Source organism: Salmo trutta, chromosome 1, assembly GCF_901001165.1.
Source record: "Salmo trutta chromosome 1, fSalTru1.1, whole genome shotgun sequence".
NCBI classification, from domain to species: domain Eukaryota; kingdom Metazoa; phylum Chordata; class Actinopteri; order Salmoniformes; family Salmonidae; genus Salmo; species Salmo trutta.
In genome coordinates, this window is record NC_042957.1 from 61126991 (window position 1) to 61267136 (window position 140146).

A 140146-nucleotide genomic window follows, 5' to 3' on the forward strand; every position below is an offset into this window, starting at 1 on the left:
TGAACGTACAATTGTAAGGCAAACAAATGAAATGTTATCGGTCACATACACGTGTTTAGCAGATGTTATTGCGAGTGTAGTGAAACAGCTGCAATAGGATTGTGAGTTTGCTCAACATTTGGGCATACAGTATAGCTGAACCAACATACAGTGTTGCCTACCAAAGGCAAATATGAATGTAATTTTACTCAAACTTTTTCAAATTCATGTCACGTCCTGGCTAGTATAAGGGTTAATTAGTATTGTAGTTTGGTCAGGACGTGGCAGAGAGTATTTGTTTTATGTGGTTCAGGGTGGTGTGTTTGTTAAAAGGGTGTTTGAATAAGTATTCCGGGGTTTTTGGGCACTGTTTGGTTTTCATGTATTTCTATGTTTATTCTAGTGTGTGTGGTTCTATGTTGAGTTAATTGGGGTTGGACTTCCAATTGAAGGCAGGTGTTTGGTGTTGCCTTTGATTGGAAGTCCTATATTAGTTGGGTGTGTTTGTCTTGTATGTTGTGGGAGATTGTTCTGTGTGTAGCCTTGTGCCTTACCAGACTGTGTTTGTTGATCGTAATTCTGTTTGTTATTTTGGCTGTTCATTTTGATAGTTATTAAAAGTCAAGATGAGCCTGCACATACCTGCTGCGTTTTGGTCCTCCTTCACCGACGACAACCGTGACAATTCAGCTCACTTTGAACTGAGTTTGTTGAGTAAACAAACTTTATTAGCTCAAATTCTTGTCCATTTGCAGTCCACTCAACTCACAGAATAACGCTGTTGGTTAAGTTGGCTTTTTTACAGTGTATAAATGCAAGGAAATCTCCTCTTCTCTTTTGTGACCGATCCATCGGGGCACATATTCAAATTGGATTGATACAGAGAAGATTAGCATGGTCTTCCTGCGCATGCACCAGAATGATGTGCTCTCCCCACTATTTATTGTTTCTGCAGTGATGATTCACCATCTTCAGACAATGATTGTGTAACTTATTTGTAGATCATCATTGTTTGAAGATCAAAAAGCAGTAGTAGCAGTATGCAAATCAGAGAGCCAATTGAACGTCTTTTTCACCAATGAGATTCAGTTCCCAACGTTCACCAAAAAGAGCCTTTAATTCGCGAACGACCCATCACTAATCTCTCCTACCTTTCCTGTCTCCTCTTCACTATCCGATCTCAATGAAAACACAATCCCCTGTCCCCCCAAAAAGAAATGACACATAACTTTGCTTAATGTGACTTGCAGGCTTGATGTGGCATGTAAACCAGGAGTTTCAGACCACTGCGTTAGGGTGTAACTGGGCCTTCAAAGAAAGACCTTGTGATTACAATGGGAAATATGCAAATAAGGTAGAATAAATTCTCTAGTTGAATTGTATATTCACTCAAACTAAAATTCCAAGTTGAGTGAATATACAAATAAAACTTGAGAATGTATGTTGGTTCAGCTATATGCCCAAATGTTGAGCAAACACAATCCTATTGCAGCTGGTTGCCTTACAATTGTATGTTGAATCAACATAGTTTTTTTTACAGTGTAGCCATGATGTCAACAACAGAAACTCCCATTGGTTGCTCACCAGATGAGTTCAACTTTGGATGAACTGTCAAACATGGTTAGTCTTTCTTACTGAAAAATATAAATAACCCACCGAATATAATCAACACAAAAGCGTTACATGAGCATCACTGAGTTGTATAGGCTATATCATATCGCAAAGGACGTTGGGTGTGAAACGTAGGTGAAAACTCGTACTTGAACGTTACGAGAATTAAATCAAGTTTTATAATTGTAAACACATGGGAATAGGATAGGGGCTTTAGATGGTAGATAATGACCACTCCATAGACAGCATAACTTTGGTTTACCGTAACCTCACACTTGCATGCTGAAATCTGTGCACTAGAAACACGATTGCTGATTTTTTTTAAAGTCACACTGTGACCTGAACTTAGTACACCTTCAATGGGCGGCTTGAACATGCTGCACTTCACCTGTACACCTGTAATATATTTTATAAACATTTAGGAGATGGGGGCTAGTCTTACCAGTATAAATGTATTTATTTTATCTTTATTTAACTAGGCAAGTCAGTTAAGAACAAATTCTTATTTTCAATGACAGCCTTGTTCAGGGGCAGAACTCAGGGATTTGATCTTGCAACCTTTCAGTTACAAGCCCAATGCTCTAACCACTAGGCTACCTGCTGTGTGTGTAGTGTGTGTGGTGTGTGTGTGTGTACTGTGTACTGTGTCTCACCCCAGATGCCGGTGCGCTGGTGGGAGATGTAGTCTTCCATCTTGGACCTGAAGGCCGTTTGTCCTCCCCGCCGGCCTACACTCCCATCATCCACCAGCAGGAAGGCCTGGTAGTTATTATCCAGGCAGCACGAGTCACGGGATGCGTTCTGGACATAATACCGTGCTGAGAGAGGAGGAGGAGGGGGGAGGAAGGGTATCAGCGAAGGTAAAGCGAGAGGGGAGGGGGAGAGAGATCAATGTAGATAAAATAAACGAGGGGAGAGAGAAAAAGAGGTCATTGTGATTACCATCCATTGTGTATTACAATGTCCTTGTTCTTACTAATTACATTTCCTGTGGTTTTGCTTGGCTGAGTGAGAGAGGGTGAGAAGAAAAGAGGGGAGAGATGAAGGAAAGTGAAGGACATTAATTTATTTGTATTCAGTGTCAGTGTACAGTAGTGTGCTCCTGTGCCGCCTTATGTGTGTGCGTCTGTGCATGTTTAATTCTGTATACATTGAACATTGTGTGTGTGTGGTCATGACATGTATGCATCTATTCGTGTGTGTGTAAGTGTATTTGTGTCTCTGAGCGTGTACCTGTGTGTTAACTAGTTGCTCTCTGTTGTGCACCAGCCCCAAGGGGGCCACGCCCACAGCAATGACTTTCTTCTGGGAGAGGGAGGAAGCCGCCGCTGCATGATCTCGCACTGCCTCCCCAGCACAACGACCCACCCCCTCCCTCAGCCCCCCTGTCACTATCCACACCCCTGGGAGAGAGAAAGAGAAGAGGAGGGAGAAATGCAGGGAGTGAAGGGGGAGGGGAAGAGAAGGAAATGTTAATGACACAATAGGTGCATACATTTTTAGAATCCCTGCAGGAATTGAACCCACAACCTTGGAATAGCAAGCACCACATGCTTACCAACTAAGCTACAAAGAATCATTGACAATAAACAATATACAGATAAGGAGCAGGAACCTGTTGGTTAAAATCAAATCAAATTTTATTAGTCACATGCGCCGGATACAACCTTACTGTGAAATGCTGACTTACGAGCACCTAACCAACAGTGCAGTTTAAAAAAAATAATACAGATAAGAAATAAAAATAACAAGTAATTAAAGAAGGGCACTGTGAAAATATGTGAGATGCATCCATCCTTTAATGGGGGGGGGGTCCTAGTGGGGGGAGGTCCTCTTTTGTCCTCTATTGCTCCTCTATTGTTCCTCAAGCAAGGGGAGATGCCAATGACATCAGAGGGAACCATCAGGCCAACTCCTTGAATGGCTTACTCCAGTTTGCACTTTTGTCAAAAAAACGATTTTGCTCAAAACAAATATTTATTTTTAGCTTACTGTATTTATAAGTGGGATGTTGTTTTTAAAAGTAAAAAAATAGCTGGAGTGCATCTTAAAATAAATCTGAAATACTGTTAGAATGTTTTTCAATTGACTGCCATAGGCCCAAATAAAGAAGTAAACATTGGCTGTTAATAACATATTTGTTTTCACATGGTTGGTGTCACAACAAGTTTCAGATATAAAAATGGGGCATCGGGCCAAAAAAGTTTGGGAACCTCTGTACTATATATAGTATTTACTGTACTGTTTTTACAGACTAGTACGGTACACTATAGTTTTTACTGTAGAGTTTGTGCAGACTGTAATATACTGTAGTATGTACTGTAGTGTGTTTGGGGACAGAACCGTAGTATTTACTAACATGTTTTTGTTTTATTATCTTTGACATAGAAGTAGGGGGCTTTCTCCTTCAGGAAACCTACTGGACAAATACTACTCTTGTAAGGGTCCTGTGTGTAGCTGGTGTAGAGTCAGGCGCAGGACAGCAGATATGAGTAGAACAACACCAGGTCTGTAAGGGTCCTGTGTGTAGCTGGTGTAGAGAGTCAGGCGCAGGACAGCAGATATGAGTAGAACAACACCAGGTCTGTAAGGGTCCTGTGTGTAGCTGGTGTAGAGAGTCAGGTGCAGGACAGCAGATATGAGTAGAACAACACCAGGTCTGTAAGGGTCCTGTGTGTAGCTGGTGTAGAGAGTCAGGCGCAGGACAGCAGATATGAGTAATCAACGTACTTTACTCAAAAAGACAAATTTACAAAGTAACATCACAAGCCCACAAAGACGGACCGAATTACAATAAACAATCACTCACAAACACAACATGGGGAACAGAGGGTTAAATAATAAACAAGTAATTGTTGAGTGAAGCCAGGTGTGAAAGACAAAGACAGAACAAATGGAAAATGAAAAGTGGATCGGCAGCGGCTAGAAAGCCGGTGACGTCGACCGCCAAACGCCGCCCGAACAAGGAGAGGGACCGACTTTGGCGGAAGTCGTGACAACTGTGAACAAAAATATAAATGCAACATACAACAATTTCAAAGATTTTACTGAGTTACAGCTCATATAAGGAAAACAGTTGATTGAAATAAATTTATTAGACCTTAATCTATGGATTTCACTTGACTGGGCATACAGATATGCATGTCTTGGTCACAGATCAGGTGTGGATCAGAAAACCAGTCAGTATCTGGTGTGACCACCATTTGCCTCATGCAGCACGACACATCTCCTTCGTATACAGTTGATCAGGTTGTTGATTGTGGCCCGTGGAATGTTGTCCTACTCCTCTTCAATGGCTGTGCGGAGTTGCTGGATATTGGAGGGAACACGCTGTCATACATGTCGATCCAGAGCATCCCAAATGCGCTCAATGGGTGACATGTCTGGTGAGTATGCAGGCTATGGAATAACTGGGACATTTTCAGCTTCCAGGAATTGTGTACAGATCCTTGCGACATGGTACTGTGCATTATCATGCTGAAACATGAGGTGATGGCGGCGGATGAATGACACGACAATGGGCCTCAGGATCTCATCACGGTATCTCTGTGCATTACGAGTGACATTGATAAAATGCAATCATGTTCATTGTCCGTAGCTTATGCCTGCCCATACCAAAAACCCCACCGCCACCATGGGGCACTCTATTCACAATGTTGACAGCAACAAACCGCTCGCCCACACGATGCTATACACGCTCTCTGCCATCTGCCCAGTACAGTTAAAACCGGGATTCATCCGTGAAGAGCTCACTTCTCCAGCATGCCAGTGGCCATCGAAGGTGGGCATTTGCCAACTGAAGTCGGTTACAATGCCAAACTTCAGTCAGGTCAAGACCTTGGTGAGGAAGACGAGCATGCCGATGAGCTTCTCCGAGACGGTTTCTGACAGTTTGTGCAGAAAGTTTTCGGTTGTGGAAACCCACAGTTTCATCAGCTGTCCAGGTGGCTGGTCTCAGACAATCCTGCAGAATCTGGATGTGGAGGTCCTGGGCTGGCGTGTTTACATGTGGTCTGTAGTTGGGAGGCCGGTTGGATGTACTGCCATTTTTTTAATGTGGGTTTGTAAGGAATGATCTGTTTTTGGTCACAATACTTCTCAAAACCCACCACTAATGTCCATACAGTGAGCCTGTAGAAGGGGCTCTGGTCTCAATTACTCTGAGAGGCCTCCCTGTGGCTCAGTTGGTAGAGTATGGTGTTTGCAATGGTGTTTGCAACGCCAGGGTTGTGGGTTTGATTCCCACGTGGGGCCAGTATGGGGAAGAAAAAAAAAGAATGAAATTAATTGAAATGTATGCATTCACTACTGTAAGTCGCTCTGGATAAGAGCGTCTGCTAAATCACTAAAATGTAACTGTAAAAATGAAAGGCAGGCCTGTCGTGACCAGATTTAACCTCTCATGGGTAAGGTTGATACATTTGTCTGTTTACCTGGGTCACGAGATCCATCTGTAATGTGAGTTTCCAGGGCTTGTTGCAAGCTCTGCTTGCCTGGCCATCGAGGGGCTACCGGGATAAGGGAGAAGCCTCCTTCCCTCACTCTGGCTGGAGTAGGTGACTGTATTACCGCCACACCGGCGGTCACAACTCACGAAGGCAGTCAAATTCCACGGCAATTAGGCTTCTCCAAGCTCTGATGCCCCTCTGTCAATGCAAATGTAATTGAAAATCTAATCAAACACTACATGAGAGCCCATTAGCCCAAAATGGCCTCCATTAAAAAGAGGAGAATCCCATAAGCTAGGCCTTCTATATTTATTTACCAACTTTCCTAATATTAAGCACATTGCTTAATATACACTGCTTAAAAAAATAAAGGGAACACATAAACAACACAATGTAACTCCAAGTCAATCACACTTCTGTGAAATCAAACTGTCCACTTAGGAAGCAACACTGATTGACAATAAATTTCACATGCTGTTGTGCAAATGGAATAGACAAGGTGGAAATTATAGGCAATTAGCAAGACACCCCCAATAAAGGAGTGGGGACCACAGACCACTTCTCAGTTCCTATGCTTCCTGGCTGATGTTTTGGTCACTTTTGAATGCTGGCGGTGCTTTCACTCTAGTGGTAGCATGAGACGGAGTCTACAACCCACACAAGTGGCGTAGGTAGTGCAGCTCATCCAGGATGGCACATCAATGCGAGCTGTGGCAAGAAGGTTTGCTGTGTCTGTCAGCGTAGTGTCCAGAGCATGGAGGCGCTACCAGGAGACAGGCCAGTACATCAGGAGACGTGGAGGAGGCCGTAGGAGGGCACCAACCCAGCAGCAGGACCGCTACCTCCGCCTTTGTGCAAGGAGGAGCAGGAGAAGCACTGCCAGAGCCCTGCAAAATGACCTCCAGCAGGCCACAAATGTGCATGAGTCTGCTCAAACGGTCAGAAACAGACTCCATGAGGGTGGTATGAGGGCCCGACGTCCACAGGTGGGGGTTGTGCTTACAGCCCAACACCGTGCAGGACGTTTGGCATTTGCCAGAGAACACCAAGATTGGCAAATTCGCCACTGGCGCCCTGTGCTCTTCACAGATGAAAGCAGGTTCACACTGAGCACGTGACAGACGTGACAGAGTCTGGAGACGCCGTGGAGAACGTTCTGCTGCCTGCAACATCCTCCAGCATGACCGGTTTGGCGGTGGGTCAGTCATGGTGTGGGGTGGCATTTCTTTGGGGGGCCGCACAGCCCTCCATGTGCTCGCCAGAGGTAGCCTGACTGCCATTAGGTACCGAGATGAGATCCTCAGACCCCTTGTGAGATTATATGCTGTTGCGGTTTGCCCTGGGTTCCTCCTAATGCAAGACAATGCTAGACCTCATGTGGCTGGAGTGTGTCAGCAGTTCCTGCAAGAGGAAGGCATTGATGCTATGGACTGGCCCGCCCGTTCCCCAGACCTGAATCCAATTGAGCACATCTGGGACATTATGTCTCTCTCCATCCACCAACGCCACGTTGCACCACAGACTGTCCAGGAGTTGGCGGATGCTTTAGTCCAGGTCTGGGAGGAGATCCCTCAGGAGACCATCGCCACCTCATCAGGAGCATGCCCAGGCATTGTAGGGAGGTCATACAGGCACGTGGAGGCCACACACACTACTGAGCCTCATTTTGACTTGTTTTAAGGACATTACATCAAAGTTGGATCAGCCTGTAGTGTGGTTTTCCACTTTAATTTTGAGTGTGACTCCAAATCCAGACCTCCATGGGTTGATAAATTATATTTCCATTGATTATTTTTGTGTGATTTTGTTGTCAGCACATTCAACTATGTAAAGAAAAAAGTATTTAAGAAGATTATTTATTTCATTCAGATCTAGGATGTGTTGTTTAAGTGTTCCCTTTATTTTTTTGAGCAGTATATATAGATCTCTCTGTTCAATATCACTTACCCTTCCATTTCTTGAGCAGTTGTCTGGGACAGGGATGTTGTTTTGATGTGCCAATTTGTAGGCAAGTTCTCTCCATAAAACTGGTCTGCGAGATTCTCGACATGTTTATCAAGCTCAGACTCCATGTCATCAGATAAGACCTTGTGTGCCTCTGCTACTCTATCATAGCTCTCTTTCACACAGGTACGTGGTCCTTTTCTTTTTTGTCAATGTACCATTCAGTCTATTTTTTCCATCTCTATCTGTTGCTGAATGGACTTCTTCCCTTCTCTCAATTCCTTGGGGGACTAAACGTGCTGGTTTTACATTTGTATACACTGGGCATGACGATGTCTGCTCTTTAACAATAGTTTAACAATAGTTTAAATGATACATTGCGTAAAACTGACAAAATGTTAGAATTTGTATGGTCTATGGTGGCCATTGGCTGAACTTAACCAATGGACATTGCCCTAACTTACGCCAAGGCAAACATATTGACTATATTAGCCCATACATGATACACTTTCTGTTGTATAGCACACTGTATTACTTATACAACTAATATAAGGACAGGACATGAGACGGGAGTAGAAAGTAACGTGGGCATTGTTTAATGCGTTTCACAGAGAGAACGTTCCTAGCATTTAAACATAGGTAAGCAGTAAGCAGGGGGGGGGGGGTTACAGGTGCTCTAAAGGGACAAAACTAGAATATCAATACACATCATATTCCTCCCCCTTTACCTTTGATGACTCATAAGGAAAAAGTAAATATTCACTGTTTTGCCTATTGTTTTCTTTTTAATATAAGTTCGCTTCATGTAAATAAATTAACTTTTTCAGAATAACCTTTTCTAAACTAGGGATAGAGGGTAGACTGCCTCAGTCCCCAGACTTAACCCTGGGGTGTATTCTGCCCCAATGTCGGAGGTTAGTCTGAACTAAATAGTCAACCTGTCAGGGGGTCGTCTTTCTCTTGCAGGGTAATGACGACGTACAGGTGAGTCTACAGTCACATTATCTGAGTGGTGATGGTGTATGCCCAGACTGGGGTGCAACAGTACCCTGAGTAGGCACTCTGGCTAGTTCAGGTGAGTCTGGAGCACTTTCCACATTTGTAGGTTGCTGCAGTGGATGTTCAGGTGATGGCTCGTAGTCATGGTAGGTCTCCAGTAGCTGATCTTGGTTTGTCACTTGACATGAGTCATCTCTGAGGTTGGTTCCTGGCAACAGTTGATCCACGTGTCTCCTCCAGATGATGTTTTCCGGTGTGTGAACTGTGTAGGACACAGACCCTGTTTGTGCAACCACTGTGGCTGGTATCCACTTTGGACCTTTGCAGTAGTTCCGAGCAAGAACTCTCTCTCCAGCTATGAAGCTTCTGTCTTTTGCTTTGCTTCGTCTCTCCACCTGTGCTCTCTGTTCTGTCTGTACAACCTGTTTCGTCTTTGGAGATATCAGGAGGTCGAGTCGCGTGCGAAGCTGTCTTTTCATCATGGCTGACGCGGGTGCCACTTTGGTTGTAGCATGGGGAGTGTTTCTGTAGGTTAACAGGAAGGTGTTTAGACGCCTATTGAGGGAGCCGTTCCCTTGTGATGATTTTAAAGCTTGCTTCATCGTTTGGACAAACCTTTCAGTGAGGCCGTTCGTTGCAGGGTGATACGGCGCTGACTTGATGTGCTGAATTCCATTTGCTTCCATGAATGACCGGAACTCTTCAGACACCAGTTGGGGGCCATTATCACTAACCGTAGCTCTTTGATGGTTCTCTCCGCTGAGGTGCTCTTCATCACTGTGACCTCAGGCCATTTGCTGTGTGCGTCAACTACGACTAAGAACATACGATCCTCCAGTGGGCCTGCATAGTCTATGTGAACTCGCTGCCAAGGCTCCTCTGGGAAGTCCCATGGGTGTAGTGGCGCTAGCTGAGGCATGCTCCTCATCTTTTCACATGCAGAACATGACTTGACCTTGTCTTCGATAGCTGCAAGCGACAGAATGCCTGTGTGGGGACCAAAGATGGAGGTGAGGGGTCTATGGTCCGTCAGCAGTGTGAATTGTCGGCCAAACAGAAACTGATGAAATTTCTTAACTCCAAACACAATGGCGAGTCCTTCACGCTCTATCTGTGCATAATTGCTCTCGGCTTTACTTAAGGTCCGTGATACGAAAGCAATTGGCCTTTCTTCACCTGATGGCATGATGTGTGAGACAACTGCACCAACGCCATAAGGCGATGCATCACATGCCAACTGTAATGGCAAGTTGGGGTGGAAGTGGGTTAGGGCCTCTGACTGAGCTAAGGCTGTTTTCGCTTTCTTGAATGCCTCCTCACATCTGTCTGTCCACTTCCACTGTTTGGTTTTGTTCAAAAGTTCATGCAGGGGCTTTAACATGTTAGTTGGTTTGGCACAAACTTTGCGTAGCATGTCAGTAGTCCTAAGAATGATCTCAGCTGACTCACGTTCTGTGGGGATGGAGCTTCCACAACGGCCTTCACCTTCGATGGCACCTTGTGGAGCCCCGAACTGTCGATGACATGGCCCAGGTACTCAACAGAGGGCCGGAAAAACTTGCATTTGTCCTTCCAGACAAATACTCCTCCAATCTCTGTAGTGTAGCGTTCAGGTTTCTCAGGTGCTCCTGCTCGTCTTTGCCGGTGATGAGTAGATCATCGAGGTAACATTGGACCCCAGTGATCCCGCTCAGTATCTGGTCCATAGCTCTCTGAAACAAGGCCGGAGCTGAGGTGATTCCAAAAGGAAGCCTCCGGTACCTGTACAGTCCTTTGTGAGTCACTATGGTCAACAGTTCTTGTGACTCTTGGTCCACCTGCATCTGTAGATAGGCCTGACATAAGTCTATCTTACTGAATTTTTGTCCTCCAGCTAAACCAGAAAAGAGGTCGTCAACGAGGGGTAGTGGATATTTTTCAGCAGTCAAGACTGGGTTAATGGTGACTTTGAAATCACCACAGAGTCTGAGTGATCCATCTTTTTTTATGACTGGAACAACGGGTGTAGCCCATTCACTAACATTCACCGGATCCAATACTCCACTCTCGACTAGTCTGTTTAGCTCAATTTCAACTTTTGGTTTAATGGCGTATGGGACAGGTCTAGCTTTGAAGCATTTTGGCTTGTTGTCTGGTTTCACGGTCAGTTTAACTGTTATGTCCTTCATACTGCCAAGGTCTCATTTGAACACATCCGCGTGTTTCCTCAATATCCCTTGTAGGTTTGTGTCCTCTTTTGCAACCATGTGAATTTCCTGCCAGTTTAGTTTGATCTTTTCCAGCCATGTGCATCCTAGCAATGCTGGATGGTTGCCTTTCACAATGTAGAGTGGTAGCTTAACCTTCTGTTTGTTGAGCTCCACTGTAACAATCACGCTTCCTCTCACTGGAACAATCTCACCGGTGTATGTTTTCAGCGTCATCTTTGTGGGCTGTAGTGTGAGGTGATGTAGTTTCTCCTTGTATACAGCCTCAGACAGCAAAGATATGGCTGCTCCAGTGTACACTTGCATCCGTACTGCGTTTCCATCCAGTAGCGGTGTCACCCAGTAGCCGTATCCATTGTCTGGAATTGACATAACATGCAAAGATTCTTCCCCTTCAGACAGGGTATCACTTTGTTCATCCTCTGTGTGCTCCATTTTATGCACTTTCTTTTTGTACTTCCTGAAGTCGCTTTTCCTTTGTTCAGTACTTTTGTTTGACTGTGTCTTTTTGTTTTTACATGCACGTTCGATGTGACCATTTTTTTCACAACTTCTGCAGTCTAAGTCTTTGCACCAACACTCCTCTGCTTGGTGACCTGGTTTCCCACAGCGATAGCATGGCTTGCCACCTCCTGCCTTGTTTTTTAACCACGTAGACACCTTATGTACTTTGGTCAATGCACTTAGCTGTTGTGCGTCTTTATTTGCCATTTCCATTGATGTACTCACTTCTATTACTCTCTGCAATGTTAAGTTACTCTCAGTCAAAAGGCGTTTCTGAATTGCCTCGCTGCGCATGCCACACACTAACCACACACTATCATGTATAGTGTCACTCATTGATCGCCCAAATTCACAGTGTTCAGATAACTGTTTCAATACAGCCACAAACTGTGAGATTGATTCCCCCTCCTCTTGATTTCTCTTATGAAACCGGAATCTCTCTGCGATTATCAGTGGTTTGGGAGAATAATGTCCTTTTAAGGTAGCCACAATTTCATCACATGATTTATCACCAGGTTTTTCAGGCGTTACTAGGCTGCGCAGTAGATTGAATGTTTTTCCTCCCATAACAGTCAAAAATGTTGGCACAACGACTTCTGCTTTAATTCCATTTGCCAACACAAAGTACTCAAAACGTTCTGTGTAAGAACTCCATTGTTCCACAGATTCATCAAATGTTCCTATATTTCCAATCAATGCAGACATTTTCGGTTTATTTTTCTCTCACACACTTTTCAGACGGTCCCTTACACCCAGACCCCTTTTTTTCTTTCTTTTAACTGACTGATGACTTCACTTTCTCCCGCAGCGAAACTCTTCTTATCCCTCGAGGCTCTCGTTGCCATGACATCAAAGGCCAGCTAGCATCACTCGACTGGCTAGCTCCATGTTTTGTTTGTATCTTTATACAGCAAAAAAATATATAACGAATTTAACTCATACTTTCTGCCGAAGATGAGTACAAACGTGAGAACGTTTCTTCCTCGTTGCCAGTTTTGTTGTATAGCACACTTGTCACGTCCTGACCAGCAGAGGGTGTAGTTGTGTAGTATTTTGGTCAGGACGTGGCAGAAGATGTCTGTGTATGTTTGTTCTGGGTGTTGTGTTTCTATGTTGATCTGTGTGGCTCCCGGTCAGGGACAGCTGGTTATCGTTGTTCCTGATTGGGAGTCATATATTTAGGAGTATGTTTGTCACTTGGGTTTGTGGGTGGTTGTGTTAACACTGCTATGATTTTGTAAGCAGCATGTTAGCCTGTCTGGAGTCGTTCGTGTTTATTGGTTTCCCGTGTATGCTTTATTCTAAGTAATTAAAAGATGAGCATTCATATCCCGGCTGCAATTTGGTCTATTCAACACGGCAACACTTATGGCAACACTGTATTACTTATACAACTAATATAAGGACAGGACATGAGACGGGAGTAGAAATTTTATTTAATATATATATATTTCTTTGGGGGGGGAGTAGAAATTAACGTGGGCATTGTTTAATGTGTTTCACAGGAAGAACATTCCAAGCATTTCAACGTAGGTAAGCAAGGGGGGGGTTACAGGTGCCCTAAAGGGACAAAACTAGAATATCAATACACAACACTTTCATGATAGGTTTAGGATCTCACATTGTAGCTTATTTACAACTGATTTACAATTTCTTTTTTTTTTACTTTGGTTTAGATACAACCATCATTAAACCTATAACACAATATATTAATTTAACAATGAAAATCTGTTTTTTGGACCCAACTTGTTCACCACTTTTTCCATGTTGTTTCTTCCTTCAAATACTCCATGGAATGATTTCCTATTTGGTGTATGGACGGTTTCCCAGAAACAAGGGGTGGCTCAACTAACTATTTGGGTAAACTTACCCCACTCTCTCCTACCTATAATTAATGGTACAGTGGGCATACCTTACAGGGTACCACTACAGTGACAAGCATTTGTACCCCTTTAAGTACAATGTACAACCTTTTTTTCTGAGACTGTGGGATACTGTAAGTGTTAAGTAAACAAACTGTAGACCAATCAAACTGGTAGAACCTGACTAGCAATAGCTGCTGAAAGCGGATTGGCATTCAATTCAGAACTCATATCCCATTGACCCACACCCTAGTACCTGTCATAGCATGCTCAGTGCATATAGAAGTTATACTGTACCGGAAGTGCATTAAGATGGCTAGTCTCTCTCTCAAACTTTCAGATCTTGTATGATGAGAAATCAGGCCTGGGCTAGAAAAACGGACCCTCTAGCTGATTGGCAGCTTTTCATGCAATTGAGAAAGAGATGTACTACCTCAATCCAGAAAGCTAAAACTAGCTGCTTCCTAAATTCTATCTCCGACTCTACTGGTGATCTGTTAGAATTTGGGAAAACAGTAAATCCACTGAAGTGTGGAAATTCCTCTCCTTCCCTTCTTAAGCAAGTTGTGTCAAACTCTGACATCATTACTGAGAAAAATAAGAATTTATGTTTTTAATTAGTTCTGTCAACTTCTAGTTAATCTTTGCTTTCATTACAACAGCTTTGAACTTGTGATGTGCTAGACACCTTGTGCAAGATTGGTGTAAAAAAATTAATTAAAAAAAAGCCACAGGGGCTGATTTGCTTGATCCTTTCTTGCTGCAGCTTTCTGCTGATCTGATTGCAGAATCTTTAGCACTCCATTTTAACCTAACAATTATTTCTGGTATCATCCCCAGGATCTGGATTATCACCCCATTTCAAATTATCTTGCCTAGCAGCAAAAATTATAGAATCCTTTGTAAATATTCAACTTAGATCCTTTTTAACTACAAAATAACGTACCTTTGGAAAGTATCAGACTCCTTGACTTTGTCCACATTGTTACGTTAGCCTTATTCTAAAATTGATTAAATAAAAAAAATCCTCAGCAGTCTACACAATACCCCATTATGACAAAGTGAAAACAGGCTTTTAGAAATATTAGCTCATTTATTAAAAATAAAAAAACAAATACCTTATTTACATAAGTATTCAGACCCTTTGCTATGACACTCGAAATTGAGCTCAGGTGCATCCTGATCCATTGATCATCCTTGAGATGTTTCTATAACTTGATTGGACACGACTTGGAAAGACACACACCTATCTATACAAGTTCCCTGTCACGTCCTGACCATAGTGAGTGGTCATTTTCTATGGTAGAGTAGGTCAGGGCGTGACTGGGGGTGTTTGTCTGTTTTTGTATGTCTATGTTCAGTTTCTAGTTTTGCATTTCTATGTTGGTGTTGTTTGGCATGACCTCCAATTAGAGGCAGTAGGTTGTCATTCTCTCTAATTGGAGGTCCTATTTAAGTTGATGTTTGTTTCACATGTGTTGGTGGGTGATTATTCGTTGTGAGTGTATTTGATCCTCCTGCATCACGGTTTGTTGTTTAGTGTATATTTTGAAGTGTTTAATTGTTGCATTCGGTTTCACTGTTTAAAACAATATGTGGAACTACGAAAACGCTGCATCTTGGTCCACTCCTTCTAACAGCTGTGACAGAATCACCCACCAAAGAAGGACCAAGCAGCGTGGTAAGGAGCAGCAGAAGTATCTGGAGGAATGGACTTGGGAGGAGATTTTGGATGGTAAAGGACCCTGGAGGTAGGCTGGGGAGTATTGTCGTCCGAGGGAGGAAATCAAAGCAGCGAAAGAGAAGCGACAATACTACGAGGCTCTATATGCACCGAAAGGCAAGGCTGAGAGGCAGCCCCAAAAAATGTTTAGGGGGGGGGGGGGGGGCACAAGGGGAGTTGGGAAGAGTCAGGATGGAGTCCTTAGACAACTTCCCGTGCTTACTGTGGGGAGCAAGTGATGGAGCAGACACCGTATTTTGCGGTGAAGCGCACTGTGTCGTCAGGGCGCATTCAAAGGCCGGTGCAAACTGTGCCCGCACCCCACATTTATCAAGCGGAGTTGAGCATCCAGCCAGGGCGGGTTGTGCAGGCCGTGCGCTCCAGACCTCCAGTGCGCCTCCAAGACCCAGTGTACCCTGTGCCTGCTCTGCGCACTCTTCCTCCAGTGCACCACCATAGCCCAGTACGTCCTGTTCCTGCTCCCCGCACTAGCCCAAAGGTGCGTGTTACTAGCCTGGCGCCTCCTTTGCCAGTCCCACGTAGCAGACCTCCAGTGCGCCTCCAAGGCCCAGTGTTCCCTGTGCCTGCTCCGCGCACTCTTCCTCCAGTAGGCCTCCATAGCCCGGTAAGGCCGGTGCCTGCTTTGAGCACGCGGTCCGCAGTGCGTCTCCCCAGTCTGGTGAGACCAATTCCAGTGCCCCGTAGGAAGCCTCTAGTGATGGTCAATGGTCCGACGTCTCCAGCAATAATCCATGGCATGAAGCCTCCAGTGATGATCCATGGCCCGGAGCCTGTAGTGTTAATTCATGGAACGAAGCCTCCAGTGATGATCCATGGCCTGGAGCCTGTAGGGATGATCCAAGGCACGAAGCCTCCAGTGATGATCCATGGAATGAAGGGATGATCCATGGCACGAAGCCTCCAGTGATAATCCATGGCCCGGAGCCTCCAGTGATGATCCATGGCACAAAGCCTCCAGTGATTATCCATGACGCGGAACCAGTAGTGATGATCCATGGCACGGAGCCTGCAGCGAAGGTCCCCAGTCCGGAACCTACAGAGACGCTCTTCAGTACGGAGCCTCTAGTGACGCTTCTCAGCCTGGAGCCTCCAGCGACGCTCCCCAGTCCGGAGCCTCCAGCGACGCTCCCCAGTCCGGAGCCTCCAGCGACGCTCTTCAGTCCAGAGCCTCCAGCAACGCCTCCCAGTCCGGAGCCTCCAGCAACGCCTCCCAGTCCGGAGCCTCCAGCAACGCCTTCCAGTCCGGAGCTTCCAGCGACGCCTCGCAGTCCGGAGTCTCCAACGACAGCCTGCAGCCCAGAGCCTTCAGCGGCAGCCTGCAGCCCCGAGTCTTCAGCGACGGTCTGCAGCCCCGAGCATTCAGCGGCGGCATGCAGCCCAGAGTCATCAGCGGCGGCATGCAGCCCAGAGTCATCAGCGGCGGTCTGCAGCCCAGAGTCATCAGCGGCGGTCTGCAGCCCAGAGCCTTCAGCGGCGGCCTGCAGCCCGAGTCTTCAGCGGCGGTCTTTAGCCCAGAGTTTTCAGCGGCAGTTGGTGGTCCGAAGCATCCGGCGAGGATCCATGGTCTGGTTCCTCCAGACATACAGAAGCAGGGGGATCAGCAGGCAGTGGGGGTACCACGCCCGGAACCAAAGCCGCCACCATAGACAGTTGTCAACCACCCTACCCTCCCTTTGTGTTGTGTTGTTTTTTTAGGCGCGGTCAGAGTCCGCAACTTTGGGGGGGGGGTACTGTTGCGTCCTAACCATAGTGAGTGGTTATTTTCTATGGTAGAGTAGGTCAGGGCGTGACAGGGGGTGTTTGTTTGCATTTCTATGTTGGTGTTGTTTGGCATGACCTCCAATTAGAGGCAGCAGGTTGTCGTTGTCTCTAATTGGAGGTCCTATTTATGTTGATGTTTGTTTCACATGTGTTGGTGGGTGATTATTCGTTGTGAGTGTATTTGATCCTCCTGCATCACGGTTTGTTGTTTAGTGTATATTTTGAAGTGTTTAATTGTTGCATTCGGTTTTACTGGTAAAATAAATATGTGGAACTACGAAAACGCTGCATCTTGGTCCGCTCCTTCTAACAGCTGTGACAGTCCCACATTTGACAGTGCATGTTAGAGCAAAAACCAAGCCATGAGGTGAAAGGAATTGTCTGTAGAGCGTCGAGATAGGATTATGTCGAGGCACAGATCTGGAGAAGGGTACCAATACAATTCTGCAGCATTGAAGATCCCCAAGAACACAGTGCCCCCCCCCCCCGGCCAAACTGTGCAATCGGGTGAGAAGGGAGGTGACCAAGAACCTAATGGTTACTCTGACAGAGCTCTAAAATGTTCTTTGTGGAGATGGGAGAACCTTCCAGAAGGACAACCATCTCTGCAGCACTCCACCAATAAAGGCCTTTATGGTAGAGTGGCCAGACGGAAGCCACTCCTCAGTAAAAGGCACATAACAGCCCGCTTGGAGTTTGCCAAAAGCCACCTAAAGACTCTCAGACCATGAGAAACAAGATTCTCTGGTCTGATGAAACCAATATTGAACACTTTGGCCTGAATGCCAAGCGTCACGTCTGGAAGAAACCTGGCACCAACCCTACGGTTAAGCATGGTGGTGGCAGCATCATGCTGTGGGGATGTTTTTCAGCGGCAGGGACTGGGGTACTAGTCAGGATCGAGGCAAAAATGAACAGAGCAAAGTACAGAGAGATCCTTGATGAAAACCTGCTCCAGAGCACTCAGGACCTCAGACTGGGGCGAAGGTTCACCTTCCAACAGGACAATGACCCTAAGCACACAGCCAAGACAATGCAGGAGTGGCTTCGGGACAAGTCTCTGAACGTCATTGAGTGGCCCAGCCAGAGCCCGGACTTGAACCCGAACAAACATCTCTGGAGAGACCTGACAATAGCTGTGCAGCGATGCTCCCCATCCAACCTGACAGAGCTTGAGAGGATCTGTAGAGATGAATGGGAGAAACTCCCCAAATACAGTTGTGCCAAGCTTGTAACGTCATACCCAAGAAGACTCGATGCTGTAATCGCTCCCAAAGGTGCTTCAACAAAGGACTGAGTAAAGGGTCTGAATACTTATGTCAATTTGATATTTCCATTTTTTATTTTTAATAAAATTAGCAAATATTTCTAAAAACCTGTTTTGGCTTTGCCATTATGGGGTGTGTAGATTGAGGAAAGAAAACGATTTAATCAATTTTAAAGTAAGGCTATAACGTAACAAAATGTAGAAAAAGTCAAGGGGTCTGAATACTTTCCGAAGGCACTGTATATTCTAAAATGTACACCAGTCAGTGCTATGACCTGGTCTGAAACCTATCTTCACTACCTCTTGGTTTTAAATGATGTTCTTAATGGTGTGGATAATAAGAAACACTGTGTCCATGTTTATTGACCTGTCTAATGATGGCATCAACACTGGATCACTCATCACTTATTCAGAGGCTTTCATCAATTGGACTTGACCAGTAGCTGGTTTGAAAATAATTTAAAAGGACAGAATACAGTGTATATTTACTGATGGAGTTAAATCAGGTTGTTTAGACATAACAAAGGGTGTCCACAGTATCCTTGGTCCGAATCTTTTCATTATTTGTTTATGTATAAAAAATATATATATGTTTATAAATACTTTCACCTGCATGCATATTGACCCTGTGGTATATTCTATTGCCACCACAGCTGACAAGGCTCTGTCAGAGCTTCAATCTGCCTTTATCGCCCTGTAGAAAGCCTTGGTTGAACTGAAATTAATTCTTAATGCAGGTAAAACCATGTATATGCTATTTTCCAAATCACGTAAAAATGTATCTGATGATTTATGTATATGTTTTGGATGGAGCCCTCATTGTGTCCCCGCTTATGAATGTCTGCCACTGTATTGAAGCCATTGGATGCAGTTTATCAAAGTGCATTGTGCTTTATTAAGGGCGATAGGTTCAGTACACATCATTGCATTTTGTATCAGAAAGTAGGCTGACCTTCCTTGAAGTCTCAGAACTAAGCATTGCGCTCTTTTTGTCTATAAAGCCTTACCTCATACCTTACCTCATTGTTAACCTTCAGACTTATTTTTATTTATTTTATTTCACCTTTATTTAACCAGGTAGGCAAGTTGAGAACAAGTTCTCATTTACAATTGCGACCTGGCCAAGATAAAGCAAAGCAGTTCGACACATACAACAACACAGAGTTACACATGGAGTAAACAACATACAGTCAATAATACAGTAGAAAAAAAAATAAGACTATATACAATGTGAGCAAATGATGTGAGATAAGGGAGGTAAGAGCAAAAAAAAAATGCCATGGTGGCAAAGTAAATAAAGTATAGCAAGAAAAAAAATTGGCTTCCTATTTTGCAACAAAGCATCCTTCACTCATGCTGCCAAACATACCCTCGCAAAACTGACTATCCTACCGATCCTTGACTTCAGCACTGTCATTTACAAAATAGCCTCCAACACTCTACTCAACAAATTGGATGCAGTCTATCACAGTGCCATCCGTTTTGTCACCAAAGCCCCATATACTACCCACCACTGTGACCTGTATGCTCTCGTTGGCTGGTCCTCGCTTCATATTCGTCGCCAAACCCACTGGCTCCAGGTCATCTATAAGTCTTTGCTAGGTAAAGCCCTGCCTTATCTCAGCTCACTGGTCACCATAGCAGCACCCACCCGTAGCACACGCTCCAGCAGGTATATTTCACTGGTCACCCCCAAAGCCAATTCATCCTTTGGCCGCCTTTCCTTCCAGTTCTCTGCTGCCAATGACTGGAACAAATTGCAAAAATCACTGAAGCTGGAAACTAATATCTCCCTCACTAACTTTAAGCATTTTTTTTTTATTTGACTGTATGTTTGTTTATTCCATGTGTAACTCGGTGTTGTTGTTTGTGTCGCACTGCTTTGCTTTATCTTGGCCAGGTCGCAGTTGTAAATGAGAACTTGTTCTCAACTGGCCTACCTGGTTAAATAAAGGTGAAATAAAAATACATTTAAAAAATCCACTGATTTAGGTTAATCTGCTTTTTGTTTTTTTGCGCCTCTCATGTGGAAAGTTGGTCTTTCTAGGGCAAATCAGGCGGATGTTAGTGGGCGTTTTTACTGAAGAATGTTTGTTTCATGATTGTATTTAGGTGTTCGTGTTTTGTATTTGCTTTTCCATGTGTATATACTGTAGATATGTACAGTATAGTGTAATCATTTGATGTTTTCATGCTGGGCTCATCTGAGAAAGAGAGCGCAGTTTCAGCATGACTCCCTGCTTAAATAAAGGTCAAATAAAATAAACACACATACACACACACACACACACACACACACTCTCTCTATACAAATATTGACTGTCCACTCAAGCACCACTATTCAACAGAGTACATAAGAGAGAGGAAAATGAGTGGAGAAGATTAAAGGTATCACTAGACAAGAGAAATACCTTCCTCTCTCAATAGGCAGCTGTCCAATGACCCAGGTATATTCAACAAAAGCAATGTCACAAAAATAACTTGTGACAGGTGTAATGGAAAGGGCAACTAAATAGGAGAAAGGTTCTAAAAGATCCACAAAATGTTTATCTGTTTGACAGGAACTTTCTTTGTAGCGACAAATGATGGAAAAGTGTTTCTCTAATAAATAATGAATTATATAACACACTTTTGTTTAAAATGCTCATAAAAGTGCAGTAAATGTGTGTACACAAAACAAGCTGCTCAGTTACTACTCTGCCAGCAGGAGCTCCGGGTGCCCAGGCTGTGCGCCCAGCAGTGGCGGTTCTAGACCATTTCAACTGGGGGGGCCAAGCTGGGGCCAGTTGTACTGTTAGAGGGGCCAGTTACATTAGATGTTATTGTTGTCATATCGTTTTCTTCACTGCAGTGCAGGCATTAGCAGGCAAAATACCATGTTCCGCGTTGCCACTGTCTAATAACAGATGTAAAAAAAGAACGATAGCAAAAATTAGTTATGTAAAAATTATTTCATACTCCACATTTAGGAGGGCCACAAGGGTGTCCAAAATTGTTGTCACAGGGGCACTGGCCCCCCCTGCCCCTGTGAGCTTATTAATGTATTATAGACACTATGTCCTGGGATTTCCTAGGATATTCTATGTCGAAGAACCCCTTACCTTCTAACAACTATTGTGTAGCTTGTGAGCGTCATAGAGCAAAACATGTTACACGTGTTCATGAGAGTCTCAGCTTTTTCATAGATAGCTACAAACTATTAAAAGCGCAAACCATTCTTACTCTACAGGCGTTTTTGTAAAAAAAGTCCCGGCCCGGGGCCCCTTCTGGGTCCGCCCTTGTCTCACAAAAACTGCTCTAGCTCAGCCCCTTTCAATAACACATAATGGTTGTTACCAGCTGATGCAGAATAGACTAATCTAAATGGTACAATCCAGCAGTATGTAGCTTAAACACACCATGTTTAAAAGGGGTTAGAAGCCCTAAATCACGCCAGCCTTAAGAGATGGCTGAGTTATCGATAAATCAGGAAGTCCGATTTTACGTGTCCATTTAAATCCTTTGTAAATCCACTCCAATGGCCTGTCAACTTGAAACATTTTAGGGTCATCAAAAACATTACCATGTATAGCATATGTTTGGCATTGATATTATAAAAAAGGAGGAAGCTTAACAATTCACTTTGACTACGTAACACTAATGTTTAAAATAATCATAGAAAATCTTCCTCTTGGACTAAGAGTCAGATTCACTCCAAATGGGTTCTTTAGACTCATCACAATAGTTCCTAAAGAGTTTGAAAAAATAACATTGATGCATTCAAATATGACCACACTATACCAGTAGATGCTTATTAGCACATACGCTAATATGCAAAAAAATACTTCTCATGAACTATAGGACTAAATGGCACCAAATTTGGAATATAGGCCCTTGGTACGTCTTAACTTAGCTTTTCTCAAACTAAGGGATTGTCCATTTAAACCACTGTAAATCCACTCCACAGTGGCCTATCAACTGGTGTCATCACTGTTATGGCCAGTACCTAAGATGAACCACACTGAATTTGCTATTGACATAAAAAATAAACTTAACTACTAAATCATTATATATGTAACGCTAATACTCAAAATCATCTGCAATCATCATCTTCTCATGAACCATATGTCAGATTCACTCCAGATTTTGTATTTAGACTATTACATCAGTCTAATGGTTTTGAGAAGAAAAAAGGTGTTGCAGCATTCAAATATGGCCACATAGATGCATGTTAGCACAAATGCTAATGCAAAAAAAACATACATTTTCTTCACATGAATGAAAAATCAGATTAACTCCCGATTTGGTATATAGACTCAATGAATTTGAGAATGATTAGTTGCTGCATTTAAAGTGGGCCACGCTACACCACTCGATGACACCATATGACACCAGGGATATAAGAACTGAACCAATGGACATGGGGCCATGAAATTTGGTATGTAAACCTTATGTATATGTCCTTAGAAGCTGTGTAAATATAAAGTCACTGCAACCTTTGATGGCTGCACCAGACCAGTTGGTGGCACTATGGATGTCATTAGCATCCTATGGTGCCACTGGTGCCAGAGCAATGACTATTGTCTAATGCAAAAAATATATAAGAAACATGGGCAATCCAAAATAAATATTGTGATTACTATATCTGTATAATCACATAGTTGCCCTATTATGCAGTATGAACATAGTTAAAAGTGGATCTATTATTCAGGAAAATTAGAAACCCGGAAGTCCTGCCGCTTGCAGTCTGCGTATTACAGCTGTGAGATTGTATTGACGTATTTTGGAATGCTGATGTGGAGTGTATCAACTGAGATTTAAATCATTTACACACAAATATTGAATTCCTGGACTTTATTTTGTCAATGATGACCGCAATAATGCTAAAAATATTTCACAAATCTTAACGTCAACCATTAGTCCATTTGCCCCCTGAATTAGCATATAAACTCATTACATTAACTAATGACTAAGAATGATTACCTGTTGCATTCAAAAATAACCAACCTACAGCACTACACTAAACTTCACTTGCATCATCCTTGTGGTATTGAGATAAACATGGTAATGATTTCACATGATAGTTCCTACATGATAGAGTGCTTTCTTTGATAACCAACTGATACTGTCCTTTCTATCATCCTGTGAACCTTGTTGTAGAGGACATCATGAGTAAGCTCTGGCCATTGTCTTTCAGCTCGAAAAATAGGAGTTCTACTGCTGTGAGCGTTTAAATTCTGCCTGTTCAATGTATTTCCATCACATTTTCAAATTGTAGGCTACTGATGGTTTTGTCATAAAAACTGTTGTGTTAATTAGCAAATTATGAGATTATTATGGACAAGAGCAAGATTTATATTTGTCAAATGGCTGCCAATCATCGATCATCATGTCTCCTGTGAAGTTCATCATAACTTATTTCCTCTGTAGCATAATAAACTGCATGCTTTTCCGAGTTGTAGTGGGAGGACCACATAACATATCATCATGTAACTCCAAGTTTCCTTTAACATCATTAATTTTACCTGCAAAAAGATCCTACCATGTGGAATGAGCAAATTGTCTGCCGACATTTATGAAATGATCTCCTGTTTCCATCATCTTGTTCTTGGCTTTTTTTATGCTTCATATAATTTATCCGCATGGGGTAATCGTCTTGGTAGCCAACTTGATTCTTCTTGCATGTCCTACTGAGGTGAAAAAGCATTGGATTGGTGTAAACATGGGCGAGAGTGTCACGTCCTGACCAGAATAAGGGTTATTGGTTATTGTAGTTTGGTCAGGACGTGGCAGGGGGTATTTGTTTTATGTGGTTCGGGGTTTAATGGGATATGTAATTATGTAAGAGGGGTGTTTGATTTATGTGTTCCGGGGTTTTTGGGTAATGTTCTTGTTTTGTATTTCTATGTTTTTCTATGTTGTGTATTTCTTTGTTGGCCTGGTATGGCTCTCAATCAGGAACAGCTGTACATCGTTGTTGCTGATTGAGAGTCATACTTAAGTAGCCCTGTTTTCACCTGTCCCTTTGTGGGAAGTTGTTTGTGCATTGCTGTGTGTAGCCTGCATTACTGTGCGTTTTGTGTTTTCAGTGTTCTAAATTAAAAGTTAAAATGAGCACTCAACCCGCTGCACCTTGGTCCCTTTCATACGACGGCCGTTACAGAGAGAGAGTTTCCTTCCACCAGTCTTAGCATTAATCTTTTTGAATCCAAGTCACATTGAGTTTGACTTTAAAATTTAAAGGGTCAATCAGCAGTTGAAACAAAAACAAAGCATTATACCCTTCTAAAATAACTTTGGTGCACATAAATGGTCATTTTTCACTAACATTTTCAAGTATAAAATTACATTTGTTTTCATTGCTTTTTCAAATAACATGTGCCCGCTCTGGTCTTGGCACATGTGGTCCAGCCAACAGTTCACAGATAAAGTGCCATCATAATGGATAAAAGAATGTTTGTATTTGTGAAATGGCAGCCAAGCAACATGCCACCAGGGGTCTATTTATAGTCCCCAGGTCCAGAACAAATTCAAGGAAACATACAGTATTATACAGAGCCATTAGTGCATGGAACTCCCTTCCATCTTATATAGCACAAGTGACCAGCAAACCTGGTTTCCAAAAACAAATAAAGCAACACCTCACGGCACAACACCTCTCCCCCATGTGACCTACTTGTTGTGTGTATGTCGTAACATGTATGTGTAACTGATAGGCGCACACACACTACATATTCATGTTTTTAAATGTACGTAAATTGTAAAGTCTTTAATGTCTTTTTCGTTATATGTCGGACCCCAGTAAGACTAGCTGTTGCCATTGGCTAATGGGGACCCTAATAAATCAAAGCATCGCTCATCATGTCACCAGAATTAGACCCTGGATATTTATTGGAAAAGAGCACCAAGCTCATCACTGTGCACTTTCACCACTCTGTGAAGTTCATCATAACATAATCTGTAGGGTAGTAAATTGCATCCAAGTCATAGGAGGACAACACATATAATCATGTGAATCCAAGTTTACTTCAATATAAGGCTTTTATATCAATATTTGCACATAAATGCATTTTCCATAGCCATTTCATGCGGATTAATTTTAGACACAAAAAGATCCCACCATGTGGAACGAACAAATTGTCTGTCACATTTATATAATTATACTCCCACTTCCTGTTTCCATCACAGCTGTAGTGATTTTTTATTTGGTATGACAATAGTCCCATAGAAACTGTGGATGGAAACGTGGTCTTTGTCTCTATTTGCTCTCTCTTGAATAGAGTTTTGTCCAGTCTTATCTCTCCTTTGTTTCTATTTCTCGGGAACAATGAATGTAATGCATAGTACTACCATACCAGCATGTGGGCTATCATGCCTTATCTTTTGTGACTGACACAAATTGTGTAATTTAAATTCTCAAGTTTAGTTTGAGAGGCTGTATACATATACAGAACGTATGGGCCAATTGTCACTCACAGAGTTTTGCTTTTTCACTCCTTTCAAATAGGGTTACAAAAACCTTTCAGCTTTTGTATGTCAAGAGACCAGAGGGCATGTTTTTTTAATAAACTACTTTGTTTGTGGGACAGTTGGCAGCTGCTGTACAACTTAAATTAGTCCTATGTCCAACCTCTCGTCCTATCAATTCATGCATGAAAAAGATGGACTAGCCTGCCCTGGTGATTCGAGACGCGCGTGTCACAAGAGCGTTGTGTTTTTACAACAACGCAGACATTATCCCGTCATTGCCACAAAAAAAACGGTTAAACGTCGACAAAAAAATGCAACAAAGTCATACAGAACCTTGTTAGAAGGTATGAACAAAACAGCAAGCCTACAGTAGTATGCCTTGCCTACATTGATGAGTAACTGTCACAAGGATTGAGAATTCAGCTATTCTTGTCTCCGTCACCACATAGGAATACTGTGCCATTTACGATCAATTTGCAGTTGTGCAGATTTATAAAAAAAAGATTTGCCAAACGCAATAGCTTTATACTATAGAGCCTTGAGGAGGTAGATTTTTGCCAATGAATGTAAAGCTACTGGCATTGATCAATGTAAAGCTACTGGCATTGATGAATGTCAAGCTACTGGCATTGATGAATGTAAAGCTACTGGCATTGATCAATGTCAAGCTACTGGCATTGATGAATGTAAAGCTACTGGCATTGATCAATGTAAAGCTACTGGCATTGATGAATGTAAAGCTACTGGCATTGATCAATGTAAAGCTACTGGCATTGATGAATGTAAAGCTACTGGCATTGATCAATGTAAAGCTACTGGCATTGATCAATGTAAAGCTACTGGCATTGATGAATGTAGGCTATATCAAGATTAGGGTACAACAGGTTAGGTGGAACTGTAAGATCAAGATTAGTTACAAGTTTACTGGTTCTGTAAGCAATTTAGCCTACTGAATTTCAGCAACGGAAAAGAGAGCAATTGGTTAAATAAAGAAATACCAGGAAATGGAGAGGAATATCATAGGCTACTGCAATTTTACATCTTAATTGATTTATTTTGCGATAAACGTTATTTATTCTATAATAAAAGTCAGTTAATACTATACTTTATGCATTCAGTGAAATATTTAACACAGAAACAGAAACCACTTTCTGCATATGCTGTAGTAGGCTACCATTCACACACGATTTTGGCTTGCCAATACCCAAAGAAGAACAAAAAGAACACCTTATGGCACAACGGGGACTGAAGAGAAACATTTTTATGCATTTTGTATTATATTTCGCATTTGTATTACATAGCCTATGTGATATGTGGTTGGGATACAACTGTGATATGTGGTTGTCTCGCCTAGCTATCTTAAGAAGAATGCACTAGCTGTTGGTCGCTCTGGATGGGAGAGTTTGCTGAATGACTCAATTATAAATGTACACTACATGACCGAAAGTATGTGGACACCTGCTCGTCAAACGTCTCATTCCAAAGTCATGTGCATCAACATGGAGTTGGCCACCCCTTTGCTGCTATAATAGCCTACACTCTTCTAGGAAGGCTTTCCACTAGATGGTAGAACATTGCTGCGGGGACTTCATTTCATTCAGCCACAAGAGCCAGGTTGGGCACTGATGTTGGGCGATTAGGCCTGGCTCGCAGTCGACGTTCCAATTCATCCAAAAGGTGTTCGATGGGATTGAGATCAGGGCTCTGTGCAGGCCAGTCAAGTTCTTCAACAGCCTCCTGAGTGGCGCAGTGGTCCAAGGCTGTGCCACTAGACATCCTGGTTCGAGTCCAGACTCTGCCACAGTTGGCCGTGACCGGGAGACCCATGGGGTGGTGCACATTTGGCCCAGCGTCGTCCATAAGGGGAGGGTTTGGCCTGCAGGGATGTCCTTGTCCCATCACGCTCTAGCGACTCCTGTGGCGGGCCGGGTGCATGCACGCTGACACGGTCGCCAAGTGTATGTGTTTCCTCTGACACATTGGTGTGGCTGGCTTCTGGGTTAAGCAGGCATTGTGTCAAGAAGCAGTGTGGCTTGGTTGGGTGTCGGAGGACACACGGCCCTCGACCTTCGCTCTCCTGAGTCCGTACGGGAGTTGCAGCAATGAGACAAGACTGTAACTACCAATTGGATACCACAAAATTGGGGGAGAAATAAATAAATAAAAGTTCTTCCACACCAATCTCGACAAACCATTTCTGTATGGATCTCGCTTTGTGCACGGGGCATTGTCATGCTGAAACAGGAAAGGGCCTTCCCCAAACTGTACTATAGAATGTTAATGTATGCTGTAAGATTTACCTTCACTGGAACTAAGGGGCCTAGCAAGAACCATGAAAAACAGCCCCAGATCATTATTCCTCCTCCACCAAAGTTTACAATTGACACTATGCAGTCAGGCAGGTAGCGTTCTCCTGGCATCCGCCAAAACGCATTTCCACAGTCCAATGACGGCGAGCTTTACATTGCGCATGGAGCATGGTTAGGCTTGTGTGTGGCTGCTAGGCCATGGAAAGCGATTTCATGAAGCTCCCCACAAAACAGTTATTGTGCTGACTTTGCTTCCAGAGGCCGTTTGGAACTTGGTAGTGAGTGTTGCAACCAAGAACAGACAATTTTTATGTGCTTCAGCACTCGGCGATCCCATTCTGTGAGCTTTTTTATTTATTATTATTTATTTTTTGACTTTTATTTAACTAGGCAAGTCAGTTAAGTACAAATTCTAATTTACAATGACGGCCTACCAAAAGGCCTCCTGAGGGGACGGGGCCTGGGATAAAAAAATGTATAAAAAATGAATACAATATAAATATAGGACAAAACACACATCACAACAAGAGAGACAACAGAACACTACGTAAAGAGAAACCTAAGACAACAACATAGCAAGGCAGCAACACATGACAACACAACATGGTACAAACATTATTGGGCTTGTGTGGCCTACCACTTCGTAGCTGAGCAGTTGACCACTTCACAATAACAGCAATTACAGTTAACCTGGGCAGCTCTGGCAGGGCAAAAATTTTACGAACTGACTTGTTGGGAAGGTGCAGCACTGAAAGTCACTGAGCTCTTCAGTAAAGCCATTCTACTGCCAATGTGTCTAGGGAGATTGCATGGCTGTGTGCTCGATTTTATACACCTGGCTGTCACTGTTGTACATATACAGTGTATATTTATGCATATTTTGTATTTGATATGTTGTTTTGTTTACTTTTTGGACCCCAGGAAGAGTACCGCTGCCTGAAAAGCAGCTAATTGGGGATAAAATGATGCTAAAAACACACGGGCTATTTAATGAAATTGCGTGACACGTGTTTAGAATAGTAAACCAAACCTAATCTTTGTCGGATGTTCTTCTTCCCGTTCTCCCGTCGCCTCCTTCATGCTCTTTATCCGTCATTACGCACTCTTGCCCCCTCCCTCTCGCCTCTTCTCCGGTCATGTCTAGATGGATTACAGTTTGTCAAATTGACGTCAAAAGTACTTTTTTTGTGCGTTTTAGCTCAACCTAACCCTTCTCCTAAATGCTATGAAAAGTCAATGTTTACAAAAGCTGTATCCCCTGTATCCCTCCAAGACAGAAAATCTCGAATAGGTCCGACGCCAGGACAGTAACAGTTAAAACCTCATTTTTAAATTTGAAGTTGACTGCTGAAATTGCACCGCATATAGAGCTAGAGCTGCGCTCCCCCACAACCACCGAGCTTCCTAAATACGTTTACAGAGCTCCATGTAGCTGTGTGTAGGCCTATGTAGCCAAGCCCACGACAGGTATGTTGCAGACACGGTGTAGAGATGGGATGATATAGAGCAGGGGAGTGGGAGGAGACCAAATGGAAAATTAATATTTAGGAAGGCCACAGAACCAACTGAATCACTCTACAGACAAACCACAGGAGGCTGTAGAGGGGAGAACGGCTCATAATAATGACCAGAATGGAGCAAATGGAATGGCATCATACACCTGGAAATCATGTATTTGATAGCATTCCACTATCACCGCTCCAGTCATTACCACGACCCAGTGCCACCAACTTCCTGTGAAATAATAGCAAAATATGTTGATAATGAAGTTTCACATGATCCTCCCCTTGTACTGTAAAATAAATTGCACCCACCCCCCCATATAATTGATTTAAAATTATCTAGCCACCCTGCTTATAAACGTGCATATCGACGTTGCCACTTTCAGCATACTTTTGTGGTACAGTCGATGTCACGCAGGGCTACGGGCCAGAAGGTAGAGGTTTCACCGACCTCCATGGGCGAGCTCACTCTCGCTCCCTGTTTCATTACACTACGATGTATTACACTACGACACTACGGCTGCAGACAATGATCAGCTAGGGGAAATCAGATTTAACATTTTGATGGCATATGTTTTACTTTTTTTAATTTCAACTTTTTTTAACTAGGTATAGCGTGGTTCGTTCTGCGTTGTGTACTTTTAATCAGGACACTGCCACAACTGGAATTCTGATGGTTGGATCATTTTTATTCGACCTGCACACGAAGAGACAACACACAATATCTTAGCCCTCGGTGCAGTCACAGCTCTCGGGCACCTTGCTAGCTGAAGGTCCGGCAAAAGAGAACAATAAGAGGGTACGTAAGTACAGATAACCCACGATGGACCAAACCAAAATATACAAAACTTTTACAATTAGGTGTATTTACAATATATATATCAAAAAAAAATTTGTACACCAAAAAATAACTATTAAATAAAGAAAACACATTGAATTATTATTATTGTTATTAACTTATTAACATCCCCTCTTGACCTGGCCTACTTGAACTGTCCTTGTGTGCAACTTGGTGCATAATCTAGGGGAACATCGCTCTACTACATAGGCAAGTCAGTTAAGAATAAATTCTTATTTACAATGACGGCCTATTTCTAATTATATCAAATATATGCAACACATTTTCCCCCAACAACTTTCTGTGCCAATGCACAACACAACCAATAAACAAAGCATACAGACTTCGACCTCTTCAGTAACATGGTTTGCTTTTTCAACACCACAATAAATAGACTATATCAATTTCGACAACCAGAAAGTACTTCCTCCCCTACCTTGTAGGCCTACGCAGTATCGAATCCTTGCATTGACAATCTTTGAATGTTATTAAACTTGTTGTTTTGTTGTAACATATGTATCTTTCTGTTCATCAAATGGCCGTGGCACAGTGGATTGATTGATAATTGTGTCAGGTAAAAAAAAATACGTATACAGTATACACAAAGTACAACGATTGTTGTGAAGGGGATTGCACAATACAGTTGGGAATTTATTTCCATTGTGGTCCTTGCTTTTTTTTTTTTTTTTACATAAATACATATATAATTACATAGATACAGACAAATTACTGAGGTACAGACAAAAAAAATGCTCGACCTCAAGTTGACTATGAGGGGGGAGTTTAAGAACAATTCTTACAAGCTTGTTTTGTCTGGCCTGTAGCTTATTCTTTACATATTTGGGGCTGCTGGTGAACCATGATCTTCAGGCATAATCAAAGTGACACTGGACCAACACATTAGCCAGTCTGTAATAGGTATGAAGGTGTCTGGTCAGAGTTCCTGACATATCGTACTGGTCTTATTCTGTCATTTCTGTTCTTTTTTCTTTTTTTTATTGTATTTTTCCCGTGGTGTTATCCAATTTGTATTCTTATTCAGACTCTTGAAATATTTGCTCTATACAACCAAAATGTACCCTTAACATGTGAATGGAATTACGGCCTTTGTAAAGACAGCAAAGATATATTGTGTATGTTTAGTACATGTTCTTTATATGCTCTTGAATAAAAATGTATGAATGAAAAGTATGTGTGGAAATACGTAGTGCACATAAAGTTAACTTCTGCGGTTAAATTCCCATGCACCGAATAAAAAACAACAAGTTAAATGGGTTTCCATCGCAATTTTAACTCTTGGCCTACTGATGGTTTTGCCACACACATTATTATTTTTTTGCATAGGTATTGCGAATGTGGCCACTCTCGTATTGGCACCTGTGCTCTAGCCAACAGCTCACAGATACAGAGTGGGTATAGCCAACATGATGAGATTATTATGGACAAAAGAGCCAGATTATTTTTATTTATCAAACGGCACCAAACATCGATCATCATGTCACCAGAATAAGACCATCGATATGTATTGAAAGGAGCATTAATCTCCTCACCATTCACTTTCACCACCACCCTGTGAAGGTCATCATAAATGATTTCATCTGTAGCCTAATAAACTGCATGCTTTCCCATGATGTCGTGACTTTTTTTATCCAACATGTACTTTACTCACAAAAAAAGTTGGACGGAAGCCTGGTTAATGTTAAACCATTTTGAGGAGGCTGGAATTATATTTTGGACAATATGCGCTTGAAGTATCTAATCGGATTAAAACTCGTTGTTTTTATGCCACATACCACAAAAGGTAAAACATTTTTAAAGTGAAATGATTCATATTTAGGTTATATTAAAGTGTTAGGTTCTATGTGCACGAGGAATAGACCCTTGGATTGGAGAGGAGACAGAGCGCGTATTAAGTGTTCCTGAATAACTGGACCTACCAGGAAGAACGCTGATCTGCAACAGACAGCGAGTCTCAGTGTCAAAAGTAAAAATACACCCAGACTGGCCTGCTACCGCGCCTTTCGAGACCTTATAAACGGTCTAGAGTAGACTCACAACTGATCCAAATGCAATGAAACATTCAAATCACAGGCCTTTGTCGCCGTTATTCAAATGACATTTTCACTGCAGCCTAGAGTAGAATTTTGCACTCGCTTGAAAACAGTAATGCAATTACAGGTAACCTGAAACTGGCCGAAACAGGTAACCCTAATCGAGTCTTGTATTATTCCACGTCCTTGTTCAAGGCATAGACCAAATTGCACAGTTCTAAGCAATCTTGTATCTATAGAATTTCAAGCCAACCCCATGGCCATTTCATATAGAGGGTTACCTACTGATCACAGCATGTTTGTGTTGGAGACTATCTGAAATCCCACAGCTGTGGTCTTGGACTGATTCATGTAAATGTCAGAAGTTTGATTTCGAAAATGGATCTTATTGAAATTCTGGCTTCTCAAACTAAATCTGACATTTTTTTAATTACTGAGACTTGGTTAAAAAGGTATGTGCCAGACTCTGATATGTCTCTAAATGGATATAATATTTAAAGATCTGACAGTGCTGGCAGAAGTGGAGGTGTCTCCAAATTCATGAAGAACAACTTGAATGTTACTTTGTGTATTACCATCTCTGTCCCCAAGCAATTTGAATGGATTGTCCTAAATGTGGGACCCCCTCATTACCCAAGCAGGTTATGACAGCCTCTGGACCCATTTGGAAAGAAGTAGAGGGTGCTCAACCAATGTGAGTCGAGGTGCAACCTAAAAATGTGCAAACATCATTGGAAAGGAAAAGGCGCAAGGCTCGCTCACCATTAAAAATTCCTACTTTTATTAAGCAAGTTTAAAAGATTTACGTTTTCGGCCTTCAATGTCATTTTTCAGAATAATCACAAAGGGAATGGACAAGTTCATATGGGGCATGGGGCAGACAATTAGGGAGAAAACTCTTAAACTGGTGGTGTTAGTGAGAGACGGTGTGGTAGACCATACAGGTTGATACTCAGGGTGTGAGGTACTGTGGTCAATGTCTCCACCTAGTGATGAACTACACAAGTGGAACCAGTAAAAAAACTATTGGAAAACTGGGCAAGCTCTTTTTCAACTGCAGTAGGTGTAATTTATATACAACCTTTACTATATAATACATGTTCAATATGTTGTGTATTGGAATATAAACAACAGGGCTAAGCAAAACTAGGGATAACAACAAAAAACATCAAAAGCTTAGGAAAAGAGGTCTAAAACGGGCTTGTCACTTGACAAAGAAAGGGATGCAGCCCTTCACAAAATAACACTATAGTCCATCTCTAGGTTAAGACCTCTGGGGACTAAAGTATCTAAGGAATGGATCCAGAACATCTCTCTGGAACTTTGGTGTTTGTCAACATCACACTGCTTTTGTTTTTGCTGACTTGTTCAATTCCAAAGTAAAAGAACTCATTAAGTGTCCTCACTCTTTGAAATGGAGGGCCACTGGGCTGTTGGGGTCAGCACGTCAAAAGGCACTTCAGTGCTCATACATTCTAGTGCAGGTATCATCAACTAGATTCAGCCGCTTGCCGATTTTTTTTCTTGAGTGGATGGTCAGGGTGCCGGAACAAAATTACAAATAATGAGTGGATTGCAAATTGCCTGCAAGAAGCCCAAACAGATATAATGTTTGAATAAAACATAATAATTTTTAACCTTGTTTACATTTGAGAATACTTGGGAACAGATTTCTTAAATTAAAATCACTTGGAGCTGATTTCCTGGTGTTTTTACAGTCTTTCATGCCCCCAAAAATAATACAAAATAAATAAATAAAAATGTCTCTCTGAAAGATTGGGGGGCCAAATAAAACCATCCGTGGGCCAAAATCAGTTGGGGAACCCTGTTCTAGTGCGTAACTCCCTTGAGGTTCTCCTATGAAAAATAAGCCGCACAGGCAGCGAATCACGTAGATCACGTTGCTAGAATTGCAATTGACGGTACTTTTGATTTTTATGTCTCAACCCGATCTGGGGTGGGAGAAACTTTTCATATGTTTAGTGTACTGGCATTGAGTATACAATGCGTAATAATTTATTAAAACCTATTTTCACTTTGTCATTATGGGGTGTGCAGATTGCTGAGTGGATTTTTGTATTTAATCCATTTTAGAATAAGGCTGTAACGTAACATTTTTAGGAAAAATTCAAGGGGTCTGAACACTTTCAGAAGGTACTGTATATACATATATATCTTTTTTTTGTTGCCTGTTTTGAATGTTATTTTGGCATTAATACGTGTCACATATCAGTTTGCAAACAATGTAAAAAAAATGTAATCATTGAGTTAATAAAGCCGCATACAAACTTGGTCTCTTTTTTGTTTTCTTTAGTAAAGCAGCTCCAAAATGCAGGTGTTTCATCCTAGCTCAGTGCTTTCTGTGGTGGTGGGGCAGCCAGCGAAAAATACTGAGCGTAGGGGTTGGTAGTGTTCTCTAGTTGCGCTGTGATTGGCTCAGTGTTTTGTCACTCATGGGGACACTACGTCACCGCCAAATCTACGGGTAGAGATAGAAAATTCAAGCCCCTTGGGTGCTGCCATAGAGTTACATTCGAAGTGCCCATCCAAGAAGGCTCAAGGTCATTGGCCACAGATAAAATGATGTCAAATCACATATCTACCGTATCTTTTATTGGACTGATTATGTCAACATTAGACTTTTAAAATCTTAGCTAGCAAGCTAGGAGTCATCATCATGAATCAAGTCGACAATCTACTGGCAAATCCTTTTCAATCCTTATCATATGAAATTGTAGATGAACTGTATCTGTGGCCATTGGACATGAACATTACACAAAAAATTGGAAATCACAAATTCAACAATGAGTGGTTTGGAAGGAATCAGTTGCAAACTGCAAGCATTGCAAATAAATCACTAGCCTGCTATTCAGTGGAGTGGGTGTGTGGTCTACATTTTCCCAGCTTAAAAGGATAAACTATTCAACATTGGCCATGCTGTCAATCCAGCATGACTTCTGCTGCGCTCAAAACAACTGGAAACTTGGAACTGGAAAATCTCAAATTTCAGTGAGTTCAAGACAACTGTGAACTCGGAAAAAAGGAGCTCCAACTGGGAAAATAAGTTTTGAACGATGATCCAACTCGGAATTGCAAGAACTGGGGCCTCTTTCTAGAGCGCTGACCTGAAGATCACTGATGTCAACCTTGTTTTTTTCAGAGTTCCCAGTTGTCTTGAAAGAACCATAAATCCAGAGAATGCCGGACTTTGATGACAAAGTTTACCCAAGAAGGTCCACCGTGAGCACAGCACAACAAAGTGAGTCCAAAAACGTCTTGTATGCTGCTGCATACATTATGTAATATGCTAGGGAGATATGTATTTTTTTTATTTTATTTCACCTTTATTTAACCAGGTAGGCAAGTTGAGAACAAGTTCTCATTTACAATGTATACTGTAGCTAAGAAAGTAATACTAAGTGTATGTTGTGTAGTAAGCTGTTAATAGCCCATGTGCCTCACCCTAATAATTTGGTCCCTTTTCCCCTCATAATTTAGCCTACTGTTCTGACTTGGTGTACATGTAGCCTATAGCCTGCTTTAGCAAAATGTCATAATTGAATATTGTAAGAGTTTTCATTGTCTGCTTATATGCCCCTTTTATTTATCCTACGGTTCTGACTTGGTGTACAGGGAGAATACTGTAAGAAAGGTCCATGTTCTGAATTCTGTTGCTGTACATTTCAAAAGTGCTGAGCAAATAGTTATATTGACTACGTCCATCCTACCTCGTTCATTAATGTCTTAATCAAATTACGGATTGCCTCTTATTCTCTCGTCATCCACTTATGCCATAGTTTGTACATCTAAATTGTCAGTAGAAACCACATTTGTTTAAGCAAGTCAGCCATATCAGCTATGTTTTTTTTAATGGCAGTAAATTAGGCTGAATTAACTGTTTCGCTGCCATACAAGGCTCCACTGATAGCCAGGTGTAACAGTGGTAAGGTGTTGGGACTCTGCTGTTGGGACAGCTTTATGTAGGCCCTAACAGTTTGTGGGCACCGTTTGTCACCATTATACTGCAATTAATGTATTGTTTATTGTTGTGTAGTGGCTTTGCTGGGATGGATCTAAAAAAATAAATGTTTAGTTTGTCCCACCAAGATTTACAAGGTAAAATCGCCACTGCACTGGACACAAACTGGTTGAATTACTGTTGATTCAAAGTCATCACATTGCATTTTTTGTTGTTGAAATTTTTCAACCAGTTTGTGCCTAATGGGCACAACATTTTCAATGACCGAAATGTAATACTGTGTGTACAGGTATGCCTGAGTGGATGTGTAGGGCTTTGAGTGGATGAGTAGTGTTGAGATATAGCGACAGAGTATTGAGTAGATATCTGGTAAATCATGGGGAATAAATGTGCCTAAAGCCAATGCGTTGCATTGTAGATCTATTTTTTTATTTAACTAGGCAAGACAGTTTTAAGAACAAATTCTTATTTACAATGACGGCCTACACCGGCCAAACCTGGACGACGCTGGGCCAATTGTGCACCAATCACTGTTACTGCTGCTTCTGCTCAGCCAGCATCTGGTTTGGTCTCATGCCCCAACTTGGTCTCAGTGCATTTCTTAATATTCTGTATGTAAATCCGATACACTCCATTTAGTATGATATGTTTAATATGGTATGTATTCATTTGTGGATGTCCATGTTATGTTATATGTTTATTTGTTATGAATTTGCAAAACACACTGTATGTTACGAATTTGCAAAACGCAGTATATGTTACAAATTCTAGCTAGGTGGCTAACCTTATGGTTAGGGAAGGGTTCGCTAAAAGAGTTGATGTTAGGGTTAGGGGAAGGGTTAGCTAACATGCTAAGCAGTTGCATAGCTAAAAAGTAGTAAGTAGTTGAAAATTTGCTAAAATGCTCAAGTTATCCCTGATGAGATTTGAACTCACAACCTTTGGGTTGGTAGACGTTGGTGTTATACAATTTAGTCATTTAGCAGACACTCTTATCCAGAGCGACTTACAGTAGAGTGCATACATTTTTATTACATTTTAAATACTGGCCCCCCGTGGGAATCAAACCCACAACCCTGAAAGCGCCATGCTCTACCAACTGAGCTACAGTGGGACTATATATGTGGGATTATATGTGAAACAGTATAGCTTCCGTCCCTCTCCTCGCCCCAACCTGGGCTTGAACCAGGGACCCTCTGCACACATCGCGCCATAAAAGCCACGGCCCTTGCAGAGCAAGGGGAACAACTACTTCAGGTCTCAGAGCGAGTGACGTCACCCGATTGAAACGCTATTAGCGCGCACCACCGCTAACTAACTAGCCATTTCACATCGGGTACATATACCTACCTATCCACCCCGACCAACACCCTAATTTCATAACCATAATAATAACCATCTGTCTTATGTAACCACACCAAATATAACATATAATTATACTTTGATAGTTCCGAATTTACGTTACTATGTTATGTCTAGTCTATGAGACCAGGCTACATGCCCGAGTTGAACCCATGCGCCATGTGGGGAGCCTGCTGGATGAACTGTTGGAAGAGACACACTCAGAGCAGGACAAGTACATCATGAATGTTCATGATTTCACCACGTCTTGAATTGAGGTCAGCTCTGTCAATTATTGCACTACTGCTTGCAATTTTATGTAACTAGGCAAGTCAGTTAAGAACAAATTCTTATTTACAATGACGGCCTACCCCAGACTACGCTGGGCCAATTGTGCGCCGCCCTATGGGACTCCCAATCACGGCTGGATGTTACTCAGCCTGGATTCGAACCAGGGACTGTAGTGACGCCTTAGCTGCGCCACTCGGGAACCCAAATGCAGTGTCCAATGTTATAATCCCTCACCATACATTTAGAGTGCAGTATTAGAGTCGGATTGATAACGCTCAATCCAGATAGGCAGCGATGGCAAAGGTGACGTGTTCTGATGGAACTGTTCTATCAAATATGCCTATGCTCCGCCACGGTAGGTAGCAGTAATGCACCATATACGACCACGGCGCTACAGGAAGAAGAATCTACCATTAATTTCCGTAAATAAAATCGGTCACCATTTTCTCTTCCTGTTGTGAAGTTAGCGGCATGAAGAAGGCACGTTTCATTGTATCACGATCGAAACAGCATTTTGCGTTGCAAATAGAATTGTAGCTATCTGAACACTATTTCATTTGATTGGTAAGACTGAAGCCTTTCAAATACGTTTCTGTAAACGCATTACCATCAAACTAATGGTAGCCAGCACATTTATAGCAAGCTGTTCTAACTGTATTGTGTTGTCATGCTTTATGTTTCACAATACTTGCTTACCACTCTGTATCTTAGTCAATTTACTCGCGTGCTATTGTCGCCATCCTCCCCTCCCCAGCGCTTGTGTGTAAAGCTTGGAGATTGAGGGGAGAGATTTCATGAACACTCCCCCCTTGAAGACGGTGCGGTTTGGGGGCAATGTTGTTGCCACGTTAGCGAAATTCAAACAGGTGAGGTTTCCAATCCAGTGACACCAAACATGGATGCCTTAAACACTTATATGATTCACTCTGGAATGTAGTTATAACCTGGTATGAATGACAGTATTTGCTGCTGGTTGGTTGTTTTTCAAGGGAGACACCAGTGACTATGAGTTGTTGAAACATCAGCTGGCAGATCCAGATATCAAGGTAAATGAGCACGACTAGCAGTTATGCAACATGTACTGTGTAACAAGAAAGTTTCCAGAGGTCTTAATGATAATAGAATGTCTTCCTTTTTTGACAGGATGCCCAAATCATCAACTGGCTGCAGGAATTCCGGAATTGTGTGACACAACTCAGCAAAGACCATGAGCAGCTGATCTATTTGGTTCTGGTGAGGATGGAACACTTGAATCAAGAGATGGACAGTACTGCCCAGGCCAGGAACAGTTTTCTAATGCTGTATCTACCCTTTGTCTCTGTGTACCAGAGGCTGCCGTGGCTGGGTCGAAGCCCTGCCGTAGTGGAGGAGTATCTGGCCTTCCTCAGTAACCTGGTATCTGCTCAGACTGTCTACCTCCGGGCCTGCCTCAAGATGGTGGTCTCCAACTTCACACCCAGTGAGTTCCTGTCTGTCTGCGTGGACATTCTGATAACTCAATATGGCTACTTTGAAGACGTATTGTTTTTCCTTCCTTTCCAGAGAGAGTGAAGATTTGTGAGGGAGGAGTGGATATCTCCGACTCGGATGATGACGATGAAAGTAGGTGTTATTGTTTCGTTACTGTTTCCAATGGAAAACCAAGATTGTTCAACGGACAGTCCCTGAAATGTTTCATTGCAATACACACTGCAGTAAATTCATAGTGATCTGAGAATGCGGTTGGTAAAAGGCTGCTCTACTTGTCCTTTTAGGGAAACTAGGCACACTTCTAAAGTCCTTGAAGAGTGAGGATGATAAGAGGGGAGGTGAGGTGTAGATAAGATAATGCACGGAGACTCTAGCACTGGGGACTTTCACTGCAGGAGTCCCACTCCTTATGGTTACTGATTTATCAGGCTGACAGACCTCTTCATAAATTTTAGTTTTACTTCAATGTTACAATTTCTTTTTACTTCAAACGTTACAGAATCAGTGTTCCATTCCAATATAAAGGGTATAATGACACCCAGTTCACAGATCCAACTTGTTCAACGTTGGATGTTAGTTCAAAACGGCAAATACTTTTTTCATTTATGCACAATTTTAACCCTTTGTCTTCTTTCTTGATTTTTGAAGACCTTCCAATAAATTTTGACCAGTGTCATCAGGCCCTGCAGCTGATTGCCAGATATGTCCCATCGTAAGTAGCCATAAGACAATTCTACAACATGTTGCTGGATCATTTTCAGACCCAGGTCTGACCTTGGGAATTGTTGACCCCCAATGCAAACTGGTAACAAACTTTTTGTTCTTCGTCCTTCTCATTTCAGCACCAGCCGTTTCCTGATGCCCATTCTGACTGAGAACTTTCCTTTTGTGCAGAAATCTTCCAGAACCCTGGTAAGCAGTGGCTACGGTAGGTAGCCGGTTCTTTTGTGCAGAAATCTTCCAGAACCCTGGTAAGCAGTGGCTACGGTAGGTAGCCGGTTATTTTGTGCAGAAATCTTCCAGAACCCTGGTAAGTAGTGGCTACGGTAGGTAGCCTCATGTTTGTTGTTTTAATTGTCAGATTGTTGTACAGTATGGTTGTCTTTCTCTCTCCCCAGGAGTGTTATGTCCATAACCTTCTGCGGGTGGCGGTGTACATCCCCTCTCTACAACGACACGTCCTGGAACTCATCATCAGTAGGATGCTCAAACTGGACGTAAGTGTGTGTGTGTTTGTTAAGCCACAGTTGCTCCTGTGTGTGTGTGTGTTGGCTTTCCAGTTCTTCACTGAGAAATTGTGTTTTTTTGTGTGCTAACACTGTGTGTTGTGTTCCAGGTGAGTGCTTCTCGGGGAGAGATAGAGGAGGTGGAGAACGCTGTGCAGCAGCAGGAGATGAAAGGAGAGCAGGAGGAGGAGGGCCTCTTTGACATGGTGACTGACTAGATCTGCTAGGGTTTACATACAGCACTCACTGGTGTGATAGTTCTCCATTTTGCGACTGATGTGGTGTGACGTTTCCCTCCTCTCTCTATCACGCAGGATGAGGATGTGTGTTCAGTGAAGTCCAGTCCAGCAGGGACCAATGTGATGGTCCACCCTGTCGCTGAGAGACTGGACACTCTCATGGTTGTGCTGCTGGCCTTCATCAAGGACATGTGCCATGTCAACGGTGAGCACAGGGTCTTCACACACACTCACTAGACATATGACAAGACAGTGCTTACTCTGCTCCCTTTTGCTCTCCCCTTCCACCCCTCCATCTCTCCCCCTCTACTCTCTCTCTGGCAGGTTGTCTGGATGTGGAGCAGACTAAGGATCTATACAAGGACCTGGTGTGTGTGTTTGATAAACTTATCCTACCTACACACGCCTCCTGTCACGTCCAATACGCCCTCTTCTACCTCTGCAGCTTCAGACTGGTCAGTACTCGCAACAGTGTGCATCCGTGCGACTTTATAGTAGTGGCATTTTATAGAACGGTTGAGTGGGTAACTGGATTGATTGGCTGTGTGTTTGACCCCTCTCTCAGGCTCTGGCAGAGGCGTTTCTGGAACACCTGTGGAGGTTACTGCAGAGCCCGTCTCACCCGGCAGTACTGCGCCAATCTGCCGCTGGCTACATGGGTAGCTTCCTGGCCCGTGCCAACTTCCTGCCCGTCGCGTGAGTCACACCCTCTGTCCTCCTAAATATGTTCAGAACGGGCTTCTTAGAGCATGTTGGGGTGTGGTTGGTTCTACACAGCATACTCTCTGGTCCCTCCTAACTCCCTAACTAAGATTCTCTGACTGTGTTCTCCGTCCTGCAGTACGGTGTGTGCGTGTCTGGACCTGCTGGTCCCCTGGCTCCACCTATACATAGACAGCCAGGACTCTGGCTCCCGGGCCTACTGTGACATCATGCTACACGGGCCCTTCTACAACGCCTGCCAGGCTGTCTTCTACACACTCATCTTCAGACACAGGAGCATCCTGGAGGGGGACATGAAGAAAGGTAGGGGATTACACATGCGTGTAAAACACATACTTACACAGATACAATCCCCAAAAAATGGTATCAGTTGAGATATATATATATATATATATATATTAGGGGGGGCTTTACCAGTGTCCAGTATTATATAACTGTGTGTCTGTTTCCCCCCCAGGGCTGGCGTACCTGCAGGGTCTGAACCTAGAGAGGATAGTGATGTGTCAGCTCAACCCTCTGAAGGTCTGCCTGCCTGCCGTCACCAACATGTTTGCTGCCATCACCAGGTACCGTGGTACACCAACCAACCACCCTTTTAGCCAGTCACACATCAATTACACTCTGCTACAGCACTGTTCAGTTCTGTCTGTCTGCTTCTAAAAATGTGCAGTGGTTGTTTGACCCAGACGTGTATCCATCCATCCATCCATCCACCCACAGAAAGTACCAGTTGGTGTTCTGCTACACCATCATCGAGAGGAACAGCCGCCATGTTCTCCCCGTGGTCCGCAGCTCCGTGGGGGGCGACTGTGTGTCCACCAACACCAACCCCCTGGACAGTTTCTTCCCCTTTGACCCCTACGTGCTCAAGAGGTAACCCATGAACCCTTCTCAGGGACCACTTATCAGTAGGCACAAAACAGGAGAAATTGGTTGGAAATGGCAGTAGTACGACCTGAACTCTAAGAAGAGAGTTCATTTTCTATTTCTGATCATGTTTTTCTTCTCTCCTCTCCAGGTCAAGTAAACTCATCGAGCCCCTCTACCAGGTGTGGGAGGAGCCAGCAGACACTGAGGTGGAAACCTTCACCACCAAGAGAGTCAGACAGGTAAAACACAGACACTCTTGTATTCTCTCAGGCACACACATGATTGGATGCTGTGTGTCTCCCTATTGGTTGTTTTTGTGGTTTGATTGGCTGTTTTCTCTCTGTCTCAGTGCTCGGATGCAGATGAGGATGACTTCCTGCGAGGGGAGACGCCGGAGACAAAGGGGGTGATGGGTATGACCCCTGGCTCGTATGAGTCACACCTCCACAGCCCCAGCAGTGTGGGCTCCCCGCCCATTGCCTTCCTACAGAGACCCTTCTGACACCCCCATATTTAACATGGACTCATCCACAACCCCCTGAAAAATGGACTATTCCACAACCCTGAGTGCCTTCATACAGAGACACCCAGCTTTAACTTTTTCAAATGGAATATTAAATGATCTTACCATAGACCGTTCTGATTTTGACCCCCTGCTGTTTTAAAATGGACGGGTCCATCCTTCCCTATCATCTCTGAAGAGAAGTATCAGTCGGAACCATCTACAATCACCACCCCATCAAGAACCTACTCCAGGATGCAAAAGATTATGAACACAAAGTGTACAATGCGTGGCTAGAGCTATTCATTTTCTAATAATGGTTCTATGTTATAGCAGTTAACATGTTATAACTGGTTAATAGTGAATAAGTTCATTTAACTCAACTATGGAAAGAAAATGTATTTGTTTTATCTAGGCTGGGGAAACCGTAAGTAGATTTAGTGTTCTCGGTGACGGTAACTGTATTTACAAAAAAAAAATCTGACACTTTCAATGGTTCATTGATTTTGGTTGTCTCTGATCTACAATTTGTATCAAGTTCTGAACAACACATTTTTATGATTTATATAGTTGTACAAATTGTAAACATGTTCCCTTATTGAAATTCTTCTTAACCAGAACAGATACTTGTAAGAAGGGTCACCTGCACTAGATTAAACATTATTTCTGTAAACTTGTGCTTGTATGAATGCAGTATCAATTACGTAGTTGACATACACTAACCTGTAAATAAAAGCCAAACTATTTCTGGGTTGACAGAAATTAATTTATTGTAAAAAATGATCAGTCGGGAACTGTACAAGGATGTCCTGCCCCACTATGTTGCACTGTAACACACGTCCTCAGGTAGGATTCTCAGAGGGTGTTTGCTTTGTGTATAAAAATACAGAAACACTTTCTCTGAACTTGTGTGAGAAAGAGTAAAGGGGTGTATCGTCATCAGCAGGGTCAAAGAAAGACACTTGGCCCTTGACCCAGTCCAGCTGCACTCTGACCCTATTGAGTTTCTCTGTGACTGTCACGGCTGTTGGGGGTGAGGTCATCGCTCTGTACTCCCTGTCTCACAGACACATGGTCCAAAACCCGTTCTCCGGCCAGGCCTGGACCTCCATATTCCTGGTGACAGACGTACAGGCCACGCCCAGAATCCAGTCGTTGTTACATCCTGTATCCACTACCCAGCAGTGGCTTCCTGAGCTAAGCCTGGTCATGCCCAGGACCTCTGCACTCGTGCGGAAGCGCTCAGGGTTGTCAGGGAGACAGTGGGGCTGGCTGGTGTACTGAAGGGATGTGACAGGAAGAGGCAGGGGTGGGCTGTGTTTGAGTCCAAGGTCACAGGAGCTGAAGAGGGGGAGATGGGCCAGAGACTGGGTTAGAGAGGAAAAGGGTTTGGGTCACCACTGTTTTAGCTTATCTTCGCCAGGTTAAAATGCTGTGGGAGTTAACTTCCTTATCTCCTCATCTCTGTTAACCATTGAAATTGACTTACTGTATTCAACATGCAGAAGCATTTTCTTCCAGACTCTGTACTTGAGGTGCTTGGCCACATCAATCAGCGCCCCTGAAATCCTTTCTGGACCCTGCACTGGGCTCTGAAATGACAAAATAATACAATTGTCCTGTTCAGTATTCCAACGCAGAGAGAGGGAGGAAAAAATAGAATGATCGACAGAGGTGGGGGATATCAACATACATATAGTGGCTTTAAAGTTCTGAAAAACAAAGAAAGTGTAATATTGTGTCTGAATAAACAAATAAGTCCCATCCTCTCCTCAAAAATGATTATTCTGGCTTTATTTAATTTATGTGTAATGTGTAAATTGTGCCAGTACAAACCTGGAGCAATGTCATGTCTTCAGCATCTGTCATCTCCTGTGTTATGACTGTTGTAGTCTCTTTGAGGTATAGCATCCCTGCTGCAGCCTTTGTCACCATACTCTTCATCACCCCTTCTCCTCTTCCTCCTCCTTCAGAGCAGCTAGCCTCGCTGCCTCTTCATCATACAGGAACTGGTGGAGTTCCACAAACAGATCCTTTATCTGCCTCTGTCTACAGGGCCTGATTCTGAGGGGCAGTTAGAGCACAACTTGATGGATTTGAGTTCATTTTAATGAAAAGGATGACATCTGATGACATCTGTGGAGATTACCTTAATGGGCTCGAGCATCTCTTCAGAGGTTCCCTTCAGTCTAATGAGGGAGTCCAGAGTAGGCTGTAAGGTTTTCAGTGCTACGTTGAGCTCATCCTGCAAGTAAGAGGGTATTCTAACATGAGGTTTCTTATGAAAGCAGCAAGCTGTAACTCGATTAGACGTCTAGATTTAATTATGTGAAATAAATTAACAATAGGTTCAATGCCAGGTGTGTCGCTTGATTAAAATAACCCTTTCAATACCTGAGATAATTTACAATGTTTAAAGATGTTTTACTCTGCAAACACACTATGTCCATCAACACCACTCATTGACGTACAACCAGCAGATCAGATATTATCCCATAGGAATGCAGATATAATACTTTACACCCTTTGGAATTTCTCTGCTAATACTGTACACTCGCATATACTGTCAGGATAGACCTGATTAACAGCATTCTACCGCCAGGGGCCACAGGCTCCTTACATGAGGAAATGGCAACGTTAACTATGAAAACAGACGTTGCCAAGTTATTTCATGCATATACATACTAGAGTCATTTAAATTATTATTCAGTCTCTCACCTTGCAATCCTGTGCTGCCTTCTCTGTGGGTACGCAGTCATGGTTCTTGTGTATTTTCGAGGCTTGGCACACTACACAGACAGGCTGCTTGTCCACCAGACAGAAGAATCTGAGTCTCTCTCCATGTAGACTACAAAGTACACTGTTCCCCTCCGCTGAGCTCTGAATCCTGCTCTGTTGCAAAGCTTCACAGAGGTTCTTCAGAGCCAGGTTGGAGGGAGGAGTGTTGTTGGAAGCTCTTCTCCTGCAGACAGGACACTGTCTGAGGTCTGAGGTGTTCCAGTAGCTGTGGCTACATGGTAGGAGGACAGGGTCCCTGAAGATGTCACAGCACACAGGACAGGAGAGATCCTCCTCTGGGAGACACACACTGGATGACCTGATCAGGTACCGGGAGTCTGTGAAGAAGATATCCTCTGGCTTAAACAATGCCTACGTTTCCATGTCAAGCATATAAATGTGGAGATTATTTACTTTTTCTTTCAGAAATGACCTCCCTTTGAATTTTCAAAACAGATACTCAACGTGCCTATTCTTCCATTGTTCTTGTTCTAATGCCAGACCTTAAAAGTGCAGGCTGTTTTCCTGTCTGTTGAGTTGTGTTTGTGTGTGACTCCAGAGACACACAGTACTGCATGACAGACAACAACGTGAAACAGGAAGTCGAGCCCTATTGGTCACATGTGGAATAGCTGCAGACTGGTTTAGCCTAGAACCTGTTACATGTTTTGAATAGCAACATTGTTAAAGGTTGTAGATAGAGATACACAATCAATAACTTTAAAAGCCTTTAAAAGACTGAAAAGGGAAAGACGACTGCCAAGATGTATCTCATGAAGCAGGATGAAAATATGATCAACCAAAATAATAAAACAATTATTGGTAAAATCATCATAAATAAAATGACCACTTGCTGTGCGGTATAAGAGACCACTTATTGTGCGGTATAAGAGAAAACAGTCTATAACTTGGGTGACTGGAGTCTCTGACAATTTTATGGGCTTTCCTCTGACACCGCCTATTATATAGGTCCTGGATGGCAGGAAGTTTGGCCCCAGTGATGTACTGGGCCGTTCGCACTACCCTCTGTAGCGCCTTACGGTCAGATGCCGAGCAGTTGACATACCGGGCGGTGATGCAACCGGTCAGGATGCTCTCGATGGTGCAGCTATAGAACCTTTTGAAGATCTGGGGACCCGTGCCAAATCTTTTCAGTCTCCTGAGGGGGAAAAGGTTTTGTCGTGCCCTCTTCACGACTGTCTTGGTATGTTTGGACCATGATAGTTTGTTGGTGATGTGGACACCAAGGAAATTGAAACTCTCGACATCAGTCCACAGTGTGTGGTTTGTAGCTTGTGTATCACTACATGTGATTGTGACCACTTTATATTTATGGGGAAAATCTATGAACATTCATTAGTGGCTTGATGACAATGATAATTTCAGGCTACTCATAAGAGATTTTATTGTAGGATGCATGCAGCTATCACTACACCACTCAGGGACTATAGTCGTGTAACTGCGCATCTCTGGAACACTCATTCATCTCTGGAACAATCTCTTCATTCAAAGACTCAATCATGGACACTCTTACTGACAGTTGTGGCTGCTTTGTGTGATGTATTGTTGTCTCTACCTTCTTGACCTTTGTGCTGTTGTCTGTGCCCAATAATGTTTGTACCATGTTGTTGTTATGTTATGTTGCTACCATGCTGTTTTGTCATGCGTTGCTGCCTTGCTATGTTGTTGTCTTAGGTCTCACTTTATGTAGTATTGTGTTGTCTCTCTTGTTGTGATGTGTGTTTTGCCCTGTATTTATATTGTATTTATTATTATTATTTATTATTATTACTATTATTATTATTTTATTTTTTTATCCCAGGCCCCGTCCTCGCAGGAGGCCTTTCGCATTTTGGTAGACGTCATTGTAAATAAGAATTTGTTCTTAACTGACTTGCCTAGTTAAATAAAGGTTAAATTAAATTAAATTAAATAAAATGGCGATAACCAAATCACTGCATCCTATCCGCTCTCTCCACGAGCCTAGGATGATGTATCCCCCTTTTTCCTCCGGTCTGTCGTTACCATGGGGATGACGTCAGGTTGCGCCACCGATTCGGCCCAGTAGTAGCAGGAGAGGCGGGTCCATGATTCAGTCAGCTGGGTAAGAAGACAAAGAGAGTCCTCCAAGCCCAGTACCTTCTCGTTCCACCGTCGAATCCACACAGCTAACGCCCTTCCTTCCATCCAAAATGCGCGAAATAGTGCATCTGCAAGCCGGACAGTGCGGAAACCAGATTGGAGCTAAGGTATTACTCTTCTCTTGTTTGTATATCAATAAAATAGATTGCTTCATTTGGGGATTGCATGCGACCTAGATAAACCTCTCGTTCTCTCTGCGTAGTGCGTAGCTAAATTAAGAATGGCCGCTTGTAATCCACCCATAAGACTGCATCCTCGATTGGCTATAATAGGCCTATAGGCTACCATGGACGAAAAATGCATGATCATTCAGTGCACAAGATAAACTACATTTTAATCGCTGTTGCATACGATATGACATGTTCTGATTTTGTTTTATTTTTTTATTTTTTTTATTTCCGCTGATTCATTCCCAATGGTTATTTGGGGTCCTTGTAATATGGGCGTTGAAGGGAAAGATATGGTAGCCTACTAGAATACCTCCGTCCTCCCTCTTATGACATTACATATTCAACCTGATTAATATTTCGATCTAAATGGCATTTTAATGCTTCATTTGAATGCTTCATTTGAAGCATTTAGACGATAACATAATTATATAAAGGGAATATTTAATGCAATTCATGCTATTTGTTGCTCTTGAAAAGGTAAATGTCCATGCAACAGAAAATACACATTGCATTATCTATGTATTTATATTCTAACTTGAGTTTTAAATGGATGCTTCTGTGTATTGCTATTGACGTGCATCTTATCCCCCTGTACCCTCCCTCGCTCGCTCTAATTCTCTCTCTTCCTCTCACTGTCTCAGTTCTGGGAGGTGATCAGTGATGAGCATGGCATCGACCCCACTGGCACCTACCATGGAGACAGCGACCTGCAGCTAGACAGGATCAATGTGTACTACAATGAGGCCTCAGGTACAGTATGCACATTATATAGCATTGCATACATGAACTACATGTCTCCAATTATTGAAACATGAGCAATTAAATAAACTGCTGTTTTAATTAGGAATAATTAACTGATTACACTTACACAAACAAATAATACATACATAAAACATGTACAGTAACAAGTTTCAGTATGCCCAACATTTCCCTATTCTTATTTTATGTACATGTTCTTATTCATTCCTTTACACTTCTGTGTATAAGGTAGTTGTTGTGAAATTGTTAGATTACTTGTTAGATATTACTGCATGGTCAGAACTAGAAGCACAAGCATTTCGCTATACTCGCATTAACATCTGCTAACCATGTGTATGTGACAAATACAATTTGCTTTGATTTTTCAGGTGGGAAGTATGTCCCCCGTGCCATTCTGGTGGATCTGGAGCCGGGCACCATGGACTCTGTCAGGTCTGGCCCCTTCGGACAGATCTTCAGGCCAGACAACTTTGTCTTCGGTGAGTGGTTGGTGTGTTCAGTGCAGATATTAGATTTGGTGGTAGGTACTTATAAAATCTTGTCCGGGAAATAATGGGTTATGACACTCTTGTCTGCAGGCCAGAGTGGAGCTGGAAACAACTGGGCCAAGGGCCACTACACAGAGGGAGCAGAGCTGGTAGACTCTGTCATGGATGTAGTGAGGAAGGAGGCAGAGAGCTGTGACTGCCTCCAGGGCTTCCAGCTCACCCACTCCCTGGGTGGGGGTACTGGCTCTGGCATGGGCACCCTGCTCATCAGCAAGATCCGCGAGGAGTACCCTGACCGAATCATGAACACCTTCAGCGTGGTGCCCTCTCCCAAAGTGTCCGACACAGTGGTGGAGCCCTACAACGCTACTCTCTCTGTGCATCAGCTGGTGGAGAACACAGATGAGACCTTCTGCATCGACAACGAAGCCCTCTACGACATCTGCTTCCGCACTCTCAAGCTCACCACACCCACCTATGGAGACCTCAACCACCTGGTGTCAGCCACCATGAGTGGAGTGACCACCTGCCTTCGTTTCCCTGGCCAGCTCAATGCTGACCTCCGCAAACTGGCTGTCAACATGGTGCCCTTCCCCCGCCTGCACTTCTTCATGCCCGGCTTCGCCCCCCTCACCAGCAGGGGGAGCCAGCAGTACCGCGCCCTGTCCGTTCCTGAGCTCACCCAGCAGATGTTCGACTCCAAGAACATGATGGCAGCCTGTGACCCTCGTCACGGCCGTTACCTCACCGTGGCTGCCATCTTCCGTGGCCGCATGTCCATGAAGGAGGTGGACGAGCAGATGCTCAACGTCCAGAACAAGAACAGCAGCTACTTTGTGGAATGGATCCCCAACAACGTGAAGACCGCTGTCTGCGACATCCCACCCCGCGGCCTCAAGATGTCTGCCACCTTCATCGGCAACAGCACAGCCATCCAGGAGCTGTTCAAGCGTATCTCTGAGCAGTTCACTGCTATGTTCCGCCGCAAGGCCTTCCTTCACTGGTACACCGGAGAGGGTATGGATGAGATGGAGTTCACTGAGGCTGAGAGCAACATGAATGACCTGGTGTCTGAGTACCAGCAGTACCAAGATGCCACCGCTGAGGAGGGCGAGTTTGAAGAGGAGGGAGAAGAGGAAGCCGCCTAAACCATCCAGTCACTCAACTGCCAAACAGTCTATCACTCCCCTCCGCCCTGTCCCCAAAGCACAACTTGATTGATTTAAGTTAATGTTAATGAAAAGGAAACTCAGATTTGTGATAATTAAATTAATGTGCTCAAGCATCTCTTCCCTTCAGTCTAATTAGTATCCTGTAAGGTTTTCGGTGCTCATCCTAGAAGTCAGAGGGTATTCTAACATGAGGTTTCTTATGAAAACAGCAAGCTGTAACTCGATTACTAGATGTCTAAATTGAATTATGTGAATAAATGAACGATGTGTTCCAATGCTAGGTGTGTTGCTTTACTTAAATAACCCTTTCAATACCTGAGATAATTTTCTATGTTTACAAATGTTTTTCTTTCTGTAAAAACACGATCAGTCCATCATCTGACACGCTGGTTTTACGTCAGTAAGTGGCACTGACGTACAACCAGCAGGTCAGATAGAATACTTTGGACCATGGTAGGTAAATTATGGTGCAGTGGGAAAATGTTGTGGGCGGGGAAAGAATGGCTGTATTTCAAATGGTACCGTACTGCACCACAAAATACAGTACTGTATTTTTGGGGCGCCAAACACTTTTTGTTTATGGCTCATTAAATATATTTTGAGGCATGCCTTGTAAGGGACTATATTCTTTTCACCTGTTAGTGAGAATTTTTTACATTTACGTCATTTAGCAGATGCTCTTAGCCAGAGCGACTTACAAATTGGTGCATTCACCTTATGATATCCAGTGGAACAACCACTTTACAATAGTACATCTATATCTTATTTGGGGGGGGGGGCGTTAGAAGGATTACTTTATCCTATCCCAGGTATTCCTTAAAGAGGTGGGGTTTCAGGTGTCTCCGGAAGGTGGTGATTGACTCCGCTGTCCTGGCGTCGTGAGGGAGCTTGTTCCACCATAGGGGTGCCAGAGCAGCGAACAGTTTTGACTGGGCTGAGCGGGAACTGTGCTTCCGCAGAGGTAGGGGGGCCAGCAGGCCAGAGGTGGATGAACGCAGTGCCCTTGTTTGGGTGTAGGGCCTGATCAGAGCCTGAAGGTATGGAGGTGCCGTTCCCCTCACAGCTCCGTAGGCAAGCACCATGGTCTTGTAGCAGATGCGAGCTTCAACTGGAAGCCAGTGGAGTGTGTGGAGGAGCGGGGTGACGTGAGAGAACTTGGGAAGGTTGAACACCAGACGGGCTGCGGCGTTCTGGATGAGTTGTAGGGGTTTAATGGCACAGGCAGGGAGCCCCGCCAACAGCGAGTTGCAGTAATCCAGACGGGAGATGACAAGTGCCTGGATTAGGACCTGCGCCGCTTCCTGTGTAAGGCAGGGTCGTACTCTGCGAATGTTGTATAGCATGAACCTACAGGATCGGGTCACCGCCTTGATGTTAGCGGAGAACGACAGGGTGTTGTCCAGGGTCACACCGAGGCTCTTAGCACTCTGGGAGGAGGACACAATGGAGTTGTCCACCGTGATGGCGAGATCATGGAAAGGGCAGTCCTTCCCCGGGAGGAAGAGCAGCTCCGTCTTGCCGAGGTTCAGCTTGAGGTGGTGATCCGTCATCCACACTGATATGTCTGCCAGACATGCAGAAATGTGATACGCCACCTGGTTATCAGAAGGGGGAAAGGAGAAGATTAATTGTGTGTCGTCTGCGTAGCAATGATAGGAGAGACCATGTGAGGATATGACAGAGCCAAGTGACTTGGTGTATAGCGAGAATAGGAGAGGGCCTAGAATTGAGCTCTGGGGGACACCAGTGGTGAGAGCACGTGGTGCGGAGATTGATTCTCGCCACGCCACCTGGTAGGAGCGACCTGTCAGGTAGGACGCAATCCAAGAGCGAGCCGCGCCGGAGATACCCAACTCAGAGAGGGTGGAAAGGAGGATCTGATGGTTCACAGTATCAAAGGCAGCAGATAGGTCTAGAAGGATGAGAGGAGAAAGAGTTAGCTTTAGCAGTGCGGAGAGCCTCCGTGACACAGAGAAGAGCAGTCTCAGTTGAATGACCAGCCTTGAAACCTGACTGATTTGGATGAAGAGGGTCATTCTGAGAGAGATAGCAGGAGAGCTGGCCAAGGACGGCACGTTCAAGAGTTTGCTGTACCAATCTAACTCCTATGTGGTTACCGTGCCCCTTCAATTTAAAATATATAGGGGACAGATAAGAGTCGTAGCAAGTCTTCAACCTTTAATGTTTGAGCATTTTGCCATGTCCCTTTGGCCTGCTTTGCCCTGTAGTCGCTGCCTGTTTGGAAGCCTTTGTTAAGGCCTCTAGAAGTGCAAGTGATACAAAACACCAAATATTCATTGATATGCTGTAATGTCGTTTTTTTATATTTATTTCACCTTTTTTTAACCAGGTAGGCCAGTTGAGAACAAGTTCTCATTTACAACTGCTACCTGGCCAAGATAAATCAAAGCAGTGCGACAGAAAACGACAACACAGAGTTACACATGTAATAAACAAACATACAGTCAATAACACAATAGAAAAAGTCTATATACAGTGTGTGCAAATGAGGTAAGATGAGGGAGGTAAGGCAATAAATTGGCTGTAGTGGTGAAATAATTACAATATACCAAATAAACACTGGATTGATAGATGTGCAGAAGATGAATGTACAAGTAGAAATACAGGGGAGCAAAGGAGCAAAAAAATGTATATGGGGATGATGTAGGTGCAATGTACAGGTGCAATGATCTGTAAGCTGCTCTGACAGTTGGTGCTTAAAGTTGGTGAGGGAGATATGTGTGGGGGTGACCATTGAAATATACCTGCTGGAGTGTGTGCTACAGGTGGGTGCTACTATGGTGACCAGTGAGCTGAGATAAGGTGGGGCTTTACCTAGCAAAGACTTATAGATGACCTGGAGCCAGTGGGTTTGGCGATGAATATGAAGGGAGGGCCAGCCAACGGGAGCATACAGGTCGCAGTGGTGAGTAGTATATGGGGCTTTGGTGATGAAACGGATGGCACTGTGATAGACTGCATCCAATTTGCTGAGTAGAGTGTTGGAGGCTATTTTGTAAATGACATCGCCAAAGTCAAGGGTCGGTAGGATAGTCAGTTTTACGAGAGTATGTTTGGTAGCATGAGTGAAGGATGCTTTGTTGCGAAATAGGAAGACGATTCTAGATTTAATTTTGGATTGGAGATGCTTAATGTGAGTCTGGAAGGAGAGTTTACAGTCTGGCCAGACACCTAGGTAGTTGTAGTTGTCCACATATTCTAAGTCAGAACCGTCCAGAGTAGAGATGCTAGACGGGCGGGCAGGTGCGGCAGCGATCGGTTGAAGAGCATGCATTTAGTTTTACTTGCATTTAAGAGCAGTTGGAGACCACGGAAGGAGAGTTGTATTGCATTGAAGCTCGTCTGGAGGTTAGTAAACACAGTTTCTAAAGAAGGGCCAGAAGTATACAGAATGGTGTCGTCTGCGTAGAGGTGGATCAAAGAATCACCAGCTGCAAGAGCGACATCATTGATGTAAACAGAAAAAAGAGTCGGCCCGAGAATTGAACCCTGTGGCACCCCCATAGAGACTGCCAAAAGGTCTGGACAACAGGCCCTCCGATTTGACACACTGAACTCTGTCTGAGAAGTAGTTGGTGAACCAGGCAAGGCAGTCATTTGAGAAACCAAGGCTGTTGAGTCTGCCAATAAGAATGCGGTAATTAACAGAGTCGAAGGCCTTGGCCAGGTCGATGAATACGGCTGCACAGTATTGTCTTTTGTCGATGGCGGTTATGATATCATTTAGGACCTTGAGCGTGCCTGAGGTGCACCCATGACCAGTTCGGAAACCAGATTGGATAGCAGAGAAGGTACGGTGGGATTCAAAATGGCCGGTGATCTGTTAACTTGGCTTTCGAAGACCTTAGAAAAGCAGGGTAGGATAGATATAGGTCTGCTGCAGTTTGGGTCTAGAGTGTCTCCCCCTTTGAAGAGGGAGATGACTGCGGCAGCTTTCCAATCTTTGGGGATCTCAGATGATACGAAAGAGAGGTATTACCTAGCAGCCAACCTGCTTGCACCAATACCATGTAATTACAGTAAAATACTGTGAAATACAAACCCAATCTCCCCTCAATGAATGTCATTCATTAATTATGATTACAGTAGCATTTACTTTTTTTACAGTATAATACACTAAATTCTATGGTATTGTACCATGTGACATTACACAGTAGATATTTTGACACTGTATTTATTAAATTACAGTAGTTCTACTACAATATGAAATACATTAACTTCCTTACCACTAGCTGCCTGTAAATTACTGTTAATGTTACAGCAACACCTTTACAGTGTACACAACATCAATGCCAAACCAAGTTTTTTCCTGTGAAGCCTGTGTAAATGGTTGGATTTACATAATGGGAGGGGGCTTCACAGGAGGGACTACCTGTTTGATCACACTTGCAGGGTGTTTCTCTTGACCACAGTCGGTTTCAGAATATTGATTTAATAATAGCCTACTACCATCCGCCTCAATCTACAGTATGGTATTTTAAATATGTCTTTTTTTGCTTGGTGCCAATATATCCTCAGTCCACAGTGTGTGGTTTGTATCTTGTGCTTCACCACTCGTGATTGTGACCACTTTGTGTTACTGGGGAAAATCTCTCGTGAACATCATTAGTGGGTTGATGACAATGATACCTTCAGCTCCCTTACGAGAGTCTGTTTTACTGTAGGATATCTGCAGCTATCACTACACCACTCAGTCAGTAGGGTCGGGTGACTGCGCATCACTGGAACACTCATTGATGAAGACTTCCAAATAACAGCATCCTATCCGCTCTCTCCACGAGCTCAGGATCCCTCCTCTCCTCCGGTCTTTGGTAACCATGGGGATGACGCCCACAGATTCGGCCCAGTAGTTGAAGGAGAGGCGGGCCCATCAGACAGTCAGCTGGGGAAGACAAGAAGAAGCGTCCTCCGGACCAAATCTCGACTGCGATCTCCTCACTGCCAACGCCCGTCCATCCATCCATAATGCGCGAAATAGTGCATCTGCAAGCCGGCCAGTGCGGTAACCAGATCGGAGCCAAGGTATCATTGTTGACTCCTTTGTATTTTACCAACAAAATAGATTTCTTCATGTGAATGATTGCAGACGAGCTAGATAAGCCTCTTTTTTTTTTACCTCTGCGTAGCAAAATGAAGAAAAGCCGCTGATAATCCACCCATAAGACTTGTAGAGAAAGCTGGTACAGAACTGTGTGCATTATCGATTGGCTATGATATAACATGCATGAAAAATGCATGGTCATTCCGTGCACAAAATAAATATGTTTATAAGAGAAATAGGCTAAACAATAGCTATATCCGATTAATATCAGTTTATATCACTGTTGCATATGAAATGGGCAGATTTGTTTTTGTTGCTGCTGACTCATTCCCAATGGTTATTTGGGGTCCCTAAATGGACGTGCGGTGGAAGGGAGAGATAACGGTACTAGAATACCTTCCTTTCCTCTCTTTTATGACACAACATATTTAACCTGATATATTTTTTAGATCTAAATGGAATTTTAATGCTTAATTTAAATCATTTAGAGGCTTACATAATTATGTGAAGGGAATATTTAATGCAAATCATGCTATTTGTGTTTCTCGCAAAAAGGTAAATGTCCATGCAACAGAAAAGACATTGCATTATATCAATTTATTTATATTCTAACTTGCATTTTAAATGGATGCTTCTGTGTATTGCTATTGACGTGCATCTCAACTTCTCTCTTTCTCTCACTGTCTCAGTTCTGGGAGGTGATCAGTGATGAGCATGGCATCGACCCGACTGGCACCTACCATGGAGACAGCGACCTGCAGCTAGACAGGATCAATGTGTACTACAATGAGGCCTCAGGTACAGTATGCACATTATATAGCATTGCATACATAAACTACAATGTCTCCAATTATTGAAACAAACAGAAACATGCACAATTGATTAAATAGACTCTTGTATTAACAATTTAAAAAAATACTGGCATTCAGAGGTACCCTATTATCACAAATACAGTGCAAATATGCACAGTAATAATTGGTTCAGTACGCCCAATATTTATTTTCGTTTCTAGGTGGGAAGTATGTCCCCCGTGCCATCCTGGTGGATCTGGAGCCGGGCACCATGGACTCTGTCAGGTCTGGCCCCTTCGGACAGATCTTCAGGCCAGACAACTTTGTCTTCGGTGAGTGGTTGGTTTGGTAGTCAGTGAAAATATAAGATTTGGTGGTAGACTACTAATGTAATCTTGTCCCGTCAGTGAAGTAGTGGTTTATGACACTCTTGTCTGCAGGCCAGAGTGGAGCTGGAAACAACTGGGCCAAGGGCCACTACACAGAGGGAGCAGAGCTGGTAGACTCTGTCATGGATGTAGTGAGGAAGGAGGCAGAGAGCTGTGACTGCCTCCAGGGCTTTCAGCTCACCCACTCCCTGGGTGGGGGTACTGGCTCTGGCATGGGCACCCTGCTCATCAGCAAGATCCGCGAGGAGTACCCTGACCGAATCATGAACACCTTCAGCGTGGTGCCCTCTCCCAAAGTGTCCGACACAGTGGTGGAGCCCTACAATGCCACCCTCTCTGTGCATCAGCTGGTGGAGAACACAGATGAGACCTTCTGCATCGACAACGAAGCCCTCTACGACATCTGCTTCCGCACTCTCAAGCTCACCACACCCACCTATGGAGACCTCAACCACCTGGTGTCAGCTACCATGAGTGGAGTGACCACCTGCCTTCGTTTCCCTGGCCAGCTCAATGCTGACCTCCGCAAACTGGCTGTCAACATGGTGCCCTTCCCCCGCCTGCACTTCTTCATGCCCGGCTTCGCCCCCCTCACCAGCAGGGGGAGCCAGCAGTACCGCGCCCTGTCCGTTCCTGAGCTCACCCAGCAGATGTTTGACTCCAAGAACATGATGGCAGCCTGTGACCCTCGTCACGGCCGTTACCTCACCGTGGCTGCCATCTTCCGTGGCCGCATGTCCATGAAGGAGGTGGACGAGCAGATGCTCAACGTCCAGAACAAGAACAGCAGCTACTTTGTGGAATGGATCCCCAACAACGTGAAGACCGCTGTCTGCGACATCCCACCCCGCGGCCTCAAGATGGCTGCCACCTTCATCGGCAACAGCACAGCCATCCAGGAGCTGTTCAAGCGTATCTCTGAGCAGTTCACTGCCATGTTCCGCCGTAAGGCCTTCCTTCACTGGTACACCGGAGAGGGTATGGATGAGATGGAGTTCACTGAGGCTGAGAGCAACATGAATGACCTGGTGTCTGAGTACCAGCAGTACCAAGATGCCACCGCTGAGGAGGGCGAGTTTGAAGAGGAGGGAGAAGAGGAAGCCACCTAAACCATCCAGTCACTCAACTGCCAAACAGTCTATCACTCCCCTCCGTCCTGTCCCCAACTCCACCCCTTCATCCTTACCATCTGCTTTCTCTCAAGAAGGCAGATGTTCCAAAATTAATTGAATGTTTTTCCACATTAGACAGTGATCTTACCAGATAGTAGTAAACTTTTGACATTATTTTGTTGTTGTATGTTGGAAATCCACTGAATTGTTTCCATTTTCCTACATTCATCTCATCATTGCTTTGCGGAATTAAAAGCAAGTGATTTTAAATTTCAAATTAAATTGGTACTTACTCTTATGTTTTTATTGTTTATATATGATGGGTGTTATAAATAATTAATATGGTCTTATATAGACTTGATTACTGTACAACATAAAATTAAAATGACACACTAGGTTAAAGTCAGCATGTACAATTACAGTATTTTCACATACTGTAAGTTATATGAATTTGAAGCCATGAGCCCAAAATGTCAAAGGTAAAAGCAGATTTACAAACCAGAAAAGGCCAACCACAGTTGGAAACTGGGTTTGTGAGAGAGCATTAACTATAGGCTGAAGACAAACTGCACTGCCCACTATGGTTTCATGCCAATGAGTTAGTAGCAATAAACTCTGCATTGGAATGTATTCTTAGAATGTAACAACAGGCAAAATGAGACTGACGTATAGTGACTGTTAAAGACAGAAAGACTTGGCCGCATTGTTTTCAGCAGTCATCACTTCCCAGCTCCTGCAGTCAGTTGCTGCTGGCTAATAATTCTGACTGAAGCTATTTTGTCAATCACAGCTTCACCGAAAGCTGACTCTTAAGGTCTGCATGCTGAGCAAGTGCGTTATTTCTCATACACTTCACACTCACCATTTTAGGGATGTCTGATACATGATGTCAGCTGATACGATGCTCTATCTTCTGTTTTTCCCCTCTCGTTAATTCCTCATAGAAGTCTGGTTGTGTTTTCACAAGAGAGAGAGAGACAGAAGCAGGTCTTGACATCATCTGATCAAAGTCCAGCACTGATTATGCAAAGAAAATCTACTGAGGTGGCCAATTCTAAAAATGACTATTAGTATTTATTTAACATGTAGGCTACAATAGATAAATATGTCATGACATTGTGAAACAACTCTACATGATGAGAATTGAATCCCATCATAGGCTTTGCAACATACAAACAGCGTACTGGTAAGAACACACATGAATCACATTTCAGCCAATGTTAAATTAATGTAACAATTCTGAAATACTACAATACAATTATTCAAATGTAAACAATCATTCATTTTGTGCTTAAATATTAATAATGACATAATTATTTGTTCTGCACACAGTATCCGCAAACAGAGAATATCCCACTGGGAGAAATGTTTTCTAGATAATATTAGCTTACAGTGTCATTATCTGTAAAGCTAGATACAGGACTGATTCAGTAGTGAGAAATGTATTGAGGTAAGTAATCAGTGTAAAAATCTAGACAATGAAATGCTTTTCTGACAATCAATAGTGGTTAAACAAATATTATTGCACGCTATACATTTAAGTCATCTATAAGGAATTTATTCAAACATTTACATTACATTCCAATATCATTTTTTGCATGTATCAAGGTAGCACAGGTAACAACAGTCTGCTTACGATTATAGCAGTTAGACTGTATCCAGTCTTTTAGTAGCTGTTGAGAGGGCCAAATTGCCTCGACAGAGGACTGAAATACTCAGACTGAAATGTATTTACCAAAGACGAGTATGAGCAGGGACTGAATACTGGTCCTCTTCCATATAGTGCAGGTGATGGTTTGGTTCCTCTTCCAGTATGACCATTTGAATGATTGTGTACATGTCTATCCCATTCAAATATGCCAGTGCTATTAAATAACACACCATAGAGAAAGCAGTCAGAGCCTCATGAACCTTAGATCTAGTTGTTCTAGTTGCGGGCTGTGGTATTTGTAGTAGCTATCCCAACGTCTGTGTCTGGGTTCTGTACTAGCACTAGTCCATGTGCTTGCAATACGTACAGTACACAGTGCCTGGGCCTCCTCTTCCAGGGCTAGGTGCTGTGTACCTCTCGTCCCATCCTGTATCTGTCAACGTTGTGTCATGATCCTCTAATATCTAGGTAATCATCAGCTCTTTAGGTGGAGCTTCTACAGTCATCAGGATTTTGCTGTTGCTTGGATGTACAGGACAGGTGCTGAGCGACTTCTGAGAGACTAGGCTCAGATGAGTCTCTCCTCCTTGGGCAGTTTGAGTGCGTCTGGTGTCTCAACACTGCTGGCCCCCGTCTGCTCCTCAGCACTGGGCCGGTACGTCCCCTCAGTCTGCCTCTTTTTCCTCACCACGCAGAAAAGCCACACTAGCACAGCAGACGCTATGGCCAGCAGCCCCAGTATAACAGTCGGGGCCACAATAGCTGCAATGTTGGGTCCCTAGAGGCAGAACAACACAGGGGTGGTAGTCAATCTCACAAATAAAGCTCTGGATACTTCTGGTTTAATTTCCTCTAACAAAAACAGAGATAAAGATAGCAGCAGCTTACTCACTGGGGCAGTTGTGTTAGAGGGTAATCTATTAGTTGTGTTGTCCCCTGTAGAAAACATGAATGATTACCACTCAGGTCATTTTAAAATGACACACTGTATACGAAGTGCAGGTGATAGAAATGACACGTGTGATGCTCTGAGGCAATAACCTACATGTCCACACATGACCACATACCAGAACAACATGCACATGTAAAAGCATGTATATGAGTATTGTTTGTATTATTTTTTAGTTGTATTGTTTGCATATCGTTGTTTTTTTAATTTGTGACTGTATCAGTGTTTTGTAACTTTTCATGTTTTGTGTTTTTTGTGGACCGCAGGAAGAGCAGCTGCAGCTTCTGCAAAAGCTAATGGGGATCATAATAAACAAATAAGCAAACTTTTTTACACATCCAGTTACTGAAATACAGTTAAGAGTAATTTATTTACAGCCTAGGGGGAGGGGGAAACAAAACAGAAAGATGGAAGTTGATGTCATTTTTAGATTGATAACATAATAGCCTATTGCAATGCAATAGGATCACTGAGTTCCTCAAGTCCAGTGCTTTTTTCAGGCACTTTCTCCATGACAAGCCATGTGATTACTCTGTGACATCCCGCACAGTAACTACTTGAATGTAGGAGAGGGGGAGGAGAGGACTTGGAATGCGGCCTTTGCCCGTGGTCAGTGAAGCTCAGCCCCTGAACAGTTTTACTAGTTGAAGTATCCGGAAAAGCACTATTATATTTTGGTTTCCATGTCAGTGCGGTGTCAAAGTGATTATTGACTATTAATTCACAGTAGATGTCTTGCTTAGAAAACTTCAACTTCAAACTAAGTTAATGATTGGCTAGTGCAAATAGTAAAATAGTAAACTCCCCCAGGGGCAAAAGTACACCTTCATAACAAAAAACAAGGGTAGGTTGTTTGGGGGAGGGGCACAGCTTTTGCTCAAATTGAGACACCGAAAAACCTCCTGTAGCAGTGGCAGCCAGATACGTTTATTGTAGCAAACTAACTACAGTTGACATTACTTACAGCTTGGAGGTGTCTGCATTGGAGTGCAGCCATTGTTCAGTGTTGTCCCATTACCAGAAAAGCAGAAGAGCACTCAGAACAACCACTAAGGGCAGCTTTATCTATTGTTTCTTGCTGGGTAACATACAGCTATAATGCATTGTGAAAACGTTCTATAAGCACATACAAACCCCTTATAACGTCTTACTATCATCTGATAATGATCCTGACTAACAGTTCAGTGCACTGACGACTAGCAGTGTAAAATATAACATATAAGGGCTCATACGTACTTTATAACAAGTAATAAAGCATTACAAATACGAGCATTATGTATTACCATACGTCTATCAGAGAAATCACATGTCCGCATTAAGAAAAGTGGGTGTACCAGAGCTTTTCATACCAATGGTTCCTACCCAAAGCTCTCACGCATTACAAAATAGTTGTACAACCTGTTGGCATGTTACTGCATGCTTTAGTTTTTATTGAGTAATGCCTAGAAATGTGTGCAACCTGCTTTTGTGCATATCGTTCCAAGCAGTCGTACAGTAGATTGTTTGTCTGTGGTCAGAGACAATCCAGTGTGGTGGTGATGGGGTTATTTCACAAGAAGGATGGGGGGGGGGTTGTAGAGGTAGTGGCATGACTCACCCACAACCCAGGAAGGATTACTCCCCAAGACCAGGAGTAGGACACTCCCAGCCAGGAGACCAGGCCAGGCCGTCATGTCTGGGAGCAGTGCCATCTCCATTCAAACCAATGGGTTCTAAAGAGAGTAGACCATCATCAAGGGGACGCCTGGACATCAGCAAGGGGCCATTTCATCAGGAGTAGTGCTCAGCAGCACAAGCACACCGGCGTCAGTCTCCAGGGCCGCTCTAAAGAGCTGAAGGTGATAGTGTTAAAGAAAAAAAGAGCAGTTCATATGGAGCTACACTGAGCCCGAGTCTCTATTGAAACCCCAATGTTATTGAGTCTGGTTCATAAAGTGACATAAAATGTAAGAGAAGATGAAATCATAACAGCTTTCTATACTTCATTCGGCATAGAATCATTGTAAGTCCCAGGAGAAACAATTATCGCATACCATGACAATACAATAGAACATAATGAATCAAGTTATTATAAACATTTCAGACTGTCAAAAACTGTCCAACCGGAAATGGATAGGGCTGCAGGTAGCCTAGCGGTTAAGAGCGTTAGGCCAGTAACTGAAAGGTCGCTGGTTAGAATCCCTGAGCCGACTAGATAAAAAATCTGACGTTGTCCCCTTAAGCAAGGCACTTAACCCTAATGGCTCCTGGAAGTCGCTCTGGATAAGAGCATCTGCTAAATGACTAAAATGTACATTTGACCTTAGAGGCAAAATTACAATTGTAATTCATTCAGCACCATGTCAAAACATGACCATCCCCCAAAAAATGTGAGTGAAGTTTTCAGTCCCTTCAAGGCACATTCAGAATCATTTGTTTGAGACATATAGGCCTATACGCCAAATGAAACGTTTAAGGTGGGCTGACTTAGTAAAACTAGTGGTATATGTGAACAATTGCACCTGTTCAGGGAGGTGGGGAGGGAGGGCATTGAGATAACAAATGACAATTCATAAATCATATTCTTAGTAAATGTTGTGAAAGTAGCATCCTATCGAAATAAAAGTAAAGCCTTATAAAAGTATTGTAAAGTATAGGATTTATAGTGCCCCATAATTCATTTCCAATACTTCCAAGCCATTTTATGTAAAGAGAAACTGCACTCCTGCTCCACAACAAATTAGTCGATCTAATAATACAAGAAGTATAGGATTTTATTATACAAAGACCTTTACAGAACATTATACACACCTTTTCACCGAATAATGTTGATATCCGTTTTAGGCAACCGGGATCAATCCAACTCCTTGCGAAAAAACAACGTCTCGCTTCCGCCGCCTCACCTAATCGAGTGAGTGGGTGAACCGAAACTGGATCATATGTTAGGACGTGTTTATGATTAAACCTCTCCCAACAATGTCTGAAAAATAATCTGCAAACTAAATCCGATCGCAAAGCCGTTTTACTGGCTGAATGGGTTTATTTTGATATATCACCGTAGACTACCTGTATAGGTTTAACTATGTAAAACAGTTTTTTTAATTCCCTCTTCACATCGCCCCTATGGTCACATGGTTCACTTCAGTCTCGTGTTACAGTACCTGAGCCCAGTATCAACCTGTGGCACAGGAGACAGATAACCTTTGTATGATGAGGCACCAGACTAGTGGACAAACATCCACCTGCTCAATGGGGCCTACTTCCTCCCATTGCTCACGCTCTCTCACTCATTATGGATCCTTAACTATTAGAGTTCTATGGGACCCTTTCTCAAGTTCTACTGTTCTATTGATGTGTGTCTGAAGCCTTGAAAGTGTTCATCTACCTTTTTTTCCATCTGCAAAAGAAAGATAAAAGGCTGTGAAATATGTTCAGGCCCAATGAGTAAACACTGAACATTTTTAAAATCCTGTTTTTAAGGGACACATGTTTCATGTGAGTGCATGGTGAGAATTTGTTTGCAGTTTTAGGACCTCTAGTGGAGAGCAATTATATTTTTCTAGCTGACCCTATCCTCAAAGCAAGATAAAAATAAATCCTGAAATACCATAAGCACAGTTAATCATGGTCCCTTAATCATTGCCTAATCACAGTTTCATCTAGGCCTATGCCAGAATGTGACTGAAGACTGGCATAGAAAACACAATCTGTTCAATGTATGATTCTATTTCCATGTTTGTATTTGGTGTGGTTGATTGTCAACCCATAACCACCCCAATAGTGTATGTTATGTAGGCCTACATTCTGCAGTCTGCAAAAAGCACTGATTAGTCACATCATTATGTGTGCAGAAAGTATCTCTGGTAGGTCATTCGGTTAATGGTCTCCCATGTATTGCCGCACACAACATAAACTTGAAGTATGCATCATCAATTGCTAGAGCCCTACACATATACACAAATCCACTGAAACACACACAAATGTAGTGTAGACATTATGGGACCAAAAATGAAATAGTCTTGGGACTTTCCTCTTCACTCCAGACTGGAATGTAGACATGTTTCCACCTAAAAGAGTGGCCGAATTTGGTACAGTGGTTGTGTTTGTTTGCTTTGGCCAAAGCTGTGGGGTACATGGGGCAGTAGGGACGTGTCAATTGAATTTCTACCTGAAACGTTTTGTAATTGCACGCGTCTTGTGGCGCTGTTCCAGAACAAGGTACTCGTTGCTTGCCAATCATAGCTTTACTGTTGTTCTACCCAGCGAATCATCGTTTAGAACAGAAAAAACACCCGCCCCATTTCATTCGACATTTTGGTGGCTTTGTGAAATTTACTGGCGGGTGGTTTTTGAAATAGCTGTTTTTAACAAAACTATTCAGAGGAATATTCCAGATAACAGTAAATACTTAAAAAATTAATGGCACTTTCTTTAAAAAATACAATTTCTGTAGAAATGATTGGCTCATATAGCAGGCTATCATAACAACACGATATATATATATATATATATATACCTAGTCATTTCAAAATTACACTAAAGCGTAGCTGTCAACCTGCGAAATCAGATGCATTTTTAAATACAACAACCGAATTTCTTCAGTGATAGAATTTATCTTAGTGTACGCTGCGTGAGAACATTGCTTGCTAGTTGCTACATTGTTGAGGCCTGAAACCTTCCCCAGGAAAATTTGCGAGCCACTCAGCCAGCGTGTCTGTCACTCGCAGCAGGAACCGCAATAATGGCGAAGGTTCAAGTACTAAATGTCGCTGTCCTCGATAACCCGAGTCGATTCGGAAACCCATTTCAATTCGAAATAACATTTGAGTGCATGGAAGACCTGCCAGAAGGTAAGTGTTGTGCTCACCTGTCGAATAATGACTTTGTTTATTCTCATCTGACGATTTATGGCTAGCTTGCTAACGTTAGCTCGCTAGCTAAATCTCATTAGACGATTTATGGCTAGTTTGCTAACGTTACCTCGCTAGCTAAATTGCCAGTTTGAACATGAAGTAGCTAGCCTAGTTGAGAATCTCGCTAGTTAGCTAGCTCTGAGATTATCAACTACGTTATGTTCAAACTGGCAATTTAGCTAGCGAGGTAACGTTAGCAAATTTGCCATAAATCGTCAGATGAGAATTAACGAAGTAATTATTCGACAGGTGGCAAAGAATGGTTAATTAATTCCTTATGTCTACTGAACAAAGAGTTGCTCGTTTAAAAGAATGTGTTTAGCTACACGATGTAGTTAGTTGATATTGCCAGTTAGTTGATATTGCCAGTTAGTTGATATTGCTAGTTATTTGGCTATTTTGCCTCTAGCTGGCTAGCTTAGCCAGAATGGTGTCCAACTTTTGTTTATATTTGGTTGGCGGGCGGCGGGGAATTCTGACGGAGGTAACTAACGTTAACTTCTAGAACACACATTGACATGTCCACTTGCCTTGCGTTATCTACCAAACAATCAAATCATTTCACAGGTGTCATTGATAACAGCATGCTGACCAAAGCAGTCTTCATTCCAGCTATTTCCTTGCTTTCTCCAAAGTTTCGAACTGAGTTTGTGGGCAGGAAGACAGTGATTTGAGACATTATAATTTTCTGTGTTGCAGATCTTGAGTGGAAGATCATATATGTGGGTTCAGCAGAGAGTGAAGAGTATGACCAGACCCTTGACTCTGTTCTGGTTGGCCCAGTACCAGCCGGGAGGCACATGTTTGTGTTCCAGGTGAGTTTTTTTATTTTTTATTTATAGATGGCAGTAACTAACAATGTTATTTCAGCAGTAGTCTGGGTGCAGCTTTCCTTGCCCCTCTTCATTTCTCTCTCTCCCAGTGGACCTGCTCTGACTTGGGGCCAAGGCCAGGCCACTGGTACTTTTCAGATATAATTTACATAACAATGGCCAACTGTGAACAAAAGCAACTGATTTGAAAAAGCAACTGATTTGATGATGCAGAGGTTGTTGATTCTGTCCTTAGTGACAGCCCTAGCGATGGAAACCGTTCCCAAAAAAATAACACTGGGCTTATAACATAATCACTAGCGACACACCGGTGCTGTATTGGAGAAACCAGATATAGAAACTACACCCTCCCTCTTACCCCGCTCTTCTCCTGCCTTCCTCCTTGCACCTCATCTACAGTATGTTATCCTTCAACAGGCGGATGCCCCAAACACGGGTCTGATTCCAGAAAGTGATGCTGTCGGTGTAACTGTGGCGCTAATCACCTGTACATACCGTGGACAGGAGTTCATTCGTATCGGGTACTACGTCAACAACGAGTACACCGACCCTGAGCTGCGGGAAAACCCACCCATAAAACCTGACTATGGACAGGTAAAGGAGGAAACTCAATGGGTGTGCTTGACTGTGCTTCCTTCCAGGAAGATGTTCAAGTTTTATTAGTCGTATGTACAGGATACATAAGGTATACACCGTCCAACGAAATGCTTACTTGCACTTTACTTGTTCCCTCCCATCTGCCCTTGTTCACTACCATTCACAGATCTGACAGGACTGTTACATTAATATTGAGTAAAATAGGTGGAGCTATTGCTTACACCTACCAATTTTGATCAGATCTATGAAGGGGAATGAATGATGGCAGAGGAGAGGGGACAACTTTTTGGAATGAAATTAAAGCTTTGCGTTGTGGAAGGGCGAAATATCCATTAATACATTGGTCTTAAAGTGCAAACTCCGCTCACTCATCAGGGAGACGTGTGCCACAGTACTGCTCAGGCTTTAGTATAATGTAAAAATGGAGCATGTCTTATTGCAAATATAAGTACATCTACTGAATAATTTCCCCCTTAATGCTGTTTGTCTTCCAGCTCCAGAGAAATATTTTGGCTTCAAACCCACGTGTAACAAGATTCCATATCAACTGGGAAGGGTGTGCAGAAAGGATGGAAGACTCAGAGAATGTGGATCCTGCCCCCAACTCTATGCTGCCCCCATCTTGCCTCCCGGGCAAGGCCCCACCCATAGGGTTGCTACCTGACAACTCTATGGACTGCTTGTAGAGGGAAACATGCATATACACATAATCTTTGATCAACCCAACACTATAAGCAGAAGAATGGACATGGACATTCTGACTTGGATGTACAGCCAGCTTTGCCTTACAGCTGCCCTTATTTCCCAGAAACTGTCAACAGCACACTCCCACCTTGGACTACAGTGTCTTGCAACCAAGACAATCTTTCTGGAGTAATCTTTATTATCTATTGGAAGTTTTTCACTTTCATGTCTATAACGTGGTGAAAAAAAATTGTAAAACTAATTCATCCCTTCATTTTTAATACTATCAACAGGGCGACAGCTGAAGTATCCAAGTTTCCATAGATGGTTAGCAGCTAATTGGCAGAAATACTGATTCACACCAATTAGTCAGCTGTTAATTATATGATGTAAATACCAACAGGATTATGACACTGGTGAAGCAAAATGGAGGAAGAAATGACCCAAGTTGCAGGAAGGAAAATAATGGTGGTATTCTTTTGTACTTTCTGAGCCATTGTGTTTCAGTAGTTATGGTCCTTATAGCATTTGAGTTACACTTTTCCCTGTTGGTGTTTTGGGAGACTTTTGGATTGGGGGGGGGTGCTAATAATGGTATGTACATATGTTTATTTTCCTGTGTGCCATTTTGTTTTTGAAATAAATATCTTTTTGTTATGTGATGCGTGTGATTGTCCCTGACAAGCTTTGAGATGTGATGAAAATGGCAGATGTTGGAACTCTAGGAGAATTACCTTTTTTCAACTTTGAAGGGTTTTGCAATGAAAATAATGGGTGGGGCTTCCTCGACTATTTGTTACATTCATAAATATCTGTAGAGTAGTATGCTCACCTATAGTGCACATTTTGAAATTAATAGCCTGGCTTGCTTGTTGCCATGCAATTTGAATTACAGCTGTGTTCAAGACAAAATTGTGAAAATGTTAACATGCAAATCTCCCCTTTTCACTGAATCCTGTTCTCTTGTCATTGACTTCAGAGTTTACTGAATGTAATTGTAATCCTTTGTGAACGGTTTGCTGAAAAAACATGCACGTATGGACGCTTGCAATTATTGACAACTATGAAATGTATGACTGTCATTTTCTGCATAGGAGATAATGGCAAAAGCGGTATGTGAATGTGGGCTGTCAGGTGGTAAAATCTGATATCTAGGACGATTCGTGCAATATGAAATACAACTAAATGACACTGGTTTCCCTGCCAGTCATACTAACAACATTTACATTTTTGTCCAATTTAGCTGTTTTAAGATGCAGTCGATCTGCTAAATTACTCAATATAAATTTAAATTTACCGATAACTTGGAATGTATCAAGTGGTTTGGTTTACTCCGAGATAATCCATATTTCTTTTAGATATTCTGAAAATGTAGTCTCCGTGTGCGTTCAATTCTGACCAACTTTCTAAAAATAGCCCGTCTTGACGTCACACAGCCAATCACGGATTAGTCGGGCGGGAGGGGTCGGTATAGGGACAGTTTGCTACAGGCCTTGCATTTCGATAATACTATATTATGCACGAATAAGACGAACTTTTGGAAGAGGTGAATCATACCTGTATTTTTCGACCATTGAGTTAACCAAAATCAGCAAGGAAAACCAACCATTTGGTAAACTAGAGGAAAATAATAGATGACGTTATTAGCTGGTCTGAGAAGGCGGGCTAAAAAGACAATTTGACAGATACCAATAGACAAATCACAACATCACAACGTTTGGATTTACTGATGCATATCCAATCAACAGTTGTCTCGTACTGTCTGTCACATAAGTATTGGCCAATGAGGTATATTCAGGGGGTGGATCTCTGAAGCAAGAGTTCGTCTCTCTGTAGTCTGAGGATTAATGGAGGACTGTTGATTTTGGCAAGTAAGCCACAGCTGATCTGTTCTGATACCTGAGAAATCATCGGACCTGAGCTCAAGGAAAGGGAGGGGCTGCTATCGATTTGCAATAATAATTACTTGGAAAAGTGGATATTTAAGGTTTTTGTGTCGGAATACATTGGAAAGTCAAGGGCCTTTAGTGGGGTCTGCAAGTGACTGATAGATAGCTAGGAAGGCGACGATAGCTAGCGAGCCAGCCAGGCGCGCCGAACCGGTTCGACGTTCTTGATTGTACCAGGGAGAGCTAAGGAACATTCCCTACCGAAATAGAGGGAAAACCGGCTAGCTAGCTAGGTCGTTGGCTAGCCATTGGCTGGCCAGCTAGCTAGCCTGTGTAGCTAGCTAGTTTACCCCCCCAACCCCGGATAAAGGAAAAGTAGTAGCGGAGTACAATTGACACCTCACTGCTGGCTAGTTAGCCATGATAGCAGCCAGCTAGTAGCTAGCTACCTCAAATACAGAACTCCAAAGCTCGTGAAAACTCAAATTAACCCAGATCCAAGGGAACCCTATCTACCTGCAATCATGGGCAACGCGCCCACCGCCAAGAAGGGCAACGAGATGGAAAGTGGTGAGTTTATTTTGCTTCCTACTAGTAACTGTTAGTAGTACTAACTGCTTGACAACTAGCAGTAACTAAGGTTTGTTACATGTCTTCATTGCTAAACGGGAGGGATGAAAGTAAGATACAATATGCATTCAAGATCCTCTTGTAACTTGTATGTATTCTTTCCAATCTCCAGCCTTGTAAGCGTGTATGGTAAATTGTACTCGCCCCAGACCCTCCACTTCTACCTCTTGTTGATAAGATCATATAGCTATGATTATTGACAAAGGTAAAGCCTTTACCTTGAATTTCCAAAAGGTTAGTCTGGTTGTAGCCAGGAAACCCCCCAAAACCAGACGGGCAACATGACACGCCCATGTCAGCCAATTACCACTACACATCTACCTACTGCACCCTATTTTCACAACAGATGCTCGGCCTTGGCTTCCATCTGTCATACCTGGGGGTCATGCACAACAGTTGATAGTTCTCTGCAGGACTGTCAATACTGAGTTTGATGTGAAACTCCCAACTGAATTGACTACTACACTGCTTTTTCACCTGTATGTTTGGTTGTACTGCATCTTTATCTAGGCCAGGGATGGGCAACTTTGATGGGGGTGGGGGCCACAACAAATCTGAACTCATTTGGGGCCGCAGTGGCTCGAGAGTCTGCATACCCACACTTGCAGTCATAGGCCTAGGCTCCAAAGAATGCCTTTTGGGGTCCCTAAACTAAATGTAAGTTATGAGTTAATTTCCTGGAGTTCTACACACTTTGTCATGGGGCGTAGAGAAACTGTTGCAGGTTTACAGCTAATTTCCAACAGTTATACACATTTTGCCATAAGGTCGAGATAAATGTTTTTAATATATGACTGAGAGTGACTAACAAAATCGATGGGGCCACCCCAGTCGGTAATTCAACCATGATTATAACAAGTTTACACTAGTTTACCGCTAGGCTAACTTACCAACCTAAAAAAATGTTAGCTGACATAACAAGAGAAACTGCTGATGAACAACCACATTTTGCAATTGCACCTTGTGTATTCTACTATTGTGCTAAAGGTTAGAGTTATGGCTTTCAAGGAGCCGGACACTAATCTGGACGCTTATGAGATATCCCGCTATGACCTCTGACAAGGCATCAAACAGGCAAAGCGTCAATACAGGACTAAGATCAAATCATACTACGCCGGCTCTGATGCTCGTCGGATGTGACAGGGCTTGCAAACTATCACAGATTACAAAGGGTAACTCAGCCACAAGCTGCCCAGTGACACGATCCTACCAGACCAGCTAAATGCCTTCTATGCTTGCTTTGAGGCAAACACCATTGAAACATGCATGAGAGCACCAGCAGTTCTGGATGACTGTGTGAGCTCGCTCTCTGTAATACCAATGTTTCAAACAGACCACCATAGTCTCTGTGCCCGTGAACGCCAAGGTAATCTGTCTAAATGACTATCGCCCCGTACCACTCACATCTGTAGCCATGAAATGCTTTGCATGGCGCACAGCAACACCATCATCCCAGAGACCCTGGACCCACTCCAGTTCGCATACTTCCCCAACAGATCCACAGATAATGCGATCTCTATTGCACTTCACTCTGCCCTTTCCCTCCTGGACAAGAGGAACACCTATGTGAGAATGCTTTTCGTTGACAGCAGCTCATTGTTGAACATCATAGTGCCCTCTAAGCTCATCTCTAAGCGCTGGAACCTGGGACTGAACAACTCCATCTGGATCCTGGACTTCCTGATAGACTGCCCCCAGATGGTGAGGTTAGGCAACAACACACCCACCACACAGACCCGCTACACGGGGTCCATCAGTGGCGCGTGCTTACTCCCCTCCCGTATTCCCTGTTCACCCACGACTGCGTGGCCGTGCATGACTCCCAACATCTTCATTACATTTTCTGATGGGACAGTGGTGGTAGGTCTATCGCAGACAACGATGAGACCGAATTTAGAGAGGTCAGTGGCCTGGCAGTGTGGTGCCAAGACAACAACCTCTCCCTCAGCGTTAGAAAGACAAAGGAGCTGATTGTGGACCACAGGAAAGGAGGGCCGAACACTTCCCCCATCCACGGGACTGTAGTGGAGCGGGTCAAGCGCTTCAAGTTCCTGGTGTCCACATCACTAAGGAATTAACATGGTCCACACACACCAACACCGTTGTTAAGAATGCACAACAAAGCCTCTTCCCCCTACAGGAGGCAGAATAGGTTTGGCATGCGCCATTGAGAGCCTCTTGACTGGCTGCATCACTGCTTAGTATGTCAACCCCGTGGCATCCAACCCCAAGGTGCTACAGAGGGTAGTGTGTATGGCCCAGTACATCACTGGGGCTGAGCTCTGACATCAAGGACCGCTATACCAGTTGGTGTCAGGAAGGCCGTAAATGGTCAGACTCCAGCCACCCAAGTCAGACTGTTCTCTCTGCTACTGCACGGCAAGCGGTACCGATGCACAAAGTCGGGAACCAACCGGACCCTGAACAGCTTCTACACCCCCTCAAGCCATAACACTACTAAATAGTTAACCAAATAGCTACCTGGATTATCTGCATTGACCTTCTTTGCACTAACTCTTTTGACTCATCTCACATGCTGCTACTGTTTATCTATCCTGTTGCCTAGTCACTTTTTATTTTACCTTTTTAACTAGGCAAGGCAGTTAAGAACAAATTTTATTTTTCAATGATGGCCTAGGAACAGTGGGTTAACTGCCTTGTTCAGGGACAGAATGACAGATTTTACCTTGCCAGCTCGGGGATTCGATCTAGCAACCTTTCGGTTACTGGCCCAGCACTCTAACCACTAGGCTACCTGGCTACTTTACCACTACCTGTATGTATACATATATCTTAATTACCTTGTGCCCCAGCACATTGACTTGGCTATATACACGGGGTACCAGTACCAAGTTATCCTTACTCATTGTGTATTATTCCTCCTGTTATTATTTTTTCTATTTTTCACTGCATTGTTGGGAAGGGCCTGTAAGTAAGCGTTTCACTGTTAAGGCGTCGGCATGCTTCTGTTCGGCTGGCGCCTAGCCGAACGAGGGTGCTTGCATATTCCCTTAAGACCTTCACTTGAAAAATGTGGCAATAGTACTATTTGTCCTTTTTGAGATGCCGTAGCCAGTATACACTTCCTCAATTATAAATAATCTAAGATAACTTAAGAATTGTCAAATGTTGACGTTTTTGCAGAGAAGATCTTAGTCACGCAATTTTACATCTAACTAAGATGTTTGGTGCAGTATTTTGTAATTAAAAAATGTGCATGAAAATGTGTTATTTTGTTGAATGAAAAATACTTTATTGAAGAATCCCTACTGTTGACCAATCACTGACGGGGCTCTGAACTCTGCTTGCTTCCAGAAAAAATGTGGGCCCGAACAGCCGGAAAAACCTTCTCCAAAGTCCAAAAACAACATCACAATGTCGTCATAATATATGCGCAAACTCTTCCGAACTGTTTTGGCTGGGAAGCATGCAGACACCTTTAGTCTATACCGTTTGTTTACGAAGCATGTGACAAATAACATTTGATTCTAACGCTCAAAAATAAGTTCAGACCCAGTCTGAGTCCCCCCCTCCCCTAAATAATATTTATTATAAAAAAATTGCTTGGGGGGGAATTTACCCAAGAGGTGGCCACAGGCTGCCAGTTACCCTTCCCTGATCTAGGCCAATCGGTGCCACTACAGAGGCACACCTGTCAGGTAGCAGGGGAAGATCCTCTACTTTCAGTGTAAATCGCTATGTATAGGACTTAAACACACTGCAGATGTCCTTTTTGGATGCAGGTTTTCAGGAGAAAGTCAGTCTAGTTTGGAATAGAGGACAGAATAGTCCTTGTTATGGTCCTCTTTTTTGGGGGATTTCAGTGTTTATCCCTGCCCCAGCCTATACAACTTTAAGAAGCCAAACTTTGCCAGATGTCTGACTGTTTATATAATGGCTGTTACCCGGGGGAACCCCAATGTAAACACAGTAGTGGTCATTATCCTTGAATCCCACACTGTACTTGACTGAAGGAGAGAGGAGGGCGTGGTGGGACACTGAAGGCACATGGGCGGGGTCATATGATGCGGGTGGTGTGATCCTCTGCAGGCTGAACTGTGACGCTGAGTCTCTTGAACATCATGTGATGAACAAGAACACTCTGTGTGCCCTCCTGCCCATCTCTGGGTCGTGACTCCCTCTCAAGCTGCTCTGCGCAGCTTCTTTTAGTCGGTGCCATCCATTTGTTTCCTTGCTGCTTCCCTTTTCCTCCCTGGCTAGGGTCTTATCTGTTCCACTGTGTCTCTGCTTCTCTATAAGTGGTGACTGTCTCTCCCTCATTGATATCCTGGTTTTTTAACCCTCTAACTGAAATGTTCAGTATCTCTATGGAAATGAACCACCTTCTCTAATAGAGCTTTTCCATGGAGGGTGAATGCAATGCAGCATCCCATCCAAACTCCATGAAATGCTTTTTCTGTTTACAAGTAGAGGAGTGGCAGTCCCGGAGCAGGTTTGGAAACAGTGTTGTGTAGGCTATGCATCCATAACACTAGCTGTTACCCATTCCAACCAAGCGCACACCAATGTATCTGTGAAATGAGCCTCGGCTGCTTGTAGAGCATACATGTGAAGAGCGGACCAGCCTGGTAGCATTAACCCTTGTCTGTCCCACTGAAACGAGGCTGCCCAGAGATCACAGCTCCACCGCCTCTCAGTTGTCTAAGCACACAGCTTTGTTTTTAAATGGTGTTGATGTAGTATTACTGGAGGGATTAGCGGAGAGCTGCACAGTGCTAAGATCCGACCCCTGGGCGGGGGCAGAGGACGTCCCAGGGCCATCAGAGGTTTGTCCACATGCCACGCTTGACATCCTTATCGGCCTGGATGGCCTTGCTATGGGCCCGCCCTGATCCCCAGAGACAGGTGCAAACCGGGGGTTCAGACGCTTACACCCACCATGGCAGGGCAGCTATTTTCAACTAGACAACCGGAGGAAAAGAACTACATGTAGCCTGCTCTGAGAGACGAGACTATAGAGGACGGTGAGGGTTACGGTCTGGCTCAGGTGGACCCTGTCTCTCAGCCCGGGCTTGACCTCTGTATCAGGGAAGAGACGGACATAGTGGAGGCGTTGCTATGGAGCGCTGAGCCAGGGCCCACAGGAAGGAGCAGGGTGGACAGCGTATGAGCTCAGGCAGGAAGTGGAGGAGCCTCTGGACTCATTGCTGCACAGTGTCAGGCTTCGTCTCTACCTACATGGCAGGACAGCTTCAAGTCTAGTCAGATATCCCACCTCCTATACAGAATTCTCCAAGGGTCGGTGGTGCTCCCCTTGTCTCGAAGTTCAGGGCTCCTCTCTGAAGGACACTTTTTCCTCGCTAGTTGCTACAGGTCCGAGGCTGGTGCCATGTCGGTGCTGCACAGGCTGGCGGGGAGGCTGTTCCAGCGCGCTGGGCCCTGTCTGGGAAACACCAGCGGTGGGGAGGGCAGACACTGCCAGCCACAGGAGGAGCCAGAGGTCCACTGCTGGAGTGAGTGACTGACTGGACTGGAGCAAGGGGGCGGAGCCTGTTCCCACGGACGCTCACTGAGGGAGGGGAGTGATTGGTTGGGGTGGCTTGAGGGTGGGGGGGTTGTGACTGGGTGTGTCAGCTGTCCATACACATAATCACACTGTTTTCCAGTTCTCTTGTGGATTCGGTGCTCTCTGTGTGCGTTTTACTATACTTGTGAGTACCAAAAGCGCTCACAAAAAATGCTAAACCAATTAAAATTCAGGAGTGTGGAGATTTTGCTGATTCTCACTTGTAAAAAGGCAATGTTGGGGTTAGAATTATAGGATTTTGAATGGGGATCTATTTTTAGTCCCCAAAAAGTTGTCACAAGTATAATAAGACAGCTGTGTGTGTTGGACAGGATGACTATGCTTTGGTCCGGGTTTTACGGAAGTAGACTCGATTTGATTAGCTTTGGTTTTTGGCTAGGTTTGTTGTTTTAGACTGATGTTGTGTGGCTAACACACACACACACAGCTCTTTTTGATTCAGCACCTCGTGTTTGTTCTGTTGCCTGGTGTCGGCTGCGTCACAAAGTTCCAGGGAAGCCGTTTGTCTGTCTCCCGGGAAACCTGTCGGTGTGTCTGTCCAGCGGGGTTCCCTCTATATGGGCTCCGGGCCACATGTGTCTGTCTCGGGGACAAGATGTCTGACTCTCACCCTAGCTTCCTTCAATCTGGGTTTACATATCTGAACATGTCATTCCATCGTTGTCTACAGTCCCTCTGTGTGTGGGGGTACTGCTCAGTAGACAGTCCCTCTGTGTGTGGGGGTACTGCTCAGTAGACAGTCCCTCTGTGTGTGGGGGTACTGCTCAGTAGACAGTCCCTCTGTGTGTGGGGGTACTGCTCAGTAGACAGTCCCTCTGTGTGTGGGGGTACTGCTCAGTAGACAGTCCCTCTGTGTGTGGGGGTACTGCTCAGTAGACAGTCCCTCTGTGTGTGGGGGTACTGCTCAGTAGACAGTCCCTCTGTGTGTGGGGGTACTGCTCAGTAGACAGTCCCTCTGTGTGTGGGGGTACTGCTCAGTAGACAGTCCCTCTGTGTGGGTACTGCTCAGTAGACAGCCCCTCTGTGTGTGGGGGTACTGCTCAGTAGACAGTCCCTCTGTGTGGGTACTGCTCAGTAGACAGTCCCTCTGTATGAAATGACATGCATTTGGCCCTGTGCCGCTACACTGTCAAGGTGGAGCTTCCACTGTGGCTATAAATATGTGTCTGGCAGGGTGGTTTACACTGGCTTGCATAACAGGGCCAGGCTGGTATTTGTATAGCACAGCACTTCTTGACTCTCTTTTTAAAGGCACTTTGTTCTTCTGGGCGTGCTCAGATACTCTTGTAAGAACGCCCAGTCACTCTCACCTCTTGTAACTCCAAGTGCTGACTGAACCTAAGTACCAGGCAGTACAGTGGCCAGAGAAGCAAACCACGAGGACTGTAAGGACTGAGGTCTGTGAAGTGGCTGGGTTGTGGACTTATCACTTATTTCCTCTGGACTCTCTCACACCCAACAGATGTCTCTCTGCATCCTTGCTCTATTTCGCTTCCTCTCTCTCACGATATATATATATATCTCCCCCAACAACAGTGTGGCTTTCTGTACCACCCCCTCCCCCACATCTCTATGTGCTGCTCCACTTGTCCACTGTCTCTAATGTGTTGCCTGCGGGCTGTGTGCTCTATAAATGAGGTCTGATGTGGACTGGATGTGGTTTGGCGGGCTCCAGAGTGAAATCTCGGTCAGCGCGCCCCAATCTAACCCCCTGTGCCTGCGTCACAGGGTCCCAGGGGAGAGATGGGATTGATCGGGACATCGATCCTGGACGCAGGGGCACAGTGGTGTGTTGCATTGGGCACTAGAGGGGATGTGTTTTAGCTGTGGTTGGTTTGGGGTTGGTTTGTGACTGCTGGGGTTGGTTTGTGACTGCTGGGGTTGGTTTGTGACTGCTGGGGTTGGTTTGTGACTGCTGGGGTTGGTTTGTGACTGCTGGGGTTGGTTTGTGACTGCTGGGGTTGGTTTGTGACTGCTGGGGTTGGTTTGTGACTGCTGGGGTTGGTTTGTGACTGCTGGGGTTGGTTTGTGACCGCTGGGGTTGGTTTGTGACCGCTGGGGTTGGTTTGTGACTGCTGGGGTTTTCCTTTAGAAAAGCTCCTCTTTGGAAAACATCTGAAATGGTTTCACACTGTCCTGCTGTGGCATCTCACATGGGTACTTACATAGACCCAGGAGGTTTTCCTGATCACATGACCTGAGCGGGAAAAACTCTTGGTCTACTGATGGGTTGTGTTGATGAGAGTAATATTGATGGTGCCAGGAATTCAGGTTGATCTCCTGGTTTGAGAGAACAGAGGACTGTCATGACTTTTTTTCCATAGGAGAGTTCCTCTCTGGGCTTCATAAATATAACCCCTGGCTGTGGTGATGCCCCTCCCCCTGCTGTTGATGTGTGTGTTTACAGGATAGGGAACAGGGGGTAGAACTGTGTGCAGAATAAATATAGATACAAACGGAGCACAGGTCCAATTGATCTATGTGAGTTGTTGAAACGAGAGCACAGCACTGTGGGCTTTGTTTGTTTGGCTCTGGACTACCAGGGGCTCTGGCTGCGGAGTGAGCTCTGCTCTATGCCAGGACACAAGACAGACAGATGAAACTGGGAAGTGAATGTAGAAGGTGAGAGAAGAAACCAAGGAGGTTGAAGGTTGTCTGGGTTTCTGGATGTGAACGTAATGGGAGAAGGGGCGATGAGCCAACCACTGTGAGGAGGAACGAGGAAGAAGAGGCACGTTGCGACGTAGAAGTGACAGGGCTGATGTCAGGCTCAGACAGCCACAGGAAGAGCTCCAGGAGGCATGGTAGCAGGAAGAGGGAGTCTGGGCCCACCTCTGGCTCCGGGGCTGCAGAGGCTGCGGTTGCAGCACCAGAGATGCCCATAGTGATCCCTGACGGTAAGGGAGGGTGGCAGTGGAGAGGAAGGCTAGAAGGACCAGGAATCATCTTCCACCCATCAGATGGTTTTCGTGGCAGCCGAGCCTCGCAAATCTAACAAAAAGGCTGCATTAGATCAAGTCAATTCCACTTGGGCCATTGTTGGTTTAACTGTTGAGCTGTTTGATAGCTAGATGTAACGCCACTCCTTAGTTCTGGCTGTAGGCTTACAGTATGGAAGGGGTGTCTTCTATGGGAGACTCTGTTGGGGTTTACTTAGCGGGGAATAAAGGAACGAACTGACTGGGAAATGTACTCTCCCAGGAGACTAGTCTGCTTTTCTTTTCTTCTCATTGGCTCTGGCATGAGTGCAACATGGTTGTTGTCATGTTTATATGAACTTTGGTCAGTGCTGCTCTCTGGCCTTCCTCTTCGGTTGGAGTTGTTCTCCAGAGAGCTGCTAGAGGGGTGGGTGGGTGTTTATAGCCCCTTTGTGAATGGAGAAAAGCAGAACCACTGAGGAGATATTAGTGCTGATCACAAGGGTTTGTATGGCTTTGAGGTTTTGACTGTTACTGATGCTACAGAGGTTTTGTATATTTTCATCCAGTAGTTTTGAGTTGTTCTCACGAGCCAAAATGGTTCCCCAACAATTGTGTACGTCATCCATTTTGTATGATAAGTTACGAATTCCAATTCTTACGATATATTACGAATTGTGTTTTTACTAATGAAAGGGACAAGCAAGCAGCTCGCCAGAACAAAAATGTTTATGGAATGTAAGGAATGCATGGCTTTCTCCAGATTACAGATGGTGTATTTGGCTATCCATGTATGAGCCATAAATTGACACGGAAGATTTTCGAGATCTGTTTAGTCTTTTAATTGAAAGAGAATTGCATACTGGTTTAAGAGGGTGACAGATTTAAATGTTCAGCTTTCCTCTGACAAACCAATCGATTTACTGTAGTGTACATATTCTCCTCCTCCTGCCCTCAGCCCTCTGTCTCCTATAGTAGTATTAATAGTACTGCTTACTAGTAGCAGCCAGCCAGCCAGTGTCCCCAGTGTTGAGTGGTACTAACTTACTAGTAGCAGCCAGCCAGTCACTGTCCCCAGTGTTGAGTAGTACTAACTTATTACTACTACTACTAGTAGTAGCAGCCTGCCAGTGTCCCCAGTGTTGAGTGGTACTAACTTAGTAGTAGCAGCCTGCCAGTGTCCCCAGTGTTGAGTAGTACTAACTTAGTAGTAGCAGCCAGCCAGTGTCCCCAGTGTTGAGTGGTACTAACGTAGTAGTAGTAGTAGTAGTAGTAGTAGCAGCCAGCCAGCCAGCCAGCCAGCCAGCCAGTGTTGAGTGGTACTTTCATACAAGTAGCAGCCAGCCACTGTCCTCAGTGTTGAGACACAGATAGATATGAGCAGGGATTAATGAGGAAGGGCTGGTATCTACATGTTCCCACAATGCACACAGTGATCAGCCCAATAAAGATAAGAGGGAGAGATGTGCTGCACTTCTGCATGTGATGCTGTGTCTGTGTGCATGCGTGCGTTAGAGTGTGCGACTGTATAAAGGTTATATGATAAGTCACTTTGGAGTGGATAAAATCTCACACATTCACTGGCACAGAGACAGTAATGCATTCACACACAATACATTCACAGACTGCGCCTGTATTGATTGGCTCTCTGCTCCCGTTCTGACATGGCTGGAGGAGGAAGTATTAGATAACATGAACTCAGTCGATTTGGCTTCAACATCAGTGGAAATAAGTCCTGTCTGTGTGTGGCCAGAGTGAGGGAGATGGACAGCCTTGGGCTAGGCTACACATAGGATATACTTGTGCCACAGGTAAGGTACACACAAGACTCATTCTAACACACGCTCAAATTCATCTCCAAAATATCACAGTTTAGCCTTACAGAGAAGTCTTTATATTATAGCGCTGGTCAGTGGTTATAGACGTGAACCTCTGCTGAACTCTATCACAACATCCTCGTTCTCATCTAAATGTGTCTGATGGAATCAGTGTGTCATGAAGTAGGGTAGGTGCTAAACCATCTGTTCTCTCTGTTACAGTGAAGGAGTTTCTTGCCAAAGCAAAAGAGGATTTCCTCAAGAAATGGGAGAATCCAGCACAGGTGAGTTGGGAAAGAGGGAAGTGTGGGAGTGAATGACAGGCCTGCACATGCTCAGAAAGACCCCAGCATACCAGCCCAGCCCAGTGTCAGTTATGCCTGGGTGAGAGAAGTGTGCCCTCTGCTGGATCTAACTAGAATCACATTTGTTGGAACTTTTCATTTTCTTATGCTTCGGTGCATACACAATAAATGAACCTGGTCTACATAGAATGATATCTTTACTGATTATGTGCAGCATTTAGCGTAACGCTTTCCCTCCTTTTTCTTTTAGCTTAACACAAGTTTAATTTGCTATTGTAGTAATGTAAGAATGACTCATACATTTGCTGCAATATGTGTGCACTGGCAGGACTAACAACAATTGCCTGATGCATTGCACTTTTTGAATGTCTCAGAATCCATATCGTATCCTGCTTCTGCTGTTTTTTTGACAGGACGGTGTGAAGTTTGATGGGTAGTTTGAGTCCAGTGTTGCTACTCGTCCTGACTGGCACCCTGATAGACATTCTGGCTGGTGTTGGGCTTGTTTCCCTGTTCTAACTGACATGCTCTCCTCTCCAGAACACTGCGGCCTTGGATGGCTTTGACCGTCTGAAGACCCTGGGCACGGGCTCGTTTGGTCGAGTCATGCTGGTCAAGCACAAAGAGTCGGGCCAGCATTTTGCCATGAAGATACTTGACAAACAGAAGGTAATGTGGCCTAGGGAATCAGTTTTACATTGTATGGTTTTCAGAGCTGGGTTTGATTTCATTCAAATTCAGTTAGTGAATTGACTCCAAGTCCTCTTTTACAGTGCATGTAGATATTTTTATATTAAAGAAAACAAATGTATATTAATCTTGTGTGTTGATTTATGTGAAATGGAATTGACCCCCTCAACCCTGGTGCTGTTACTGTCTCTCAGCCCATTAGTCAGAGATGTAGGGGCTCCTTGCTTAACAAGGTGTCCTGGTTGGTTCCCCTCAGGTGGTGAAGCTGAAGCAGATAGAACACACGCTGAATGAGAAACGCATCCTGCAGGCCGTCAGCTTCCCCTTCCTGGTGCGGTTGGAGCACTCTTTCAAGGTACTGCTGGATGCGTGTGTGGGTGCATGTGTTCGTGTGTGTGCGTCAGGGTTTCCGTTAGCCGGTAATAGCCAGCTTTCGGATGTATTTCTTTTTTTTAAAGGTGCGAAATAAAATTTGGCACTGGCCAATGGTCCGGGATAAGAGAGAGAAGGGAAAAAAACTTTGCAAATGAATGTTTTTTAGCCTATTTAATGATGGATGTACCAGTTGATGTAAATACGTTTGACCGATGATTATCGGTATGTGTTAATTTGCATCATTTTGTGGAATTAAATTGGCACGCGTGTGTGTGTGTATTCATTATGTCTCTTATCACATGCTCACAGCATACCGATACAGAACCTTTGAGAGGAAAATCTGTCAGACAGCGCTTTTATAAGCCCAATCATTGCGCAATAATTCTAAATTGTGTGTTAAAAATAGTTTTTGGGGCATGATTAAAAATAGCTAATATTTTAGTTTCTCAACTGGTAATTGAAGTGTGCTTCCTGTTCACCATTCAAATGCATAGGCAACGGAACTCAGGCTTCATCAGCATGTTTAAATTGTAGTTTCCATTTTGAGAACATATAGCTACTTTATTATTTGAAATGTTTTACTACATATTATGAGGCATGTATTACCTTGCTTTAAAGTAGCCTTGGCAAAATCCAACCATGTCCGTGGAGGCAATTATATAATAAAGACTTCCATATAGCATTGAAACCAGTAGACTATTTCTCTCATGTTCTATTGGTTTTCAACTAGTTTTTTTATTGTCCGGTAGCCAAATGCACGTTCTCATGTCGCCTTGGTGCGCTAATAATGTTAATAGTCGAGCAACATTTTAAGCTAAACGTTCTGATCTGTTGCATTACATTCATTTGTGTTTTAATGTAGCCAGACCTACTGGCTATATGAATTTGGGCTCTATCGTCCCACAACTGTCGCAGAGACTATTTGGGCTATTTCTTTCTCCACAAGCTGACCAATAGAACAGGTTAACTTGTCTGCTATGGGGGATAGTAGATTGACATAGGTTCATAGGGGGTGCGTCCAAAAGGCCAGGGGAAGCTAAGCTTTCCCAAAGTAAATTGAGTTAAACTGCCAAAATGATATAGCCTAATTGGCCTACTCCTGTCTATACAGAAATAAATAAATGCAATCATTCAAATGAGGCTACTAAAGCATGAATTGGCCACAGAGGAACATTAGCTTCCCCTAGCCTTAAATTGTTTTAAATTGCATTGCCTATAGTCGGAAGGAAAGGCAGTGTGCGCAATTTGGGTTGCCACTGTCATTGGAAAGTAGAGGCACATCTAGGCATATCGCAATATTTCCTAATTCAATTGTGGGAAAACACAGTTTGGAAAGCATATGGCTATTTCTGTAAAGAGAAGACAATGAAAAGACTCATGTCTTTTTTAGTTATCAAAATTCAACTTAAACAGTAAGCCTATCTTATTGGCAACAGCGGAGAGCATCGGCCAGATCACCGGTGACTGTGCACTGCTCTTACTCATTCTATCATTGTTGGGTCAGTGCCACTTAAGTTGTTTTTGGACAATCATTTCCTCCTCCAGTTTAGATGGACCTCATTCTATTTGTCTCCCCTTCTCATAGGCCTATTCTATGGACAGCGGCGTTTTTATCGATCTGTTTGTCAATGGCAGCAGAGTAGGCTACCCTGTAGTTTGTGGTGTTAAAGATTCTGTCTCCAGTCACAAAGTGTAGAATTGAATGAGATGTGTTTTTCCCATTCATAGAAAGGTGTCTGCTGTAGCCCCCCAGGCCTCTACGCTATATGCACACAGCCATGCATCCAACTGTCTTTTTTTGTCAACATTTGATTGAGGTATATATTATTAGCCTAAATTATGACTATCCAATATGCTCATCACATTACAAAACAGTAGGTCGTCTTACATAAGTCTGCAAATGCGGTGATGCATGGAATGCTTTATTATAAAGGTACATTTTTTATGGTGAAAATGTGCTTCATGCTCCGCCTGTGCATAGGCTAGTGATTTTACTATTTGTTACTGGTCTTGTTGGCTGAGGGAAAAGTACATGTGGACAGTTAATCTAACATCTTCAAAGTGTATGGTAAGGACACACGTCATTGCATCCAGGACTTGTATGTTCTGTTATGATGAATGACCATAATGTAAATGTGATTTCTGTCATTCTGAGCACCGTGGGTGGACCCCCTGATCAGGTTACGCTCTCAATGCAAACGTGTCTGGTCAATTTTAAATGCGGTCAAATGTCCGGCGCCACATTTTCATAACGGAAACCCTGGTGTGTGTGAACATACAAGTTTGTGTGTCGAGGTGAAGTTCACAACTCAAATGTGTGAAATATTTCTCTCTCTAGGACAACACTAACCTGTATATGGTGATGGAGTATGTCCCTGGTGGTGAGATGTTCTCACATTTAAGGAGAATTGGCAGGTTCAGGTGAGTCTGTTTACCGGTCTCCCACTGTTGGAAATATAACCAAATAGCTACAGTAGTTAACCCTCCCCATTTTCCATAGACCATGACTCCACAACAGCCTCCTAGTAAATATATTGTGGTGTCCACGTTACCCTCTGACCTCTCGTCTCTCTGCCTGCAGTGAGCCCCACGCCCGCTTCTACGCCGCCCAAATTGTTCTGACCTTTGAATACCTTCACTCACTGGACCTCATCTATCGAGACCTGAAACCAGAGAACCTGCTCATTGACAACCAGGGATACATACAGGTGAGAACACGCACATCGTCAAATGGCTGGCTAGCTATACAGGTAGCACTAATGGCTGGCTAGCTATACAGGTAGCACTAATGGCTGGCTAGCTATACAGGTAGCACTAATGGCTGGCTAGCTATACAGGTAGCACTAATGGTTGGCTAGCTATACAGGTAGCACTAATGGCTGGCTAGCTATACAGGTAGCACTAATGGCTGGCTAGCTATACAGGTAGCACTAATGGCTGGCTAGCTATACAGGTAGCACTAATGGCTGGCTAGCTATACAGGTAGCACTAATGGCTGGCTAGCTATACAGGTAGCACTAATGGCTGGCTAGCTATACAGGTAGCACTAATGGCTGGCTAGCTATACAGGTAGCACTAATGGCTGGCTAGCTATACAGGTAGCACTAATGGCTGGCTAGCTATACAGGTAGCACTAATGGCTGGCTAGCTATACAGGTAGCACTAATGGCTGGCTAGCTATACAGGTAGCACTAATGGCTGGCTAGCTATACAGGTAGCACTAATGGCTGGCTAGCTATACAGGTAGCACTAATGGAGAACAAGCATGGGTGTGCTGTACATACTACATATGAAATGCATTATACATGCCCTGATTTTGTAAATGCTCTTAAATAAATAAACCTTAGTACACAATGTAATTTAAATTAGGCCAAACTGAATGATAAGGAGGGTGAAGAGCTTGATTTAAGAAGACAATAGTGTAATGATGAGTTAGTTATGCCTATTTGTCAGAAGCAAATAATTTAACTGCGCGCCCTGCTGGTTGATACCATTCTCTTTTACGTTTTACTTTGTAAAAGATGCCGTTATGGGACTGATTTATTTACTATAACGCTATTACTAATGTATTGTAAGGGAAACGAAAACATTCTACATGTTGCAGTAGACCTTTAGAATAATGCAAAACAAATCCTGGACTCTATCCAAGGAAGCAAACGATGCCAACCCCCTGAATGAATGACCAATGGATGGAATAGGTGAGAATTGCAAGTTACTTTACAATGTAATTTTAAATTAGCCCTAACTGAATGATAAGGGTGAAGACGTTGCTTTAATCTAGAACAACAAGAGTGTAATGAGTTTGCTATGCTTATTTATCAGCATTGACGCCCATGTTAATAATTTGACAGTGCCTTGCAGGTTGACACAATTCTCTTTTATATTTTACTTTGTGCTTATGTTTGCTACACCTTGCGGGTTGATATGCATCTGATACATATGCTAAAGGGAACGCACGGCAACGTTCTCTAGCGGCTGCTGGTAGGCTGAAAGGCCAGGCAGTTCAAGCGTTAAAGGGCTAGCTGATGCTAGCTGATACCATAGACTTCCAGTGATTATGCTAAAGCTAGTTAGCATTGGCTCGCGAAACTACCTCCAACTTCCTTCATACTGGATACAGAAACATTTATAAATGGTATCCACGAGTTCATCAGACTCTGGGGAAGTTGATAAAGGGCATCATTGCCAAAATCCTGGAAGTATAACTTTAAGCGAATGTCAGAACTGAACTGTTGATTGTCATTGCTGAGACACCTCTGTGTTCCTCCCAGGTAACAGATTTTGGTTTTGCAAAGCGAGTGAAGGGCCGGACCTGGACGCTGTGTGGCACTCCGGAGTACCTGGCCCCCGAAATCATCCTTAGCAAAGTGAGTGGTCACCACCAAACCCCCGTCCTGCCGTCACACCTCGTATCCATAACAATACTGGTGTTTTTACCACAACATAGGGGTCATTACCATTACACAGCAATGATCATGTCACTACAGCCACTCACAAACAACTCTGACCATGATTACAACTGCTGACTAGAGAAGAGCCTATCTATGACACGTTCCCATTCTTTCTTTTTGTGCTTAGTTCTGCCTCTTTCCCTGGGAATCTAACACTCCTTTCTCTCTACCCCCCCCCCCCAGGGTTATAATAAGGCAGTGGACTGGTGGGCTCTGGGCGTGCTGATTTATGAGATGGCTGCTGGCTATCCTCCCTTCTTCGCTGATCAGCCCATTCAGATCTATGAGAAGATTGTATCAGGGAAGGTGAGTACAGAGTACATCAGACAGAAACCCAGATTACACTCTTCCTTTAAGAGCTGCTTTCAGTACCAGTCAGATAAGGCAGTTCATTGTCATTTACCTCCAAACTAATTAATGTCTGTAGCTAGGTTTCCATCCAGTTTTAAACAGATTTTCATGTGAGTCTTCTAAAATATGCATATTTTCCCACCAGAGATGTTTCTATCAAATAGACTTGTTGTGAATAAACGGCAGTGCGTGATGACTTACTGCACATAGTAACTTTTGAGGTCAATTCCCATGTACTGAAATGGAAAAATACATGTTAAATGGGTTTCCATCGAAGTGATCAACTCTACTGATGGTTTTGTCACTAACTGTTGTTTATATAGCGAATGTGTCCACTCTGGTCTTGGCATGTGCGCTCAGCCAACATCTCGCAGATACAGTGCAGGTAGGCTACCTACATTGAGATTATTATGGATAAGAGCAATATTATTTGGGGGTGAAACGGCAGCCAAGCATCGGTCACCAGAATAAGACCCTGGAGATTTATAGGAAAGGAGCATCAAGCTCATCACCTTCTACTTTCACCCCCCTGTGAAGTTCATAACTTATTTATTCTGTAGCTTAATAAACTGCATGCTTTTCCCAGTCGAAGTGAGAGGACCACACAACATATTATCGACCTGATTCCAAGTTTACTTCGATATGATGGTTACTATATCAATATTTGCACATAAAGGCGTTTCCACTGCCATTTCTCACATAATTAATTTTAGAGACACAAAAAGATCCCACCATGTCGAACGAACAAATTGTCTGTTTGCATCTATAAAATTGTACCGGCATTTCCTGTTTCCATCATCCTGGTTGTGACTTTTTTTTCATGTGTCAGGTTATTAATCTGCATAAAATGGTTGAATGGAAACCTTGTTATTGTCCTACTGTGCCTTTCCCGCTTTTGTTGCTATATTCACATGAGCATTATGCTCTTCTGACCCCTGACCTTGGTGTCTTCATACATACACAGCACTTTGTTAGGCTGAATTCTAGCTCACTTCTCCTGACCTATTTTCCATGCCCCTCTACATAGATCATGACTCCACAGCCCCACTGTAAATATATTGTGGTGTCTACATGACCCACTGACCTTTCTCTGCAGTGAGCCACATACCTGTTGAAGTTTCTCATAAGCTGATCCTAGATCTGAGCCTATCTAGCCCCAATCTTAACCATAATCATTAGGGGGGAAAGAGTAAACGGGCCCTGTCAGTCTATGGGCAATCTCTGATCTGCTGTAACTGAGTCAATTTTGTTATGGAAAATTAACATTTCTGTAAGGGATGACTTAAGACCAGGGATGACTTAAGACCAGGGATGACTTAAGACCAGGGATGACTTAAGACCAGGGATGACTTAAGACCAGTGACTGTCAGATCCTCTCTTTTTCTGTTTTGTAAAGTTTTCTACTGAACACAACCTTGACGTGTCTCTGTCCCCAGGTGCGCTTTCCCTCCCACTTCAGCTCGGACCTGAAGGACCTGCTGAGGAACCTGCTCCAGGTGGACCTGACCAAGCGCTTCGGCAACCTGCGCAACGGAGTCAACGACATCAAGGGCCACAAGTGGTTCGCCACCACTGACTGGATTGCCATTTACCAGAGGAAGGTGAGAAGGCCTGCTTCCATGGCTCTTCTATTGTTCACTGTATAGCCACTGGAGAGAGGCAGGTTTGGTTGCGACAGAGAGATTGGGGTGGGGGTTGGGAAAAGGGAGGGATGGCTTAAGGGGTATGATTCAGAGCTAATGCATTTGGCTTGGTCTTGTTTGGAGACATGTTACACATGCATTACTCACATAGTCTTACAGAGTTGGAACGTGGTCCACTTGACTAATAACATGTTGTCTGTAACCAGTGACTGTCAAACCGCAGATGTCAGAAACTGAGGAATGAAACTGAATGCTACAGTAGCAAGAATCTGAGTATTCTCTGTGTTTCAGGTGGAGGCACCGTTTATTCCCAAGTGCAAAGGCCCCGGTGACACCAGCAACTTTGACGACTATGAGGAAGAGGAAATCCGAGTCTCCTTCACAGAGAAATGTGGCAAGGAGTTTGCCGAGTTCTAGGCCCAACCAGGAGTAGCGGAAAGAGACAGGAATATATAGAGAGATGTCGGGAACAGAAGGAAATGGGAGGAGAGGTGATAAGCTGGACTGCTAACTTGCATTTTGTAATTACGACATCAACAATGTAACAACCCCCCCAAATGAAGAGCGAGAGGAAAAGAACGCGAGAAAAGACCTGAAAGAGCCAGCAGTGTTGCCTTTTCTGATTGTTTCTCACCTTGTTACTTATCCATGTCCTGTTTTCCCTCTTGTGTTTGTGGCAAGGGTAGAAGGGGCAGGGGCTAACCACCTCTCTCTTCAGTTGGTTTGTATCTTGGCAGAGGTGTAGCGACACATTTTGAGTCATTGCAGGCAGGTTGAGGCATTGATGTTCTGGTACTGAATCTAGGCTCCTCCTGAGTGGGTTCTCTCTACAAGCTTCTCAATGAATGAGGGCATCTCATTCTTGTTTTGTAATTGTCCACCCACTCCTATCTTGTCCCCCCCCCCCCCCCTCTGTCTCTCCATCCTGAATCTGTCCAAGCAATACCAAGTCCAACAGACGTGCCTATCATAATGCCAACTGGTTGCAAAACCGTGTCGAAAGCATTGGTGCAGAGCTTTGGCTATTGGTGGCATCAGCCCTTGTGCCCTTTCTAGTTGAAAGCTTGACACTGCACACGCCTTCTGTCCGCTCGTTGTGGCATGATTATTGGTTTCAGAGGATTCTCTCATCGCTTGCAGTTCAAGCAGTGCTGACTACTTTTTGATCAGAGAAACAATGATTTATCTCTTTTCATTTAGGTCTTAATACCTTCTTTTTTTTCGGGACCTGTGAAATTGTGTACATGAGCATTTCTAATGTTAATTAAGTCTGTCTTTTCCTCTTCAACTGAATTTATTAGAGCATTTTAAAACCCTTTGAGGATCATTGTGTCCTCAAGTCAATCTGTGCTTGTGTGTTAGTGTTGAAGGGTGGGTTAAAACGCAGTGACTAACATAATGATCACTCTCTTCTCTGACTAGTGTTTATTTCATTCATAACACATTTATACATGTATGTTGATATATTATAGAAAACCGTGAATATCCATCTTTTTTTCCAAAGTTGTCTCTTAGCTGTGAAACCGAAATGAAGATTTCAGAAATAAACAAACAAGTATGAATTCTGCCAAATTTGCAAAAGTAAGGACATTGCTTACGCAGACATGTTTGTCAGTCAACTACGAAGGTGGTGGTTTTTAATGCGCAGGAAAAAGTAGCAAAATGATGCATGTTATTTTTGTACAATATCACTTTTAAAAGAGAAGATGTGAAAGGACGTAAAGCTCTGGTCGTGGTGAGGTATCTGAAATTGTTCAAACTGACTCTCACCTGCCCCTTTTGTAGGATGGATCAAGGCCCGCTTTTTATCTGCCAGAAATCATGTTGTCATTTCATTCAGTGTTCAGTTAGATGTGAACAGTTAATGCTGATTTAATCATGTTAATTCACCAGCTCTGTTCAACCTGCTGCTGGCCTGTTTACTCCTACATCCCCTGAAATCATCATCTTCAAATGGACACTGTCACAATGTATGACTGTTGGAATTCAGGATGTAAATTTGTCAAATTATTTTCCTTTTCCTCATGAGGAAAAAAAATGTATAACAATCTGATTCATGGATTTTGAAAAGCTGTCCTGTGATTATTTTATTTGCAATGTCATATTTTTGGATGCAAGACAATCGCAGCCCAAATCTCACCAAAGGCTGGTTTGTAGACAGGCATGATGACGCAACACATTGACATGGTTTAGTTGATTTTCAACAAGGCTTTGTTTTCCCACGAGCTTTTATTTGGGGTAATAAGGTTATTAATTTCCTATGTAAACACAATGTTGAGTGATTCGGACCCCCACCAGCCTTCATTAGGCACCACACCTTGTGCACCTCATGCAAATGCATTTCTTGTGTTTGATAATATACAGTATTTATCCTTCAATCAGTTTTGTCATTAAGTCTATTGTAGTATGGCTTATTTCTACCGAATGTTCACAAAATCAAATTTTGGAAAATGATTCTTTGGCAGTCCTAGAGGTTGCATCTGAATGTCCGGAGCAGTCTGGTAAGAAGGCTACTTTACAGAAGAAAATAAATGTGTATCGAGTGGAGATAGACTTCCAAACTTGTGCTCTTTGAAGAAGAAATGTTATGTATTTTAAAAAATCACGGTTCTTGCATGTGACGAAAAACAACAAATGCAAGATGTCCAAGACCTATGACATGTTTTAATGACTATTTGAGATTTGCAACCATTCATATACCACAACCAACTGATTTAGCTTGATTCATTGTTTTGCATCCCTCTGGTCTTTCTAAGCATCATTAGTGGTAAGGGAGGGTCAGTGCCAGCTACAGGTATTCAGTCACCTCCACTGCCTTGCTAGGATCCTTCGAAGCACACCTCACTTCTCGAATCATGTCTATATTTAAAATGTTTTTTTTTAAAGAAATGTGATAATGTAAGCCTAAGTTGTGACTAGAAAGTTGGTCAATTGGTGTTCAGAAAAAGATTTTTACCATTTGGTCCTGCAAACATTTAAGGTTTTGTGCTGGAAAAAGTCACTCAGTGATTTAGAGTGGTGGGATAAGCTCCATGAACCACTGATGTGACAGCTTTTAAAAATTTAATTTGGCTTTCCTGACCCATGACCTTATGTCTATGAAATGTTTGTTCCTGTTTCTACTGACCGCCTCCCACTCCCCCGGCATCATTATAACCCTGTCATCAGCTTCTCTGTCTTCATCTTTTCACTCTGTTTGATTGTCTTTGTTAGCGTTCTAGTTTTACATACTCTTCATATTGAACATCTCCATTTTTTACATCATGGAGAAAACGTTGCTTTAATTTTCATATTTTCTAAGTGTATTTTCAACAACAAACATTTGAATCTTTTTCCTTCCTGATTTGGGTACAGTGATGGTGTAGTCTATTGTACCCCCCCCCCCCCCCCCCCCCCCGGGAAACAATACTGTATATCTGCCTTTGACAGTCTTAATTATCTTACCTTCTGGAGAACTTGACGGATACCCTTAGGACACAACGAGTATGTTAAAAAAAAAATAAAGTAATATTTTGCAACATGTATCATTCCAATAAAGTTTTACTTGTTAAAATTAAAATTGTATGAGTACATTTTGTAGATTATACAGACTGTTTTGCTAACAGAATGTGTGTGTATGTTTGGCAGAATATGTATTGCTGTTTGTACAGTACATTTGGTTGTTTGTAGGAACATCTTGGTGGAGGGGATGCCATGATGAACAAATAATGCAAGGAGCTGATTTCAACCTGTGTGTGTGTGTGTGTGTCTGTGTGTGTGGGCCTACACCACCTATACACATATGTATGTCAATCTGTCTATTCCTCAGGGGCCTTCCAGATGAGTGTTCAGCCTCTGGCCATCTATCCAGAACATGTCAGATGGGATGAGGATGGAGGAGAATAGCTTCACTGATAAGATGGCTCCTGGCTATGTGTCTGGACTGGAGCCAGCCACCGCCATGGTAATAACAGCAGGTCTTATCTATCTGCATCGTGTAGGCCTACAGTGCTATCACATACAATATCACACCCTGGGGGAGAAGTGGGTTTATCCTTCCAGACTCACCCATTGTATATTATATGAAACGTATATTTTCTACCCCAATTTATTATAAGTATTAAATATTTTGTTTTTAAAGTGATGATAAATGAACACTTGGGCGCCTCGTTAGTCCTAACTTCGAAATACCACCTTAAATGTATCCTGTAGAATCAAGCTCTATCTCCAGTGGGTCACCTTAAAAGCGCACAACAACGCAAGCGTACAGCGAGGTTTCAATTTTTTTCCTCTCAAGCCGGACTCGGGCCGCGGATCGCAACAAGGTTGACGCACTGAGGCAAAAACGAACGAACGACCCCAACCAGGAGAATGTCTGAACCCATGTACCGCGATTGGATTTTGGACACTATTGACTCACTACGGTCGCGAAAAGCCAGACCAGACCTTGAAAGAATTTGTCGAATGGTCCGGAGACGACATGGATCAGCGCCAGAACAAACCAGCGAGGAACTCGAGAAACTGATACAAGAGCAAACAGTCTTGAAAGTTAACTACAAGGGCTCGATTTCCTATCGAAATGCAGCCAAAGTAGTCCGAAGAAGCAGGAAAAAGGATGATCACACGACCAAAAGAACTGCGGTGGAAGAAGCTAACCACTCCGATCTGAGCAACGGGGACAGCGCACTCGGTCCCATTGACCAGGATGAGACGGAGCATTTGGAGGTAACGCAAGGCAGTCTGTTTCAGTGACCCCGTGCCGTGACACACCGTCCATCTTCCCCAGAGAAGATAACAGACCCACGTCCTCACTATTATAATGAGTAGGCAGGCATGTGGTGTAGCTGGCGAAATGGTGTTGTAGAGCGGGATTCTCTATTCGCGGAGGGGTGGCGTGATGAATGCAAGTGCACCGAAACAAACTGCCGCAGACGGGGAGCGGCTGTAGCTACCTCGCGCGACCGAGGTGAAAAATAGCCCACCAATAACAATGGAAGCTGCGCTTGCAATAATACAAAAAAGAGGTGCGTAGAAGTGAGTTTGTCCGGGCGCTGTTTGCTCTACAGCTTTAATCGACAAAAAAACTTGCACGATTTCCAGAATTGGAAACAACCACAGCCTTAAGCCGAAGGCTCTTTTCAAGCCCAAACTCAGCTTTTCAGTGAAGGGGGGGCGAAGCGAAAGTCATACCTCGGATGTGCGTGACCGAGTGGGGGACAGTGTGCTCAGGTTATTTCACTGAGGGGGTGACGGTCGATGTATTCATAAGTAACACGCCGCTAGATATGAAGCCACGTTATTTAATGGGTTTCACAAGCGTCTGTAGCAGGAAAAAAATGACCCAAAGTCAAAGTAGCCCCACTGAAGGTATTGCTGCTATAGAAGGAGCTTCGTGGTTAGAATTGGTCACATCCGACTAGATTCGGGAGCGCTCTCTGACTGAAGTGGGAAGTCTTTCGTGCGACTCCTCCATTGCGCACATTTGTATTAAAATGGGAGAAAAGGGTGACGTTGTCCACGCTCTGTTCTTGTAGCGTATTATATATCCACAAGAAAAAGTAGCAGATTGCGTCAAGTATTATCCTTTGTGCCAATATATCTAATTACAACTGTTATTGATAGATCCGAATAGCATATTCTGCATATCCCAATAATGGATCTCATGATTAACCGTCAAAATATTTGTATGGTAGTTAGGCCTATTCTTCAATACAATAACTTCAATGTCTGACTCAAGCGCCTCTGAGGTGCGGGGCGGGCTCTGCTGAGTTGAGCGCTCGTACTCGCGCCTCCGCTAGTTGTATCTTTGGACACGCACACAGGCTGAAGAAGATCATTTCTGCCTTTATATACAGTCATCGACGACAAAGCGAGTGCAATAAACCGTGTGCATATGTGAATAACACTTATAAACTCATATGTGGCCCATATTAAGCTATATTGGAATGAATAATTGTGTTTGGAATACCGAGCACAATGTGGGCGAATAGCGCAGCTGTAGTTCCGAACAGAGTGAACATCCTGTGTGCTCTACGGGGACAAGGCCTCCAATGGCAATTATTGTCGACAGCGGTCATATGAAGACTGGTTATTGCGACATCTGTATGAGCGTGGCTTTATGTCATGTCTCCAATAATCAGGAGTTGACTCGCGCTAATGCACACTATGTGCGCTGAAACACATTTTCAACCCGCTGATTATAGTTTATGGCACGTTCGTGAGTTTCTCCTTTCAGGTGTTGGCTTAGTTGCGTTCAAAATCGGCGAATGAATGAATGTTTGTCTGACTGCTGCTCTAGCGAAAGGTCAGAAGAAAATGTGTAGGTATCATGGCTCAGTTTGCATGATATTCAGTTTAAATGAGACAATTTGAATAATGTTTATTTAAGTTATGTAAAGAATGCCATTATACACTTCTATCCAATCATTAACTTACAGTACAAAGGGGGGGGGCACTCTCTGCCCACTAGTTCCCTCCCCCTCCAGTAGCCTGCTGTCCCTTCCCCCTCCCTTGCCTGAGTAGGCTATGTTGCTTCTCCTGCTGTACTTATCACTACCAGCAGAGCTGTTGTTGTCCTCGTTGATCTAAACGGGTCAATACGTTAAGGATGTAGACTGGCCTATAGCTGTTGTGCTGTCAATCAGATTGACACTCCCACTGTATTGTTCATTTATGAAAAAGGATCTGAATTCATATTCTCTGTGGGTATTGAGAACATCAATTGTCCTTCTGTTACTCTCAAGCATGTTATTAGTACATGAAGCACCTGATTAATGTCACTGATGTAGTAACCAACTGATCTTTCTTGTTCACAATATAAAGTGGGGTGGATCATTTTGGGGGAGTATGATTAGAATGTTTTCACACACAAAAAAGCTCAACGGATGGGGAATCTCTTCAAATTCTTATCTTGCAATGGTTGTGTTCCAGAATGAGGTTCCAGTGTCAATGGAGACAGACAGCACCATGGAAGAGGAGGAGGAGGAACAGGAGGGGGCTGATGAAGATGGCCATGAGGGTTCCTCTCCCTCTCCTGAGGGTGAGGATGCTGTGCAGGGGGGGTCTGGTGCTGCCCACCCCTACTCTGCCCCCTGCTCTCCCAGCGGCTCTCGCCCTGGCCACAGCCCTGTATCTGACTGCCCCTCTACCTGCAAGACCAGTAGGAGGTCCAGCCCTCTGTCCCCCTCTAGTCCCCTGGCCCTCAGGCAGAATGACTGTGTGTGTGACTCTGCCTTCTGCCCTGCTGACCATGGACCCTCAGGGATGCAGAGAAACACAGGAAGTGGTTAGTATGCTGTGTTAACAGATCATACTATGTGTATAAGTGTAGCCAATGTGGAATGGCTAGCTAGTTAGCTGTACAGCCCAGTGGTGACATCACCCGCTCTGAGACCTAGAAGTAGCCTAGTTGTTTCCCTTGCTCTGCACTGGCCATGGTGTCTGTGGAGCAATGGGTTACCGCTTTGTGAGTGCGTTGTGGTGTTGGGAACAGAAGATTGCTGGTTCAAGCCCAGTGAGGGACAGACATAATCTATCATGTTACACATGTTTTGGAGAAAACACTAACATATATAATTGTGCTCGCCGTAGTATCTTCATTTTGGGTAGAAACAGTGTTTTAGGAGTAGGTTTGCATTGTATTGACTAGCAATGAGTTACAGTATAGTGAGTGAGTGAGTAAGCATCCAATGCCAGGAGACAGTTTCAAGCTGATATGTGTGTTTATGCCCCTGGGCATCTCTCTCTTTCTCTCCTTCAGGGGCTTTAAAGACGATAGTACAGCCATCAGGGACCTGTCCATGGGTTCAGAAGAGCTTGGTGAAGAGAGAGGATGGGGTGAGGATGGAGGAAAGTGGCCTCGCTTCTGACCAACTGGTTCCTGACTGTGTGGATGAAACCATGAAGGGTCCTGACAGACGGCCCAAGACGTTGTCTTTTCCATCTGACGACTGTGGGTTTTCTCCTCTATTCTATGTCCGTCTCTCATGTTTCTATTTTCATCGTGTTCCCAGTGAGGATGTTTAGGATATCAGAGACGCTGTGTTTACCGGCCACTGTATATATTACAGGTGCTAAATACAAGAAGGGGATGGACGTTGCTTCTTACGTGATGGCTCAAGACGATGTCAAGAACGATGTGAAAAACAGAGAAATGTGAGTCTCTTAATGTATTTGACACCAGCTTGTACCCTGGGGACACTCACAGCATCCTTGCTAGAGCTTTGGTGCACTAAGTTCCTTATTACATGTTAGTTACACTGTTGTTAACCATCCCACCCCAAAATACAACCCCCGACCCAGCTAGATAATTTTTTTTCAATTTAACCTTTGTTTAACTAGGCAAGTCAGTTAAGAACAAATTCTTATTTACAATGACAGCCTAGGAACAGTGGGTTAACTGCCTTGTTCAGGGGCAGAACAACAGATTTTTACCTTGTCAGCTCGGGGATTCAATCTAGAAACCTTTCGGTTACTGGCCCAATGCTCTTAACCACTAGGCTACCTGCCGCCCCATATACCTATCCCTTATCCCTCAACCACCACGCCTTAAGTCTACCTTTTCCTCCCCTCCTCTGCCGTCAACTCACTTCAATGTAGACATCATACAGACATAACCAATGTACATCCATATCTCCAAGGGACGCAAACAGCCTCAAATAGCACCTTCAAACGAAACGGCGTCAACCAAAGGACACATTTCTTGTATTTTGTCTGCAGTGTCTCACGCTATCTCCCCCATCCTCTACCCCACAGCTCTGTGAAGAAGGAGACGCTGAGGCAGAACTTAATGCTGTGGAGCGTGGCGGACGTGGCCACCTACATCTCTGCTGCAGGCTTTCCAGAGCAGGCTGGAGCTTTCAGAACACAGGTCAGTGCAGTCCCTCAAACTGCCACATGGGGGTGGTATCTGTAAACTCAGAAAACCGCTCAGACAGAGTCCCTGTCCAGAGACGGCCTCTAGCTAGCCAGAGACAGCCCCCAGGCACTCCTGGAGATGTGAAAGTGTTGGGTATATTATAATCTATATGGTGAACAGTCCACATAGCCTATCAGTAGACAAGGTGAAGATTTGACCTTATTGCATTACAGTACCACCTATCCAATTCTTAGTGATCTGTATGAAGTGAAGTTCCTATGGGCTAGTGCAGTGACACTTTAATGGCAGCCTGCGGGATGTCCACACAGACCCGTGGCCCCCGTCCTCCTGTTGATTTCTAAAAGTGTCCATCTTGTAAAATGTATTTGAGTATCCCTGGGCTGGTGGTTGTTTCTTGACCTGGGTAAATGGCTTGGGCAAATAATAAGTTAAATCATATGAAAGCATACATGAAATATATACATGACATGTGCATTGCTTTCATTAAAATATATGAACGTGCTCATCCATAAACCAAGCAACAGATCCTGTACCCCCTAGACTAGGAGGCATTTGCTTTGATGTAACTAGTTCACACCCCAATCCACATTTAGATGTTAGTTCAATTACTCCATCTGTTCTCCCCCCCGCAACAGGAAATTGATGGAAAGTCCCTGCTCCTGATGCAGCGCAGTGACGTGTTAACTGGCCTGTCCATCAGACTTGGGCCCGCCCTAAAGATCTACGAGCGCCACGTGAAGGTGCTACAGAGGACCCACTTCCTGGATGAGGAGGATGATCTGTGACCACAGTTGGGGGGAACAGAACAACACACTCCTCTGAGGAGCAGATGTATTCATACAGTATACACACATACTGTGTTCACTGGATCTCTAGAACCTTCTGTAACCGTTCAAGGAGGTGTGGGGAAAAGGACACTGTGGTCGTGACTTGGGCCTTGACAGTGATTATCAACATGTGTACGTGGGCTTCCATTCCACCTCTCTGGGGTACTGCTGTCACCTGACCCATTCTGGTGGTGTTGCTTTTATAGGATCCCTCTCTAAACTCATATAGGAATGTTAGGATCCTGCCTAAGGACGCTATAGAAGTCAAGTGGAGGTCTGCCTGTTCTGTAAGGGGAGGCCTGCCTGTTCTGTAAGGGGGCTGCCTGTTCTGTAAGGGGAGGTCTGCCTGTTCTATAAGGGGAGGACTGCCTGTTCTGTAAGGGGAGGTCTGCCTGTTCTGTAAGGGGAGGTCTGCCTGTTCTGTAAGGGGAGGACTGCCTGTTCTGTAAGGGGAGGTCTGCCTGTTCTGTAAGGGGAGGCCTGCCTGTTCTGTAAGGGGAGGTCTGCCTGTTCTGTAAGGGGAGGTCTGCCTGTTCTGTAAGGGGAGGTCTGCCTGTTCTGTAAGGGGGCTGCCTGTTCTGTAAGGGGAGGTCTGCCTGTTCTGTAAGGGGGCTGCCTGTTCTGTAAGGGGAGGCCTGCCTGTTCTGTAAGGGGAGGTCTGCCTGTTCTGTAAGGGGAGGTCTGCCTGTTCTGTAAGGGGAGGTCTGCCTGTTCTGTAAGGGGGCTGCCTGTTCTGTAAGGGGAGGTCTGCCTGTTCTGTAAGGGGAGGTCTGCCTGTTCTGTAAGGGGAGGTCTGCCTGTTCTGTAAGGGGAGGCCTGCCTGTTCTGTAAGGGGGCTGCCTGTTCTGTAAGGGGAGGTCTGCCTGTTCTGTAAGGGGAGGTCTGCCTGTTCTGTAAGGGGAGGTCTGCCTGTTCTGTAAGGGGGCTGCCTGTTCTGTAAGGGGAGGTCTGCCTGTTCTGTAAGGGGAGGTCTGCCTGTTCTGTAAGGGGAGGTCTGCCTGTTCTGTAAGGGGAGGCCTGCCTGTTCTGTAAGGGGAGGTCTGCCTGTTCTGTAAGGGGAGGTCTGCCTGTTCTGTAAGGGGAGGTCTGCCTGTTCTGTAAGGGGAGGACTGCCTGTTCTGTAAGGGGAGGACTGCCTGTTCTGTAAGGGGAGGACTGCCTGTTCTGTAAGGGGAGGTCTGCCTGTTCTGTAAGGGGAGGTCTGCCTGTTCTGTAAGGGGAGGTCTGCCTGTTCTGTAAGGGGAGGTCTGCCTGTTCTGTAAGGGGAGGTCTGCCTGTTCTGTAAGGGGAGGTCTGCCTGTTCTGTAAGGGGAGGTCTGCCTGTTCTGTAAGGGGGCTGCCTGTTCTGTAAGGGGAGGTCTGCCTGTTCTGTAAGGGGAGGACTGCCTGTTCTGTAAGGGGAGGTCTGCCTGTTCTGTAAGGGGAGGACTGCCTGTTCTGTAAGGGGAGGTCTGCCTGTTCTGTAAGGGGAGGTCTGCCTGTTCTGTAAGGGGAGGTCTGCCTGTTCTGTAAGGGGAGGTCTGCCTGTTCTGTAAGGGGAGGTCTGCCTGTTCTGTAAGGGGAGGTCTGCCTGTTCTGTAAGGGGAGGGCTGCCTGTTCTGTAAGGGGAGGACTGCCTGTTCTGTAAGGGGAGGTCTGCCTGTTCTGTAAGGGGAGGACTGCCTGTTCTGTAAGGGGAGGACTGCCTGTTCTGTAAGGGGAGGACTGCCTGTTCTGTAAGGGGAGGTCTGCCTGTTCTGTAAGGGGAGGTCTGCCTGTTCTGTAAGGGGAGGTCTGCCTGTTCTGTAAGGGGAGGACTGCCTGTTCTGTAAGGGGAGGTCTGCCTGTTCTGTAAGGGGAGGTCTGCCTGTTCTGTAAGGGGAGGGCTGCCTGTTCTGTAAGGGGAGGACTGCCTGTTCTGTAAGGGGAGGACTGCCTGTTCTGTAAGGGGAGGTCTGCCTGTTCTGTAAGGGGAGGTCTGCCTGTTCTGTAAGGGGAGGTCTGCCTGTTCTGTAAGGGGAGGACTGCCTGTTCTGTAAGGGGAGGTCTGCCTGTTCTGTAAGGGGAGGTCTGCCTGTTCTGTAAGGGGAGGTCTGCCTGTTCTGTAAGGGGAGGGCTGCCTGTTCTGTAAGGGGAGGACTGCCTGTTCTGTAAGGGGAGGACTGCCTGTTCTGTAAGGGGAGGACTGCCTGTTCTGTAAGGGGAGGTCTGCCTGTTCTGTAAGGGGAGGACTGCCTGTTCTGTAAGGGGAGGACTGCCTGTTCTGTAAGGGGAGGTCTGCCTGTTCTGTAAGGGGAGGACTGCCTGTTCTGTAAGGGGAGGACTGCCTGTTCTGTAAGGGGAGGGCTGCCTGTTCTATAAGGGAGGGCTGCCTGTTCTGTAAGGGAGGGCTGCCTGTTCTATAAGGGGCAGGTCAGTGAGTGCAGCCAGTGAGAAAGACTTTCTGTGGATTCCTCAGACTCTAGACTTGGCTACCACTGGAGCCTACTTTAAAAGACTGGTTTCTGTGCTCCCTGAGTCAGTTCCACAAGAAAAGAATAACATGTATACTTGGAATATCTGTTCCAGCAAATATGGTTCTCGCATTTCCTCATTGTTTACTCAGACAGTATTTTTTTAAAGACATATCATATGGTACCCTCCATTTATCTACAAACTCAACGTTGTTTTTCTTTTATGATGACAATGTGAACTGATTTAATTTGAGAATGTACAGTATGAATTTGTTGATTCAAAGGTCAGTGATGTTGTCAATCTCTCATTATACCAGCAAAGGTAATGGAGCTTAGTCTCCAGATGTTATCATGGCCTGACCTAGGTTTTATTACTGTTATCCGTTTCACTAGCATTTAGAAATAGCAATATGTAGTACCTGCTAAGCTAAGGCAACATAATGTTATTTGTATGGTTGCCTTCTGCATTCCTCTTCCCTTCATTTATGTTCACGTCATTTCTAAACATTTTAGATGAATCTAATTGAATCTACTGTGGATGAACCTAGATTTCATCTACAAAATTAAAACAGTTTGAAGCAGAATTCTAGTTGAAATGGGCTGGCAGACCAGAACCAACGTAGGACAAGGCCCCAATGTTTCTGCTGGAGTTTCTGAGGAGGGAGAAACAACTGAATTCTGTTCTTTTTTTTTTAAAGGGAAAATTAACCAACCAAAAATTAACTTCATAACTTTAGGAAGTGTCATGGTAGCACTAATACGTTTTCTTTGTTTACAATCTCAACACAGCAACATACAATTCCCCACGACATGGTCGACATCTTGATCAAATTCAACATTGTTGTTATCTGAGAGGATTACAATGAGGTCTCTTAATTCTGCCTTGTGGCTTCTGCTTTTGAAACGTCACATTCCATATTTCCATCTGTTATGTGTTTGATGTCACACTGTTAATTGCTATGTTGGCCCTGTTTTCAGGGGGGGAAATAAAGTGATTGTCTTTTCCACTCTCTTGTAGTGTGATATTTATTATCTCTTTGTATATAATAAGTGGTAAGATGAATATGTCAATGGGTTAGTGTTACTGGCTGAAACCCAACCATCACACAGTGTAAATGCTGTTAGATTAAACTTAGTTTAAACAATGACACGTTCAATCTTGACGCAAACGACAAGCTATAACATGCAACAAATAATACAAAACCAAACGGTTAAGTTACCACTTTAGTAAAACAAGTGTATTTTTTCCCATTAATTTGTGCCTCCACACATTGACATGTACAGTACATACCGGTAGTACACATTACATCAGATTAAGACTCATCTGCATTTAAGTCATCAAAAGGGGTTTTCAACTCCCCAAAACCAGTCACAGTGTAGTTGAACTATTCCAACGACTCCTTCCAACCTACCCAGTCAGAAACACCAGCTGTGTACTGCAGTGGGGCTGAAAGGGGTGAAGTTATGTGTGGGACCAGCCCCTCTCTGACTAAAGGATGAAGGGCAGTATAGGGGAGCGCAGGGTGGGGTAGTCACGGAACTCCTTGCGGTAGTTTCGGTGCTTTCCCCTGGCCCACACCGTCATCAGGACAAAGCCCACGATGGTGAAGAAAGCCACCGGCAAGCACTGGGTCATCACTGTGAAGCCCATCCACGACCCCAGCTGCAGAGGACCAGATACACTGTTACACACTCCTACATATTATACATGTAGTACCACAGGAGGCTGGTGAGAGGAGGACGGATTACAATAATGGCTGGAATGGACTAAATGGAATGGTATCAAACACAAGGAAACCATGTGTTGATGTGTTTGATACCGTTCCATTTATTCCGTTCCAGCCATTACTATGAGCATGTCCTCCCCAATTAAGGTGGCACCAGCCACCTGTGTGCAGTACACACCAACTCATCACTGTAGTACTGTTACATCTCTTGACACCTATTGGCCAGAAGGTGGCAGCATCACTATATCTCCAAACCCCAGGAGGGGAAGTGAAACACTGAATGTCAAAGTGTTTCCAGTCTAAAACGTGCAAATACAAATATTTCAATCAACTCACCATTCTTTACTAGAAAGCCTCACCTCGTATGTATAGTTGGGACAAGACACCAACGCGAAGATCCAGGTGAATGGATTCTTAGTTGGGTGTGGGATCTTCTTGACCTTTGAACCTGGGATAATATGAGAAAGAATGGAGAAAAAGAGGGTCAAATGGAAAGGGTAACATCCTGTAAAGCAGTGCTCATCAATTAATCAATCAATCAAATGTATTTATTAAAGCCCTTTTCACATCATCAGTTGTCACAAAGTATACAAATACCCAGCCTAAAACCCCAGACAGCAAGCAATGCAGAAACACAGTGGCTAGGAAAAACTCCCTAGAAAGGAAGGAACCTAGGAACCTTGTGTGCTAACTTTCAAAGTACATATCTGATAATGGACTGCACTGCATGAATAAGATAAGCATGAGCCTATGGGAGCTCACCTGGACATTTGAGGTTGCGTAGAGTGATGTTGATGGAGAAGTTGCCGACCTGACAGAACTGTGAGGATGAGGAAAACACAATAACATGACAAAGGGCTCAACTCTAACCAAAAACAAAAGAAAACCTGGTGACATTTCCTGGTGAAACTTTACATTAAGTTGCTCTTATACTTACCTAATAACAATGTGATAACTCTAGTAACGCCATTAACTCTTACATCTAGATGTTCCGCTAGCGGAACGCCTCACCAATATCCAATGATAGAGCGTGGCGTGAATTACAAACTCCTCAAAAATCCCAAAACTTCAATTTTTCAAACATATTTTACACCATTTTAAAGACAAGACTCTCCTTTATCTAACCACATTGTCCGATTTCAAAAAGGCTTTACAACGAAAGCAAAACATTAGATTATGTCAGGAGAGTACCCAGCCAGAAATAATCAGACACCCATTTCTCAAGCTAGCATATAATGTCACAAAAACCAAAACCACAGCTAAATGCAGCACTAACCTTTGATGATCTTCATCAGATGACACTCCTAGGACATTATGTTATACAATACATGCATGTTTTGTTCAATCAAGTTCATATATATATATCAAAAACCAGCTTTTTACATTAGCATGTGACGTTCAGAACTAGCATACCCACAGAAACTTCCGGTGAATTTACTAAATTACTCACGATAAACGTTCACAAAAAACATAACAATTATTTTAAGAATTATAGATACAGAACTCCTTTATGCAATCGCGGTGTCCGATTTTAAAATAGCTTTTCGGTAAAAGCACATTTTGCAATATTCTGAGTAGATAGCCCGGCCATCATGGCTAGCTATTTTGACACCCACCAAGTTTGGCACTCACCAAACTCAGATTTACTATAAGAAAAATTGGATTACCTCTGCTGTTCTTCGTCAGAATGCACTCCCAGGACTTCTACTTCAACCCCCAATGTTGTTTTGGTTCCAAATAATCCATAGTTATATCCAAATAGCGGCGTTTTGTTCTTGCGTTCAGGACACTATCCGAAGGGTGACGCGCCGGCGCGTATCGTGACAAAAAAAATCTAAATATTCCATTACCGTACTTCGAAGCATGTCAAACGCTGTTTAAAATCGATTTTTATGCCATTTTTCTCGTAAAATAGCGATAATATTCCGACCGGGAGATGTTGTTTTCTTTCAAAGACTGAAAGAAGAAAATGGTGTCTTCACGTGCACGCGCAGGCCCGTGTCATTGTTCTCAGATCGACCACTTTCCAAATCCCCTACTGTTTTCCGCCCAGGGACTGCAGAGTCATCATTCCCCGTTCTGGCGCCTTCTGAGAGCCTATGGGAGCCTTAGAAAATGTCACGTTACAGCAGAGATCCTCTGTTTTCCATAAAGAGGCTATAGAAGGCCAAGAAATAGTCAGAGAGGGCACTTCCTGTATGGAATCTTCTCAGGTTTTGGCCTGCCATATGAGTTCTGTTATACTCACAGACACCATTCAAACAGTTTTAGAAACTTTAGGGTGTTTTCTATCCAAATAAAATAATTATATGCATATTCTAGTTTCTGGGCAGGAATAATAACCAGATTAAATCGGGTACGTTTTTTTATCCGGCCGTGAAAATACTGCCCCCTATCCTAAACAGGTTAAGATATTATTGTTACTCTGCTGGGAATTCCGATCTAAATTGCACTGATGTTAATGATGTTATTATTGTGTAACGTGTCATGTGGTGAGACTAATGGGCCTACTGTGTAGCCTCAACTCCACTACAAAGAAACAACTCAATTAATATATTACAACATTAGGTATTAAAATAAATATATTCTTCATTACACTAACTAAAGCATACTTACTAAGAATATAATGAGTGCTGTCTTCACTTGTTGTTGCCCATAGTCTGTAAACACACAAGCAGGTGTGATGTATCATGGGAAAGGACATTGAAAGTCATTAGGGATTGTGGAAAGATCCATCTGCATTCTGTAACATTCTGGCAACCAGCAGACAGAGTCGAGAGGACCATCTGTATTCTGTAACATTCTGGCAACCAGCAGACAGAGTAGAGATGACCATCTGTATTCTGTAACATTCTGGCAACCAGCAGACAGAGTAGAGAGGACCATCTGTATTCTGTAACATTCTGGCAACCAGCAGACAGAGTCGAGAGGACCATCTGTATTCTGTAACATTCTGGCAACCAGCAGACAGAGTAGAGATGACCATCTGTATTCTGTAACATTCTGGCAACCAGCAGACAGAGTAGAGATGACCATCTGTATTCTGTAACATCCTAGCAACCAGCAGACAGAGTAGAGAGGACCATCTGTATTCTGTAACATTCTGGCAACCAGCAGACAGAGTAGAGAGGACCATCTGTATTCTGTAACATCCTGGCAACCAGCAGACAGAGTCGAGATGACCATCTGTATTCTGTAACATCCTGGCAACCAGCAGACAGAGTCGAGAGGACCATCTGTATTCTGTAACATTCTGGCAACCAGCAGACAGAGTAGAGAGGACCATCTGTATTCTGTAACATCCTGGCAACCAGCAGACAGAGTAGAGATGACCATCTGTATTCTGTAACATCCTGGCAACCAGCAGACAGAGTAGAGATGAGTGTGCATTAGATGGGTTAGATGTGAGTGACATCACCTCAGGGTAGACAGGACTTACAGGGCGGTGTATAGAGGGGATGGTTGATGTAGTAGGCCATCCATGCTGCGAAACACCAGTAATAACTGCAGTTCTGGAAAAGAAGCAAGACCAGTTTTTGTACAAGTCATCAGAATAATAACACATTAATTAGACAATCTGTTTACCCGTGAGAATAAGTTTAAAAACTATGTCACATGAAAGTAAACCATTAAATAAAAGGGAAAAAAATACTGCTATTATCAGATATCATTGGATCAAACTGGATCACAGGTCCTCTTTAGAATCAGATCGGAGATTCCCTTATTCAATCTTCTCACCTTGAAGATGTTTCTCAGTGGCATGGTACCATGGGAGATTCGGTGGATGAACAGCGTCTCAAGGATTCTCTTCACATAGTGGAAGGAGTGACACATGCAGGCCAAACTGCAGCGGGAGGGGAAAAGTGACCATAGTATAGATTACGTCTTATTATCATCACATATTTAGCTTTGATTACTACATCATTCACTCACTGGTCTCTATGACAGTCCGAGATGGCTGTCATGCTTCTCTGATGCAGCACACACATTATCTTCACTGTCAACACCATCACCGGTCAACCAGACCTAATTATGTCACTGTAATCATCACTTGGAGAGTGTGAGGTACAGTGACAGAGATAGAATAGATACTTGAAAATGCAGTAATTTGACACTCACTGTACAACCCAGTGCTTGCTGCTGCTAAAGTCATACTTTGGGGCGTAGATGAAAGGCAGGCGGAAGTAGAACATCAAGTAGATGAGCAGTGGTCCGTAACACTCTGATAGGAAGACCTGAGAAGGGGGGAAAACATAAAGGTGAGACATGTAGGTGCTGATTGGATCAGTAGGTGGTACTAGCTTCACCTTGCGTTCTGATTGACTGGATGGAAGTTTTATTATATTGCTTTTACCTATCCGAACATTTCAGATCTACAGGAGTGCCTAGGGAGGAGGGCAAGTAGATGATTTGTAATCGAGCATTAGAGAAAACAAGTGAGCATGTAACACAAGCATTCCCCTAGAGATATGGCAGCTTAGCTGACAGTCAGTTTGTGATGAAACAGATCTCTGAATCAACACCTCTGGCATGGGTCCAGGCCCAGCATGAATGACTGATCGCTACTGTTGATCTCAGCTATGGCGCAAGGCTGCAAGGAGTACACTGGACCCCGCTACCCCCCAACACTGGCATCACCCTATTCCACTGGGGGTTCAGAGACAGGTGGATGAGGGGTGAGAGGATTGAGGATATGGAGCGTGGTTACAGTATGTGGTTGGTTGTGGAGAATGGTTGAGGAGGCTGTGGCAATGGAGGGTGAAAAGGAGGTCAGGGGGATAAACACCTGTGGGGGAAATAGGGCCATGAGATTATGTGTCCTAAGACAGAGGATACAGGAGCTAGGAGGTGATAGAAAACCGAACCAGAGGACAGTGAATCTATCTGTCAGTGTGGGTGTATATTTATATCCAAGGCTATAGTTGATTAATTGAGGGAGTGTGGCTGTGTATATTTAAATGCAGTATAGACATGTCAAGATATGCAGTATAATGTGGGTGTGTGTACGTGCATTTGTGTGTGTGTGTGATTGTGCGCATGAGTGCATTTGTGTGTGCGGCTTGAGGGTGATTGAGTGTGTGTGTTTGTGGGCATGCACATGTGCGTGTGCATTAACACGTGTGTGTGTGTTTGCATGTGCTTACAGTGCCCCAGGCGATCTGGGCCCCCATGTCAGAGAAGTAGAAGCTGGCCGTGGTTCCAACAGGAAGTGTCTGCAAGACGTCCTCATCCTTCAGACACTTACCCTCTGTGGAGCAAGACAGAGCACAATGCTATAGTCAGCCATGACATTGTGGACCATTTCACAGATGATAAGACCTTTATAGTGTTTTGGTATAGCAATTTCTAGCACTCATTTGAGACTGTGTAGGTAGTTGAGGCATCATGCATGGGAGGTGTGGGGCTTACTAGGATCCAGGCGTAAGGACTGTCTGGCTGGGTACCACTGGGGATCTGACAAGAAGACAGAAGTTAATTAAGCTTATAATAGCCTCCATTTCAAGGCTTCCTTCCAGTAGCCGAATGATTAACGAGACTTGGAAAGATGGCATTGCGAGACTAACCTCATAATTATCATGACAGATTGTATATGGATCATACATATCTACACTCTTAGAAAAAAGTATTCCAGAAGGGTTCTTCGGCTGTCCCCATAGGAGAAACCTTTTAGGTTTCATCCATGTAGAACCCTCTGTGGGAAGGGTTCTACATGGAACCGAAATGGTTCTACTTGGAACCAAAAGAGTTCTACCTGGAACTAACCGGGGTTCTTCAAAGGGTTCTCCTATGGGTACGGCCGAAGAACCCTTTTAGGTTCTAGAAAGCATCTTTTGTTCTAAGAGTGCAGAGCAGGGATGGGCAACTGTCTCCCCCTTTTGAAGGCCCTCGGAACAATTTTCCTTTCCGCCCCATGACAAAATGAGTAGAATTGCATGAAATGAATTATATAATTGCAAAATCTTCTCTCCACCACATGGCAAAATGTGTATAATATCAGCGAACTTGCTTTAAAACTGCAACATTTCCATTTCGCCCCATGGCAAAATGCGTAGAATTGCACAACATTAACTCTAAAACTTTCATATTTTCTCTCCGCTGTCAAGAGCAACTGTGGCCCCTCTTGATGAGTTCAGATTTCTTGTGGCCCCCACCCCCATCAAAGTTGCCCATCCCTGGTGTAGAGAGTAGATCATGTTACAAAAATGTTTTACATTTCATGTTGTTACATCACTGACTGAAAGTTGATCTGGATAAGAGCGTCCGCTAAATGACTACATTTTAACTGGACTTTGTCGTATACTCACTTGATTTGTGGAACAAAGCCTTAATATCCAAAATAGTAGAAGTTGGCTCAACCTGTTCAGAAAGACAATCAATCATAGGCAAACATACTCCTAGTGTTACTGCCATGGGTCTAATAAATGTATCCCAGATAGATTTATTGACTAAAGTTTGATATTTGTTTTCAAGTTGTGAAATTAGTACCATACCACATACGTATGTTATAATACTAACATATTTATTCCCACTGCTAAGACAGCCAAGGCAAATTAAAGAAGCCTACGGTTAAAGGAATTATAAATATCTTGAAGAAATGATGAGACTATGATACAGCATTTCAAATGTAATTAATTATCATTGCAACACAAATGTTCACATTCAAAGCTACTAAACACATGGTGCTTGCTGTTGGCTTCAAGACACCCACTGGCTTCAGGACACTGAGCTGACACATAACTCATAACTCGCCCAGAAGATTCCTATAAGATCAGGGGGTATTTTCACCTCCTAACTGCAACACAACCTCTGTAGAATCAGCCATAGCGTCTGTGAACTGTAAATTAGCCGGCTGTCCGGTCAAAGGGATGACTCTGTAACTTCTTGAGCTAAAGCAAACAAGTGTCCTCTGACTTCAGACAGTATTATGGCTTTTACTAGGACTGTAATTAGACCTCAACTGATGATTTCAAACTTTGAAATGTGATTTTGCTCAGTGTACCGTATCAAATACTATATTGAACGTGCACAGTGACTGATGAGACACAGTGACACAGCCAGCCACACACGCGCTTGTGCGCAAGCACGCACGCACGCACCCACACACACACACACACACACACACACACACACACACACACACACACACACACACACACAGACTCACTTTGTCCAAGAGTAGTAGCTTCTCCTTTGTCTTTGCATCCACGATTTCTACCTCAAAGTAAACAATCCTTTTGGCCTTTTTGGGTGGTTTAGGTCTTGGTCTTGGGGCTGAACTTTTCTTTTCTTGTCCAGTTGCCTTCGCCTCTAAAGCCAGTGTATCCATGACCCCTTTTGAACTATGACCTCAATGTGCCTCCGCACTAAAATGAGGTCCCTCCAATGGTTTGAAAAAACCTAGTTAGTGTTCTCTACTTGTATCAGATTAGAAGCTGTAGTCTAACACTGCTATGTCCTCTGCGACTGTTTTTCTTACTATCTGTACCCTTCAAATAGCCTTCCAGAATGGGAAACGACTATGTCACCGTAAACAGCCTTTTCCTGTGTGAGGGTGTGAGAAAGAGGTAAAGAAAGCAAGAGGGTGGGCGAGAGAGAGAGAGAGAGAGAGAGAGAGAGAGAGAGAGAGAGAGAGAGAGAGAGAAAAAGGTTGCCTGTGAGATACTCGTAAAATGAGAGGGGGTTAAACGTCAGTAACCCACCACCACCTCACCTGAAGAGAGGCCTTCCACCAGATACCGGACCCCCTCCACACCCACAAACGTACTGAAGGCGAAACCCGAGACGCCCAAGACATAATCCGTAGGGCGCACGTCGCAAGGCTAAATATAAGAAGCCCGATTTGCTCTGCTCTGCTCTGTTCTGCAGTAGGTCAGTAACCTTGGTCAGCCACACACAACCCTACTCAGAAACAGATCCCTCTCTGCTCTCAGAAGAGCCAAGACACATCTCTGCTGAGCTCTGCTCCTCACTCTGTCACACTGTCTCACACCGACCCTCCTATAGGCCTTATCCATGTGGATGAGGGACAGCCAGGCCACTGCATACCGACACTTACCCCTCCCCCAGGCCACCTGTGCCATTTTTTTCTACCACTCTGACCTCGAGAACGAACAAAAACAAACACATGTTTATTTTAGAGTGTGTGTATTCTCCCAATACCATGAACAAACATTAAGGCCTAATACTGTCCTGTCATTTTCCAATGGAGTGAGGGCTGTCAGCTGTAGTGCTCTTAGAGCTCTGAGGTGCTGGCTGTCAGTTGGGGGGCTTGGAGATGTTGCCCAAGATATCCTTTAGACAGAGGGATCATGTCCTTCATATTTGACTAAAAGGAGCATCTCAACACACACAGGCAGCAGATCTGTATTCTATATTTACAATCTGGTTAGACCACCCAGCAACGCACATCAGACAGGAGCACAAAGTGGTACAAGAACACAGTAAGCTTTTCTGATGTATCTGCATGAATTAAGATGTTGTAACATATTAGCTGAGTAGCTCAGCGGTCTAAGGCACTGCATCTCAGTGCTAGAGGCATCACTACAGACCCTGGTTCGATTCCAGGCTGTATTACAACCGGCCGTGATTGGGAGTCCCATAGGGTGGCGCACAATTGGCCCAGCATTGTCCGGGTTAGGGTTTGGCCGGGGTAGGTTGTAAATAAGAATTTGTTCTTAACCGACTTGCTTAGTTAAATAAAGGTAAAATAAAATGTTTAAATAAAATCTGTTCTCATGTTAACAATGATTTGTTCAAAGGAGACTGCTGATTATGTGCAGAAAAGCAGTCTCTGTGTTGGAGTGGACAGGAGTTGGAAAACCTGGACAGGAGTTAGAAAACCTGGACAGGAGTTAGAAAACCTGGACAGGAGTTAGAAAACCTGGACAGGCGTTAGAAAACCTGGACAGGAGTTGGAAAACCTGGACAGGACTTAGAAAACCTGGACAGGAGTTAGAAAACCTGGACAGGAGTTAGAAAACCTGGACAGGAGTTAGAAAACCTGGACAGGAGTTGGAAAACCTGGACAGGAGTTGGAAAAGCTGTCCTATCATGTTGCCGCCAGCAAATTCAATTGATTTAAACAAATGGCTCTCTCATAATCTCAATTTATGTTCAAGTTTGTTTTTTTGGACGTTGTGATTAGCAGCAGATGTTATGGTACGGTGGGCTCGTATTATTAGCCTGGAATCCAAACTGATACTGGAGAATATCAGGTTGTCATGCTATGGGGCTCTCCAGTGAAGGGTGAGAATAATGTTACCGTTTCCGTGATTTAAGAAGCTGCAATGCTGCCCCTCTGTGGTAGTCAGCATTATTATCACTTTACTTTGCAAGTTATCTCTTCTTTATTTTCCAGTCCTGACATGTGGTAATTTTAAAGCCAATATATTTCCATATCATGACAGATATGTAGGATATGTAAGATATGTAATTAGGCGTTGCAAGAGTAACACTATTATATTATTCTACCGTGTGGCCATTTGATATGCAACATATCAATAGTCTTGTCACAATATGCATTCATATTATTTTAGCTAATGAAATAATTTATAAAGCTTTGGCACAGATACCCACAATGTGATGAAATTATTATCTACATCAGTGATGGGCAACTTTAATTGTGGCGGGGCCCACAAAAAAATATGAACTCATCATGAGGGTCTGCAGTGGCTCGCAGGTCTGTGTACCTACACCGTAACCCACACATGCAGTCAGAGCCGGCCCTAACCCTTTTACCCGATACAATTGCAATCAGTGGGTCAGGCGGCGCCCTACTGTCCGATTCATATCGCGTGATTTCTGATGATTGTTCTCGATTATATCGACTGATTGGTTCTGTATGGGGTGACCCTTTTGGGGGAACAAAGCAACATTTGGTTGGGCCGCTAGTTGTCCATCCCTGAACATGCAGTTTATCCCTTCTTATATGTGCAAGCAACTGCTGCCAGCGAGTGGTGGGGCGTAAATCGTAGTTCTTGATTTTGACAGGGTTAATGATATTCGGAATCCTTGGGACGTCCCTACCCTAAAAGCCAAGCATAACCCGTGGTCACGCCTGGTTCTCGACGAGGCTACCCTAACCCGAACTTTAACCATGCATACATTTCAACTTCATTGGGGTAGGGACGTCCCAAGGATCTTGAAAGCAGACCATTTTGAAAGCATGACGTAGAAAGGGGCGGAGATTTTAGTCAATGTGGAAACGCGATAGTCACAGCAGTATCAGCACCAGTAGTTCTGGAAGTTTCTTACATGGTGGCTAGCTCGCGACATGGTGAAAAGCGTGTTTTGAGTAGCCACGATATCTCTGCTCATAAATTGGTTTATTCGGCAGAGAGTGGGATATATTTATGTAACTCCATAGTTTAATAGGTCAAAAAAACCGTGGAGGGTCGGATTTGTAGCTAGCTTGCAGCTGTCAACTGGTTAAGTAGCTAGCCAGCTTCAATCACTTCATTTCAGTGTGGTTGGTTGACAGCCTTTGATATAAGATTAACTGGTGAATTGACGATGTTTTTTTGAATATCAAGCGTTACTTGACAGATACTTGTAATGGGTAAAGACTATTATAAAGTGTTGGGTATACAGAAAGGCGCCTCTGAGGACGAGATAAAGAAGGCGTATCGAAAGCAGGCCCTGCGATATCACCCTGATAAAAACAAGTCCACTGGAGCCGAGGATAAATTCAAAGAGATCGCCGAGGCCTATGATGTCCTCAGCGACGCAAAGAAAAAGGATATATATGACCGATATGGAGAAGAAGGTAACGCATCAACTTTTGGTTCCACACAGTGTGGTGCACCATTGTAACTAACCTAAACTGTCTTGCGCAGTCGACGTTGTCAGGTTTGCCAACTATGTAACGTTACTAGCTGTATCAGCCGTGGCCGTTGTTTTTGACAACTTCTAGCTAACGTTATTTAAATGTTACTGTTTGTTTTTATTTTGAGTGTAGCCCTATAAACTATTGTAGTTATTACATTGGAAGCAACTGAGCGCCGGAAACAGTCAGAGGCGCTACAATTCTCTCGAACTTGCTGGAACTTTCCTGCTTATTCTGAGTTCAAACTGTCAGTGGGGCTAGTTTGTTCACATCACAACGTTAATTCCTTCCTTCTGTCACGTCCGATCATGGTCTGTGACACATTGCAGAACACCTTTTCAGAAACACTGCTCTGTCACAGTGACCCCTGAAGACACAGGTGGAAATGTAACATGCTTAATCATTAGCTTTAGCATTATTAATTTAGAGAGATGGTATGTCTGGAAGTGTTGAAAGTGTGTTGTGAATAAGTGATTCAAAGGGATTTAAAATAAACATTTTGATGTTTGTTCTTGTGTTCTAAAATAGCAATTTTGATGTTGTGTTCACTCTTACAGGCCTGAAGGGGCACACAGCTGGCGGGGGTGGTGGTCCCAATGGCCCCAACAACTACAACTACACCTTCCATGGAGATCCTCACGCCATGTTTACGGAGTTTTTTGGTGGCCGCAGCCCATTCGACCAGTTCTTCGCACGCAACGGGGACGATGACATGGACACTGATGACCCCTTTGCTGCATTTGGTATGGGAGGGATGGGGGGTATGCCGGGTGGAATGGGAGGGTTCCACCAACACCAGAGGTCCTTCAAATCCCGACCAGGGGGTCCCCACGGGGGCCGTGAGAAGAAGAAAGATTCTCCGGTGGTGCACGAGCTGAAGGTGAGCCTGGAGGAGGTGTTCTCCGGCTGCACCAAGAAGATGAAGATCTCCAGGAAGCGGCTGAACCCGGACGGCTGCAGCATGCGCAGCGAGGACAAGATCCTGACAGTGGACATCAAGCGAGGCTGGAAGGAAGGGACCAAGATCACCTTCCCCAGGGAGGGAGACGAGACGCCCACTAACATTCCTGCTGACGTGGTGTTTGTGGTCAAAGACAAACCCCATCCTGTGTTCCGCCGGGATGGCTCCGATATCATCTACCCTGCTAGAGTGTCCCTCAGAGATGTGAGTGCTTGGTCTTTGTGATTTCTTAAACATTATGTCAGTCCTAAACGTAACCCACTAAACTCTTTCACTTGTATTCTCTGAAATCATGGTAATGATATTTCTCTGCTGCTCTCAGGTAGGGTTGGGCGAAATGACCAAAAAATCATGTCGATTTGTTTTGTAACTTATGGGCGATTCACAATATATATTAAAAATATATATATTCTTCTATAAATCAGTGTGGTTGCACCATTTAAAGGTCAGTACACTGCATTTCAAACATTTTAAACAGTCAGGAATAATCTAATGAATTCATGGCTTGTAAAATTATACCTAGGCTAAATGTAAGCCTTCCACAACCCACTAATAATTATATTATAGCAGTTTAACTTGCTTCTTTTCAATAATCACTGATCTGTCTGTATGAAAATGCCCTTTTTGTAAAAAATGTAACCAGAACCATACACAATGAGTGGTTAGCTAATCTTTATATTTAAAGTCTAGCCATCTTGGATCTATTTGCTTGCTAACAAGTTCGAACAGTTTAACTGTTATGAACACACCCTCCTGTCAGTCTCCTACTGTTTGAACAAAATGCTAGCCTGTCCACTTTGTGGCCTACCTACATGGATAAGAAGATGCTTATTTCTCAGAATGAGAACAAGTTGCCAATACGGTATGAAAGTACTAGTATTTACTACCTCCTGTTGCAAGTCCCATACTGTGTTTTTGAATGGGCTTCAAGCTTATATAATCACATTTATGAAAACAAGGTTGTGTGTGTGTGTGTGTGTGTGTGTGTGTGTGTGTGTGTGTGTGTGTGAGAGAAAACAGGCCATGTCTGACTCCCCACAGTCCTATTAGGGTGATTTCTCAGCTGTCTGTCACAGCCTCTTGGTTTACACCAATTAGAGTGCCCGAATGCAAATTTGGATTCTGACCCAACCCACTCCAGGTCAGTGGCTATCATTGTCGGCAGATGAAGACGCAAGTTTGGCTGCCGACCAAGTTATGTGTTTGTTTATTTTAGTAAAATTGTGGGTACAATTCATCCAAGAAAACCACAAGTCCATCCTCTGTAAACTGAAGATTTCTGTGTGTGTGAATAGTATAGTGTGTGGTGGTGAAGATAAAAGTCCTAGAATAAGAAGCATTCGTACTGTTCTTGCTGCACAGCCTGTAGCGAGTCAGAACCAATTATCAGCATTACGTACTAGCGGGTAAGGGCGTTCATAGCCGACCGCTCAGACGGCTCCAGCTAGTTGTTTTTACAATATACACTACCGTTCAAAAGTTTGGGGTCACTTAGAAATGTCTTTGATTTTGAAAGAAAAGCAAACAATTTGGTCCATTAAAATAACATCAAATTGATGAGAAATATAGTGTAGACATTAATGTTGTAAATGACTATTGTAGCTGGAAATGGCAGATGTTTTATGGAATATCTACATAGGTGTACAGAGGCCCGTTATCAGCAACCATCACACCTGTGTTCCAATGTCATGTTGTGTTAGTTAATCCAAGTTTATTATTTTAAAAGGCTAATTTATCATTAGTAAACCCTTTTGCAGTTATGTTAGCACAGCTGAAAACTGTTGTTCCGATTTAAAGAAGCAATAGAATGGGCCTTCTTTAGCCTAGTTGAGTATCTAGAGCATTAGCATTTGTGGGTTTGATTACAGGCTCAAAATGGCCAGAAACAAATAACTTTCTTCTGAAACTCGTCAGTCTATTCTTGTTCTAAGAAATGAAGGCTATTCCATGTGAGAAATTGCCAAGAAACTGAAGATCTTGTACAACGCTGTGTGTACTACTCCCTTCACAGAACAGCGCAAACTGGCTCTAACCAGAATAGGAGTGGGAGGCCCCGGTGCACAACTGAGCAAGAGGACAAGTACATTAGTGTCTAGTTTGAGAAACAGACGCCTTACAAGTCTTCAACTGGCAGCTTCATTAAATAGTAACCACAAAACACCAGTCTCAACGTCAACAGTGAAGAGGCGACTCTGGGATGCTGGCCTTCTAGGCAGAGTTGCAAAGAAAAGGCCATTCTCAGACTGGCCAATAAAAAAATAAATATTAAGATGGGCAAAAAGACACACACTGGACAGAGAAACTCTGCCTAGAAGGCCAGCATCCATCCCGGAGTCGCCTCTTCACTGTTGACGTTGAGACTGGTGTTTTGTGGGTACTATTTAATGACGCTGCCAGTTGAGGACTTGTGAGGCGTAAGGGTTTTCTAATGATAAATTAACCTTTTAAAAGGATAAACTTGGATTAGCTAACATAACGTACCATTGGAACACAGGAGTGATGGTGGCTGATAATGGGCCTCTGTGCGCCTATGTGGATATTCCATAAAAAATCAGCCGTTTCCAACTACAATAGTCATTTACAACATAAACAATGTCTACACTGTATTTCTGATCAATTTGATGTTATTTTAATGGACAAAAAATGTGCATTTCTAAGTAACCCCAAACTTTTGAACGGTAGTATATATCATTATATTCCTATATTGATTTACTCATACCCAATGCCTTTTATCCCACTCAAGAAATAAGATACATAGCCGAAAGAGAGAAGTCTCATTTGAACTGCGGCGTTGTTAGCTTGCCTGCTCGAGTTGACTCACAGGACAGTAAAAACCAGTTAGTTACAGGCTGTTTGATATTTTATATTTAATTGCGCTGTTACTTTTGTTTTACTGAACATGGCCAGCTAGTAGGCCTACTTTTTGAAAATGTTAAGTTTGTTTGTAGACCGGTAAGGTGTCGAAAGGGAGATGTAGTTTTAATGAAACGGTGGTAACGTTTCGGCTGTGTGCTTCTTTTTGGCCGTCAAATACGTTAAACTGGCATATGATATGGTAAGTTAATTCACATGGAAACATATACATTTTAATATATCATATGACTGTGTTTTCATGAATTTGACAATGCAAATTTGAAGCCCATTCTTAGCCTACAAAACGTTTATAAAACACCGACTAGACAGCTAGCACAGTCCGTGGCTAAAATGCACTGCTAGCACCAAACTGAGCATACATTTTCCACAATCATGTCCCATTTTAGAAGGGTCTGCTCTGTGCAAAATTTTGTGAATTGAGACATAAAAAGGGTATCGTTAGAAAAGTTAATTCTCTTACAATAAAATGTCCCAATGTGTTTCAGGGTCCATCTCACCCATTCTGTTCGACCAAACCTCAAATGCAAATATTGAGTTGAAACTGCTTGTTGTCAGAGGAAGAAGTGGTCTTTCATCTTTGTTGTTGTGAGGGGCGTGTGTGTGTGTGAGAGAGAGAGAGGGGGGGTAGGTGCACACAGCACAGATAGTGCGAAGGAGACGAGACCGAAAAGACAGCGTCATGAGAACAAGCGGACATAAACGCTCATAAAAAATAATATCATATGATACAGGCATTTGGAACATCGTGCTAAAACATAATTTCTAATTAATTCGATATATCGCCCAGCCCAACTCCCAGGCCTTATACTCTTTAACTAAAAATATAACACACCTAATTGTGACAATCTGTATTTCTCTCTCCCATCAGGCACTGTGTGGATGCACGGTCAGCGCTCCCACTCTGGACGGCAGGACTGTGACTGTGACCTCCAGAGACGTGGTCAAACCTGGGATGAAGAAGCGTATCGTGGGAGAGGGACTACCCCTGTCCAAGTGCCCAGAGAAGAGGGGGGACATGGTGCTTGAGTTTGTAGTGAAATTCCCTGAAAATCTGGGGCAGAGTGCCCGCGATGCACTGACTCAGATTCTTCCTCCTTGAATGACTAAGTGGCTTTTGAAGACATCTAACAAACACGAAGACAGCCAGTCGTCTTTCTCCATTACAGTTGTCCTTACCCTAGGCCAAAGAACAGAATAGTTGTTTGGGAATTATACCTGTTTATTTTGATTCAAACTTTGATCCAAATTATAATTCAGTTATATATTTAACCACCATGAGATATTGACAGAGTAACATGTTGGTCTCTGTTCTCTGATGTTAGCTGTTCTGTTTGCTTCATAATTTTTTCCTGTTTAATATTATTAAAACATTTAGATTTTATTACCTACATGTCCTATTGACAGTATTCCATTTCCCATTGGAAGGGAAAATAAAGACACTTCTGGGGGACCCAGTGCTAGACATTGGATAATAATGTTTGAGCAGGGGTTGGTCTGGCCATGTAGAGATGACTGGAGCTGGTTGTTATAAGGTCTGAGGGATAGGTAGAGTAGAAGATGCCTGTGGCAAACAGAGCACTGACATGGAATTTGTGTGGTAACCAGTTTTGATAGTGCTTCCAGAATATTTGTTGCAGGCAACTTTTATCAACTATATCTCTCAGGAGCAGTGACACACACCTGAATGTAGATATACTTATAAATACAATGCATACAGTGCCATCGGAAAATATTCAGACCCCTCAACTTTTTCCACATTTTGTTACGTTACAGCCTAATTCTAAAATTGATTAAAGTCGTTTTTTTCCTTATCATTCTACACATAATACACCATAATGACAAAGCAAAAACAGGTTTTTAGAAATCTTTTAGAATAAATAAAAAAACATAACATTTACATAAGTATTGTGGCCCTTTATTCAGTACTTTGTTGAAGCACATTTGGCAGCGACTACAGCCTCGAGTCTTCTTGGGTATGATGATACAAGCTTGGCACACCTGTATTTGGGCAGTTTCTCCCATTCTTCTCTGCAGATCCTCTCAAGCTCTGTCAGGTTGGATGGGGAGCGTTGCTGCACAGCTATTTTCAGGTCTCTCCAGAGATGTTTGATCGGGCTCTGGCTGGGCCACTCAAGGACATTCAGAGACTTGTCCCGAAGCCACTCCTACGTTGTCTTGGCTGTGTGCTTAGGGTCGTTGTCCTGTTGGAAGGACAACAACCCCTTCGCCCCAGTCTGAGGTCCTGAGCGCTCTGGAGCAGGTTTTCATCAAAGACCTCTCTGTATTTTGCTCTGTTCATCTGTGCCTCGATCCTGACTAGTCTCCCAGTCCCTGCTGCTGAAAAACATCCCAACAGCATGATGATGATGCTGCCACCACCATGCTTCACCGAAGGGATGGGGTTAGGTTTCCTCCAGACGTGGCGCTTGGCATTCAGGCCAAAGAGTTCAATTTTGGTTTCATCAGACCAGAGAATCTTGTTTCTCATGGTCTGAGAGTCTTTAGGTGCCTTTTGGCAAACTCCAAGTGGGCTGTCATGTGCCTTTTTTATTGAGGAGTGGCTTCCGTCTGGCCACTCTACCATAAAGGCCTGATTTGGTGGAGTGCTGCATGGATGGTTGTCCTTCTGGAAGGTTCTCCCATCTCCACTTAGGAACTCTAGAGCTCTGTCAGTGACCATCTGGTTCTTGGTCACCTCCCTGACCAAGGCCCTTTTCCCCTGATTGCTCAGTTTTGCTGGGGGGCCAGCTCTAGGAAGAGTCTCGGTGGTTCCAAACTTCTTCCATTTAAGAATGATGGAGGGCACTGTGTTCTTGGGGACCCTTTTTGGTACCCTTCCCCAGATCTATGCCTTGACACAATCCTGTCTCGGAGCTCTACGGACAATTCCTTCAACCTCATGGCTTGGTTTTTGCTGTGACATGCACTGCCAGCTGTGAAACCTTTTTACAGACAGTTATGTGCCTTTCCAAATCTAATCAATTGAATTTACCACAGGTGGACTCCAAGTTGTAGAAACATCTCAAGGATGATAAATGGAAACAAGATGCACCTGAGCTCAATTTCGAGTCTCATAAAAGGGTCTGAATACTTATGTAAATAAGGTATTTCTGTTTTCTAAGTTTAATACATTTGGTAACATTTAAAAAAAACTGTTTTTGCTTTGTCATTATGGGGTATTGTGTGTAAATTGCTGAGGATTTTTTATTTAATCCATTTTAGAATAAGACTGTAACGTAACAAAATTTGGAAGAAGTCCAGGGGTCTGAATATATCTTTGGTGTTACCGGTATTATTTTGCAGTGAGGTATGCGAGAGATTCTGAAACTGAGTTATGTTGGGAAAATAGAATTCAGAAAATTATTTCAGCTTAAATGGGAGGGGCAAAACTGGGGATTATTGAGCACAACTTGCAAATCATGTTCAAACTAACCCAGAGAATGAGGTATGAATAAACATTTTTAGGAATTCACTCCAGGCAACTCCCTACAGATTCCACATACTTGATACACTACATGTCCAAAAGTGAGTGGACAACCCTTCAAATGAGTGGATTTGGCTATTTCAGGCACACTCATTGCTGACGGGTGTATTAAATCGAGCACACAGCTATGCAGTCTCAATAGACAAACATTGGCAGTAGAATGGCCCATACTGAAGAGCTCAGTGACATTCAATGTGGCACCGTCATAGGATGCCAACTTTCCAACAAGTCAGTTTGTCAAATTTCTGCCCTGCTAGAGCTGCCCCAGTCAACTGTAAGTGCTGTTGTTGTAAAGTGGAAACATCTAGGAGCAACAACAGCTCAGCCCTGAAGTAGTAGGCCACACAAGCTCACAGAACAGGGCCACTGAAGCAGGTACAAATCGTCTGTCCTCGGTTGCAACACTCGCTACTGAGTTTCAAACGGCCTCTGGAAGCAAAGTCAGTACAATAACTGTTCGAGAGCTTCATGAAATGGGTTTCCATGGCCGAGCAGCCACACAAGATCACCATGCGCAATGCTAAGCGTCGGCTGGAGTGGTGTAAAGCTCACCACCATTGGACTCTGGAGCAGTGGAAACACGTTCTCTCAAGTGATGAAACACGCTTCACCTGGCAGTCCGATGGACAATCTGGGTTTGGCGGATACCAAGAGAACGCTACCTGCCCGATTGCATAGTGCCAACTGTAAATAATGGTCTGGGGCTGTTTTTCATGGTTCGGGCTAGGCCCCTTAGTTCCAGTGAAGGGAAATCTTAACGCTACAGCAGACAATGACATGCTAGACGATTCTGTGCTTCCAACTTTGTGGCAACAGTTTGGGGAAGGCCCTTTCCTGTTCCAGCGTGACAATTCCCCCGTGCACAAAGCAAGGTCCATACAGAAATGGTTTGTCGAGATCAGTGTGGAAGAACTTTACTGGCCTGCATAGAGCCCTGTCCTCAACTCTATTGAATACCTTTGGTATGAATTGGCACGCCGATCCAGGTCTAATCGCCCAACATCGGTGGAAAGCCTTCCACCGATGCCTTCCTCACTAATGCTCTTGTGGCTGAATGCTGCGGGGACTTGCTTCCAATGTTCCAACATCCGGTGGAAAGCCTTCCCAGAAGAGTGGAGGCTGTTATAGCAACAAAGGGAGGGACCAAGTCCATATTAATGCCTATGATTTTGGAATAAGATGTTCATCAAGCAAGTGTCCACATACTTTTGGCCATGTAGTGTAGCTTCTCCAGTTGTATAGATTTTAGTTATTCAAGGGCACGTTATCTATTTTGTGCCAAATGTCACGTCACGTATGTGAGATTGACCTCGTTTGTGTGTGTATATAGACAAACGTGCACCATCTTATTGTGAAATACTATAAGAAGATGGTGTGATGTGTTTTGACCTCTGTAGGACCCCTTACATTTGAGGATCACTATTGTTGTAAGTATGATGAACTTGTATTCCCATTCTCCAGTGAAACTTGTAGGTGTGTTTACTCTGCAGTGACTCTTTAGAAGCTGTTCAAAATGGCAGTGCATTTTAGCTGTTTAAATTCTCTCTTTAACTCTGTTAAAGCTGTGAAACTAATATCTACTGCTACTTCGGAACCTCTATGCAAACCATTTCTGTTAGATAATCTTCATCCTTTTTATTTTGTCATATCCTGTACTTCTTACACGCTGCAGAGCAAACAATGACGTGTCTAATATGGCTGCGTTTAGACGGGCCCCAATTCTGAGCTTTTTTCCCACTAAATTGTATTTTGACCAATCAGATCAGCTCTGAAAAAGAACTGCTGCGAAAAGATCTGATGTGATTGGTCAAAACACCAAATTAATGGAAAAAATATCAGAATTGGACTGCCTGTGTGAACGCAGCCTACAGTATGTAGTGAACTGATTTTTGAAGCACATTGTTTGAGATAAAGCAAGCCTAAGCATCTGTGGTAAATAAGAAAATCATTCCAAAAATGACAGTTGACAAACTGTAAAATGAGTCAGTTGTATTGTTAAAATATGTCTGAATTATTTGAATAATGTTACATTTTCAAGTACTTGAAATACATATTTTAACCTGGGGTGCATTCATTACGCTGATTCTGTTGCAAAATGTTTAATCTGTTGCACGAAAGGTTTACGCCAAACGGAAAATGTTTTGTAACAAATTGTTTTTATTGGACGAATTCAGGTAGGTCCTGCACCGTTTCGCGCTGTTTGGTTCTCAAACGCTAAATGGTTTCCATTGCGAGATGTAATGAATTTGATTGTCATTGAGGTTGTAATGATCAGTCAACACTTACCCATTTAAAATTCCAATCCAGGTGGAGTTCCACTCTTAATTAATTTTAACCGATAAATGTGGTTTAACATGAATGTAGAGATGTGTAATCTCGGTTTAACTTTTTTGTTAAAGAAATATTTGCTTCATTTGCAAATGTTTTCCTTTGATGGAAAAGTTTAAATAGTTTTTATAAAATTTGCAGACATTCTGTATTATTATTATTATTATTATTATTGTTATTATTAAACACCCAGAATTTTATTTGACAAATAGGTGTTAGCAATCTGCTTTTAATTTGTATGAAACTGAAATTTTTTATTTTATTTGTCCTATCCTTTGAACAAATGAGGTCCCCTTGGCATTTTGTGGTATTTTAGTTGTTGCAAAGACTGGCAAACTTGTAAATATCAAATAAAATTGTACAAAATGATGTAGTTCTGTCTTATTTAGGCCCATGTCAAAGTTTTAAAGTAACCGAGTGGATTTAGTTCTGCCCTACGTGGGGCGCAAACCAGCTACTTTTTGCTTTCCTGCACACTGACTCGGTATCAAATTTTATTGGTCACCCCCTGTATATAGCCTCGTTATTGTGTTACTTTTTATAATTTTTTTACTTTAGTGTATTTGCACTGTTGGTTAAGGGTTTGTAAGTAAGCAGTTCACGGTAAGGTCCACACTTGTGGTATTCGGCGCATGTGACAAAGTTTGATTTGATTTAACAACACAATTATTTTACACATGCACAATTTTTGCCAACTAGGGACTAGCTAACTGGATTATGGTCAAAGCACCATTGTAACGGATTGCATTTTGTTCTACCTGGAGCAGATTGTCAAACAAGCAATCTTCTGAAAAACACATCCACATCCAGGGGTTAAACGGAGCGAGAGACATATGGGAACTGAATCTGTTACAAGTTAGAATCAAAAGCTGAGCATTTTTAGTAAAAGCCTGTCTGCCATCTATACTAGATAGATTATAAAATGCATTACAGGCAGTGTAGATTAATTATTCATGCCAGGAGGACTATTGGAATTCCTAGGACAGAGGGTTTAAAAAACCTGCCTTACAGTAGGGGGCATCAAAGAGGCGAGAGACGAGGAGAGGAATCCTCTAGTGGAGGAGGCCATTATACAGTGCTGAAGTTCCACCCCTGCTGTCGTCAATTGTTACCACAGCCGCAAAGTAATAAACCCCGCCTGTTTCTACTATTACTCTTCTTAAAATCTGATTTTAAACCTAACCTTAACCTCACTGCTAACCTTATTCCTAACCCCAAACATAAATAAAAACCAAAAAGCTCATTTTTGTTTTCCATTTTTTTTTTCTCTCGACATAGCCAATTTGTACTTTGTGGCTGTGCTATCTAATGAAAACATCCCTGCTGAACAACATACATACCATCAGATCATCCTTTCCTCTCATTTTCTTGTTTGCGTATCTCACAAGACTAGCGATTCAAATGCGATGTAACTTTACTTTCACAACCTTTGGATCAAGAAGTAACCTAGTGTTTTGATGTTCCATTCCACGTCTGACTTGAATCAATCACCTCGTACATCGAGTTAGCTGGCTAAAGCTCTGGTAAGATGCTTACCTTGACTGCTATATTCCTTCATTCTCAGCTAGCTAACAGCTAATATTGTGTTAGCCAACTAGCTAACAAGTTAGCTACCTAGGTGACAATCTGTTTAAAAAAACTAGGTGTGTCAAATTAAGTGCAATCTCTGATTCAAGTTTAGATGTTTATCATCTTATCTAATGCCATTTAACTTGATGGCAAGACAAGTAGGCTGAATAAGTGTTTTAAGGGTGAGCTAGCTAGCTGGCAAGTTAGCTCCTGGGCGTTTTGGTACTCGTTTTTGAAAGCCATCTTCCAGTGTATTGTGATGTGATGCACCAGCTATGGGGTTTGGTAGTAATGTTTAACTAACCTGTCACAATCTGTTCACAGATGCAATCTGAATGTTTAGTTGCCATACACTTGAAGTTGCTGGAAACAAGTTTTGTCCCAACAACAGCAGTAGCTAGCTACAACGACCACCATCAAGAGATAGCTGGGGTTCAGTGGTGAATCATCAGGTGGAAGAAGACTTGAGAGAGTCCTATGCTAGACAGGACCTTTGGCTACCTACCAAAGCAGCATCTGTTCACTTCCACAGACAGACAGACAGAAGGATAAAAATGCCTCTTGGATTGGGTAGAAGGAAGAAAGCATCTCCACTAGTGGAGAACGAGGAAGCCGAGCCGATCCGAGCGGGCCTTAATGTCCCAGGAATGGACGGCCTGGATGGAGGTGGTGTGGGGCTCGGGGAGGGTACTACCCAGGAGGGTCTGCCACCCCCACCCACCAGCCTGAGACCTCGTCTGATCTTCCACACCCAGTTAGCACACGGTAGCCCCACGGGACGCATCGAGGGCTTCAGCAACGTGCGAGAGCTCTACACCAAGATCGGAGAGGCCTTTGGGATCGCACCACCAGAGGTGAACAATATGACGACTGGCGTGTGTGTGTGTGTGTGTGTGTGTGTGTGTGTGTGTGTGTGTGTGTGTGTGTGTGTGTGTGTGTGTGTGTGTGTGTGAGAGAGAGAGATTTGCTTCAGTTTATCCCTTTACTGACTCACTTTCTAACTCTTCAGGTGATGTTCTGCACTCTGAACACTCACAAGGTGGACATGGACAAGTTACTGGGGGGTCAGATTGGGCTGGAGGACTTTATTTTCGCCCATATCAAAGGCCAGAGGAAGGAGGTGGAGGTGTTCAAGGGGGAGGACGCCCTGGGGTTGACCATCACTGATAATGGAGCTGGATACGCCTTCATCAAGGTGGGCATGGTTACTGGCTAGGAAATGAGTCGTCTGTGTCTGTCACCTCGAAGTCTGGCAGTGGAAGGAAATGCATCAGCATCACACACAGAGGACTAAAAATAGAACAGAATGGGAGCGTTTGAAACGCAGAGCCTCAATTGCAGCGACAGTGTGGAATGTACAGTAGACTGAATATAAGATGTTAGTTAGTTGCCTATGCACATTATAGAGTTGTTTATGATGCCCACTGCCAAATTGGCTGATTGTGTGAAATTGTGGATTTTTACTTTGTCTCATCCTGTCCCTTCCAGAGAATAAGGGAGGGTAGCGTGGTCCATCAGATCCAGGTCATCAACGTGGGAGACATGATTGAGTCCATCAACGGCCACAGTCTCATTGGCTGTCGACACTACGAGGTGGCCAAGATGCTCAAGGAGCTGCCCAAGGGGAAGGACTTTGTTCTCAAGATGGTGGAGCCCTTGAAAGCCTTCGGTGGGTTTGTGTGTGTGTGAGAGATTGTGTGTGTGTGTGAGAGATTGTGTGTGCTGACAAAATAATGATGAATCATTATGGTGTGACAGATTATATTTAGGAATGAGTCAGCAGTTATCAAACTTTGTAATGCCTTTTACTAATTGCTCTTATATTATCATTGACTAGCTAGATATAGAATTAGGAGGTCAGAAACCTGATGCTCCTTTGACATGTTATGTTGTCTCCCTTACCTGTAGACATGATCAGCCAGAGGTCAGGAGGGGCCCGGGCTGGCTCAGGAACCCAGCTGGGGACAGGGAAGGGCACCCTGCGTTTACGCTCCAAAGGCCCAGCCACTCTGGAGGAGCTGGTGAGTGTGTGTGTTGGTTCTTCTATTACCGTTAATAAGGTAAACATGGTTTCAGGTCATGACTATGTTTGTGTAATTTGTTTGTCAGCCCTCTGCGTTTGAGGAGAAGGCCATAGAGAAAGTGGATGACCTCCTGGAGAGTTACATGGGCATCAGAGACAGTGAGCTGGGTAAGGGAGACGGTGTGTGTATACGTGTGAATGTGATTCACACATGCAGCTCCTGTTAGCAAAGTGGTGACTTGTGTGTTACCACTTCAAATCAAATTTTATTTGTTACATGCTTCGTCAACAACAGGTGTAGACTAACGGTGAAATGCTTACTTACGGACCCTTCCCAACAATGCAGAGAGAAAGAAATTGAGAAATAATAGAAAAGTAAAATATGTAATAATAGATACACAATGAGTAACGATAACTTGGCATTATACACGGGGTACCAGTACTGAGTCGATTTGCAGGGTACGAGGTAGATATGTACATTTGACTTGGAATAAAGAGGTCAGATAATATTACATGTATGTGATGAGGCAACGTTAGTGCAAAAAGGGTCAATGCAAATAGTCTCGGTAGCTATTTGGTTAACTATTTAACGTCCTATTACTTTGTTGTGCTGTGGTTGACCCCTGTCTAACCCCTCTCACTGTCAGCTGCTACAATGGTGGAGCTGGGGAAGGACAAAAAGAACCCAGATGAGTTTGCCGAGGCATTGGACGAAACTCTTGGTGACTTCGCCTTCCCGGATGAATTTGTTTTTGACGTCTGGGGTGCCATCGGGGACGCCAAGGTCGGCCGGCTGTAACCGGAGGGAGCAGGGGAACAACCTGTGTGGTTTTGAATGCTGAGGCACCAACCTGCAACAAACAGAACTAACAGGAAACACCACACTACCATCATGTGATTTACTTATTGTTTTCTGTGTACTTATTATTTTTTACGTGGCGTTTACTACTCTTGTTGGGATACTTTTGGGAGAGACTCTTTGGGAGGATAGAGACAGTGTATGGGAGAGGATAGAGTACTTTGATCACTAGCTCTGATCACACTCTCATCAGACTATTGAATGCAATACGTGGAGGTTATTGTTTTCAAACAGCAAGTGCTTTTCAATTTTCTTCCAGGTCTTGTGGTTGTGGACACACCTCCTGACATTGAACACGTCACATGTTAACTCCCAGGTCTTTGTTCCACTAGTCCTCTGCGGAACAATCCCGAGAACAACAAGTGGGAGAAGTGAGGGACCACGGCTTACATACACCTACCTTTTGAAGTTTGAGTTCAAACAAACTGTGATGTTTTCCCCCCACTTTGCACTGTTGCACTGCGCTGTAGAAAATATAAGAAAAGTGCATTGTACTTCACTGGAGCAGTCACTCACTACATAGCACTGGTGCATAGAACTGGACTACAGTATTTGTGTTCTGTGCAGTGTTGTTCAGAGAGGGGCGTATTGAGATGCTCAGGCCCAGAATGTTCTGGTCAAATCGCATGGTCAGAAAAAACGTCTTATTAGCACGTGCTATTGTTTGTTTCCTTGTGAGTTCTTTTGGTTTTATGTGCTGTTGTGTCACTATTGAAGGAGTGTTTTGGCTGCTGAAGGTTGTCACTACAAAATTAGCTGAAGCTTTTTCTATGGTTGAAACTACAATCACTATCAGTTTTTCTGAAGTGAATAAGGTATAGAAACAAGCTGCACTTTACATGCAGCACATCCCAGTCTGTTAGCAAAGATAGTCTGATTGGTTAATACTTAAATGGTCCACTTTGCCAGGGAAACTCCAGTATTAAGAAAAGCAGTGTTAGTGTTATATTACAGTATTACAAGAATACTCAAGAATTTGAAGTACTTGTTAAAAAAAAAAGTGGGGGAAAAAATATTGTCTTATTGGTAGACTGTGTGAGTGAGCATTTAATTATTATTATTTTTTTTTTAGAATGTTTTTGCAGGATTTTTTAAAGGAGTGGTGTTTTAAATGAAACAGAGTTGTGTAACTGATGAGGAATTTCCTCTGTTTTAATTGAGTTGGTAAAAATGAAAACTGATATCTATGCCAAAAACATTGGCATTTCCAATAGACTGCATTTTTTTAGGGACCAGACAGTCTCAACATGAAGGAGCCAAATAGTTATGCACATAAGTCATGGAGCGGTCAAGTAATGAAAGAAAAATGCACCATTATGCAATTCTGCAATGAAATGAAGGACCAAGTCCAACACTGTTACTTTAGGAAAGAACCTGGACACTACCATAAGGACACAATGTCATTATCAAACCAAACTACTTTCTGCAAAGTCATCTGGGCTTTTAGTGACTTCTTTATAGATGAATAAAAAACATGCAATATGGGTCAAAGTTCCAAGATAAAGAAAATAATTACTCAACATAGAAAATATTTCTTTTCATAACTTTTTGGGGTTTTATCTTTTCCATAGTTATCTCTGAATGAACAACATATTTTTGTAGTAAATTGTTTGGTTGTTTTTCTGTCTTCCAATGCTGTTGAAGTATATCTAGATGGTTACTGTCATAAAATACTGATAATAGGCACTGTAATACTGAGGACATTGTTTTGGTATGGCTTTCTATTACAATGTCTGATTTATAATGGCAATAATAATGACAAAGATTATGAAATAAGATGTCTTCCATGTCTTTCCCTCAGTTGATTACACAAATGTTGCCTTTGACTCTTCAACAGGAAGTATTTCCCTAGATGTAATTCATATTACTATATTATGTCAGATTGTTTAGCAGAAAAAAGTGCAAAATCTTACTTTTTTAAAAATATGTTTTTCATTCTCCTTACTGGGGCAAGAAAATTAACTAACATCAGGTCGTAGTCAAGCTGATATTTTGCACAGGCTGGCTGAGTTGTTCACCTGCTAATGGTAACATGTTCTTCTTAGAGATACACATATCACCCCCTGGAGTGCTGTGTGTTTATGGGTGTGTGTATGTGGGTGTGCGTGTGTTTATGGGGGTGTTTGTGTGTGTTTATGGGGGTGTTTGTGTGTGTTTATGGGGGTGTTTGTGTGTGTTTATGGGGGTGGGTGTGTGTGTGTGTGTGTGTGTGTTTATGGGGGTGTGTGTGTGTGTTTATGGGTGTGTGGGTGTTTATGGGTGTGTGTGTGTGGGTGTTTATGTGGGTGTGTAATCAGGTCCTGTTCTCACCTCAAAAAATACATGCATCAAATATCTCCCTTCAGCCCTCAATAGTAGGACAGTTTGGGAATGCAATACACAATGGGAATTTGATATGGCGTATCAATGTTTGAGAGTCACATCTAAGCTTTCATTTGTAATTGCACTGACACTAATCTTCGTCCTGGGATGGAATATATACAGCCTCTTCTTCTAAATGCTTGGCTCAGCATCCCACGTTCTAGAAGTTTTTGCCATGGTCAGCCTTTAGCGGCCTGAATCCCCAAAACAACCATGTTTACTGCATACAGTTCACTGGACACAGCATGTCATTTCAACGAGGAAATGTGGGTAATATTTGGTTGAGATGTTGGTCAATGTGATTTCAACCTTTATTCACCCACTCAAAGACAGCCAGACATTTGTTGAATTCCCAATGTGTTATCACTATGCTTTCAACCATCTAATAACCAAATTCCAAAGGAAAAACAATGTCAGATTTTTGGTTTAGTTATCATCTAAATGTGTTATCTGCGCTTTCAACCATTTAAATGCACAACAAAGTTGAAATAGGAATACAATGTCCCGTTTTATATTTATACAACCTAATGTGTTATCACTGTGCTTCATTTAAGAGCACAACCAAATTACCTGGATTGCAGTTGAGATTACATTAAAAGTGCATAGTGCAATTAAGTTACTGATGCTGTTCAAGATTCTGTGCAGATGATTACAGCAATTGTGAAGATTGTCACAAACTTGCAACCTTTTGCATGCAATCTTGAACATGCAGGCTTTCTATGATTAAATAAGACATTTACAGTGCATTTGGAAAGTATTCAGACCCCTTGACTTTTTCCACATTTTGTTAAGTTACAGCTGTATTCTAAAATTGATTCAATTATATTTTTTCCTCATCAATCTGCTCACAATACCCCATAAGGACAAAGCAAAAACAGGTTTTAGCAAATGTATTAAAAATACAAAACAAATACCCTATTTACATAAGTATTCATACACTTGGCTATGAGACCCGAAATTGAGGTCAGGTGCATCCTGTTTCCATTGATCATCGTTTAGAAGTTTCTACAACTTGATTGGAGTCCACCTGTGGTAAATTCAATTGATTGGACATGATTTGGAAAGGAACACACCTGTTGATATAATGTCCTACAGTTAACAGTGCATGTCAGAGCAAAAACCAAGCCATGAGGTCGAAGGAATTGTCTGTAGACCGCTGAGACAGGATTGTGTTGAGGCACAGATAGGGTACCAAAACATTTCTTCAGCATTGAAGGTGCACTGTAAGATACAGTGGCCTCCATCATTCTTAAGTTTGGAACCACCAAGACTCTGGCCACCCAACCAAACTGAGCAATCGGGGGAGAAGAGCTTTGGTCTTGACCAAGAACCTGATGGTCTCTATGAATGAGCTCCAGAGTTCTTATGTGGAGATGGGAGAACCTTCCAGAAGGACAACCATCTCTGCAGCACTCCACCAATCAGGCCTTTATGGTAGAGTGGCCAGACTGAAGCCACTCCTCAGTAAAAGGCACATGACAGCCAGCTTGGAGTTTGCTAAAAGGCATCTAATGGACTGACCATGAGATACAATATTCTCTGGTCTGTAATCATCGAATGTAATCATCGAATATTGTAAGAGCTTTCATTGTCTGCTTATATACCCCCTTTATTTATCCTATGGTTCTGACTTGGTGTACAGGGAGAACACTGTAAAAATGGCCCATGTTCTGAATTCTGTCGCTTTACATTTCAAAAGTGCTGAACAAATAGTTATATGGACGATGCTCATTTATGTCTAAATTGAAATTACGGATTGCCTCTTATCAGCTTGTCGTCCCCTTATGAAATAGTTTGTACATCTCAATTGTCAGTAGAAACCACATTTGTTTAAGTAAGTCAGCCATATCAGCTATGTTTTTTTTAAAGGCAGTAAATGAGGCTGATTTAACTGTTTCACTGCCAGACAAAGCTCAGATGATAGCCAGGTGTAGCAGTGGTAAGGATTCACTCCATGGTGCTGAAAAGAAAGCTCTGCTGTTGGGACAGCTTTATGTAGGCCCTAACAGTTTATGGGCACTGTTTGTCACCGTTATAGTGCAATTCATGTATTGTTCAGTGTTGTGTAGTGGCTTTGCTGGCATGTATCTACAATTTTTGTTTTGTTTGCCCCACCAAGATGTACATTCTAAAATCGCCACTGGCACAGAGACATGTTTTTTTTTGTCCAACCAGATCCGCAAGAAGGTTATAGCAAGTGTATCCCTCTGTCCTTCGACTGATGATGAATGTCCGGTTCAGGTTATTTAATTGCAAGTTGCTCTATCTGTTCAGTACCTCAACGCCCCAGGAAGGTCCATTTACTTTGTGCTGGGAAAATCATGTGATGAAATCTTGCTATCTGATTGCTGAAGGCTTCATTGCTGAAGCCTCTCTCAGCAATAGGCTGAGACTGAGGGCTTGTAGGCCTGTTGTAAGGCAGGTCCTCACCAGACATCACAGGCAACAACGTCGCCTATGGGCACAAACCCACCGTCGCTGGACCAGTCAGGACTGGCAAAAAGTGCTCTTCACTGACGAGTCGCGGTTTTGTCTCACCAGGGGTGATGGTTGGATTCGCGTTTATCGTCCAAGGAATGAGCGTTACACCGAGGCCTGTACTCTGGAGCAGGACCAATTTGGAGGTGGAGGGTCCGTCATGGTCTGAGGCGATGTGTCACATCATCATCGGACTGAGCTTGTTGTCATTGCAGGCAATCTCAACGCTGTGCGTTACAGGGAAGACATCCTCCATGTGGTACCCTTCCTGCAGGCTCATGCTGACATGACCCTCCAGCATGACAATGCCACCAGCTATACTGCTCATTCTGTGCGTGATTTCCTGCAAGACAGGAATGTCAGTGTTCTGCCATGGCCAGCGAAGAGCCCGGATCTCAATCCTATTGAGCACGTCTGGGACCTGTTGGATCGGAGGGTGAGGGCTAGGGCCATTCCCCCCAGAAATGTCCGGGAACTTGCAGGTGCCTTGGTAGAAGTGGGGTAACAGCTCACAGCAAGAACAGGCAAATCTGGTGCAGGAGATGCAGGAGGAGGAGATGCACTGCAGTACTTAATGCAGCTGGTGGCCACACCAGATACTGACTGTTACTTTTGATTTTGACCCCCCCTTTGTTCAGGGACACATTAAAACGATGAAATAAAACGTATAGAATCATGTAGTAACCAAAAAAGTGTTAAACAAATCAAAATATATTTTAGATTTGAGATTCTTCAAAGTACCAGCTTCATAAGGAATGCTTTTCCAAGAGTCTTGAACGAGTTCCCACATATGCTGAGCACTTGTTGGCTGCTTTTCCTTCACTCTGTGGTCCAATTCATCCCAAACCATCTCAATTGGGTTGAAGTCAGGTGATTGTGGAGGCCAGGTCATCTAATGCAACACTCCATCAGTCTCCTTGGTCAAATAGCCCTTACACAGCTTGGAGGTGTGTTTTTGGGTCATTGTCCTGTTGAAAAACAAATGATAATCCCTCTAAGTGCAAACCAGATGGAATGGAATGTCGCTGTAGAATGCTGTGGTAGCCATGCAGGTTAAGTGTGCCTTGAATTCTAAATAAATCAGACAGTGTCAACAGCAAAGCACCATCACACCTCCTCCATGCTTCATGGTGGGAACCACACATGCAGAGATCATCCGTTCACCTACTCTGCGTATCACAAAGACACGGCGGTTGGAACCAAAAATCTCAAATTTGGACTCATCAGACCAAAGCACAGATTTCCAGTGGTCTAATGACCATTGCTAATGTTTATTGGCCCAAGCAAGTCTCTTCTTATTAGTGTCCTTTAATAGTGGTTTCTTTGCAGCAATTCGACCATTCACACAGCTATTACTAGCTTGTTCAACCTTTCTTTCGCATCGTCTCGAGATCCCCAAAGATTGGAAAGCTGCCACGGTCATCCCCTCTTCAAAGGGGGAGACACTCTAGACCCAAACTGCTACAGACCTATATCTATCCTACCCTGCCTTTCTAAGGTCTGCGAAAGCCAAGTTAACAAACAGATCACCGACCATTTCGAATCCCACCGTACCTTCTCCGCTATGTAATCTGGTTTTAGAGCTAGTCATGGGTGCACCTCAGCCACGGTCAAGGTACTAAACGATATCATAACCGCCATCGATAAGAGACAATACTGTGCAGCTGTATTCATCAACCTGGCCAAGGCTTTCGACTCTGTCAATCACCAATGATGTTGCTCTTGCTGCTGTTGATTCTCTGATCCACCTCTACGCAGACGACACCATTCTGTATACTTCTGGCCCTTCTTTGGACACTGTGTTAACTAACCTCCAGACGAGCGTCAATGCCATACAACTCTCCTTCCGTGGCCTCCAACTGCTCTTAAATGCAAGCAAAACTAAATGCATGCTTTTCAACCAATAGCTGCCCACATCCACCCACTCGTTCAGCATCACTACTCTGGACGGTTCTGACTTAGAATATGTGGACAACTACAAATACCTAGGTGTCTGGTTAGACTGTAAACTCTCCTTCCAGACTCATATTAAGCATCTCCAATCCAAAATTAAATCTAGAATCGGCTTCCTATTTCGCAACAAAGCATCCTTCACTCATGCTGCCAAACATACCCTAGTAAAACTGACTATCCTACCGATCCTTGGCTTGGACGATGTCATTTACAAAATAGCCTCCAACACTCTACTCAGTAAATTGGATGCAGTCTATCACAGTGCCATCAATTTTGTCACCAAAGCCCCATATACTACCCACCACTGCGACCTGTATGCTCTCGCTTGCCCTCGCTTGCCCTCGCTTCATATCCGTCGCCAAACCCACTGGCTCCAGGTCATCTATAAGTCGTTGCTAGGTAAAGCTCCGCCTTATCTCAGCTCAATGGTCACCATAGCAGCACCCACCCGTAGCACGCGGTCCAGCAGGTATATTTCACTGGTCACCCCCAAAGCCAATTCCTCCTTCAGATACCTTTCCTTCCAGTTCTCTGCTGCCAATGACAGGAACGAATTGCAAAAATCACTCTAGCTGGAGACTCATATCTCCCTCACTAACTTTAAGCACCAGGTGTCAGAGCAGCTCACAGATCACTGCACCTGTACATAGCCAATCTGTAAATAGCCCATCCAACTACCTCATCACCATATTGTTATTTATTTTGCTCCTTTGCACCCCAGTACCTCTACTTGCACACTCTTCTTCTGCACATCTATCACCCCAGTGTTTAATTTGCCATACTGTAATAATTTTGCCACTGTGGCCTATTTATTGCCTCACCCCCCTTATCCTACCTCATTTGCACACACTATATATAGATTTTCTCTATTGTATTATTGACTGTATGTTTGTTTATTCCATGTGTAACTCTGTGTTGTTGTTTGTGTCGCACTGCTTTGCTTTTTCTTGGCAAGGTCACAGTTGTAAATGAGAACTTGTTCTCAACTAGCCTACCTGGTTAAATAAAGGTGAAATAAAAAACTGTTGATGTTGAGATGTTTCTGTTACTTGAACTCTGTGAAGCGTTTATTTGGGCTGCAATCTGAGGTGCAGTTAACTCTGGGTCTTCCTTTCCTGTGGCGGTTCTCATGAGATCCAGTTTCGTCGTAGCGCTTGATGGTTTTTGTGACTGCACTTGAAAAAACGTGAAAAATTCTTGAAATGTTTTGGATTGACTGACCTTCATGTCTTAAAGTAATGACGGTCTGTCATTTCTCTTTGCTTTTTTGGGCTGTTCTTGTCATAATATGGACTTGGTCTTTTACCAAATAGGACTATCTTCTGTATACCACCCCTACCTTGTCACAACACAACTGATTGGCTCAAACGCATTAAGAAGGAAAGAAATCCCACAAATTGACTTTTAACAAGGCACACCTGTTAACTGAAATGCATTGCAGGTGCCTACCTCATGAAGCTGGTAGAGAGAATGCCAAGAGCTTGCAAAGCTGTCATCAAGGCAAAGAGTGGCTACTTTGAAGAATCCCAAATATAAAACATATTTTGATTTGTTTAACACTTTTTTTGGTTACTTCATGATTCCATATGTGTTATTAAATACAGTTGAAGTCGGACGTTTACATACACCTTAGCCAAATACATTTAAAGTCAGTTTTTCACAATTCCTGACATTTAATCCTAGTAAAAATTCCCTGTCTTAGGTCAGTTAGGATCACCACTTTACTTTAAGAATGTGAAATGTCAGAATAATAGAAGAGAGAATTATTTATTTCAGCTTTTATTTCTTTCATCACATTCCCAGTGGGTCAGAAGTTTACATACACTCAATTAATACTTGGTAGCATTGCCTTTAAATTATTTAACTTGGGTCAAACGTTTTGGGTAGCCTTCCGCAAGCTTCCCATAAGTTGGGTGAATTTTGGCCCATTCCTCCTGACAGAGCTGGTGTAACTGAGTCAGGTTTGAAGGCCTCCTTGCTTGGAAAAGGTTTTTCAGATCCACCCACAAATTGTCTATGAGATTGAGGTCAGGGCTTTGTGATGGCCACTCCAATACCTTGACTTTGTTCTCCTTAAGGCATTTTGCCACAACTTTGGAAGTATGCTTGGGGTAATTGTCCATTTGGAAGACCCATTTGCGACCAAGCTTTAACTTCCTGACTGATGTCTTGAGATGTTGCTTCAATATATCCACATCATTTTCCTACATCATGATGCCATCTATTTTGTGAAGTGCACCAGTCCTCCTGCAGCAAAGCACCCCCACAACATGATGCTGCCAACCCCGTGCTTCACGGTTGGGATGGTGTTCTTCGGCTTGCAAGCCTCCCCCTTTTTCCTCCAAACATAACGATGGTCATTATGGCCAAACAGTTCTATTTTTGTTTCATTAGACCAGAGGACATTTCTCCAAAAAGTATGATCTTGGTCCCCATGTGCACTTGCAAACCGTAGTCTAGCTTTTTTATGGCGGGTTTTGGAGCAGTGGCTTCTTCCTTGCTGAGCGGCCTTTCAGGTTATGTCGATATAGGACTCGTTTTACTGTGGATATAGATACTTTGTACCTGTTTCCTCCAGCATCTTCACAAGGTCCTTTGCTGCTGTTCTGGGATTGATTTGCACTTTTCGCACCAAAGTACATTCATCTCTAGGAGACAGAACGCGTCTCCTTCCTGAGCGGTATGACGGCTACGTGGTCCCATGGTGTTTATACTTGCGTACTATTGTTTGTACAGATGAACGTGGTACCTTCAGGCGTTTGGAAATTGCTCCCAAGGATGAACCGGACTTGTGGAGGTCTACAATTGTTTTTATGAGGTCTTGGCTGATTTCTTTTGATTTTCCCATGATGTGAAGCAGAGAGGTACTGAGTTTGAAGGTAAGTCTTGAAATACATCCACAGGTACACCTCCAATTGACTCAAATGATGTCAATTAGTCCATCAGAAGCTTCTAAAGCCATGAAATAATTTTCTGGAATTTTCCAAGCTGTTTAAAGGCACAGTCACCTTAGTGTATGTAAACTTCTGACCCACTGGAATTGTGATTAAGTGAAATAATCTGTCTGTAAACAATTGTTGGAAAAATTACTTGTGTCATGCACAAAGTAGATGTCCTAACCGACTTGCCAAAACTATAGTTTGTTAACAAGAAATTTGTGGAGTGGTTGAAAAACAAATTTTAATGACTCCAACCTAAGTGTATGTAAACTTCCGACTTCAACTGTAATTTTGATGTCTTCACTATTATTCTACTCACTATTATTACTGCTGCTCCCGAGTGGCGCAGCGGTCTAAGTTACTGCATCTCAGTGCAAGAGGGCGTCACTATAGTCCCTAGTTTGAATCCAGGCTGTATCTCATCCGGCCATGATTGGGAGTCCCATAGGGTGGCACACAATTGACCCAGCGTATTCTGGGTTTGGCCGGGGTAGGCCATCATTGTAAATAAGAATTTGTTCTTAACTGACTTGCCTAAATAATAATAACTGACAACTAAATAATAGTTGTAGAAAATAGGTAAATAAATAAAAACCCTAGAATGAGTAGGTGTGTCCAAACTTTTGACTGGTACTGTATATGTATAATATATATATATGTAGATTTTTGTTGTTGTTGTTGACCTATCACAAGTGGGGCACCACCCCTAACACCCTAATGGATGGGCAGCCACTGCATCTGACTTAATTTCAAAGGTACAAATTCAACATATTTTATACATGCACTGGGCACACACTGGTTGACTCAACATTGTTTCCATGTCATTTCAATGAAATTACAGTGAACCAACGTGGAATAGACGTTGAATTGACATCTGTACCCAGTGGGAAGATTTGTCTACGTTAAAAATATGTTACAATGATGACATAATCCTGTGGTTGAAATTTCACCCTCAAAACAACAGTTTACGTTGATTACTTTTTTCAAATCCAATGTATTTTCCACGTCACAATAAGATGACAAATTACGTTGGAACAAAGTTGATTCAACCAGTTTGTGCACGGTCGGAGGCCTCCTAACCCTACTCCCACCGCAGCACCTGTTGCTCCCGCCTCTCGTTTCTCAGAAACAGACAGACTGACATTGACTGGGAGGCCAGTTGGGCTAGACATAATAACTAAGGACTAGGTAGGAGGCCAGGGGGCGTGATTTGGCACTTAAAGACATTTTTTCCTTAGGGGGCGGAGCAGGACCTGTTCTACAAGTCCAGGTCACCCATAGGATGTGATCTCATGTCCCTCATTTACTATATTGTGTGTCCTTAGCTGTCAGTCCAGTGTCTGTTCCTGGATGTGAGATAGAGCTGGCAGAGAGCTTTCCTCAGGAAAGAGTAGATGCTACAGCACTGCTGAAAGATATTTCCTCCACTGAAAAGGGAATACACCACAGTAGTCTCTAGCTACAATGCAGGAGCCAGTCATGGCGCTGCGCCCACGGGCTTCCTCCCAGCCTGGGAAACCTTCGTTCTTACAGAGCCCCAAGGTGGTCATGGCTCTGCGGCCCAGGGCTGTGTCCTCTCACTCGAGCTCCATGCTGGAGGACGAGCTAACCTGCTCTGTGTGCTGCGAGATCTTCAGGGACCCTGTGGTGCTCAAGTGCACCCACAGCTTCTGCCGGGCCTGCCTGCAGCAGTTCTGGAACCAGAAGAAGGCGAGGCGCGAGTGTCCCGTGTGCCGCAGGAAGTGTTCCCTGACGGAGCCCACAGTGAGCCTGGCTCTGAAGAACGTGGCCGATACCTTCTTCAGGGAACAGAGGAGCCAGGGCGAGGCGGGCGGGGGGCCGGACAGAGGGGGCGTCTCAGTGAAGTCTGAGGCGAAGTGCCCCACACACGGGGAGGTGCTGAAGCTGTTCTGCCAGGACGATGCCGAGGTGCTCTGCTGTGTGTGTCACACGTCTAAGAGGCACCAGGGCCACTGTGTGATCCCACTGGAGGAGGGGGCCCAGGAGCTCAAGGTTAGAATGGCTTGTCTCGTATCATTCAGTTTTGGATGGTTGTGTAACCCTCTCTTTTATGGTGTTGCAAATATTGTATTCTGTCAGATAATCTTTTAATTTCACAGTTTTTATTCAGATATACTACTTTATATTGATCATACTGCCTTGAAAATGTATTCTTAATCCAGCTCGTTTTAGCAACAGTATAAAACTTGAAGCTGTACCGTCAGCAATCAAACATAACTATTGTGAAACATGATTGTTATTGATGTGACACATTTCACAACAGTGACATTTCGAAAGGGAGCCAGAGCCATTGATAGTGTATCTGCAAGCTGGATAAAAATAAATTCAAAAACGACACATTGTAAGGTGATACGTGAATGCTTCCTTACACGGTTACACCGTATGCTAGTGCAAAACACTGGCAGCAATTTTTCAACTAACCCTTACCTGGTGATACTTTCTTATTTCTCAATTCAGAATAAACTTTTCTATTGTAAACGTCTCTGTGCAGTTGCAGATGGTACTCCAGAAACCATAGAATATGGTGTCACCCAAAAAAGTATGACCAAAATATCCTGATTACGGTTAAACAGCAGCCTTTGCACGACCTCAGATGAGCTTTAGCTCTGCCGTTGACGTTCGTGTTTACACGGCTAGATTTTCTTGAGCTAAGCTTCCACTTTACCGCTTATATACTTTACAGTGGTATCCCTAAACATGTTCTCGCTCTCTCCCCCTCCTCTCTCTCCCTCAGGAAGAAATGAAGAAAGAATTGATCCCTCTGAAGAAGAGCCTCCGTGGCCTCTATGAAGCCAAGCAGGAGTGTGATGACACAACTGTGCACATCAAGGTATCAACAAACAGGGCGTCCAAAACCGTGGGACATCAGCAGCTCCCAACACTGACTGATGTTTAGCTCACACACTGTTAGTCTGTAAACAGTTGGAGGAATGCCTTTGAAAAAACAAACCCTTGAAAATATGGTCTTATAACTTGTGTACAGTATATCCTCATGTGGACAAAGCAGTCAATATGCTTTGTGCCTTGTATTTGAGCAAGCAGTACAAGTGCCTGGTGTTTGACCAAGCAATTTCCCCTTGAGGGATAATAAAGTTATTTTAAATTGATTGAATTTATCCCACAAATCAGAAATCAGACATGTCTAGGTTGTAAGAGACTTTGTTGTCAATGGCTTGCCTACCAAAACAACGTTTTGACAAATGTCTGCCATTGTGTGCCACTGTTCTAGAGTTATATATAAGATTGTATCTCTCCTATGACCCGTTTCTCCTGTTTGTCCAGAGCCAGACCCAGCAGACAGAGAATCACATCAGAGAGGAGTTTGAGAAGCTCAGGCAGTTCCTTCAGAATGAGGAGGAAGCCAGGATAGCTATCCTACAGGAGGAAGATGAGCAGAAGAGACATCTGGTGAGGAAGAAGACAGAG

The 140146-nt window shown here is 43.5% G+C and overlaps 11 protein-coding genes, 2 long non-coding RNA genes and 1 pseudogene across 18 annotated transcripts in view; 9 read left to right on the forward strand and 5 right to left on the reverse strand.

Moving 5' to 3' along the window:
- The window catches only part of LOC115196252 (transient receptor potential cation channel subfamily M member 5-like), a 46134-nt pseudogene extending 36225 nt beyond the window's left edge, over positions 1–9909 (reverse strand).
- A 20345-nt stretch (positions 9910–30254) lies between these two features.
- Positions 30255–31062, reverse strand: LOC115204105 (uncharacterized). Its single transcript, XR_003880305.1, has 2 exons — positions 30861–31062; positions 30255–30353 (listed from the first exon to the last, which is right to left on the reverse strand). It is a non-coding gene; the product is annotated as an uncharacterized LOC115204105 (long non-coding RNA).
- Positions 31063–38055: 6993 nt separating this feature from the next.
- On the forward strand, positions 38056–43878 carry LOC115204110 (RNA polymerase I-specific transcription initiation factor RRN3). Of its 4 annotated transcripts, none has more exons than XM_029769453.1 (19): positions 38056–38073; positions 38841–38952; positions 39076–39132; positions 39230–39319; positions 39416–39545; positions 39629–39688; positions 39841–39894; positions 40205–40268; positions 40399–40468; positions 40675–40773; positions 40893–40988; positions 41097–41226; positions 41346–41476; positions 41587–41717; positions 41863–42047; positions 42202–42310; positions 42465–42617; positions 42763–42853; positions 42964–43878. In XM_029769453.1, exons 2-19 carry the CDS (start codon positions 38881–38883, stop codon positions 43114–43116), a joined length of 1875 nt encoding a protein of 624 aa, XP_029625313.1. In that variant the 5' UTR covers positions 38056–38073; positions 38841–38880; the 3' UTR covers positions 43117–43878. The 4 variants fall into 4 exon arrangements, with proteins under 4 accessions (XP_029625313.1, XP_029625303.1, XP_029625295.1 ...); XM_029769443.1 differs by lacking the exon at positions 38056–38073 and adding an exon at positions 38490–38650; XM_029769435.1 differs by lacking the exon at positions 38056–38073 and having other exon boundaries at positions 38497–38952.
- Positions 43861–46476, reverse strand: LOC115204131 (uncharacterized). The gene is made up of 5 exons (XR_003880310.1): positions 45835–46476; positions 45266–45361; positions 44953–45180; positions 44606–44708; positions 43861–44457 (listed from the first exon to the last, which is right to left on the reverse strand). It is a non-coding gene; the product is annotated as an uncharacterized LOC115204131 (long non-coding RNA).
- A 1509-nt stretch (positions 46477–47985) lies between these two features.
- LOC115204137 (tubulin beta-4B chain-like) lies at positions 47986–50905 on the forward strand. Its single transcript, XM_029769481.1, has 4 exons — positions 47986–48143; positions 48848–48956; positions 49334–49444; positions 49544–50905. Exons 1-4 carry the CDS (start codon positions 48087–48089, stop codon positions 50599–50601), a joined length of 1335 nt encoding a protein of 444 aa, XP_029625341.1. The 5' UTR covers positions 47986–48086; the 3' UTR covers positions 50602–50905.
- Positions 50906–55512: 4607 nt separating this feature from the next.
- Positions 55513–58261, forward strand: LOC115204143 (tubulin beta-1 chain). The gene is made up of 4 exons (XM_029769493.1): positions 55513–55668; positions 56377–56485; positions 56700–56810; positions 56919–58261. Exons 1-4 carry the CDS (start codon positions 55612–55614, stop codon positions 57974–57976), a joined length of 1335 nt encoding a protein of 444 aa, XP_029625353.1. The 5' UTR covers positions 55513–55611; the 3' UTR covers positions 57977–58261.
- A 773-nt stretch (positions 58262–59034) lies between these two features.
- LOC115204153 (protein crumbs homolog 3) lies at positions 59035–63762 on the reverse strand. Its single transcript, XM_029769518.1, has 4 exons — positions 63370–63762; positions 62177–62411; positions 60523–60566; positions 59035–60408 (listed from the first exon to the last, which is right to left on the reverse strand). Exons 2-4 carry the CDS (start codon positions 62274–62276, stop codon positions 60199–60201), a joined length of 354 nt encoding a protein of 117 aa, XP_029625378.1. The 5' UTR covers positions 62277–62411; positions 63370–63762; the 3' UTR covers positions 59035–60198.
- A 1101-nt stretch (positions 63763–64863) lies between these two features.
- Positions 64864–68247, forward strand: LOC115204147 (histone chaperone asf1b-B). Its single transcript, XM_029769507.1, has 4 exons — positions 64864–65408; positions 66171–66286; positions 66722–66898; positions 67396–68247. The coding sequence occupies exons 1-4, from the start codon at positions 65300–65302 to the stop codon at positions 67585–67587; spliced, it is 594 nt and encodes a 197-aa protein (XP_029625367.1). The 5' UTR covers positions 64864–65299; the 3' UTR covers positions 67588–68247.
- A 1142-nt stretch (positions 68248–69389) lies between these two features.
- Positions 69390–91761, forward strand: LOC115204162 (cAMP-dependent protein kinase catalytic subunit alpha). 2 transcript variants are annotated; one of them, XM_029769539.1, is made up of 10 exons: positions 69390–70044; positions 80610–80671; positions 81233–81361; positions 81639–81737; positions 84096–84178; positions 84339–84465; positions 86029–86124; positions 86392–86514; positions 87996–88160; positions 88494–91761. In XM_029769539.1, exons 1-10 carry the CDS (start codon positions 69999–70001, stop codon positions 88617–88619), a joined length of 1056 nt encoding a protein of 351 aa, XP_029625399.1. In that variant the 5' UTR covers positions 69390–69998; the 3' UTR covers positions 88620–91761. The 2 variants fall into 2 exon arrangements, with proteins under 2 accessions (XP_029625399.1, XP_029625391.1); XM_029769531.1 differs by lacking the exon at positions 69390–70044 and adding an exon at positions 78037–78549.
- Positions 91762–92455: 694 nt separating this feature from the next.
- LOC115204175 (atherin-like) lies at positions 92456–98325 on the forward strand. The gene is made up of 6 exons (XM_029769549.1): positions 92456–92906; positions 95112–95466; positions 95941–96132; positions 96251–96335; positions 96936–97050; positions 97695–98325. Exons 1-6 carry the CDS (start codon positions 92553–92555, stop codon positions 97842–97844), a joined length of 1251 nt encoding a protein of 416 aa, XP_029625409.1. The 5' UTR covers positions 92456–92552; the 3' UTR covers positions 97845–98325.
- A 3204-nt stretch (positions 98326–101529) lies between these two features.
- On the reverse strand, positions 101530–109865 carry LOC115204184 (very-long-chain enoyl-CoA reductase). Of its 2 annotated transcripts, XM_029769569.1 has the most exons (12): positions 109757–109865; positions 109211–109587; positions 108351–108402; positions 107455–107499; positions 107190–107293; positions 106165–106280; positions 105784–105889; positions 105485–105557; positions 104662–104705; positions 102808–102865; positions 102405–102493; positions 101530–101981 (listed from the first exon to the last, which is right to left on the reverse strand). In XM_029769569.1, the coding sequence occupies exons 2-12, from the start codon at positions 109370–109372 to the stop codon at positions 101808–101810; spliced, it is 1023 nt and encodes a 340-aa protein (XP_029625429.1). In that variant the 5' UTR covers positions 109373–109587; positions 109757–109865; the 3' UTR covers positions 101530–101807. The 2 variants fall into 2 exon arrangements, with proteins under 2 accessions (XP_029625429.1, XP_029625421.1); XM_029769561.1 differs by lacking the exon at positions 109757–109865 and having other exon boundaries at positions 109211–109658.
- A 2365-nt stretch (positions 109866–112230) lies between these two features.
- Positions 112231–118093, forward strand: LOC115204197 (dnaJ homolog subfamily B member 1-like). Its single transcript, XM_029769583.1, has 3 exons — positions 112231–112810; positions 113428–114035; positions 117574–118093. Exons 1-3 carry the CDS (start codon positions 112600–112602, stop codon positions 117802–117804), a joined length of 1050 nt encoding a protein of 349 aa, XP_029625443.1. The 5' UTR covers positions 112231–112599; the 3' UTR covers positions 117805–118093.
- A 5717-nt stretch (positions 118094–123810) lies between these two features.
- Positions 123811–128744, forward strand: LOC115204206 (PDZ domain-containing protein GIPC1). Its single transcript, XM_029769594.1, has 7 exons — positions 123811–124040; positions 124411–124940; positions 125096–125281; positions 125575–125755; positions 125995–126107; positions 126196–126277; positions 126757–128744. Exons 2-7 carry the CDS (start codon positions 124641–124643, stop codon positions 126906–126908), a joined length of 1014 nt encoding a protein of 337 aa, XP_029625454.1. The 5' UTR covers positions 123811–124040; positions 124411–124640; the 3' UTR covers positions 126909–128744.
- A 9294-nt stretch (positions 128745–138038) lies between these two features.
- LOC115204212 (tripartite motif-containing protein 35-like) overlaps positions 138039–140146 on the forward strand; it is a 5617-nt gene continuing 3509 nt past the window's right edge. The window contains exons 1-3 of the mRNA XM_029769608.1: positions 138039–138712; positions 139455–139550; positions 140003–140146. The exon at positions 140003–140146 is cut by the window's right edge and continues 87 nt beyond it. Coding sequence (XP_029625468.1) covers positions 138164–138712; positions 139455–139550; positions 140003–140146 — 789 coding nt within the window. The 5' untranslated portion in view covers positions 138039–138163. The remainder of the gene's footprint in view (positions 138713–139454; positions 139551–140002) is intronic.

Bases quoted from the DNA above. Each gene is read 5' to 3' on its own strand.
- LOC115204162 (XM_029769531.1), top strand. From the start codon at position 78,414: ATGTCAGGCTCAGACAGCCACAGGAAGAGCTCCAGGAGGCATGGTAGC. The intron at 80,672-81,232 runs GTGAGTTGGGAA...TCTCCTCTCCAG, and splicing joins AATGGGAGAATCCAGCACAG to AACACTGCGGCCTTGGATGG. The intron at 88,161-88,493 runs GTGAGAAGGCCT...TCTGTGTTTCAG, and splicing joins TTGCCATTTACCAGAGGAAG to GTGGAGGCACCGTTTATTCC.
- LOC115204184 (XM_029769569.1), bottom strand. From the start codon at position 109,372: ATGGATACACTGGCTTTAGAGGCGAAGGCAACTGGACAAGAAAAGAAA. The intron at 108,403-109,210 runs GTGAGTCTGTGT...CTTTCTGAACAG, and splicing joins AGCTACTACTCTTGGACAAA to GTTGAGCCAACTTCTACTAT. The intron at 101,982-102,404 runs GTGAGGCTTTCT...GGTCCTCTGCAG, and splicing joins GTCCCAACTATACATACGAG to CTGGGGTCGTGGATGGGCTT.
- LOC115204197 (XM_029769583.1), top strand. From the start codon at position 112,600: ATGGGTAAAGACTATTATAAAGTGTTGGGTATACAGAAAGGCGCCTCT. The intron at 112,811-113,427 runs GTAACGCATCAA...TCACTCTTACAG, and splicing joins TGACCGATATGGAGAAGAAG to GCCTGAAGGGGCACACAGCT. The intron at 114,036-117,573 runs GTGAGTGCTTGG...CTCTCCCATCAG, and splicing joins CTAGAGTGTCCCTCAGAGAT to GCACTGTGTGGATGCACGGT.
- LOC115204147 (XM_029769507.1), top strand. From the start codon at position 65,300: ATGGCGAAGGTTCAAGTACTAAATGTCGCTGTCCTCGATAACCCGAGT. The intron at 65,409-66,170 runs GTAAGTGTTGTG...TCTGTGTTGCAG, and splicing joins CATGGAAGACCTGCCAGAAG to ATCTTGAGTGGAAGATCATA. The intron at 66,287-66,721 runs GTGAGTTTTTTT...ATCCTTCAACAG, and splicing joins GGCACATGTTTGTGTTCCAG to GCGGATGCCCCAAACACGGG.
- LOC115204143 (XM_029769493.1), top strand. From the start codon at position 55,612: ATGCGCGAAATAGTGCATCTGCAAGCCGGCCAGTGCGGTAACCAGATC. The intron at 55,669-56,376 runs GTATCATTGTTG...TCACTGTCTCAG, and splicing joins GTAACCAGATCGGAGCCAAG to TTCTGGGAGGTGATCAGTGA. The intron at 56,486-56,699 runs GTACAGTATGCA...TTTCGTTTCTAG, and splicing joins GTACTACAATGAGGCCTCAG to GTGGGAAGTATGTCCCCCGT.
- LOC115204175 (XM_029769549.1), top strand. From the start codon at position 92,553: ATGTCTGAACCCATGTACCGCGATTGGATTTTGGACACTATTGACTCA. The intron at 92,907-95,111 runs GTAACGCAAGGC...GTTGTGTTCCAG, and splicing joins ATGAGACGGAGCATTTGGAG to AATGAGGTTCCAGTGTCAAT. The intron at 96,336-96,935 runs GTGAGTCTCTTA...TCTACCCCACAG, and splicing joins GATGTGAAAAACAGAGAAAT to CTCTGTGAAGAAGGAGACGC.
- LOC115204153 (XM_029769518.1), bottom strand. From the start codon at position 62,276: ATGGAGATGGCACTGCTCCCAGACATGACGGCCTGGCCTGGTCTCCTG. The intron at 60,567-62,176 runs GTGAGTCATGCC...TGTTTTCTACAG, and splicing joins TAATCCTTCCTGGGTTGTGG to GGGACAACACAACTAATAGA. The intron at 60,409-60,522 runs GTGAGTAAGCTG...TTCTGCCTCTAG, and splicing joins CCTCTAACACAACTGCCCCA to GGACCCAACATTGCAGCTAT.
- LOC115204137 (XM_029769481.1), top strand. From the start codon at position 48,087: ATGCGCGAAATAGTGCATCTGCAAGCCGGACAGTGCGGAAACCAGATT. The intron at 48,144-48,847 runs GTATTACTCTTC...TCACTGTCTCAG, and splicing joins GAAACCAGATTGGAGCTAAG to TTCTGGGAGGTGATCAGTGA. The intron at 49,445-49,543 runs GTGAGTGGTTGG...TCTTGTCTGCAG, and splicing joins GCCAGACAACTTTGTCTTCG to GCCAGAGTGGAGCTGGAAAC.
- LOC115204110 (XM_029769453.1), top strand. From the start codon at position 38,881: ATGAACACTCCCCCCTTGAAGACGGTGCGGTTTGGGGGCAATGTTGTT. The intron at 39,133-39,229 runs GTAAATGAGCAC...CTTTTTTGACAG, and splicing joins TGGCAGATCCAGATATCAAG to GATGCCCAAATCATCAACTG. The intron at 41,718-41,862 runs GTGAGTCACACC...TCCGTCCTGCAG, and splicing joins GCCAACTTCCTGCCCGTCGC to TACGGTGTGTGCGTGTCTGG.
- LOC115204206 (XM_029769594.1), top strand. From the start codon at position 124,641: ATGCCTCTTGGATTGGGTAGAAGGAAGAAAGCATCTCCACTAGTGGAG. The intron at 124,941-125,095 runs GTGAACAATATG...CTAACTCTTCAG, and splicing joins TTGGGATCGCACCACCAGAG to GTGATGTTCTGCACTCTGAA. The intron at 126,278-126,756 runs GTAAGGGAGACG...TCTCACTGTCAG, and splicing joins CATCAGAGACAGTGAGCTGG to CTGCTACAATGGTGGAGCTG.